The 139,756-nt window shown below is 48.5% G+C and overlaps 5 protein-coding genes across 33 annotated transcripts; 4 read left to right on the top strand and 1 right to left on the bottom strand.

Moving 5' to 3' along the window:
- Nucleotides 1-23,498: 23,498 nt before the first annotated feature.
- On the top strand, nt 23,499-37,172 carry KIFC1 (kinesin family member C1). 6 transcript variants are annotated; one of them, XM_020881927.2, is made up of 11 exons: nt 23,500-23,673; nt 29,389-29,526; nt 29,615-29,708; nt 30,247-30,300; nt 30,415-30,465; nt 30,666-31,063; nt 31,720-32,499; nt 33,531-33,821; nt 33,918-33,991; nt 34,091-34,166; nt 36,968-37,172. In XM_020881927.2, exons 1-11 carry the CDS (start codon nt 23,662-23,664, stop codon nt 37,010-37,012), a joined length of 2,013 nt encoding a protein of 670 aa, XP_020737586.1. In that variant the 5' UTR covers nt 23,500-23,661; the 3' UTR covers nt 37,013-37,172. The 6 variants fall into 6 exon arrangements, with proteins under 6 accessions (XP_020737580.1, XP_020737581.1, XP_020737579.1 ...); XM_020881925.2 differs by having other exon boundaries at nt 29,386-29,526; XM_020881924.2 differs by having other exon boundaries at nt 29,386-29,526; nt 30,244-30,300.
- A 730-nt stretch (nt 37,173-37,902) lies between these two features.
- On the top strand, nt 37,903-43,665 carry PHF1 (PHD finger protein 1). 7 transcript variants are annotated; one of them, XM_020881886.2, is made up of 15 exons: nt 37,903-38,422; nt 39,169-39,343; nt 39,427-39,508; nt 39,610-39,705; nt 40,478-40,578; nt 40,673-40,821; nt 40,981-41,076; nt 41,260-41,328; nt 41,486-41,609; nt 41,716-41,783; nt 41,943-42,047; nt 42,156-42,345; nt 42,428-42,522; nt 42,796-42,873; nt 43,031-43,665. In XM_020881886.2, the coding sequence occupies exons 2-15, from the start codon at nt 39,185-39,187 to the stop codon at nt 43,317-43,319; spliced, it is 1,701 nt and encodes a 566-aa protein (XP_020737545.2). In that variant the 5' UTR covers nt 37,903-38,422; nt 39,169-39,184; the 3' UTR covers nt 43,320-43,665. The 7 variants fall into 7 exon arrangements, 5 of the variants coding, with proteins under 5 accessions (XP_020737545.2, XP_020737544.2, XP_020737546.2 ...); XM_020881885.2 differs by having other exon boundaries at nt 37,905-38,422; nt 42,793-42,873; XM_070456618.1 differs by lacking the exon at nt 37,903-38,422 and adding an exon at nt 38,547-38,933 and having other exon boundaries at nt 42,793-42,873.
- Nucleotides 43,666-43,770: 105 nt separating this feature from the next.
- On the bottom strand, nt 43,771-45,352 carry CUTA (cutA divalent cation tolerance homolog). 4 transcript variants are annotated; one of them, XM_020881891.2, is made up of 7 exons: nt 45,245-45,326; nt 45,113-45,159; nt 44,647-44,855; nt 44,442-44,501; nt 44,286-44,331; nt 44,109-44,158; nt 43,771-43,992 (listed from the first exon to the last, which is right to left on the bottom strand). In XM_020881891.2, exons 2-7 carry the CDS (start codon nt 45,152-45,154, stop codon nt 43,863-43,865), a joined length of 537 nt encoding a protein of 178 aa, XP_020737550.1. In that variant the 5' UTR covers nt 45,155-45,159; nt 45,245-45,326; the 3' UTR covers nt 43,771-43,862. The 4 variants fall into 4 exon arrangements, with proteins under 4 accessions (XP_020737550.1, XP_020737551.1, XP_020737549.1 ...); XM_020881892.2 differs by lacking the exon at nt 45,113-45,159 and having other exon boundaries at nt 45,245-45,352; XM_020881890.2 differs by lacking the exon at nt 45,245-45,326 and having other exon boundaries at nt 45,113-45,238.
- Nucleotides 45,353-45,506: 154 nt separating this feature from the next.
- On the top strand, nt 45,507-77,531 carry SYNGAP1 (synaptic Ras GTPase activating protein 1). Of its 15 annotated transcripts, none has more exons than XM_020881876.2 (20): nt 45,507-45,648; nt 46,509-46,578; nt 50,723-50,844; nt 52,954-53,059; nt 59,182-59,273; nt 59,673-59,794; nt 61,438-61,591; nt 61,835-61,933; nt 63,299-63,925; nt 64,055-64,199; nt 64,415-64,559; nt 66,059-66,295; nt 66,419-66,620; nt 66,834-67,012; nt 67,569-67,610; nt 67,923-69,000; nt 69,341-69,514; nt 70,643-70,854; nt 71,937-72,027; nt 75,622-77,531. In XM_020881876.2, exons 3-20 carry the CDS (start codon nt 50,740-50,742, stop codon nt 75,766-75,768), a joined length of 3,957 nt encoding a protein of 1,318 aa, XP_020737535.1. In that variant the 5' UTR covers nt 45,507-45,648; nt 46,509-46,578; nt 50,723-50,739; the 3' UTR covers nt 75,769-77,531. The 15 variants fall into 15 exon arrangements, 14 of the variants coding, with proteins under 14 accessions (XP_020737535.1, XP_070312712.1, XP_070312707.1 ...); XR_011483956.1 differs by lacking the exons at nt 45,507-45,648; nt 46,509-46,578 and adding exons at nt 47,313-47,567; nt 72,863-72,942 and having other exon boundaries at nt 75,622-75,708; XM_070456611.1 differs by lacking the exons at nt 45,507-45,648; nt 46,509-46,578; nt 75,622-77,531 and adding exons at nt 47,312-47,567; nt 72,863-72,942 and having other exon boundaries at nt 71,924-72,027.
- A 780-nt stretch (nt 77,532-78,311) lies between these two features.
- Nucleotides 78,312-81,329, top strand: ZBTB9 (zinc finger and BTB domain containing 9). The gene is made up of 2 exons (XM_070456602.1): nt 78,312-78,548; nt 78,804-81,329. The coding sequence occupies exon 2, from the start codon at nt 78,810-78,812 to the stop codon at nt 80,196-80,198; it is 1,389 nt and encodes a 462-aa protein (XP_070312703.1). The 5' UTR covers nt 78,312-78,548; nt 78,804-78,809; the 3' UTR covers nt 80,199-81,329.
- Nucleotides 81,330-139,756: the final 58,427 nt, after the last annotated feature.

Below are 139,756 nucleotides of genomic sequence, written 5' to 3'. Positions count from 1 at the left end.
CCCCCGTCCCTGCGATTCTCCAGGCAAGAATACTGGAGTGGGTTGCTATCCCCTCCTTCAAGGAATCTTCCCGACCCAGGGATCAAACCCACTTTTCTTATGTCTTCTGCGTTGGCAGGCAGGTACTTCACCACAAGCACCACCTGGGAAGCTCAATATAGCTCTAGAATTAATTTTGTTTAATGTGCTGGGCCTTGTCTCTCTAGAAACTCATCCACCAGTTCTGGAAATTTTCTTAAATTATTTCTTTGGTTATATCCTTCCAACTGTTTTCTTTTTGTTTTACAAAATTATTTATTTTTATCTGCTCTAGAACTGACTCACTGAAAAAGACCCTGATGCTGGGAAAGATTGAAGGCAGGAGGAGAAGGGCATGACAGAGGATGAGATGGTTGGATGGCATCACTGATGCGACCGACGGACATGAGTTTGAGTAAACTCTGGGAGTTGGTGATGGACAGGGAAGCTTGGTGTGCTATAGTCCATGGGGTCACAAAGAGTCGGACATGACTGAGCGACTGAGCTGAACTGAAGGTCTTCCTTGCTGCACTAGAGCTTTCGTCAGTTGTGGTGAGCGGGGGCTGCTCTCTAGTCAAGATGGGCAGGATTCTCATTGTGATGGCATCTCTTGTTGAGGAGCACGGGCTCTAGAGTGTGCGGGTTTCAGTAGTTGGGGACACACGGGCCTTGTTGCCTGGTGACATGTGAGATCTTCCTGGACCAGGGACCAAATCCATGTCCCCTCCATTGGCAGACAGATTCTCAACCACTGAATCACCTGTGAAGCCACACTGTTTTCTTTATTTTCTCTCTATATAACTCCCAGAATCAGATACTGGACTTCTTGGACTGATTTCCTAAATATTTTAAATCCTTTCTCCCACCCCCCCCCCATTTTTCATCTTGTTTTTCTTTTCTCTACTTTCTGAGAGACTTCACCAACTTTATTTTTCAAGTCTCTATGTTTTTTATTTCTACTATCATACATTTTATTTTCATTTTCAAGAGCTCTGCTTTGTTCTCTGAATATTATTTTTCATAGTATTCTGTGATTGTTTCATAAATGTAATTTCTTAACCCTCTTGAAGATATTAATAATACATATTTGGCAAGTTTTCTTCCCCCTCTTTAGTTTCTGTTTCCTCTGAGGTGGGGTCTTCTCAGGTGGCTCAGCGGTAAAGAATCTGCCTGCCAATGCAGGAGACACAGGCGACACGGTTCCATCCCCGGGTCAGGAAGATCCCCTGGAGGAGGAAATGGCAACCCATTCCAGAATTCCTGCCTGGAAAATCCTGTGGACAGAGGAAATTGATGGTCTGCAGTCCACGGGGCCACAAAGAGTCGGACATGACTGAGCAGCTGAACAGAGGTAGTCTCTTCTTCTCGTTTTGATTGATCTCCGTATTTCAAGTTAGAGATTTCTTTTAAAACTTCTGATGATCCTTGGCTATCTGCCTATATGTAAGCCTGGGGCACTAAAAAGCTGATTAGACGATCTCTTCTCTTTGCATGGGGCTTTTCAAATTTAACTTGAATGTCTTGGTTTCAGTTCTCCCAAAAGAGACCCTAAAACCAAGTATTCAAGTGGAAGTACTCAATGGAAGCATAGAGGAGTAGGAAAGTGAGACAGGGAAGAGAAAACAGCTGTACAGCTAACTGTAACTGAGGCTTAATGCTATGGAAAACCTTTGGGAAAACGATGTAAAACACACATCTCAGAACTCTTCTATAGAGCAGAAAAGGAAGTTGGGACGGCTATAAAAAACAGAGAATCTTTGACTTTTCACTGACTGAGTCCTTGCCAGGCAGAAAGAGAAGTCTTTCTCCTTCCCATTGTGTGTGTCGTCGCTCAGTCGTGTCCGACTCTTTGCGACCCCACGGACTGTAGCCTACGAGGCTCCTCCGTCCACGGGATTTTTCCAGGCAAGAGTACTGGAGTGGGTTGCCGTTTCCTTAAGCCTCTGCTATTGTTGCAGCATGTGAGAGCTCCCCCTGCTGGTCTCCTGACTATTTAATTGAGGTTTCCACTCCAGTATTCTTGCCTGGAAAATCCCATGGACGGGGGAGCCTGGTAGGCTACAGTCCATGCGGTGGCGAAGAGTCGGACACAACTGAGCGACTTCACTTTCACTTTCTATTTATTAATTATTATTATTATTTACCATTTTTCCCTTTTGATCAAGGTCATTCTCTGAAAGCACTGCTGATCAAGGAGCAGATTTTCTAACTTCAACAGCTTTTTGTCCCTCAATATCAGAAAGGAACTTTCCTGGGTGTCGTGTCTCATACGAGAGGGAAAATGCACAGATTGAAAACCTATGAAGGTCACATTCAAGCAATAAGGAGGGTCAGGAGAAAGAACTCTCATGTACCCTTTATCTAAAGTCCATATGTTATCAAGATCGTAGACACTGGAGATCTTCCAAGGTATTATGTCATCAAAAAGGTCTGGTGAAGTTTTCAACAGGCTTCGTCCAGATATTTCGGGAAAACTGTTCGTTGGATCTCATCTGCATCAGTTCTGGGAGCCTTTACTTTCAGGTCACCAAGTGACGGACAGGTCCAGTCAGGGTTCAGTACTTTCTTTAGGTATGTCAGGTAAATCCAAAGGTCTGTTCTTCAGAGTTTTGCAGGACAAAGGTTGGTTGGAAATACCTGATAAAAGCCTTTCCAGCAATGTTGAAGAGCCTTCCTCTGAAGGTGTCTTTTTCAAGAGAGAAAATCCCCAGATTGCAAGGTGTAATGGTTAAGGTCTTCCTCTTCTGAAAACATACTGTGGAAAGATTGCTCTACCAAAGCACAGTTATTTTTAATAGAAGCAGTTAGGCCTTTGCAATATTGGAATACCTCTCCTTTTATCAGTTGTGGGTCAAAAGAAGCAGAAGCCAAGTGCATTGGGCATCCTGAAACTGTCTCAAAGGGTGAGCACTTAGGAGTTCCGAAAACGGTGGATCTGAGACTTGGAAGGACCAATGATAATGCTTTGGAGGGTCTTTCCAAGGTATTTGGAGGGACTCTACAAATTTTGCCAATTGAATCTTAATAATGCCATTAGTGCATCTGACTAAACCAAAGAATTGAGGGTGGTAAGCACAGTGTTGTAAAACTGGCCAAAGTGCAGGTGAGTTGTTGAAGTATCTGGCCAATAAAGTTGGTTCCTTGATCACTAATGAAGTTTGAGAGGAGGCCCCAAGTAGGGATAATCTTTTCCAAAAAGACTTCATCCACAGAAGAGGCAGTAGCCCATCTGCGAGGGAAGGCTTCGGTCCAGCATGAAAACATACAGACCACGACTGAAACATATGGCCATAAGATGGAGGAAGTTGTATGAAATCCCTGTGCCAGAGCTTGAATGGACCATCAGGCAGTTCAAATGTAGGAAGAGCTGAATAGACTTCCCTGGGTTATACTTCTGACAAATGGGATAAGTGAGGTGGGCACTTTTTGTGGTATTGTTAATGCTTCATCACCAATATTGAGTAATGAATGCTATCATTTTGTCAATAAATCAATGGGTTAATCCACATATAGTAGTGAGTAGTGGGAATTTCAGAATCAAATCAACAATTTTTGAATTCCAAATCTTGTTTTTCCTTTTCTGAGACCAATAGGTTGGACTTCTCTAGCCAGTGTTTCTAAGTTATCATTTGGGAGAAATGTTACCTTGGACCATGACAAAAGTTTAGCTGCTGGTCATCCCTTTAAGGGCAGTGTTTCTTGTGGAAATGTCAGCAAGGTGATTTCCCTTAACTTCCAAAAGGTCAAATTCAGAATACCCTAGAATCTTACCAATAGCTGATGCAGCAGGTAAAAGTACTGCACCTAATAATGTCTGAACATAGAAGCCATTTAAAAATTTATTTCCTGTGAAGTAAGGAAGCCACATTGCTTCCACAGCATTCTAAAATCATGAACTACTCTAAAAACATATCTACTATCCATATAAATATTGCCCTTGTCTGAAGTATAAGCCCATGTAAAACTATATAATTCAGCCTGTTGGCCATAGGTAAACACGCTGCCTCAACATCAAAAGGAATTGTAATAGCAGCCCGGCATAATATTTATGGTTGTCACCTTTTGAATAAAAACCATCAGTAAACCACAAGAAATCAGCATTACCCAGGGGAATTTCAAGATCACCAAGAGGAATCAGGAGGTGGTCCATCAGCATTAAGGAGTCACGAGGGATTCTGTTGGTGACCGGGTTAAGATGACCATAACATAAACATGAGATCAGGTAGCAGAAGGACTTCATAGGAGGTGAGGTGTCTGGCTGAGAAATGTTCAGTGTAATGAGAATTCAGGAGGGTTTCTACTGCGTGAGTTACAAATGGTTAAAGGAGATTCATAATCATTTTCTCAGTGGCTTCCACCAAAAGGGCATTGGCTCTAAAGGCCCTAGGGCAAGGTGGCCAGGTGCTGGCTGTAACACCCTATGGGTCAGCAGTGGTCCCCCTGTTTTGGGGTGAATACTCCAAGAGCATTCCTTAGTTTTCATATACAAAAAGGAGAAAGGGAATCCGATAATTGGGATGCCTAATGGCATGTGGGTTCATGCCAAATGTGGGTTCATGTGGGTTCATACTCTGCTTTAAAGGCTTAAAGCTAGGTCCTCCAGTTGTTTCCATAAAATTGGGTTGGGGTCATTATTGTTGAGTAAAGCATACAGAGGTTTGGCCATAAGAGAAATTGAAATCCAATTTTGACAATAACCTGCTATCCAGAGAAAAACAGTTGGCACTTAGTTTTGGGTTTGGGGAAACTTAGGAGACCATGAAGTCTATTTGGATCTAGGTGTGGTTTTTGTTCTAAAAGCAGATGCCCAGATATTGAATCCAGATTTGGGCAAACTGCACTTTTTCTTTGGTAACGTTATGTTTTTTTAGGGCTGAGTGCTTTAGCAAACTGGATGCTGTCTTCCTGTGAGGAGCCTTGAGAAAGAGTGCAAAGAAACAAATCATCCATGTATGCAACAAAGTAGAACCTTTAGGGAACTTTATATTACCCAGATTGGCCTTCAAGGTTTATGATAAATAGAAGGACTCTCAGTAAAACCCCAAGGCACTACTGTTCAAGTGAATTATTTTTCTTCCCAAGTGAAGGCAGAAAGGCATTGGCTATTTCATCAACCAGAATTCTAAAGAATGCATTGCATAAATCAATTATAGTAGAGAGTTTACTTCCAGTGGGAATGGATGTTAGTATGATATGAAGATCAGAAAGCAAAACTTCCTTGAGTGGCTTTGAGAACTGTGGGCAGAGAAGCAGAATGGAAGAACTCAGTAGGTACTTCATGGTGGGCACAGCTGATGTTTATGGACATGTATGAGGCCTCTTGTGGGCTCATCCAGAGATATCAGGGGAAGGCTGGCCTGCAGGGCTGGCTGATGCAGGTGGAGGACTGTGATCTCAGTGTCCCTCAGTGGATGCCTCCCAGTATTCACGACCTCACGTAGGCCCCTCTGCTTGATTTCATAGAGCACAGTGCTGGCCTGTGCTGGCCCTGTCACCTGATTTAATAGAGCACAGTGGACTTGACTGTGTGCCAGCTCTGAGCCTAAGCCTTCAGAAACCCAGCAGTTTCTATTTTTCCTCTCCTGGGAACACGGGTATTTATTTATTTGGCTGTGTCGGTGTCAGTTGCAGCACATGGGATCTAGTTTCCTGAGCAGGGTTCAAACCTGGGCCCCCTGCACTGGGCGCGCGGAGTCTTAGCCACTGAACCATCAGGGGAAATCCCTGTTCTGGGAACTTGGGGTCTCCAGGTGAAAAGCCTGTCTACCCTGTTGGAGCGACCGCACAAAGAGGTCACCACAAAGGCCTGAGAACTGAGGCCGCAGTGGTGTGACCACAGGCGGGCGGTTCTGGTCATCCCGGGGCCCTGACACCCTTGAGTGGAGACTCTGAGCGCAGGACGAAGGCACCCCGTGGACCTTCCAGCCCCGTGGGCACCACAGGGATGGCCGGGGACCTGTGGCCTGCCAGAACTCCTGACCCACTGAACTGTGAGAAGCAATCAAATGGTCACTGTTTGAAGACATCGTGCTTTGGGACAGTTTGTTATGTATCAACAGAAAACCAAGACTGAGCCAGAAGAGGAACTTTGAGTTCTTGATGTTTGAGAGACTTCCTTTACAGACCAACAAGTCTGACAACATTTAGACTGCACTCGAAAAGAGCTAAACCTACAAGGCAGTTAAAACCATATGCTGGTCTGGAAGAAAACATACAGATTAGAATTTTTAAAAATATGTAATAAGGATTGTTTTCTTTACTCATATGCTTCGAAAACCTGAGTTTGAAGAGAATAGGAAATGCTCCCCAAAGTACCTCTAGGCTGGGTGACATTTGGATCCACCCTAGTACGATCTCCTTCTAACAAACGGCAAGGGAGCTGGGGCCTCGTTTTTTTTTCCCCCGGTGGCTGAAATCTGATCCCTTTAGTTTACAACCAGATTAAATAAACTCACTTTCATGCTTGTTTTAAAAATAAAGTTTTGGACTTCTCTGGCGGTCCAGTGGTTGAGAATGTGCCTGCCAATGCAAGGGACACAGGTTCCATCCCTGGTCCAGGGGGATTCCACATGCCACAAGGCAACGAAGCCCGTGGGTCAAAACTACTGAGCCCGAGCCCTAGAACCCACGTGCCTCAACTGCGGAAGCCCATGCGCCCTGGAGCTCATGCTCTGCAACGAGAAGCCTGAGCCCCACGAGAGAGTAGCCCGCACGCAGCAATGAGGACCCAGCACAGCCATAAACAGATAAATAAAAGTAAAATTTAAAATAAGTTCTACAAGGAAGAAAACACTCATCTTGATGGAGTTCTCCCCATGTGTTGTCAGCCCATTCTCTGAAGAGGCACCTTAATTTAGGGAAAGAATGGTGAGGTCTGTTGTCGCAGAGGATGGGGTTTGAATCCCACCTCCTTCCCCACCTCAAAGCTGTGAAGATTTGAAGAAGTTATTTGACATCTTTCAGGCTTAGCAGAGGCTCCCTCGTCATTAAAAAGTAAGACTAGTGATATCTGCTGAAACCAAGCAGGACTCTGGAGGGCCTTCCTGGGGATAGACCACCCCCTACCTCTTGCTGCGTCCCCTGCCTCTTGTTTGTTTAAAAAAAAAAAAAGCCTTATCCTCCTAGACTTTCCCCAAATCTCAAACAGCAAATTTAATCAGAGAAATTTTTTTAAAAAGCAGAAACAAAGGAAAGCAGTTGAGCAAGGCAAGGTAATCAGAACTTTATCGTAATACAAAAGCAAGGACATTTAATTCCTCTTCAGGGGATATGAATCCTATCCTGAGCCATACCCATGAGTTGTTTTGCAGATACTAAAGCCCCACCAGGCAGAAGAAGTTAACTGTTCACTGACCACCAGCGCATAGATCCCAGAACAGTTGGAACCAGGACGTTGATGTTTGAGATTCTTGAAAGTTCACCCTGTTACCTCACCACTGACCAATCAGAGGAATGTACACAAGCTGATCATGCACCTCACAACCCTCTTCCTCCCCTGGCCTTTAGAAACCCTTCCCTGAAAGGCATGGGGGAGGCTGGTTTTTTGAGCATAGCTCAAATTCACTTGAAGTCTTGCAATAAATGCTGTCCTTTCCTTCATCACAACCCAGCGTCGGTAGATTGGCTTTGCTGTGCTTTGGGCAAATGGACCTAAGTTTGGTTTGGTAACTGTACCTTGAAGGACTGATTCGAGGAAATAATGAGGTACTGTATTTGAAAGTACATAAAACATTGCCAGGCATATGGCTGAGACTCAAAAATACCTTGGCTGCATTTTCCTGCATTCAAAGGTCATTGAAGCTCAGGTGATGGTTCAAAGAAGCTGAAGGAGAAAACAGGCTGGACAGCTCAGTGGGCGTTGGGTTAGGTCACCAACACTTCTCTCTTCCAACCCTCTGGCCATGTGCTCGCTTCGGCAGCACATATACCAACCCTCTGGCCATTGGTTGAGCAGGAGACAGAAGATTTTAAATATATGAACCTATTGTCATATTTTCTGTAATGTGTGTCTCTACTCCCATCACAAAACAAAGGTCCTGGCTTTAGTGTCTCAGGAAAGGAAATAGAGTAGAATGCAGATTATCATTTATTCAATTTTTGACTTTGGGGTTTAAAAGCCAAAGTCTCAAAAAAAAAAAAAAGCTTTAGAAGAATAATTAGAGAGTTCATTTTTCTCAGTGCTGTCCCACATACAATACACACTCACATACATACACACGTATTGACACATGTGTGCAGGCAGAAATTCAAAGGACTATATAAAAATTCACTATTTTTATAGACTCTGGAGATGGGAAGTCAGACAGAAACAGGGAGCTGGAATGTAGACTGTATGAAGAAACTACTCATGTGCTTTTCTCTTTGCCCTCAGCAACTAAGTGACCTCCTCCTCCTTTGGTTGTGGCATTGTCCTGCTTGTGAGAAGATTAAGATTGTTTCAGAAGGAACAGAAAGAGGAGAAAAGAGTTAATGTGTTGAAATTCAAAATAGAGTTTTTCAGCAAGACAATAGACTTGAAATTGCACTCACAGAGAAATCAATTTCTGTATGCATTTAGCTCCTGTTTAACATAATCAAGATGGAGATCTAGATCCAAGGTTCTACCAAAGGGAGAGGTAATTTACTCTCTCGTTTCTGACTTCCTCACCTGTTCATGATGACAATTGTAACACCCACCTCAAAGGATGGCTTCCAAAAGGAGCTCCTTTCTTCTGAAGTGGCAACTAGAGCTCGGAAATCAAGGGTATGATATGAAAGGAACGCAAGAGAAGCCACCCCTTCTAGTCTTGGGGATTGAAGAAGAAAGCCGGGAGGTGACAGTGAAATAGGCATCAAAGAGGCTTACCTTGGGAATGGGGAAATGGCTTCAAAACAGCCAGAAAATAGAAGAAATCATTGAAGTTGGTACAAACTGGTGTCCAGTGTAGACACATGGACAAATCAAGGTGAACCGGTAGGGAGACAGAGAGTAGTTTGCACTTTTAGTTCTTTCCTAGATGGGTATTGAGTTGAGAGCCATGGGCCTGCCATGGGCGTGGTGTGCAAGCAAGATGGTGAATGGGCGACAGAGGTGTAAGGTTCAGACAGCTTGGGTCGGGGACTAGGTGGGGGATATAGTAGATATTCAGGGAGTCCACTGGGCTTTCCAGAGCCACAGGGAGGTTGCAATAGCCAGGGAGTACGAGTGAGATCAGACCCAGCCATAAGAGTTGTTGTTTGGACTCTATGCCATCACAAAGACTGCAGCACGCCAGGCTTCCCTGTCCTTCACTATCTCTTGGAGTTTGCTCAAACTCATGTCCATTGAGTCGGTGATGCCATCCAACCATCTCATCCTCTGCTGCCCCCTTCTCCTCTTGCCCTCAATCTTTCCCAGCATCAAGGTCTTTTCTAATGAGTTGGTTCTTCACATCAGGTGGCCAAAGTATTGGAGCTTCAGTTTTAGCATCAGTCCTTCCAATGGATATTCAGGGTTGATTTTAGGATTGACTGGTTGGATCTCCTTGCAGTCCAAGGGACTCTCAAGAGTCTTCTCCAACATCATAGTTCAAGAGCATCAGTTCTTTGGCACTCAGGCTTCATGGTCCAACTCTCACATCTGTACATGACCACTGGAAAAACTATAGCTTTGACTAGACAGACTTTTGTTGGTAAAATGATATCTCTGCTTTTTAATATGCTGTCTGGGTTTGTCATAGCTTTCCTTCCCAGGAAGAAGCATCTTTTCATTTCAAGGCTGCAGTTACTGTCCACAGTGATTTTGGAGCCCAAGAAAATAAAGTCTGTCACTGTTTCTATTTTTTCCATCTATTTGCCATGAAGTGATGGGACTGGATGTGATGATCTTAATTTTTTGAATGTTGAGTATTAAGCCAGCTTTTTCATTCTCCTCTTTTACCTTCATCAAGAGGCTCTTTAGTTCCTCTTCACTTTCTGCCATTAAGGTGATGTCATCTGCATATCTGAGGTTATTGATATTTCTCCCGGCATTTTGACTCTAGCTTGTGCTTCATTCAGCCTGGCATTTTGCATGATGTACTCTGCATGTAAGTTAAATAAGCAGGGTGACAATATACAGCCTTGACATATTCCTTTCCCAATTTTGAACAAGTCTGTTGTTTCATGTCTGGTTCTAACTGTTGCTTTTTTACCTGCATACAGGTTTCTCAGGAGGCAGATAAGGTGGTCTGGTATTCCCATCTCTTGAAGAATTTTCCACAGTTTGTTGTAACCCACATAGTCAAGGGTGTTGGCGTAGTCAATGAAGTAGAAGTAGATGTCTTTCTGGAATTCTCTTGCTTTCTCTATGATCCAATAGATGTTGGCCATTTGCTCTCTGGTTCCTCTGCCTTTTCTAAATCCAGCTTGTACCTCTAGAAGTTCTCATACTGCTGAAGCCTAGCTTGAAGGATTTTGAGCATTACCTTGATAGCATGTGAAATGAGCATGATTGTGTGGTAGTTTGAACCTTCTTTGGCATTGCCCTTCTTTGCGATTGGAATGAAAACTGAAATTTTCCAGTCCTGTGGCCACTGCTGAGTTTTCCAAATTTGCTGGCATATTGAGTGCAGCACTTTAGCAGTATTATCTTTTAGGATTTGAAATAGCTCAACTGGAATCCCATCACCTCCACTAGCTTTGTTCATAGTGATGCTTCCTAAGGCCCACTTGACTTCACACTCCAGGATGTCTGCCTCTAGGTGAGTGACCACACCCTCAAGGTAGTCTACCTGCTTATCTTTGTGTACCTTTTGAAATACATGTGAATATATTATTATTCCAAAAATTCAATGAATAATCAGAAGAATCTTATAATAGACATCATATATAGGCATATAACCAAGAAAGAATTACCATCTAGAATTTATGAAGAACTTCAACAAATCAGTATGAAGAAAGACAGTCAACCAAAGAGAAAAATGAAGACAGGATGAAAGACGATTTCTCAAAGAAGAAAGAGAAAATGCAATTTAAAGAAACAGTGAGGGGAAGAACCCAAATGTACATGGGTAGTCCTCTTGGCAGCTGGGGCTCTGAGGTTTGGATATTCAAGCTGTGCTGGCAAGCTGGGGCCCATGGCAAAGGTTTGGGCTGGCTTCTCTAAGGGGGAGCTAAGCAACTACGGCAGACTGAAGGTGGGTTCCGTGAAAATGCAAAATAAAATGGAAGCTGCATTACTGACTTTCAGAGGGATATTAATAATTCAGCTATCAAGTGTATCTGAAAGATTCATTTGAACCACGGCGGTGTCTCCCTGTGAAAAAAGTCAATGATAACTTCAGCAAGAAAAAGCCCATCAAGAGCAAAACCTTGGACTTTAAGATGAACCAACTTCATTGCCTCCAGAGCAGCTGCTTTCTCCACCAAAGCACAGATTTAATATTCAAAGACCATGTTCATCTCCCCAATACTTTTCCCCCCACATTGCACTTTGAAGAAATATAGTTTTAACATTTTGTTTGTGTTATATGTCTAACCTAGAAATATAATGAATAAACTATTGAAAAATAAAATAACAAGAAAGAATTCCCTGGCAGTCCAGTGATTAGACTCCGCACCCTCACTGCAGGGAGCACGGGTTCGATCCCTGGTCCGGGAAATAAGATCCCATAAGTCACATAGCACGGCCAAAATATACTCCCACCCACCCCCCGCAAAAACAACAACAACAGTGGGTAACATTTCCCATCCATCATATTGGCAAAGATTAGTCTGGTAATATCAAGTCTTTCTGAGGTTATGGGGCAATAGGGACCCTCTTATGTTGTATGAGAGTGTAACCTGGAAAAACCACTGTGGAAATCATTTGGCAATATCTAGTAGAGATGACAGTATAATTCCACTTTTAAACTTATATCCAAATTCTCTCATATTTGCGTAAGAAGGCATAGAAAAGTATGCTCATTGCAGCATTTTCTTATATAGAAATAAGTTGGGGTCCACTCTCCCTCGAGCCGGCCTGCTCTTCTAACAGCATCTCCGACTCTAATAAACTTTATTTCCCTCTCATTCTGTCTCATGTCTGGAAATTCTTTCCAACCCGAACACGGACTATGACATAATTGTCCCCAAATAACTGGTCAGATATCTCAGTGTAAAGTCTTCAAAAAAAAAAAAAAAAAAAAAAGGAAGTTAGAAATAACATCCATAAATGAAAGAAGGGAAAAATGATTCATGGTCTATTTATGTAATTGCAGATTATAGAGCTGTGCCGTCCAATATGGCGGCCACTAGCCACGTGTGTCTTTTTTAAGATAATTTTTAGTTATTCAGTCCCTTTGGGCTGTGCTGGGTCTCCACAGCTGTGCAGGAGCTTTCTCTAGTTGCCGTGAGCAGGGGCTCCTCTCCGTTTCGGTATGTGGATTTCTCATTTCAGTGAATTCCCTTGTTGCGGAGCACAGGATCTAGGGCGCTCCTGCTTCAGTAGTTGCAGCGCTCAGGCTGAGCGCGTGGGCTCAGGAGCTGTCGTGAGGGCCTTAGTTGCTCCATAGCCTGTGGGAGCTTCCCAGACCAGGGATCGAACCCATGAGCCCCACACTGCAGGGTGGGTTCAGCCACTGAACCACCAGCGAAGCCCCAAACATGCCTATTTAAATTTACATTTATTAAAATTAATTCTAGGGGAAAAATTAATTCTAGAGGAAAATTTTTAAAAGAAATAAAATTTATTTTAGGGGAATTCCCTAGCCATCCAGTGGTTAGAACTCCATGCTTCCAGTGCAGGGGACATAGGTTAGTTCATGGTCAGGGAACTAAGATCCCACAAGCTGCAAGGCGCTGCCTCCCGCCCCCCAAAACTAATTAATTCTATGTTTTAAATTTTAAATTAAGCTCCTCTATCAAGTTTAGCCACATTTCAAATGTTCAGTAGCCACGTGTGGCTGTTGGGTACTATATTATTGGACAGTGTGATAGAGAACATTTCATAACTGCAGAAAGTTCTATTGGACGGCACTGCTATAGAGCAGATAAAAGGAGCTATCTCATTTTCAAAGTGTTTCAAAATATACAAGTCTCAAAAATCTAAGTTTGATTGGAGAAACCAAGCTAGTTGCCGAAGAACACCTAGAGTATCGGTCCATTTAAATAGTTTGGAAGAAATTGATTGCACTGCCTTTAGAGACAGGAAGCGTGTGGTGAGGGACGAAGTGGCTGAAAGACTTCACAGATGCCCTTTTGCATCTTTTCAGTTTTGAAACAGGCTATTGTGTCACCAGTTCAAACACCATAAAGTTAATTCTCCTGGCCTCAATCAATTCAAGTAAAAGGCCCAAAGCAGGTAAAGTTTGTTTGGACTTCGTAAAATCATACTTCTTGGTTTTTTATTGAAACCTGTCTACCAGATTATCTTTTTAAAAAAGGAACCTTGTGTTTCCTCTCTGTGGTATTTTACAGTTTCCACAGAATGCAAAATTTGACTGTTTGTACCAAAACTTCTACAGCAAGATCTGGCTCATGTCTCTGATTTGTTTCATGTGGGAATGAAAGTCTTTTGAGGGAACTGAGCTCCTGTAAGCTGTGTACCATGGCAGAAAAAGAAAAAGCCTTTAAATGTGTGCAAAAAGTTCTGAGATAACTTATAAAGGAAAAGGGCAATAGACAAACACAGTGTGAACTTGAAGCTAAATTGCAATGTGTTGTCTAATAAGTCTGGCTTGAACCTATTAAAAATGCCCACATTTTCACAGATGTGTAGAAATAGTACGAAAACATTCATGGGCATGATAATCATTGCATTCAAGCTAGAGGTTCCCTCTGAGGAAGGAGGAAGGGGATCAGGAAGGCATATGCAGGGGATTCCTCTGAGTCTTTAATGTTGTACTCATTAAAAAATAGAGCAAATTAATAGGGCTGGAGAAGGTGGTGGTAATTCTGTGAGGTTCGTTATGGCTATGCTCTGCAGTTCTGTATTTATTTCATCATTTTGTAAAAGAAGGAAAGAGAAGGGAGAACACTGTTGGAAGCTTTAAATATGAAGACTGAGATGTGAGAGAGAATGTGACATTTGGTTGAGGAATTGAAAAAAGCTTCCGAGAATTCCAGGTGGTCCAGTGGGTAGGACTCAGTGCTCCCATTGCAAAGGGCCCAGGTTCAATCCATGGCTGGGGAGCCAAGATCCCGCATGGCTGGAGTGGCCAAAAAACTATGTAGTGGGATTCTACAGTGAGGGTGGATTTGCCCTGGAGAAGTCTGCCCAGGTGGGCGTGATGAGCTGGTACACTGGACCAGTTAAGCCATGTTGAAAGCAAAAAATATGCAGGGTCTTTTTAAAGAAAACGTAAGATCAGATATATGAATTTTTCTTTGAAGAATGGAAGTCATTTTTAAACAGTAAAGGGTTCACTAACTAGATTTGGAAAACTTTGGAAAGCTAAGTACAGTTCTCAAAGTGAATGCATCTTGACTTTGCACATAAACTGCTCTCAAGATTCTGGCATCCAAAGGGAAGAAAATAGGAATTCTCTTAGGGCCAATAAATTTGTAAAGACATTTTATTATGTAATTGGTTATCCCAAATGCTTACAACACATTCTTTAGATAAATTACAATTATCACTGTGAAATTTAATGATGGTTCAAAATTCGTATCAGTTGAGATAAATAGGGCATCTGTGAGCTTACAAAGCTTTTCCCAAAGGGGCAGTTTATTCAACAATAAAAATACCAATTTGTGATTATGGTGTTAAAAGACTTATCCCATAACATTATGTTAAATCAAATGGATTCTTAAAGTTCCTTCCCCATACTCAAACACAGAACAATGCTGTTTGTTCTGACTTTCTTTTTCAAAAATTTATATTTATTTATTTTTGGCTGTGCTGGGTGTTTGTTGCTGCGTGTGGGCTTTCTCTAGTTGTGGCATGCAGGCTTCTCATTGGGTTGCTTCTCTTGTTGCAGAGCAAGGACCTAGTTTGCCTCCCAGCAAGGGGAATCTTCCCCAACCAGGAATAGAACCCATGTCCCCTGCACTGGCAGGCAGGTTCTTAACTACTGGACCACCAGAGAAATCCTGACTTTTTCATGTCATATTGAGCAGTTTGCACTTCATTTTATTTTTAAATTAATTTTTATTGTTGTTTTTGTTTTGTTCTGCCATACTGTGCAGCATATGGGATCTTAGTTCCCTGATCAGGGATGGAACCCTTGCCTCCCGCTTTGGGAGTTTGGAGTCTTAACCGTTGGGCCACCAGGGAAGTCCCGGTATTTGCACTTTTGAAAGATCACACTGGCTGCCAAATGGAGAGTCAGAGGGAAACAGGAGAGGATGGGAGAGGCAGCTGGATGCAGTTGTAGTAGTCCAGGTGAGAGGTGAGAGGTCGAAGGTGAGGAAGGATGAGCAGCAGGTAGAATCTGCAGGACCGGGAGGTGGAAGAGGCGGGAGGCCGGCAGTGGTGGAGGGGAGAAGGCGGTCGGAGGGAGAGTGTTGGGTTTCTAGCGAGGCTGATGAAGTGGGAGACAGGTGCAAAATGAGTAGCAGGTGCTGGGGAGAAGGTCAAGCTGCGGTTGGACATGTCAAGGCAGGGTCATGCCTAAGGTGTGTAGGCAAAATCTATAAACAAATTGACTTCTAAAATTGCTACAAATACATGGCTTCCCAGGTGGCTCAGTGGTACAGAATCCGCACTCCCACCCCCGGCCCCTGCAAATGCAGGAGATGCAAGAGACTCAGTTCCGATCCCGGGTGGGGAAAATCCCCTGGAGGAGGAAATGGCAACCCACTCCAGTATTCTTGCCTGGGAAATCCCATGCACAGAGGAGCCTGGTGGACTACAGTCCATGGGGTCACAAAGAGACTCAGCATACAGCCACAGAATACCTAAGCCTAAGTGAAGTATAGTGACATACTGATGAAAATTTATATTAATGGGTAAAAAAATGTACTTATGTATTTTTTCATAAACTGTCCAACCTATACATGTGAAGATTTCTTTTGCGGTTTCCAGGCATCATCTCTTCCCATTCTGTCCAGAAATCATTGTTTCTTGGTCTGTATTGTCCAAAGTGCTGTTCCTAGATAAGTTTTTTGCCCACCCTACACAGCATGTGGGATCTTAGTTCCCGGACCAAGGATCAAAACCCCTTGCATCCCTGCCTTGGAAGTGCTGAGTCTTAACCACTGGATCACCAGGGAAACCCAGGCTCCTGTATAATTTTATACTTCCCACCACTGCAAGGAAATACACTGTCATGGCTCTTTGGAATGTGTTTGATTTGGAACAATACAGATCTCTTTTCTTTCAGATCCCTCATACTTAATGCCGGTACATCGTTACCCAAGGTACTGTGTCATGTTTGAATCCTGGCTTCTAATGACTCTCTGAAGAGTGACTACAGGGCTTCACAGATGACAACCACGAATGAAGCCTTACTCAGAATACACAGGAAAAGTAAAGGGTCATTTGTTTTCTGGTCATATTACGTTGATCATTTGAAATTTGATAATGTGCACATACATCAACCCATGTTTCAGCCATATATTCTCTTGGGCTGTCTAGGACATAATCACTGCCTTCTTTGAATGTGATTTTTTTTTCCCCCCAAGGATACGGCACCCCTGCCTTTCACACACAGCCACCAGCAGGAGGCAGCGAGAATACGAGGTCTGTCCATCCTTTGAGGAACTTCCCTGTAGCTTATACTGTAAAGAATTTGCTTGCAATGCAGGAGACCTGGGTTCGATCCTTGGGTTGGGAAGATACTCCGGAGAAGGGAATGGCAACCTACTCAAATATTCTTGCCTGGAGAATCCCATGAACAGAGGAGCCTGGTGGGCTACAGTCCATGCACTCACAAAGAGGCGGACACGACTGAGTGACTAAGTGCAAGCCCATCCTTTGAGCTGCCTGTGTGACCAGAGACTAACCTGGGAGGTGGCCACATCAGCTGGAGAGAAGGGCTGGCTGGCTTGCAGAGTTGAGGTCTTAAAAGTCTGAGGAGGAGGCAGGCAGAGCCACCCCCCGGGGACAACCTGGCATGAGGTGCAGACTGTAGGGCAGGTGGGTGACTTTCCTGGGTGCCAGCAGGGCCCGTGGAGCAATGCCAGCAGCCAGGGACATGCAGGGTGAAGGCCACCTGCCACCCTTTCCAGCCCCATCTCCCCAGATCGTTCTCTGCTCCAGCCCTTTCCAGTCCCGGGCGCCTGGAGAGCCCGGCTGCGGCCTTCCCTGCAGGAGGGATGCAGTAACCCATGCCGATGTAGATGCTGTGCTAAGGAGGTCACAGTCGTGACCTTCTAGTTTTGTCTTTGCCTGTCTGCTCAGCTGTCTGGACAGTGAGTCCCTGGCATACGAACCTTCAAGTTGTGAACTTTCTTTTTTTTTTTTCATTTATTTTTATTAGTTGGAGACTAATCACAATATTGTAGTGGTTTTTGCCATACATTGACATGAATCAGCCATGGATTTACATGCGTTCCCCTTTCCGATCCCCCCTCCTGCCTCCCTCTCCATCCCATCCCTAAGCTGTGAACTTTCAAAGACACCAACGTGTTCCCGTATGCCAGCCGTTGTACTGCACTACCCCCTGCTTTTTAAGGTACTGTACTGTGAGATTAAAAACGTTTTATTCTTTTATGCTTATTTATTTTTATGTATTATTTGTGTGAAAAGTATCATAAATCTATTACAGCAGCGTACTACATAGCTGAATGTCTTAGTTGGGTACCTAGGCTAACTTTGTTGGACTCAGCAAACTGGACTTACCAACGTGCCCTTGGAACAGAGTTCGTTTGTATGTAGGGGACTGACTGTGCTCCCCACTGGGAAAGAACTTCCGAAAAGGCAGGGACCTTGTCTGTCCCGTTCACTGCTGTGTTCCCAGCATCCAGCACAGTGTGGGAGGCTGGAAGAGCCCTGGGCTCCATGCTACAGCTGGCCATGATAAGCCTTTTTTACACTGAATCTGCATCTTACCAAAAAAAAAAAAAAAATGAAGCAATGAACTGATTTTTCTTTTGTGTTATAACTCAGTTTTTCTAGGAGCATTAGACCCAACAAAGGAAGATGGCTCCCTACACATACTTTAAAGGGCATGTCTTCCCTAGACTTTCAACACTGCTTTGGGGAGTGTCCTGGGAGGCCTGTCCACACAGATGGAGGGTGTGGTGGTGGTGAGTGAGGCCTCCTTGGCAACTGGGTCTGGAGATCAGAGGCGCTAGTCCTCCTCTCCAGAATCTATCACAAGGCCCACTGCTCTCCATAACTGTCTGTGGGGGGAGCCTCCCTGTCATAGGACGAGTATCTACCTATGCCTTGGTTGTGTTATCTGGGATAGAGAAAAATCTGGGGGCAGGGGGACATGGGATCAACCACCTCTGACTGAGTGCTTTCAGACTCAAAGAGCTTCCGCTCAGACTCACAGAGCTAGCCCCTCCTTGGGGACCTCAGCCCCTGCTCTGTACCCACATCTCCACTCCTGCAAAATCAAAGCTGCCTTTTCCCCTGACTCTTACTTATCTTGCTGCTCACACCTGAGATGAGGACTTCCCCTGGAAATCTTTCTTCACCTCCTCACTTTTGAGCAAGGTGATCTGATTCCAGCACCTGTCTTTCTTCTACCATATGGAAGGTAACATTTTATTGTCTGTGTCTGCTTCACTCCAAAACCGGAAGCTCTGGGACGAAAGAAATGATGTTTATTTCCTTCATCAGTGTTGCCCAAGAGCCCAGCACAGCACATGACAGAGTGGGCACTTAAGAAATAATCAACTGGACTTACTGGTGGTCCAGTGCCTAAGATTCTGTGCTCCCAATGCAGGGGACCAGGGTTTAATCCCTGGTCAGGAAACTAGATACCATATGCTGCCACTAAAGATCCCACCAGTGACCAGTGAAAGTCACTCAGTTGTGTCCGACTCTTTGTGACCCCATGGGCTATACAGTCCATGGAATTCTCCAGGCCAGAATACTGGAGTGGGTAGCCATTCCCTTCTCCAGGGAATCTTCCCGACCCAGGGATTAAACCCAGGTCTCCTGCGATATAATTGCAGGCAGATTCTTAACCAGCTGAGCCACAAGGGAAGCCCATGCTGCAGCAAAGACTGAAGATCCCAAGTGCTGCAATGAAGATCTAGTGCAGCCAAACAAGCATAGAAATAAATAGAAATAAATATTTAAAAAATGATGAACTGTACTTGAAAACTGAGTGACCTTTTATAACAATTTTGAGAAATAAAATTCATCCTTTTAAAATGTATAATTCATTGGTTTTTAGTATTAATATATTCACAGAGTTGGTCAACCATCACCATTATATAATTTCGGAACAATTTTCATCATCACAAAAAGAAACCCATTAGCCAATCACCATTCCTCCCTCCCTTGGTCCCTGGAACCACTAATCTACTTTCTGTCCCTATGGATTTTCCTCTTCTGGACATTTCATACAAATGGAATCATTCAATTTGCGACCTTTTGTGTCTGCTCCTTTCATTCAGCATGTTTTCACGGTTCATTCATGCTGTAGCATGTATGAGTACTTGATTTCTTTTTATGGCTGAATAGCCCATTTTATAGATATACTACATTTTATCTGAAGAGTTTTTAGCATTTTCGTTTGCTTGCTTCTCTGTTTTGTTCTTATCTTTGGGATTTCAACTAGGCAACAACACATACAGAAAAAAGGTTGCAAGGCCGTACACAGTGGCTTCCATGGCTAGAAAAATGATTTGTTTTCCTCTAAATTTTCTTTTCTTTCTTTTCTTAAGTATAGTTGATTTAAAATGTTTTGTTAGTTACTGTTGTCAAGCAAAGTGATTCAGTTATTACATATGTATTCTTTTTGTATATTATTTTCCATTATGGTTTCTCACAGGCTATTGAACATGGTTCCCTATACAGTAGGACCTTGTTGCTTATCTACTTTGTATATAGTAGAGTGGATATGTTGTTTATCTACTTTAAATATAGTAGAATGGATATGTTGCTCCCAAATTCCTAACTTATTCTCCCCACCTTTTGCCTTTGGTAACCATAAGGTAACTTCACTGCACACCCTGCCATCTGCGAAGAGGTCTGCAAAGGGTTAGGCAGGTGGAAAGAAATCCCCTGGAGAAGCAAGGGAAAGAAGCAGGGGGAGGAGGGGATGTGGAGTTCAGGAATGTGATTTCCAAAACAAGAAATCCTCCCCAGCTTGCAGGAAGGATCTCTGAGCAGGGGGAAAGGACCTCTAAGGGACTGTCCCACTCAACCTGCTCCTGCAGTACTCAGACTGGAGACACTCTAGGCTTTATCATCACACTCTAGGCTTTATCATCCCCCTTAGCCCAACATCAAGGCCTTGGAGAGAACTGACATCTTTATAATATCAAGTCTTTCTCTGTAAGTACATTGTGTATCTTTTCATTAATTTAGAACATATTCCAGTAGGTTTTTATCATTTTCTCCACAAAGGGTTTGCACTTCTATTGTTAAATTTATTCCTAAGTACTTTGTATTTTTGTTACTATTGCAAATGGTATATTTTTAATTAAAATCTTTATTGCAACATAACATGAAGTGCAAAGTCAAGTGCAGAGCTTGACTTTTATATATGTATATAGTCATGTAACCAAACAGTATATTTTAAGTTACACTTTCTGATGGTTACTGATGAGAAATGCAAAAGTTTTATATATATATTTTTTCTGTATTTATTTTGAACTATAAATCTTGCTAAACTCACTTGCCAATTCTACATGAATTTTCTTTTGGAGTTGTTACACACATATTTCATCTGCAAATACTGACGGTCTTGTTTCTTTCCAATCCCTATATATTTGCTGTCACTATTTATTGGACTAGCTAAAACTTTCATTATTGTATTGACTAGGATTGTTGAGAGCAGGTTTCTGTGCCTTTTTTCTCATCTTAAAAAGGAAGGCTTTCAACACTTTATTATTATCATGATGTGTGCTGTTGGATTTTTGAAGATGTCCTTTATCAGGTTATAGTTTTTTCTTCAATATCAATGGATGTTGAATATTTTGAGCAGTCTTTCTGCATCAGTTAAGATAAGTAAACTTTTTCCTCCTTAATGTCCATATTTCTCCTACTCTAACATTTTGCTTTTTAACTTTGATAAATATCTTTTGATATACATATCTTCTCAGCTTTCCCTTCTCAGTCCTCTTTACCCATCCAGTAAGCATTGGTCTTCTCTGGTTTCCTTCGTCACTGCTTACTCTTCAAGCTCCTTCTCCTTGTAGGTCTCCTAGGATTTCAAAGGTTGGGGGATGATGACAGGGTTTTTAGATACTGGGTTTCCCCACAGTCTGCTCCACTCCACAAGCACAAGTTTGAATTCAAGTTAAAGCACTGAATTAGAAGATAGGTGGCTTGAATTCCAGACAATTCCAATTGTCTCCAATTGCCTTTTCATACTGTCCATGGGGTTCTCAAGGCAAGAACAGTTAGAACTGGACATGGAACAACAGACTAGTTCCAAATGGGGAAAAGAGTACATCAAGGCTGTATATTGTCACCTTGCTTATTTAACTTATATGCAGAGTACATCATGTGAAATGCTGGACTGGAGGAAGCACAAGCTGGAATCAAGATTGCTGGGAGAAATATCAATTGCCTCAGATATGCAGATGACACCACACTTAGGGCAGAAAGTGAAGAAGAACTAAAGGGCCTCTTGATGAAAGTGAAAGAGAAGAGTGAAAAAGCTGGCTTAAAACTCAACATTCAGAAAACTAAGATCATGGCATCTGGTCCCATCACTTGATAGAAAATAGATGGGGGAAAAATGGAAACAGCGAGAGACTTTATTTTTGGGGCTCCAAAATCACTGCAGATGGTGACTGCAGCCATGAAATTAAAAGTCGCTTGCTCCTTGGAAGAAAAGTTATGACCAATCTAGATAGCATATTAAGAAGCAGAGACATTACTTTGCCAACAAAGGTCTGTCTTGTCAAAGCTATGGTTTTTCCAGTAGTCATGTATGGATGTGAGAGTTGGACCATAAAGAAAGCTGAGCACTGAAGAACTGATGCTTTTGAACTGTGGGGCTGGAGAAGATTCTTGAGGAGAGTCCTTTGGACTGCAAGGAGATCCAACCAGCCCATCCTAAAGGAAATCAGTCCTGAATATTCATTGCAAGGACTGATGCTGAAGCTGAAACTCCAATACTTTGGCCACCTGATGCGAAGAACTGACTTATTGAAAAAGACCCTGATGCTGGGAAAGATTGAAGGCAAGAGGAGAAGGGGACAACAGAGAATGAGATGGTTGGATGGCATCACCCACTAGATGGACATGAGTTTGAGTAAGCTCCCGGAGTTGGTGATGGACAGGGAAGCCGGGGGTGCTGCAGTCCATGGTGTTGCAGGGTCAGACACAACTGGGCGACTGAAGTGAACTGTGTCTTCAATTATGCACCAAGACAAATCCCTTAGGAATCTGCTTTCAGTCTGGTAAATAAAATCCCTGCCCTGCCTACCCGCAGGATTGGTTGGTAACTAGGGGGCAGTAGAAACACGCTGCAAATATTCACAGGTCAGGGGTTGTTGCTGTTACTAATACTAGAAGTATTGTGAGATAACCGATATACCTTGCATTTTGAAGCTAGTGGAATTTAGATCCAATCACACTTCAGATCAGCAGTGTGGTTCGTTACTTCTGCACTTGTTAACTTCACCTTTCTGAACCTGTCTCCTTTTTCTGGCTTGCAGATAAGAAATGGAAAGCACTTGACACATATTAAGAGCCCAGTAAATGGAGCGATTTATCTGAAAAGCATTAAAAATATTTCATAAACGGAAGCAGTAAATCCTCCGTGGGTTCTAGCCTCGGAAACAGTCGAGTCAGTTGTCCAGCACCAGTAACAGCGCCCAGGTACACACAGGAGGTAAGGCAAGGAAGGTGACCGCAGAGAAAAACGCTCCTCCTCTGTACCTCGAATCCCCACCGTCGGGCTTCCATGGAGAGGCCAGCTGTACTCAAGGTCCTTAAATGTGGTGAGAAACGCCAAAGTGACTGGGGAAATGAGCCGAATAATTCACTCCGACAACAGCAAGCGGGATCCAGCTTCGGGGATCAGTCCTCAGCGGCGCGGGGACATCGCGCAACAGCCGCAACCCCACAGGTCCAGTTTGGGGCTCACGAACGCGTTGCCTACTGCCGCCGCCGCTAGGAGGCGCTCGTCCGGCTCCGCGGCCCGCACAGGTCCTTCTGCGCAGGCGCGCCTCCTCTTCGCTGGCGTCCCCGCCCCGACACAAGTTACGCTCGGGCGGCGCGTTCCCGGCCATTTCTGACGCTGCGAGCGGCGGCCGGGAGCCGAGCGGAAGCACCGCGCGCCTCCCGCTGAAGGAGGGGTGGGGTGAGGAAAGAAGTGGTGCCGGAAGTGGGGCTCAGTCGCCTGCAAGGCGGGCGGGGGGAGCAGGAAGGAGGCGGTGGCGGCTGGGCGGGGTGTGGCCTCGGGAGGCGGCGGGCGCTGCGATTGGCCCTGGATTGTGGCGACGGCGACGATTGGCCCCTGTGGGCCGAGCAAGGTGAGCCCGGGTGGCGGCCGTTGAAATTCAAAAGTGGCGGGTGTGGCAGCGCAGGGGCCCGGAGCGCACGTACCCTGTGTCGCGAGCGCGCGAGAGAACGCGGGTCCCGGGAGCCCCGGCTCGGTGTCGTCTTCAGTGCGCTTGCTCGGCGTGAGTGACCCCGAGCCGGACATGGAGCCGCAGGTGAGTGGCGGGCGGCGCGGGAACGACAGCCGGCTGCCGCATCCTTCAGCGCTGACCGGTCGGAGGCCTCGGTCCGGACGGCGGGGCCCAGATCCGCGTGCCCCGCTCCGTGGGACGGATCCGGAGTGGAGAGCGGAGAAGGCAGGGAGCGGCCCCGGAGGGCGGGGCACGTCGGCTTGCCTTCTCGCAGCTTCAGGGAGCCCCCGCACCCTTCCTCACTTTCGTGTATCCAGGATTTCCCGTTTCGAATCTTCAGGCTTGTCTGAACACGTTCCCTCCCGTCCATTCAGTGTGAGTTCCGAGATGGCCTCTAGCCCTGGGGAAACGGTGACTGAAGCCGAATCCCTGCCAGTGCCTTTTCGTGTCCTCTCTCCTCTTTGCAGCCGCTTGCGGGCATCGGAAGGGAAGAGGGTGGAGTACTCTGAACTGAAGGACTTTGCATTATCTCTCCTTCCCTGGTTTTGCAGAGATCTCTGCTCAATGGGACTGGTTTACTTAATGTCTCCTCTCATCAGTGCCCTGCGGCACCCCACGACCAGCCTCCTCCTCCTCCGTCCAGCGGAGAGAAGTGTGTTTGTGACAGTGAGAGTGGGTTTACTTCTGGTGCCAGAAAAGGGCTCCTGCCAGAATCCTCTGTTTACTTCTGTTTGGCATTCAGATTTACCCAAAGTCAAGTTGCTACAAAGAGATAGTTTTTGTATCCTGCCAGCCAGAGAGTGGAGCAGTGTGTTGTGACAATGAAAAAGAATAGAAGCCTTCTCATGTTTATTCATCCCATATTTACCAGGCATCTACGATGTGCTTGGGATGCAGCAGAGATCCCTGTCGTCATGGAGCTGCCATTCTTTGGGGAGACAGGCAATATGTGATAAGTAAATTGTCTAATGCTGTTAATGTTTTAAGGGCTGTTGAGAAAAGGGAAAAGTTTGAGCAGATTAAGAGGGGAAGAGGGGAGGCCAGCTGGCAAGATAGACAATTAAATTGGGTGGTCTTAGTAAGCTCCCAGTGCAGAAGGTGAGAGGTGAATAAAGACTTGGAGGAAGTGAGGGAAACAGGTAAGGGGTTATTAAGATCATTCCAGGCAGAGGGAATCCCGTAGTGCAAAATCTCTAGAGTTGTATAGCAAAGCCGGATTGGAATGAGCAAGAGGGAATGTTGTGGTAAGGGAAGTCGGGTAACGGACTTCTTGCACAGGCCACCGTGAAGACTTTGGTTTTTTTCTCTGAGTGAAATGGGGAATCACTGGATGGTTTTAAGCAAAGAGAGACATTTTAAGAGGACCATTCTAGCAGCTGCATTGAGATTAGCCTGTAAAGGAGCAAGGATAGAAACAAGGAGAGCTGTTAGGAATGTGGCGGGTTTTCTCAGCTTTCAACATTATTGACATTTCATTGGGGGTGGAGGGCTGTCCTGTACATTGGCTGATGTTTAGCAGCATTCCTGGCTTCTATCCATTGGGTGACAGTAGCAACCCCCACCTGACCATGCCAGTCAGAGTGTCTCCAGACACTGTCACACATCTCCTGGGGGTAAAGTCATCCCTAGCTGAGAACCAGTGGCGTGTGATAATCCAGGTGAGAGATGATGGCGATTTGAGTCATGGGAGCAGCAGGGGAAGTGGTAACAAGTGGTCTGATTCTGTATCTATTTGGAAGATAGAGTTGGCTACATTTGCTGACATTAGACTGTGGTATATAAGAGAATGAGAGGACTCCAGATATATTTGCTTGAGCAGCTGAAAGGGGGAGTCATATCAACTGAGATGGAGGAAGCTGCAGGGTCGAAAGGATTACACGTCAGGCGGTCAGAGTTTGGCATGTTTACTAGGATTCCAAGTGGTGACATTGAGAAGGCAGTTCCGTATGACTTCAGAGTCAAAGTCTGAGCTGGAGATATAAGCTTGGGAGTTGGCAGCATATGAGTGGTGTGCAAAGCCATAGGAGTGGCCCAGAACAGAGAGATTAGAAAGACCACTGTTAAAATTTGGGGAGATGAAGAGGATCTACCAGAGAGGTAGGAAAACCAGGAGAAGATGGTCTCCCGGGAGCTAAGTGAAAAGAGTGTATTTAGGAAGAGGGAGTGATCAACACAGGGTGACTTATGGCCTTGAGAGCAGTTTTGGTGGAATGGTGAGAGTGAAAGCCTGATTGGGTTTAGGAGAGAAAGACTCTTTGGGTTGGAAGCAATAACAGTGTGTGTTGTATACTGACTGGAAGGATCCAGGAGAAAGGGGAAGTGATGGTGCAGAGAAGGAAGGATTGCCTGGGTGCTGTTCTTAAGTGGGTGAGGAGTGGGAGCAGACGTGCACATGGATGACTTAGCAGCAGGGCGTCCCTCTCTGAACCTGGGAAGTGGTATAGGAGGGGTTCAATGAAAATCTGCTTTTATATTATGGAAGCTGATATTATGGAAGGAGTGGAAAGTTGGGAGTTGTCCTGTCCAGCTTTATAGATGGGAGAAAATTAAATACTGTGCTCTTTGGAGTTGTCCTGAGTAAACAAACCTTGGAACACTTTTTCTAAACCCACACAAATTCCAAGGAGGTAAGTCTTTAGATAACCCACTATCTTAGCATAGGGAGAACAATAGGCATTTCTGATTAAGAAATTTAATGTTTGACCTTGAAATACTGAAAAAAAATTTACTTTTCATACTACATATAATTAAAAATTAAAATCAGTATTCTTTGTGCAAAATTCTGCAAGTGGCAGGAAAAAGAGAATGCAGCCTCTTTTTTTTTTCCTTTTTATTTGTATATGAGCCAGTAATTTGAACATATCACAGTTAAGTATATCCCTGCTGGTGGATGGGCTTCCCTCATAGCTCAGTTGGTAAGAATCAATAAACTAAAAATTTAAAAAAAACCCAAAAACAAAGGATATCAGATTGTTTCAGAGTTTTCTCTGTGAGCATCCCTGAATCTCTTTGTATCACAAGTATTTCAACCTTACTTTCCTAAAGTTAAACTTAGCATCTCTTAAAAATTAGCTTTCAGGTACTCTCAGATCTCTCCATGTTACTTCTCACAACTGCATGTGAATCAACAATATTTAACAACAAGAAGTTTAACTGAAAAACAAACACAGCTTTTCCTCCTGTGATCTTGAGAAGCAGGGCAGGCTTCTTGGCGTTAGCCAGACTCGGTCCCCTTCGCTGCCTGCCCTCTGCTCCCCCACCCCGTGCTACCTCTGCTTAGCCCGGAGACTTAGAATATCCCCTCTCAACCGAGTTCCTGGGGAATTAAGCTCTAATGCCCTAAGGCATCCTTTGCATCTAATGTATTAACTTCTCTCTTGAGCAGTTAGAATGGTGAGAGCTGTTTACATTCTTGGGAGAATTGAGAAGACAGTTCATTTTCTGTAGAGCTTTCTCTTGTACCCATTTGGAAAGGCTGCCCTGGAAAGTATGCTCTGGGCAGGCAGGGACTTTACATCTGTTACTCTTGCCCCAGGGCCTAGAACAGCATCTGGTCCGGAGCATCATTCAACAAACCTAGTGGGACAGACCCATGATAAATGGATGGATGAGGGAATGATGCCATCCCTCTGCTGTGATAACCCTCACCTTCTATTTCCATTCATTCTTTGCACTGGACGTGGTTCACTTAAAAAAACTTTAAAAATATGCCTTAGTTTATCTTTTTTTGTATAATTTTGTTTGTTTATTTTTGGCTGTGTTGGGTCTTTGTTGCTGCTCGGGTTTTTCTCTAGTGGTGTATGGGGGCCACACTCTAGTTGCTGTGTGGGCTTTTATTGTGGTGGCTTCTCTTGTGGAGCTCAGCCTCTAGAGCACAGGCTCAATAGCCGTGGCTTATGGGCTCCATTGCTCCGCAGCATATGAGAGCCTGCCAGACCAGGGATTGAGCCTGTGTCCCCTACACTGGCAGGCGGGCTCTTTACTACTGAGCCACTAGTGGTAACCTAAACCTTTTTAATTTTTTTATTCTGTGGCTGCACTGTGCAGTATGCAGCATCATAGTTCCCTAACCAGGGATCGAACCTGAGCCCCCTGCAGTGGAAGCATGGAGTCTTAACCACTGGACCACCAGGGAAGTCCACAGTTCACTTGTTCAGTACAAATTGAGTCATATTCTTCTCCTGACTTAACGACGTCAGAGGCCTCTTGCTTTCAGTAGATCCAGACTCCATGCTGGCGTCCCGGCTGCCGCGGTCTTTGCCTCTGCCTCTGCCCTCCTCCCCACTCTGCACATCCCTGTGTTCAGCTGAAAAGAATAACTGTCATTCCTTGCACATCCCTCCCCTTGCTTTCTGCCTGGAATGTTCCTCCTCGGCCCAAGCCCATCAAGCCAGCTCTTTCTCATCCTCAAGGCTCAGCCTGAAAATACTTTGTAGAATTGTGTCTTCCGCTCTCCCCATCTAAACTGGATGCCCACTCCCTTCTTGGGGATCCTTTCCTGATCACACTCAGTAAGATTTAATCATCTCTTTACGTTTTACTTGCCTACCGTCCTGTGGCCATTCTGAGGACAGGGACCACGCCTGTTACTCCAAAATCCAGATCATTTCCTGGCATGTAATAGGCACCTGGTAAATAATGAAGTAAACTGAAGGCCAGAGAGAAACCAGCCTTGGAATTAGTAGTTACCCATAGTGAAAATCAGAAATTAATCTATCCGTGGTGCTTTACTGAGGGGGACAGGAGAAGGGTGACCATGTGTCCTGGCTTGCATAGGAGTGACCTGGTTTTAGCATTGAGAATCCTGTGTCCCAAGAAACCCCTTAGTCCTTGGCACACCAGGATGGTTGGTCCCCCGAGGCAGGAGTAAGCAGAGGTTGGGCGTGATCCCCAGACCCTGAGCTGGGCTGCTCGGAGGAGAGGCTCTTCCTTTCCCTTACCCCCACTGCACACCTGTCCTTGGTGCTGTCCACTGATCATGCTGCTACTCTTATCTTCCCCTTGCCAGTCCACCTACTCCCACCTCATCATTATTATATATATAGCCTCTCGTATATTGTTTCACATGCCTGATCAGAAACTGTATCTGGCTCTCCATGCATGCAGGGCCCAAACCTAAACTCCTTAGCGCGGCATCAATGCCCTGTGAGACAGTGTGGTCCAGTGGTTAAAAACACAGCCTCCAGAACCAGACTGTCTAGCTTCTAACCCCAGCTCTTCCTTTTATTCATCAATGACCTTAGCCCAGCTCTGTTACTTCCCAGCCGCCTTCCTTCCCTCATCTGCAAGGTGGGCTAATAGTAGCACTTCCTGTGTGGGCTGCTGTGAGGTTTAAGTCAGCTGATTCAGATAAAACATTTGAAACTGTTCGTAATAAATGTTACCTACTCTTCCCAGCCAGCCTTCAGCCTGATCTCTTTTCTAAGTCACTCCCTTGTTTATGATTCTCAGCTCTCACTAAAAGAGTTCATCGGTTTCTCAGCCATGCCATGTGCAGGCCACGCTTTTGCCTTCCAGAAGGAGGGCATCTTCTCTGCTGGTTTAGGTCCCCCCATTAATGTTCGCTGGAGTCCAGCATGTGTCTTTCCGTCCTGTCCCTTAGAGACCGAGTCATGCCCCACCTCCCTCCATGGTTTTTGGCTGGCACCTCATCTGAGAGCCCCAGGGTGTGGCCCCAGGGGTGCTGAGTTGATGCTTGTTGGAGATGGTGTTGAGAATCAGGCTCGGGGCCATAAAGGGGAGCTTCTGGGACATTTGGGCCTCAGGGCGTGTTCTGAAAGGCCTCTCTCTTTCCAGCAGAGGTCACCATTGTTGGAAGTAAAGGGCAACATAGAGCTGAAGAGACCCCTGGCCAAGGCCGCTTCCCGGCTGCCTCTCTCGGGACGCAGGCTGAAGAGGGGGCCCGACCAGATGGAGGAGGCCTTGGAGCCGGAGAAGGTGAGCTGGGTTTGGAGATCCATGGACATGTGTGTGAAACCATCAGGGACGGAGCTGTGGAGCCCACCCCACCCTTGTCTTTCCCCAGAAAAGAACACGAGGCCTGGGCACCAGAGTGACCACGACCCACCCCAGAGCAGCAGCCCTCAACTCCGCGCCACAGACACAAGGCCAGACCGCAGGTGGGCGCCAGGGCTGGAGAGAGACCGGGTCCACAGTTCAGCTCACTTCTGTCTTTGTCTTTTCTTTCGATTGTAGCTGATTCTGAATAGGTAACATGTTTCACTGGTTTCAAAGTTCCGAAGGCACAGAAGTTCTTGTGCAGTGAGACGTCTCCCTCCTGTTTCTGTTCCCCTGTCCCCCAGCCCCCTCCCTAGGGGCAGCTGTGAGTCCTTCCAGGGATGTTCTGTGGGTTTGCAAGCAGATATGGGTGTGCCCCCCAGTGTGTTTCACATGCACTAGCATACTCCACACACTATTTGCCTGCCGTCCCCCCCCACCCCAGCTCTTTTCACTTGTCTTTGTCCAACTTGTTTCTTGGCATGTTGGTCCTAGGGAGGATATCTTTAGGAGCTGGTCAGATTTAGAGGAAGAGGAAGGTTATCTTATTTCTAATCTTCTGAAAAATCAACTCCTCTGTCTTTGGACCCACTCCCAGCCCGAGTGCGTGCTACCCTGCGAGTCATGACTCTGCTTTTCCTCTCCTCTGTCTCCCAGCAGTGCCCAGAGCTCCCAGGAAGTCAGCACCCCGATATTCCATGGCTGTTGCCCCAGGTAATAATAGTGTCTGAGAGCCAGGGCTGAGAAGGGGTTGGGGGTAAAGGAGGTGGGTAGAGGTGGAGGGACCCTGGTGTTATCGCCCCTGATGCCACCTTTCTGGTTCTCTAGTGCTGAAGACTCAGAAGCCAGGTCCTGTTGTTCCCGCCCAAAAGCCTGGAAGTAGGTGACAAATAAGATCTTGGGTGAGAGGCTGGGATGGGGAGAGGAGGTGGTGAGTGCCCAGAAAAATCCTTTTGGTCCTTTCCCTGCCTGAAAGAGAAGGAGACGGAGCCTCAGGTGTGGAGGCCCTAAGGCTAGGAGGGAGGAGGGAGACAGAGCTAGGGCTGCCCTGACCTTGGTCTTCTCTGTGCCCATCTTAGCGACAGCTGCGCCTCCCATGGTGGGAGGGAAGAAACCCAAACGTCCGGCCTGGGACTTAAAGGGGCAGTTATGTGACCTCAACGCAGAGCTGAAATGCTACCGTGAGAGGAAGCAGGTGCTGGACCAGGAGAACCAACAGCTGCAGGACCAGCTCCGGGAGGCCAAGCAACAGGCCTCAGTCCTGGGGGCAGAGCGCAGGACCCTGGAAGAGGAGTTGACCAGGGTGCGGGCCCAGGCTGAGCAGGGCCAGCGGGAGCTGGGGAACCTGAGTGCCCGCGTCCTGGAGCTGGAAGAGCGGCTGGGCACGCAGGAGGGCTTAGTGCAAGAGCTCCAGCAAGAACAGCTGAGATTACAGGAGGAGCGCAGGGGACTGGCTGCCCAGCTGGGCGAGCAGGAGGTGAGGGCTGGCTTCTCTCTAGGTGGCCCAGAAGTCGCTTTGGGCTTTGAAGTCCTGAGCGCCTCTGTCCGGCAGCACCGTCCCCCACCCTGCTCCCTGCTCACCCCCACTCTGCGCACTTCTGCTCTGTCTTGCTTCCTGCCCCACTTCACCCCATTCTGACTGTTTCCATAACCCTCCCCTCTGCCATCTGCATCTCCTCTACTTCTCTACCTCCTTTCTTTCTGTCCATCTTCACTGATGGTCACGGATGGACCTTCACTGATAAAGGTCCCCATGCATTCTCTCCCGTCTGTCATCCATTTGGCTCCTTGGTGAGCACCAACTAGAATGAGTTACTTGTAGTCTCTCAAATGACTCGATTCTCAATTCAGAGCATTTGGCACATCCCTCTTTGTGGAATATTCTCTCTGCACCACATCCTTCCCTTGGTTCACTCCTGCGCTTTCGGGTGTCAGCCTAGATATCCTTCCTTGTGCCCTTTCTGGTGCTCCCGTGTACTCCTTATTCTAATACTATGATTAACATTCATTTATCTCTTCTTTACCAGACTCTGAAGTCCTTGGGGTCAGGGGCCAGCCCACCTCCCACCCCAGTCCCATTATAAAACTTCTTACTCTTGGTTGTATCTCATTGTCCATGTCTGTTCTGGACAGAGGAGGCTGCAGACCTCAGAAGCTTCTCTGTCGGACAGCCAGGCGGAGGTGGCATCTCTGCGCCAGGCGGCTGCAGCCCGGGAGGCCGTACTGGCTGAGCGGGAAGACCGTCTCCACGGGCTGGAGATGGAGCGCCGGCGGTTACACAACCAGCTGCAGGAACTCAAAGGCAACATCCGTGTGTTCTGCCGGGTCCGCCCCGTCCTTCCAGGGGAGTCCACCCCATCCCCTGGCTTCCTTCAGTTTCCCTCTGGCCCCTGTGGACCCTCTGACCCTCCAACCCGCCTCAGCCTCTCCCGGTCTGATGAGCGGCGTGGGACCTTGAGTGGGGCGCCAGCTGCCCCTACCCGCCATGACTTTTCCTTTGACCGGGTGTTCCCACCAGGGAGTGGACAGGATGAAGTGTTTGAGGAGATTTCCATGCTTGTCCAATCAGCGCTGGATGGCTATCCAGTGTGCATCTTTGCTTATGGCCAGACAGGCAGTGGCAAGACCTTCACCATGGAGGGCGGGCCTGGGGGAGACCCCCGGCTGGAGGGGCTGATCCCTCGGGCCCTGCGGCACCTCTTCTCTGTGGCCCAGGAGCTCCGTGGCCAGGGCTGGACCTACAGCTTTGTGGCAAGTTATGTAGAGATCTACAACGAGACTGTCCGAGACCTGCTGGCCACTGGGGCCAGGAAGGGCCAGGGCGGTGAGTGTGAGATTCGCCGGGCCGGGCCAGGCAGCGAGGAGCTTACGGTCACCAACGCGCGCTATGTTCCGGTCTCTTGTGAGAGGGAGGTAAGCGCTGAGGGCCACTAGGCCTGGACGTGGGGTCGGAGGGCTGGGGCACAGGCAGAGTGATGCAGGACGGAGGTGGGGGAGCGGGCAGGGTGAGGAAGGGCGAGTGGCGACGACAGATCGGATGTTTGGCTTTGGCTGCTGGGCTGTGAGGTGGAACCAAGGCGTGGAGAGAAGTGACGCGTCTCCTGAGACGGGTGCCCCTGGGCCCCACATGTCAATCTGTGTCTCATCTCTGCTCCCTCTGCTTGTTCAGCTCACGACATCCCTGCTGGCCTCCAGGCTTTTCCTCAGCCTGGTCATCACACCCTTGGATCAGGGCTTTTGTACGTCCTCTGTCCATTGCCTGACATGGTCTTACGTTCCTTTCCCAGCAGGGCTGGATTGCCCCCAACCACCTTAAAGTTTTTAAGGTGTTGAGGCCATCCCTGACCATCTTTTTTTTTTTTTTTTTTTTAAACTTTTGGCTGCACTGCATGACTTATGGGATCTTAGTTCCCCAACCAGGGATTGAACCTGTGCCCTGGCAGTGAAAGCATCGAGTCCTAACCACTGGACTGTCAGGAAATTACTGCTGGTTATCCTTTCTAAAATCAGAACCCTCACCATCACACACTGCTTTTCTGTTTTTATTCCTTGATAATCTCAGACACTGTATTTTAATTATTTAGACTTTTGCTGGCTAGAAAAAAGCACCAAGAAGGCAGGTGCTGGGTTTTGCTTATTGCCATATCTGACCTGTGGGTTCCCAGGTGGCTCGGTGGGTAAAGAATCTGCCTGCAGTGCAGAAGACATAGACGCGGGTTTGATCCTTGGGTTGGGAAGATCCCCTGGAGGAGGGCATGGCAACCCACTCCAGTGTTCTTGCCTGGAGAATCCCATGGACACAGGAGCCTGGCGGGCTACAGTCCACAGGTTGCAAAGAGTTGGACTTGACTGAAACGACTGAGCACGCAGGCATGCATGCACGCCTGACCTGGCTATGGGCTGACCACTGCCTGACTTCACCTCTTGCTGCACCCTATCCCCAGGTGGAGGCCCTGCTCCATCTAGCCCGCCAGAACCGCGCTGTGGCCCGCACAGCCCAGAATGAGCGCTCATCGCGTAGTCACAGCGTGTTCCAGCTGCAGATCTCTGGGGAGCACGCTGGCCGAGGCCTGCAGTGTGCGGCCCCCCTCAGCCTGGTGGATTTGGCTGGGAGTGAGCGGCTCGACCCCGGCTTAGCGCTCGGCCCTGGGGAGCGGGAACGCCTTCGGGAAACGCAGGCCATTAACAGCAGCCTGTCCACGCTGGGGCTGGTCATCATGGCCTTGAGCAACAAGGTAGGAATGGGGGTGGGGGCAGGTGGGCCCTGGGAAGCGGCTGGTACTGGCTGTCCCCAGCCCTGTCCTAATCGTCTGTCCCTCTCCACCCTGTAGGAGTCCCACGTGCCTTACCGGAACAGCAAGCTCACCTACCTGCTGCAGAACTCTCTGGGCGGCAGTGCCAAGATGTGAGCAGAAGGGGTGGGCTGGGAGCCACTGTGTCAGGGTCAGGGTGGGGGCAGTGATGTAACTAATTCTGGGGTTTGCCCCCTCTCCTTTGTCCACAGGCTCATGTTTGTGAACATTTCTCCCCTAGAAGAGAACGTCTCTGAGTCCCTCAACTCCCTACGCTTCGCCTCCAAGGTGCGGTCACTAGCAGCCCCATCCCCATCAGGCTTCCTGCTGACTGTAGGCGTCTGCACCCTGGTCCTTCAGGCTAGCGGCACATGCATCCCGAAAGGATGTACATTTGCCAGGCAGTTAACTATTGACTTCTGGGGGTGTTTGAATTAAGTTTTTAAAACTATGTGGTTGAAAGGTCAGAAATATGTAGAAAGCTGTATACAAGTGAGATTTAACCTCTGCCCCGCCCACCACATTCTCTCTCCGGTCCTAGTAGTCGTTGTCATATTTTATCCTTTTACTTCTCTCTGTTTCTTTTTGCAAATACAAGCAATGTGCATGGGATTTCCCTCTTTCTTAGAGAAGACATCTCTTCCCCTCTCTCTCATGTATTATATGTTGTCCTGCCTTTTTTTTTTTAAATTAACAAGACAGCCTTAAGGATGGGGCGGTGGCCAGGGAGAGTGGGGGAAAAAGAAAAAAAATCAGACAGCCCTAGGATGATTCCCCACCAGCACACAGAGATCATCCCATTATTTTTACATTTGCCTAGGACTCCACTGTATGGATGCGCCAAAGTTTATCCACCAGTTCCCTCTACTGGACACTTGGATTCTTTCCACCCTTTTACTATTACAAACAAGGCTATGTTGACTAACCTTGTACACATCATTTTATAATATTTGCTTGGTTACATCTAACTATCCAGAGAGAGATTCTTTGAAATGGGTTTCCTGGATCAAAGACATACAGGTTTTTCAGGCTATTCCAAATAGACAGCGTGAATCCAGACTCCAGTCTCCACAACGGTCAGCTGTGTCCAGGCTATGAATTCTCTAAGAAACTTAAGCTCCCTCTACAAGAGTTAAGTCAGGAAGTTTCTTTACATAGTGCCTTGGAGGGTAATGTATTCCTCTGATAACTCATTTTCCTGAGGATATAGCCTTGAGATGCTTTCTGGCTTTATTCAGGGTCTCAGATTACAGGTGTTCTTCTGCACTCTTGCTGCTGTGGAAGTAATCGGCCACCTTAGCGCCCTGCTGTGGTCTTCTGCTTTAACCAGGATTTCCCTTGCTACCTTACAAGTTCAATTAAAGTTCCCCATGGACTATAGCCTACTAGGCTCCTCTGTCTGTGGGATTTTCCAGGCAAGAATACTGGAGTGGGTTTCCATTTCCTTCTCCAGGAGATCTTCCCAATTCAGGGATTGTACCCGGGTCTCCCTCATTGTAGGCAGATGCTTTACCGTCTGAGCCACCAGGGACATCAATTAAAGTTCTACCAACATCATTAATACCCAACAATGTGAACTCTTTGACATCCTCTAATACCCAGTTTATGTTAAATTTCCCCTGATTGTCTCAAGTGCCTTTTATACATTAGGGTTTGTTCCATTCAGGATCAAAGCAAGGACCACCCTTTTAATTTAGTTGAAATGGTCTTTTGAGTTTCTTTTAATCTGTAATAATCTCACCCCCACATTGATTTGTTGAAGAAGTGGAGTGATTTGTCCTATAGAACATATCATATTCTAGATTTTGGCGGGTTGCTTCCTCTTTCCTCCATAATTTTTGTTTTCTTGTAATTAGGTTTGGAGGCTTGATTTGAATCAGATTCAAATTTCTTGGCAAGAAAATTTAAATAGTATGATACATTTTATTGCATCATATCAGGAGGCACCTAGTATCGAGTTGTTCCATTTTTTCCCCTCCCCCTAGTTGTACCTTTAATGATATAAAAATTGATCACTGGACTTGGGTATTGTCAGCTCGATCTATCCATTTAAAAACTCCCTTCAACTTTCTCCCCTAATGATTTTGTCAGTGATGCTATCTAGATCTACTTTTTGTTGTTGTTTAGTCACTAAGTCATGTCCAACTCTGTAGTCCACCTGGCTGCTCTGTCCATGGGATTTTCCAGACAAGAATATTGAAGTGGGTTGCCATGTCTTTCTCCAGGGGATCTCCCCGATTCAGTGATTGAACCCACCTCTCCTGCATTGGCAGGCAGTTCTTTGCCACTAAGCCACCATGGAAGCCCCAGATCTATTATTAGGGAGTTTTAAAATGTTGATTTTCTAATTTTCTCAGCTGTTCTACATTTATTAATCATAATTCTTGAGAACTCTCCTTGTCATCTGTTCTGATATTCTGAAATTGGTTATTCTATTCTGGTTATTCTGAAATGCAGTCCATATAGGTAAGATGGGATAAATGCTAGATTCTAAATCAATTTTCACTATTTAAGTTGGTATCTTGGCAACTTCCAAAGATGACCAGTGAGTTTTTATCCAGGAGATAACATCTTACTTGTACTTTTGGTATATATCCTTTGAAGTCATTATTCTTTCTGATACTCAAATTGCCCACCTTTGGCCAGTGGAAGCTCCAACTTGGCTCCTGTGCCCTTTAGACAAGTTCCCAGTAGTCCTTTCTCCGGATTCATCTTGTACATTTCCGGCCCTAGACTGAGGATCATTAATTTTTTAAGGAGCTTTGGTTCTTACGTTTATGTTGCCGTGTTATCTAGCTTATTGAGCATTAGTGGTGGGAGGGCTGTGGGGGTGTCTAGAAAGAGAAGTGCCTCTCTCTGCTCCTGTGAGGGGCTTCTGTCCCTTCTCTGGCCTTTCCTCCTTTTCCACATCTAGTGTGCCCAGTGGGCGTGGGAGAACTGAGACCAGCCTGAACCTGCTTTCAGAGCCTTTATTTCAGGATTCTGAGGGCAGCCCTAATACTGAGGGTTCAGAGGTGATTTGGGGAAAACTTCGTTTGGTTGCTCTGAAAACTTTTTTTATCCTGTTTGTCTAAATCCCCTGCCCGCAGGTGAACCAGTGTGTCATTGGCACTGCCCAGGCCAACAAGAAATGAAGATGGATCTAGATTTTGTGTGTGTGTGTATGTGTGTGTGACACACGGTGGGGGGTGGGGGGTGGAGCTTTATTGGGAGGGGGCGCTGATACCTGGGCCTATCAAATAAAGAAGAGAATTTTTGTTGTTTTTAAATAAAGGTTTTATTAGCGGTTGCCCAGTAAGGGGGATATTTGTCATATCCATGAAGATGGGAGCTGTGGCTCTTCTATTCTGCCAAACGTCAGTGTTTCACGGGGACAGGGCTTTGGCTTTTCTAACGGGTCACCCCAGAGTCAGGGTAGCCCCTCTCCCCGCTCCCGTCCCTGTCCACGTCTGGGGGGTGTGCGCACCAGGTGTCCAGTCACTAGTTCCGTTTCCTCCGCCACAGGCCACCCTCGCCCGGGGCAGGAACTCGGTGAGTGCGGGAAGGTGGGAGCCCGAGTCCGGGGCGGGGTCGGCGCGCCCGCCCACAAGCTGCGGGGTCTCTCCTCCCGCTCTTTCTCTGCCTTCCCTTTCGAACCGCCGGGGCTAGCTCCGCCCGCCGCCATTGGCTGGCTCTTGGCGGCGTCACCGCCTCAGTACGAGCTCTCCTAGTCGGTGCACCCGCCTTGCCCGCGTGGGGCGGGGCGCACGGGCTAACTCCCTCGCGCCAACCGCCGAGGGCCGCCGCCCCGTCAGAGGAGGGCTGGGTCTTCCCAGGTGCCGCGCGCGCGGGAGGGGTCGCGCGTGCGCAGAGGCGCGGCGACGGAGGGCGGGGGTGGGGGCAACTAGCTCCGGGGAGGGCGGGGCCGGGGCAAAGGCGGGAGGGGGCGGGGCCAGCGGGGCGGGGGCCATGGGACGGGTGAATGGAGGGCGGGGTCGTGAACTAGAGCGCGGGGCGGGGCCCAGAGTGACCCTGAGGGGCGGGGGGCAGTTAACGGATGTGGCGCGGGGCGGGGGCCCGGCCGGCGGCCTAGCGGGGGATTCCCTCCTGCCCCGAGGGCAGGCCTCCCTCTGGAGGAAGGGGCTGCGGGGATTCCCTCTCCCGCCGGGTCCGAGAGCCCGCCCGCCCCATCCGCGAAGACGCTCACGGTCCCTCCGCGCCCTCCAGGCCCGCTGGAGGTGAGGGAGGTGGGGTGAGGAGGTGCCCGCCCCCCCGGCTCCTCCTTCCCCCCGGCCCTCCCCTCCCTCCACCCTCCCCCCGAGCCGGTTTGTCCCTCCCCTCCCCTCCCCTCCTTCCCCCCGCCGCCTCCTCCTGCCGCTGCCGCTGCTTTGGCTGCTGCGTCATACGCCCCAGAGCCGCCGGGACGGAGGGGCTGGGCCTGGGGACCCCCCGGTCTCTGCCTGCACGCCCCCCCGACGCCCAGCCGTGCCCTCCCCGCGCGGGGGTTTCACCTCAGTCTCCCACGTCTGCCTCTGCCCGGCTCCCGGCGGCCCCAGCTGTCACTGGTAAGGAGGCGGCGGGAGGCGCCCGTGGGGGGGCAGGGAGCCGGGGGTCGGCGCGCAGGGCGCGGGCGCGAGAGCCGCGCCGCCCGGGCGGCGGGTCGGGCTGGGCCGACTCAAGTCCCCTCTCTGACTCGCCGTCATGGGGAGAAGAGACCCGGACTGGGACACGCCCCCCTCCCGGGGCACTCAGTGAAGTTATCTAACCCGGGGGCAGGGAGCCCCGAATTTGAGGGTGACCTGACATAACCTAGCACCAAGATGATTGTTCTGAATGAGACACAGAGGCCCAGGAGGCAACCTTTTTCACTCTGGAAAACATCTCCAGAAAAAGCTCCCGAAACACATCTCTGGGACACAGCACCCCAATTATAATACCACTATAAACAGTGGTAGAAGGTGACAGTGGAAACTGAGTGGTAACCTTTGCCTCTGCAACCGTCGTTTCTGCTAAAATCTCAAGGCCAGGATACAACATCCCAGGGGAGCTCTGGAAGCTGGGAAACCAGAGAACTAGGTTGGTGGTGGGGTGGCGGGGACGGCTGGGAGAAGAGAGCCTGTGGTGACTCTTTAGGGAGAGCCAGAGTCAGGAAGGCCTGAAGGGGTGCCCAGTGGGTCTCCTACCCAGGTGTCTCAGGGAAATGGAGGCTGGGCACACCTGCTCAAGGTTTTTGACAGAAAAACAGGCAAAGAAAATGGGGGCTAGTTCCTCAATATTCATAACTTTCTCCTATCGTCTCATTTCTAACTAGGGCCCCCCAGGATGCAATGGCACAGCCCCCCCGGCTGAGCCGCTCTGGTGCCCCCCCACTTTGGGACCCAGCTTCCCCTGCTCCCACCTCAGGCCCTCGGCCTCGACTTTGGGAGGGTCAAGATGTGCTGGCCAGATGGACAGATGGGCTGCTATACTTGGGGACCATCAAAAAGGTGAGACCTCTGACCTGTCACCTTTTCTCATTCCCCTTATCTAGTCTGATTCCTGTTCCATCTTCTGTGCTCACCCATTCCAGGTGGACAGTGCTCGGGAGGTGTGTCTGGTTCAGTTTGAGGATGATTCCCAGTTTCTGGTTCTATGGAAAGACATTAGCCCTGGTGAGAAGCCTGAGAGTGTGGATCCTATGGAAAACAAGCCTGGCATGGGGGACAGAAAGGGGCTGGAGGACAAAGCCCTCTGACGCTCTGTTCTCTCACAGCGGCCCTCCCTGGGGAGGAGCTCCTCTGCTGTGTATGTCGCTCTGAGACTGTGGTCCCTGGGAACCGGCTGGTCAGCTGTGAGAAGTGTCGCCATGGTGGGTGAGAGGGCAGGACACCTGAATGGTCCAGCTTGCCCTGGGTCTGCCAGGGTGCCTCTGACCCTTCCCTCCAGCACTGGTCCTTATACTACCTGTCCTGGTCTGAGTGCCCAAGCCACTGCTCTGGTCAGTCTCCACAAGCCTGTAACCTCACTCCCTTCCAGCACAGGAGAGGCAGCCTTGGGATGGGATGTATGAGCTCTGCGGGCAGAGGGTGTGAGTGAGCAAAAGTCTCTCAGTTGTGTCTGACTTTGCGACGACATGAACCGTACAGTCCATGGAGTTCTCCAGGCCAGGAGGCTGGAGTGGGTAGTCTTTCCCTTTTCCAGGGGGTCTTGCCCAGTCAGGGATCAAACCCAGGTTTCCCACATTGCAGGCGGAATCTTTACTACCTGAGTCACAAGGGAAGCCCAAGAATACTGGAGTGTGTAGCCTCTCCCTTCTCCAGGGGATCTTCCTGACTCGGGAATCGTACTGGGGTCTCCTGCACTGCAGGTGTTCTTTACCAACTGAGCTATCAGGGAAACCGCGAATGCGGGCAGAGGGTAGTTCCAGTAAAGCCTTTTCTAACCATTTGATCTTAGGCAAGTCCCTAAACTTTTAAGAATCACAGCTGCCTCATCTTTTAAAATAAAGGTAATACGCCCACCCCAGTAGGACCATGGTCAAGAGCAAAATGAGATGGGGGTAAGACTCTTTGTCCCAATACCTAGTGCACACAGGCATACAATGCAATAAGTGGTCTACTGTCAATACTCTCATTATTCAGCTTATCACCAGGACTGCCACGTTCCAAGGGCCCCAGCCCCCGGAGAGGGAGAGGGCGCATCCTGGGTCTGCCGCCAGTGCGTCTTTGCCATCGCCACCAAGGTAAGGGCCCCTCCCTGTAGGCCCTCCCACCCCCAGCCTCTCCTGAGCCCTTCCTTCCCCCACCCCTGAGGCCACCTGTCTGTTCCACCCACAGAGGGGGGGTGCGCTGAAGAAGGGCCCCTACGCCCGGGCCATGCTGGGCATGAAGCTCTCCCTGCCGTATGGACTGAAGGGGTTGGACTGGGACGCTGGGCATCTGAGCAACCGGCAGCAGAGCTACTGTTACTGTGGTGGCCCTGGGGAGTGAGTAGTGAGGGGCGGGGTTAGGGAACAAGTGACGGGGGTGGGAACAAAGGAGAATGGCAGGGTGGCGGGGTGCTGAAGGGGCAGGAGAGTGGTGAGCAGGGTTTGGGGCAGTTAAGGAGGATGTGTCTGGGGGTCACTGGTCCCGTTTCCCTTCAGGTGGAACCTGAAGATGCTGCAGTGCCGGAGCTGCCTGCAGTGGTTCCACGAGGCCTGCACCCAGTGTCTGAGCAAGCCCCTCCTTTACGGGGACAGGTGAGCCTGGGCAGACCCTCCAGGAGCTCTGCCCCCACCCCCCCATCCCAGACCAGGTGTCTTCCTGACCTTGAAACCTTGCTTACTGGTTAGCCCCATCCTTGCTCGGAACACCCCCCCTCCCCCATGGGCAGGTGTAGTTTCCTGTAAAAGGTGTATTCTGTTTCTCTTGCCTACGTCCAGGTTCTATGAGTTTGAGTGCTGTGTGTGTCGGGGGGGCCCTGAGAAGGTCCGGAGGCTACAGCTTCGCTGGTGAGCTGGATATGGGGCATGACCTCAGCACCACTCCTCTCTCCGCACCCCCAGTTTTTCACTTTGCAGGCCCCAGACCCCTACTTGGGGGATACCCCTGCCTGCCCCCCAGCTTTTGTAATGCTTCCACCACCTTGACAAGTCAGTATTTCTCCAGGGTGGATGTGGCGCATCTTGTCCTCTACCACCTCAGTGTTTGCTGTAAGAAAAAATACTTTGATTTTGACCGTGAGATCCTCCCGTTCACCTCTGAGAATTGGGACAGTTTGCTTCTTGGAGAGGTAAGGGGTGGTGAACCTCTGGGGGTCAGGGTGGACCAGGGAGATGTGGGAAAATGGGGGAGGGGATCACTGCTCTCCTGACCCCATTTCCTATCCCCTCCCCCAGCTCTCAGAAACCCCCAAGGGAGAGCGGTCTTCCAAGCTCCTCTCTGCTCTTAACAGCCACAAGGACCGGTGAGTCCCAGGGAGGCTCAGGAGATGGAGACGTGGCTACGCAGCCTGAGAGGGAGGGGCTGCAGCCCATCTGGAAGATCCCCTCGGAAAAGGACTAACAGCATAGGAGGGTCCCTTTTCTCCAGCACTGACCCTGTATCATTTCTCTCCTCATCCCAGTTTCATTTCAGGGAGGGAGATTAAGAAGAGGAAATGCTTGTTTGGTCTCCATGCTCGGATCCCTCCCCCTGTGGAGCCCCCTCCTGGAGACGGAGCCCCCACCAGGTCACTGGTCCAGGGGGGATGGGGAAGTTTTCAGGGTGTATGTATGGAAACAGGGAGGTCTTTGGGGTGTCCGGGAGGGGGCTGGGGGGATAAGGAGGCCTCTTACAGCTTCCCTTCAGGGCAGGGCCCTGGGGGAGGGGTCTCACGTCCCCTGGGGAAGCGCCGGAGGCCGGAGCCAGAGCCCCTGAGGAGGAGGCAGAAGGGGAAAATGGAGGAGCTGGGGCCACCCTCAGCAGTGCGCAACCAGCCCGAGCCCCAGGAGCAGAGGGAGCGGGCTCGTCTGCAGAGGGCACTGCAGGTACAGGGGCAGGGGCAGCCGTGGGCACATGGTGGTGTGGGAAGGAGTCAAGGACGCGCTCTCAGTCCTCTGCTCCTTCTAGGCCTCAGCATCTCCACCACCCTCCAGCCCTAACCAGAGCTACCAGGGCAGCAGCGGCTACAACTTCCGGCCCACAGATGCCCGCTGCCTGCCCAGGTCAGTGCGCTGCCTCCCTCCAACCAGACACACTCCCTCGGAGCCTCTCTTCGAATTGCTTGCAATCTTCTGGATTTCCTCAGCCAAAATTCTTTTCCCTCTCCCCTTTGGCTGCCCACTTCTTTACCTAGAGACTTCGAGAACCAGTGTCTGCTCCCCAGTATATAGGGATGGGTTCCTTGAGGATAGTGTTTGCACTCTGCCCTTCGCAGGGGTAGAGGGTCCTATTCCCCTGCTTTGGGTCCTGACTTTCTTCCTTTCCAACCCCAGCAGTCCCATCCGGATGTTCGCTTCCTTCCACCCTTCTGCCAGCACCGCAGGGACCTCTGGGGATGGTGAACCCCCAGACAGGTGAGATTCTATTCCTTTACCTGTGATACCTCTGTACTCTTAATTTCCTTGGTCTCGTACACCTTTTTGTTGTTGTTGTTCCTCTGATCCCCACACAGTGTCCATTTCTGGTCAGTCTTTATCTCCATCTGGACTGACAGTTGCTTTCTCTTCCTAGGTCACCCCTGGAACTTCACATTGGTTTCCCCACAGACCTCCCTAAAAGTGCCCCCCACTCGATGACTGCCTCATCTTCCTCAGTCCCAGCCCCCTCCCCAGGTGTTCCCAGACGCTCAGCACCCCCTTCTCCCCTGTGCCGTAGTTTGTCTCCTGGGGCCGGGGGTGGAGTCCGAGGTGGGGTCGGCTACCTGTCCCGCGGGGACCCCGTCCGGGTCCTTGCTCGAAGAGTGCGGCCTGATGGCTCTGTGCAGTACCTGGTTGAGTGGGGAGGTGGGGGCATCTTCTGAACAGCCTGCCTCTGCCCGACTGCCCACTGACACACACCGGCACTTTCATACCCTGACCTCTGACCTCACCTACAGCTGGGATGTACCTGGGGCACTAGGGGGGTACTTCCCTCCACTGTCCAGGCTGGAATCCAGGTTGGGGGTTGGGGAAGAGGCTCGCTCTCCTCTACTCCCTTCAGGGTTCCTGACCCTTCCCCCCAACCATTCCCTCATTTCCTTTGATGTTATTTTGTTACAGCTTTTTAAATATTTTTTAAAATTATTTAACCCCTGGGGACGGAGACTGAGGAAGGGAGGAGAACAGATCCTGGGCTCTGTATCATTGAAATAAAGATAAATAAACAAACTTAGCAGCCCCGAGTCATTCTAAAAAATGAGAAGAAAGGGACTAGAAGCACTTCCGATCTTTCCAACCAAATTCACGTTTTGACAAGGAAAAAGGGAAATGGAAGAGAGAACTAAAAATGGGATTTATTAAGAGTCCAGTCATCACAAGGTAGGAGCGTTGACATTTATGAGGGAAACCCTGGCAGAAACGAAGGTTCATCCCAGTGGCGCTGCGCTGGAGTCAGAAACCGACTCTGTAACCTGGCGCACCCACTGCAGGTACGGAGAGTTCCCCTGCTCCACAGGCAATGCAATCACCTCGGCCACTTCATAAGGGTGCACAGACCTGTGGGAACGATAGGGGATCAAAGACTTACCCAAAGGAGTCCATCCCCTCAGACTGCCCAGGAAGGCTCACCCCACAGGATACACTCTCACCTCTACCCATGTCAAAGTTCTCACCGAACAAAATCTGTCAGAGCTGGAACCAAGGAACTTTGGGTTTTGATCATCTGAGGGGTGAAGACAAACATGGCTGAATCGGGGGGTGAAGTTGATTTCAGGATCTCGGATGAGGGATAGGGGTCAAAGTAAATGGTCAGGGAATTAAGTTTTTGTCGGGTAGGAAACATTTCTCACCATCAGCACTTCACTGTCCTCTTCAATCTTTCCTTTCCACTCATAGCTGAAAAGGTTAGGGAGAGAGTGTTGTGTGAGCAAAGATTTCCCTCAAGGTAAAAGACTGCCAGTCAGCCCTTTGAGTTAGGTTAACCCCCCAACCCCTAATTAACTCACATGGATGTAATCTGAGGGACGAGGTTGACGCAGGCTGCTAGGCGCTTCTCCACCACAGCCCTGAAGGTGAAGAGAGCACCGTTTAAAGGCCCCATGACCCGGATTTTTGCACTGGCAGCCCAGAGACAGTCAGGAAGCAGCGGGAGGTGCTCCCCCAACTCTCCCTTCATAAGCACCTTTCCTCACTTCACACTGAAGTCCCCACCTGGCGATCTCCTTGGCGACCTTCTCGTTGGGGCAGGTGACAAAGGCCGCAGAGACCGAGCCGGGGACATAGGCGGAGCCCGAGGCCGACGAGGGCTGGGCCGGGGGACTTCCTGAAGCCATGGACAGCAGGGCTCGGGGTAACAACAGAAGGCGGGAGGCTACAGGCAGCAGAGTCGGCATCCAAAGAAGCGACAGGAGCAGAGCGGCCTGAGAACAGGAGGTGAATTCGGTGTCTCATAAATACCCCAAGAAATTGCACCCCGGGAACACTTCGCTTGGAGAGACACTCAGGCCCTCCCTCTTTTGCATCACGAAGGAAAACATTCCTGAAACCAAGAGAAGCTTGTAAAATTTAAGGCAAAGACTCGGTTTTCACTCTCTCCTCGGAAGCCAACCTCTGGGTTTTGGGGTACGGGTCATGGGCGAAGCTTCGAGGACCGGAAGGGGCGGGGCCGGTCACTCACCCCTCCGCCGAGCAGGAATGCGGGAGCCCGACCCCGCCTCATGCAGCCTATTTTGGTAGAGGAGGGTTCAATATCAGAGACCACACGTTACGCGGAGAAAGAACCCCATAGCCAGGCAGAGCGACCTCTTACCTGGGCAGCAGCCACGTGATAAGAAAACAGCGCAGACCACGTGACAGTAGAAGCCGGACTACCCTAACCTCCAGAGCTAGCCAATCCTTGCCCCCACGTGGCCCGATTTGTCCCGCCTCCCAGGGGGAGGGGCGAAGAAGGATCCAACCAATCAACACCCGGATCTGCAGACGTGCACGGAAATGGAGCGCCCGTTTCCGTGTAAACCGGAAACGGCCAATTGCTGGCTGAGGAGAGCCGCAGCGGCGGTCCACTGTCACGTGAGGGGGCGGGTCTCCTCAGGCAGTGGTACCTCAATGAACTACGCGAAGAGACCAATCGTGGGGCAGCCCCGCAGGCCACATGATGAGAGCCCAGGCGCTGGGAAAGGGGGGGCTGGAGACCCCGCAGAGTCGATGCGTCAGGTTGTGGAGTGGGGGCTCATCCTTAAACCCCGGAATGTGCCTAGTAGCAGCCCCTATACTGTTCCTGAGGCCTTAAGGAGTGACAGGGTCTTAGGAGATTGAACCTCCGGGGGTGGGGGGGAGGTGAAGAGAGCGCCCCCTGCCATTTTGGTTAGGACTGACTGGTTCTTGAGTTGGGGAATGCACAAGAATAATCTGAGAAACCAACTGTCTCTGGTTATAGGGGGAAGCGACTAGGCAGGCAGGGCATGGCAAGACCACGGCTAGGTGAAAAGATGTATTTTAAAAGAACGGAGTAAGACCCTGTAAGTGGGATAGACAGTGATTAAAATGGGGCGCCTCAGGCTTAACTGAAGCCTCAAAACTGCAGGCAGACTTGTGAATCGATAGAGGTGGTGGGGGAGAGGAGGGCCTCAGGTTGGGGGTATGAAGAAGACACCAGGAAGTAGTGATGGACCTTTTGTCCCTTACCCTCTTCCTGTTTCACTCTCTGGGTCAGGTCTACCTCTCAGCCTTGGGTCTCCTTCCCTTAACCCATCCCCCTAGGAGCCAGGACCTGCCCTACATAACTTCCCTGGGGCCCAAGCACATCCTGTGACCCAAAAATGGAGGGGCCAATGAGAGGAGAAATAGGTGGGAGGAGGCAGGGAGAAAAAGGCTCTGCCACTTTCCCTACCCAGTATTCCCCCTCCTTCCTGGGTCTGGGGTCTCTGGTCTGCTGGGTGGGTATAACTGGGCGTTTCCCAGTTATTCTCTCATACCTACCACTCTGGGGTTGGAGGTCTCCCTGAGATCTCTGTCTTTGGAGTTTGTCTCTGAGGGATCTTTATGGTGTCTTTTGGTATTTGTATCTTTTTTAGGACTGAGTGTCTATGTTTTTTGTTTGCGGGAATGGCGGAGGTTTCTGGGTCTGCAGTCACCCTCTCTGAGGTATTAAAAATTCTTTTTTTATGTATTTGGGATCTCTGAGTTCATCTCTGGGCTAGCAGGGTGTTGTCTTCTGCCCCTCACCCCCCCAACCAAGGTCTGGAGTTCCTTTGTCTTTGAGTTATCAGCCTCTGAGTCTGCAGTTTCTTTTCTCTGAGATCTAAGTCTGGGGTCTCTGATATCTCTCAGTGGGTCTGAGTTCTCAAAGACCTAATTTCAGGTCTGGATTCTTTATGAGTCTGGTCTCATCTTTTCCTTTGAGTCTAGGTCTTAGATCTCAGTCCCTGAAATTAGTTTAAGTCTGGTGTCTTAAGATTTCTGTGGCTATGAAGAACCTTTTTGAGACTGAATGCTCAGATTTTGACCTTTGACCCATCTTGGGAGGGTGGTCTGGGGTCTGTTTTCTGAGATTGCGGCCTCTTTTCCTCTAGACTTAGGATTTGCGCCTCAGATTATCCCCTGCGCCACCCCCCCCCACCCCCCCGCCCACCTCCGGGTGGCAAGGTATCTTTGTGGGTCTGGAGCCTCCCGATATCAGGGTCTGGGGTCTGCATCTTTAGAACCGCTCTCTCTTTCTGGAGTCTCTTTCTCTCTTTTTTGAGTCGGGGTCTCTCCCTTCCTGGTTCTCACTGAGTAGGGGTGGGGGCTGCAGGGACTCTCTCTCCTCCTCCTCCTGCTCTCCTCTCGCTCGCTCCCCCGCCCCCCTCTCTCTCTCTCTCTCTCTCTCTCTCTCCCGGCTGCCGCTGCTGCCGTTGGCTCCTCTTCTCCTCCTCCTCCTCTCTCTCCTCCTCTCTGCCTCTCTCCGCTCCTCTCTCCTCCTCTCTCCTCCTCCTCCTCCACCTCCTCCTCCTTCTCCCCCTCTCTCTCCCCCTCTTTCTCTCTTCTCTTTCTCCCCCGGCCCCCCCGCCCCCTCCCCCCAGGCCTGATGAGCAGGTCTCGCGCCTCCATCCATCGGGGGAGCATCCCCGCGATGTCCTATGCCCCCTTCAGAGGTACGGTGGTGAGGGGAGGGGGAGGACCAGTTGGGGGGGAGAAGGGGGGAGGGGCGGGGTGGGGGGGGCTGGGCAGAGCTGGGGCCAGGGAGGGGAGAAGCTGAAATGGAAGGAGAGAGGAAGGCAGGGATGGGAGCAATGGGGAAGGAGGTACTGGAGGATAGGTGTAAATAAGGACCGGAGGGGCCAAGAAACAGGCCTTGAAGGGGGCTGAGGGGAAAACGATGAAGGGGAAAGAGATCGCCAGAGAAGGTGGGAAGATAGAAGGGTAGGATTGGGGGAAGAGCTGCAGAAATAATTTGGAGGTGGGAGCTGAGAGATGAGGAAAATATCAAGAAAATATAAGGACAGAGTCTTAGGAGAGGGGCTAGGAGGGGAAAATGAAGAAAATTAAAACATAGGGGTGAAAAAAGCAGCCAAGAAGATGGGGGGTAGGATCTGGTGGGGTCTCAGAGTATGGTAGGGGTTAGAAAAAGACAGGAGATGGAAGAAGAGGAGAAGGGGCCAGATGGAGAGAGAGGGAGGCAGTGGTGGTGGGGGGGGAGGAATGAAGGGTCCAGATGGAGGGAAGAGAGGAGAGAGGATGGGGAATGGGTTTGGGGGAGGAGGGACCAGGGCAGGGGGAGGGCCAAATTAGGTATGTGTTTATTGGGGGGGAGGGGGGCAATACAAGTAAAACTGAGTGCTGGGAGTAGGGGGCAGATGAAGACCCTGCCCCAGACTCAGGCCCTCATAAAGGCCCTTGAGCATTGAAACGTAATCCCTGGGGTCTTATCCACTTCCTTCACTTCACCACTTTCACCCCCTCCCCCACCTCCAGTCCTTATTTCCATTCCCCCTCCCTCCTCTGGTGTCCATCACCTATATCTTTCCCCACATACGGTGTCCGTTCCTTATATGCGTCCCCCTTCTGTCCTTCCCCCTCTATCAGTCCCTTCTCTGGTGTCCCTTCTCTCTCTCCCTCTCTTCTGCCTGGTAGTCCTTTATATCTCTACCACCTCTTCACCCCCTCCTTCTTAACCCCCTTGTCCTAATGTCCCTGTTCTGTCCCCTTCATTTCCTTTGGGCCCTTCTGGTGTATTCCCTTGTCCCTAAAGATTTACCATCATCTCTGACTCTTACTCTCTTAGGTCCATTTCTGTTATTTCTTCTCCACCCCATCCCTTCTTCCCCACCCCATTCCCTATCTTATCACCACAAGTCTGTGCCGACTTACTTTCCACTAAGACCCCATCTCTTATCACCCATTCCTCTTCTCTTGTCTCCTCTCCTTCCTGGGCTGTTGGAGATTTGGGGAGCAAAGACACCAGTTTTGACGGTTGGAACAGGACCTACAAGAGATCCCCATCTGAGCCCCATGGAATTGTTTATCCTAGTAAATCTTTCCCCTTTCTTAACTGTGTCCCTTTGTCTCTTGCATCTGCCTCCCAGAATCATCCTAAGTCCAGGCAATGTTTGTGTATGTGTGTTATTTCCAGAGTTGCTCCTAAGTGAAGTTCCCCGTGTCCTTCCCCACTCCCAGGAGGAGGGTGTCCCTTGAAGTATAACTGTCCTCCCTGTGGTTGCTGTCTGACCCAGTCCCTCCTATAATGATGATGTGAATCAACAGATGTCCCCTCTGGGAGTCCTCAGGGTCTGACTGCAGTGGGCATGTTTCCTGCAGTATCTGCAGTCTCAGAGCCTAGGTTTTGGTGATCTCTTTATCTTTGGTGTCTCTGAGGTGGCACTGACACAGAGTTTCAAGAGTATTGGGGTTTTTAGATACCTGTGTTCAAGGAGTTCACCTCTGTCTCTGACCTGCAGATTGGGTAAATTTGAACCATGTTTACAGACAGAAAGGGGCTAGATTTTTTAACACTCTGCTACTCATAGCTTTTAGCTGGAATGAAGTTCACTGGCCAGTTCTTTTCCTGCAATATTCCCATGATTAATTATACTGGAAAGGTAACGGGATTTGATCTTTTTTCCTCTAAACTCTCTGTCACCCTCATTCCTTAAGCTTATTTTCTATCACGTTGATGTCATCAATTTTATTTCTCTCTGACTTCTATAGGGCTTGCCCACTATGTCCCTGTGATGGTGTGTAGCATTGGGGTTTAAAGGAGAGGCACTTTGCATGCACATGGGTGTGGAAGAACAGCAAAGTCAGGGGAGGGGTGACCCTTAGTCTACTACTATTGGAAGTTTTGTCCCCATCCCCAGCCTCTATGTCACAGGCTTGGATCTTTCATTCTTCCCTCCCCTCTTCCTTCCTCAGGCTTCACACGGTGCCTTGGGGAGGTTCTTACTTGAGGAGTTGGCTTCCATCCTGTCCATGGAGACTGGGGACGGGGGGTAGGGGGACAGTATTGAATCTTTGATCTCTGGGCATGGAGTAGGGGAAGAGATCAACTCAGTATTCATGCAAACAAGGGCATATTTCCTGCCTGCTCAGTCCCCAACCCCTCCACAGCCAGATACCAACAAGACCCATCCTTCCTCTACCACCAGCAGAACCAGCTCTTTCCCTGAAGGATAAGCAGGGTTAGGCTGGGGAGGAGGGAGTGAAGGAAAGAGGAAAGGCAGGAGAGGAGGCCCTCATGGGATTCTGACCCTGGGAACAAGTAAGCTCCTCACTCCCTCTCTTTTCTAGATATTTAGCTTTTAGTCTCATGACCCAAATGTTTCTATATCCCCATCCTTCTTCCCACAGCTCTGTAGGCTTCCTTACTTTCTTGCAGATGGGTGGGGTCACCTTCCAAATCCTTGTCTTCTGCAGCTATCTGGTTGCCCTCCCTCTTCCCAGACACTTGCCACCAACCTCCCTGTATTTTTCTTCTGCCAGTTTTGTTGGACCCTCAGCCTTTTGATTTTTCAGAAGTGGATGGAGAGCTCCTTCCCTTCTCTGCCTCCAAACTTGTATTCTCTCTGTCAGGATATCATTCCCCTCTGAACCACTCCTCTGTATTTCTTCTGCCAAGTCTACTGAGCCCCTCAGCTCCCACCGCCCCAGCCAGAGAAGCTTATCTTCTGTTCCTCTAAAGTTTCCAGGGGCCTCACCCCCTTCTATGATCTCAAGGTGGGTGGGGGTCCCTTGTCCCTCTTTATGGATTCTTCTTCTATCCCCTGAATGCATAGAGCTTCCCTTACAGTTTCTGTGTATCTCTGCCCCCTAGATGTACGGGGACCCCCTATGCACCGAACCCAATACGTTCACTCCCCGTATGATCGTCCTGGTTGGAACCCTCGGTTCTGCATCATCTCGGGGAACCAGCTTCTCATGCTGGATGAGGACGAGGTGAGCAGGGTGGGAAGGCTGGGAAGAGACCTCTGGGTAGCATGGGAAAATGTGAGAGAAGGATGGGAGAATCCTCATTTGCAAAGGGATGCGAGGCACAGAGATGGCAAAGGGAAAGACACTGGCAAGTGGTGGGAGGAGGGTGGCCTTGAGACTTGGGTTGAGATGTCAGAAGGGGCAGGGGTTCTCTCCCTTTGGCCCGAGGGGTCTTTGAGGGCCATGTGCAGTGATGGGGAGGAGTCGTGGTTCTAAAGATTTGGGGGTGCCTTCTGTTTTCACCCTGTTCCTATTTTGGGATAGGTTAGGCTAGGAAAGGGAAACAAAAGGGTTTGGAGGAGGGTGAAGACACAGGGATCACTTTGGAGGGAACATCTCCCTCTCCTCTCGCCATACTGAGCAAGCCTCATCACTGACCACTCCCCATCCTTTTCCTGGCATGGGGCAGAGTGCATGGACTCAGAGTGGGGTCTCTGAGGGAACTAGGAAGGGGCTGCAGGGTACAAGGAGAGATAATAGACAGCAGTAGGTCTGGGCCTGGATGGTGGTGAAGACAGGGAAGCCTGAGATCAGGGTTTAGAGAGATGCTGAGAGGGCTTTCGCCAGGGACACAGGGAAGGAATATGAGGGAAGAGACGCCTAGGGGGGTGAGGGGAACTGGGAATATGGGAAGTTGTCTAAAGGAGTCAGAGTGGGATAGAGGCAAGGAACAGCCGAAGTGGAAGATGTGAAATGAACCGAGCATCCTCGTGGGGGGAGGCAGCCGTGCAGTGTGATTAGAGCCAGGGGTTGTGGGCTCTGATCCTGGAGCCGGGTCAGCAGTAGAGCATCCATCAGAGGAAACAGAAGATGTGACTATGAAGAAAGGATCCCCAGAGGTGTGGTTCAGGTGGTGGGGGGTGATTTAGGTAAGCTTTAGAGAGTGATAGGATAACCTGCAAGACCAGAGAGGTGGTAAGAGGTATGTCCCAAAAACTGTCAGGAAGGGTGTAGTGAGGCAGGGTTAGAGCTGGAGTTGAGGTTAACCAGAGTTTCGAGGAATCTGGGGGGCAAGTGAGTGTGGAGATGCCTGGGTAGAGAGCTTCCCAGGCACAGAGTCAAGTTGAAGCTTTGTCCAGGGAGGACATGGTGACTCAAGGGAAAGGTGGTTTGGGGAGTTCAAGTGTTAGGCACTGGGGGCCAATATGAATGGTCATTAGTCGTGGCCAAGCATTTGGGGTCTGTAGGATGAATGGGGGAAACTAGAGACTGAGTGAGAATGAAGAGGTTGGACAGTGGGTGGGAGAATGAAGGAATGAAAGAGATGGGGACAGACAGGTCCAGAGGACCGGTGGCTAGAAACTGAGGTCGGAAGGGTGTGGAGGGGGTCCTGGAATGGCAGAGTGCAGGGCCACAGGGAACTGGAATTGGCTGGGCTGTGGAGCCCAGGCTGGGACTAGTGGGGTGGGTGGTTCTTGAAGGGGTGGAGATTGGCGGGGTGGAGATGGGAAGGTTAGGAAGGAGGTGGCCAGGGAGAATTGGGGATGAGACTTAGGGAGAGGTAATGGCTAAAGGGAGGTGAGCCAGGCTGAAGGGGGGTCCATGAAAGGTGCGGGGGAAGGTGACCAGGCCCTCTAGGGGGTGGGGAGGTTGGGTCCCATTCTGGCCGCAAGCCTGGCCGTGGGAGGGAGACAAGCTGTGGATCCTGATTATAAATGCAGCTTCTGCTACCCCCGTGACAGCCACGGAGGGAGGGAAGGGGGTGAGGGCGGTGGGAGGCTGGGAGGAAAACAGGGAGAAGGGAGGAACTGAAGGTCAAGGGGAAAGTGGATTTGGGGAGCAGCAGAGACCAGAGTGGTTCCGGGGGTTCCCTGGAGGGTGTTTCAGAAGACATGGTGGAAGAAAGGAGGGTGGGACGGGAGGGGATGAGGGAGCAGACTCGGAGAGAGAAGGCAATGAGAAATCCACTCACCCCGAGACACTTAAAAAGAGTACGGAGGGGCAGGGGCAGGTGGTCAGGCTGGTGGGAAGGGAGGCTCATCCTCCTCGGGTGGGGAAGAGAAAGAAGAGGGACGGCCTGGGCCCGCGAGGTCTGACGCGCCCCCCCCCCCCCCCCCCCACCGCATCCCCTAGATACACCCCCTTCTGATCCGGGACCGGAGGAGCGAGTCCAGTCGCAACAAACTGCTGAGACGCACGGTCTCCGTGCCGGTGGAGGGGCGGCCCCACGGCGAGCATGGTACGGCGGCCGAGCAGGCTCTCGTGCCCCGGACAGGCGCGGGGAGGGGGCTGCGGGGGCCTGGGTGCAGGGGAGGGGGCGTCCGGGGCCGGGAGGGGGCGGAGACGAAGTCTCGCACCGAGTGGGAGCCCGGGCGGAGCCGGCCCCCTCCTCTGGGGTCTGAGCGGGACGCAGGCTTTGGGTGAGAGGCCTCAGCGGTCCTCGCTGTTTCGCTCTCTTTTTCCTCTCCAGCAGCGAAGTTTGACTGTTTCCCCGGTGCTTGTAAAAATAGTCTCCTTAGATCTTTCGCTTCCTGTCCGAGTGTGGCTGCCCCTGCCCCTCCCCGGCCTGGGTCTGGGATCTTGGAGAGAATGACCTAGTTCCCGCCCTGCCCCCAGACCTCTGCCCCACCCCCCACTCTCCTGATTCTTTTCCCAGACCTTCTGGCCTGTGGACCCTCCCTCTTGCCCCCTTTTCCTTTTCTCATCAGCTGTTTTTATTTTCTGCAATTCTGTCACCCTCTTCCGCTTTCCTCCCCGATATCTCTTATTTTCTCTATCGCTCTTGGGTCGTCTGCCTCTCCCCTCTGCGGGGAACTCCGTCAGACCCCCATCTCATCTCCTTTCTGTCTGTCTGTAGAGCTATGTGCTCAGTCTGTCTCTCCAACTCTCCCTCTCTCCATCTGTCTCTTCCCCTCCCTCCCTCTTTCTGCCCCCCCTCCACCCCCCTCTTTAGTCATTTAAAAAAAGATTTTTGTCTTCCTGAGAAGTTCGCTTAAAAGGTTTCCATGGGAACAGTGAGGGGAGATGAAGGCAGAGAACCGAGATCTGCAGCCAAGGTGCAGAGAGACACCCTCAGCCCCCAGAAACCCCCTTGTCACTGCCCCCTACACTGTGTCCCCCTTCCAGGACCAAGGGTCCAGGTCCTTCATCCCCTCAACCCCTGGTGACCCCTTTATTCCACCCACACCCCCCCCCCCCCCCCCCCCCCCCCAGGGATCCAGGCTTCCAGTCTCTCTCCCTTAGAGCCACTGGCCTGTCTCCAGCCCTTGGCTCCCTTCAGCCCTCTCTGATAGGCTCAAGCCTTACTGCTCTTGGGGGCCAACTCTGGGACCCTGGGTGGGTCGCTGGCCAGGGGTGTGTGTCATTGTCATGGAAACTTCTGACCATGGGGGCGTGTGGGTAGCACATTTCTGTGAGGCAAAGCCAGGTGGAGCTGCTGGTGGTGGTGGAATGTGTATAGAGAATGTGTGTGATGTCTGTCACATCTGTGTGTGTGTGAGAGTCAGTCATGTCCATGCCTGGGAAAGGTTTGTGTCCATGTGTGCATACCTGTGTGTCCAGGCTGGAATGGTCACATGCTCATGGGGCATGTTTATTATATATCTGGTGGTGGGCGTTTCTGCCCACATATTCCCCTTCTATCTTCTTACTGTCACTCCTCAGGGTCTGGGGTCTCTCGTGTGGGTCTCCTGTGTGTTAGGGAGGAGGGCACTAATGTATGTTTGGAATTGGGGATGGTGTGTGGAGGTGTTTGTGTCGGAAGTTCAGTCGGGGCTGGGAGGGGGTCCAGGGGTATATATATTTGGGGGGAGTGTTTAGTGAAAGAGTTGATGGCTGGTGAACGTTTGGGGTTCTCAGAGGGACGTGGAATGTGTAAAGGGAGTGGAGAATGTGCAAGGAACCTAGAAGTTTAGGGACCCTTGGGGGCCTGGGTCCGAGAAGGTCTGTGCAGAGGCTGTGGACTCTCGAGCCCAGGAGAGGTCGCCGGACCTTCAAGGGGCATCGGCATTCAGGGCTCCTCCTCTCCTGGGTGGAGCCGCCGCCCCTCATTCCCTCCATGGTTTCGTTGGGGGGTCCAGCTCAGGAGGGAATGGTGGGAGGCCCGGTTGGTTTGGGGGGTCCCTTCGCCCCCCTCCCGCATCTCTCTCGCGCTGTCTCCGGGCGACGGGGCTCGTGACAGAGGCGGCCACGGCAGCAGCGGTCGCCTAGCAACGGCGGCGGGGCCCGGGCAACGGCGGCAGCGGCGGGAGCGGCGGCGGAGGGAGCCGTTCCCGCGGCCGTCACCGCGCGGCCGTCCCGGCCGTCCCGGGCCCCGCCGCCGCCCCCACCGCGCCGGGCGGCGCGAGCCGGGCCGCGCCGCCCCCTCTCCCGCCGCACCCGCCCCTCCCCCGTCGGGGACACCCCCGACCCCCCCGGGGGGCGGTGCGAGGTAAGGGCGGGGCCGGGCGGACGAGGAGCGCGTGGGGGGCACCGCGCTCGTGGGGGGCGCCGCGCTCGTGGGGGCGCGCGTGTGCGTGGGCGCGGGGAGGGGGTGGGGAGGCCGCGGTGGCGGCGGCGGCGGCGGCAGCTGCTCCCTCCGCATGTTCTCGCTGCATCTTCCGAGTGGGGGGAGTTATGGTAACTGGCGGGGGGACAGCGGAGGTGGGGGGTCGGAGACTGGCCTCGTGGGGCCAGTCTCCGGAGCGCGCGGGGGCGGCCGGTGTAGGGTGGTCTTGGAGCCCCTCGGTGGAGGCGGCAGCCCTAGTGTCCGCGTGTGGTCGGTGTCCAGGCTTGTGTCCCCTGTGTTAGTGCCATGTGCACACGGGGGCCCGTTCCTCGCGTACACATGTACAGCCAGCCTTTTGCAGCCTGTCCTGCCCTCGCCTGCCTCGGCTTGCTTCCTACCTAGGGCTCTGCTAGGCTGGCCGCGGCTTGGGGGCAGCTCTTGGCCGTACCGGTCCCTGTCACCTCTGACCCTGAGAATGCACGTCCCTGGCTGGGGCTCATCTTCTGTCAGCCTCCTGTGTGTGGGGATGTGTGGCTGCATGAGAAAGATTTCTGTGTCCCTGGTGGCAGGTGTGTGTCTTTGCATGTGTGTTCCATCCCTGGCCTGGGTATCTGTGTCAGTCCCAGCATGAGTGTCCAGGGCGTGTCTGGATGTGGGTGGTATGCAAGTGGGGGGAGAGAGTAAGTGTGTGGAGTGTGTTCTTTGGAATCCTACCGTGTATGAAACACCTTTGGGCTAGCAGGTGTGAGCCCCTGCTCTGTTAGGGAGTGGGGACAGGAAAGCTAGCTGAAAAGGGAAAGAGTGGGGTAAAGAGGAAAAGCAGGGAGTTGAGGGAGAGGAGGACTGAGTGAGGCTTGGTGAGGGGAGAGGCAGGAGAGGGAATGGCTGAAGAGGGCTTGGGCAGGTGGGACTTCGTGGAGTCAGGCTGAGAAGAGAGAGGAGGTGGGGAACTGGCTGGAGCTGATGGAGAAGGGGCCTGGAAGTGGGGAGGCAGCGCAGGGGCAAGAGAGAGTCAGGCCTTCTGTGAAGTGATCACTGAGAGGAGAGCGGCAGCCGGGCTTGTGGCTTGTGTAGACCGTGTAGTGTAGGATCAGGCTTGGCTGGCTCAGGAGAGGCCATCCTAGAGGCCGGCTCCCAGTGAGGCCTGGCGCAGCAGGACCTGCTGATAGAAGTGCCCATTCCCAGCCCAGAGTTTTGCCCCCCCCCCCCCCCCCCCCCGCCCATTCCTCTGCTCTCTCTCCAGCTCTGTTCCTCCACCTGCTTTGGCAGCCTTCTTCTGGGGCTCCCCTTGAGAGCTGCCAGCGGGGTGTGACAGGGAAGAAAGGCCAAAGGGAAGGTTAGTGGTTTGGGGGATTGGAGGGTAGGGGGAGATTCTGTGGGTGATGGCAAGATTAGAGAGGTTGGAGAGGTGGGAATGCAAGCCCTTGCTGTGTGTGTGAGTGAGTGCAATTGTGTGTATACAGGGTGTGTACATGTGTGGGTGTGTGCACAATGCCTGTGTTACGGGTCTGTGTAGGTGGCTGTTATGCGTGTGCATGCGTGTATACATCGTGCAGGGATGGGACATGGAGGCCCAGGATCTTGGTGTGTGCTTATCAGGTTTGCTCTCTGCGTGGACATGTGCCTGTGGCCTGTGTTCTGTACATGTTAACAGGATATCCTGTGTTTCTGTCACTCTGCCCCCTTTCCTCTGTGTTTCTGCTCTTTTTTTCACTGTGGCACTGAGGGGCTTTGTAAGCATATGCGTATGTGGCCTCTGTGTACCTCTGACTTAAATGAGTTTGTGCTTCTTAGTACTTGGTTATATGTGTAAGATTATATTACTTCCAAGTATCAAGCAGACCAATTAGCAAATCCATTCTCCTTCTGTTAATTCTTTAGTTCTAAAGCAGAATTTTAGTGGATTTGAAGTTAGAGTTTCTGCCTTTATTACAGGATCTTTTATATGAACATAATGGCTGAACTGCATTCTTTGGCATGAGAATGAGGCAAGCAGACCTGAGAAAAGCAAAGACTTAGGAAGGAAATATCCTGAACCCTTAGATGCACTGTTGAGTGTGTAACAGAAGGGTAGTTAAATGCCTTTGTTCCTTGGTTTTTCTTTATTCTGGTAGCAGCCAGGGACTCCTGTGTTGGAGTCAGGAAAGGGCTGGGGAAGAAGGGGTTGTCCTGAGATAGAGTGGTTGTGGTTGTACTTTTCCTGTGAATGAAGGATGCTTGTGCTTTGGGGGTATGGGGGTACCTTGATGCGGTCAGAATCATGGTTTACTCAAGCATGTGTCTTAGAGGTTAAAGTGGCCTCCCCTGTGTGGGGGCCCTTTGTGGTGTCTGGGTTAAATGTCCTTTTCTGTAATGTGCTGCCCACATGACTGCCCAAGGGACTTGGGCCCCAGATCCACACCAGCAGCTCTCATGAGTGTCAGGGTCGAGTATGCACTCCCCTGCTGCAGTGCTCACATATGTCTAAGCATGTGTCCAGCGGGGTATGTGGGCCCCAGGGCCTCAGGATGCAGACCTGTGGCACCCCCAACTCACCATTCTCTGCATGTCTCCTAAGCACCTGGGTTCCTCTTTTATCGTCCGTGCTGTGGTTATCATGTATATATGTCCCCTCCCCACACAGCTCCGTGTATGTTTCTGTGCTCTACACATGTGTTGCTGAGGGACTGACAAGGGTTTCCATGTCATGGGATCCACATTTTTGTGTGTAGATCTCCTAACACCCGGGTTTTAGAGGCATAGGGAAGCTGGGCAATTTGCAGGCGATTTGCAGTTCAGGAAGCTGACAGTGAAGCTGTGGCTGTGGCCCTCCTTGTTCTGGACACTAGAGGGTTAACAGGCGGCTCTTCCGGTCCCCCCCACCAGCCTGTAGCTTCTTGTTGCTGTGGAGATGGTAGCCCCGCCCCTGATGCAGCACCTGCCCCCCCATTGGCTGCAGTGGTGACTGTGGGGCTGAGGGGGGAGCCCAGGCCTGGGCAGCCATTCTGGAGCTGGAGACCGAGCTTGGCATCCCCCCACTTTCATTCTCCTCTAGCTCCTCAGCCCCTCTCAATTCCCTGGCAGCAGAGCCTCAGCTTCCCTCCTCCGAGCTGCCACCCCTCCAGACTCAGAGCCATCCAAGCTTCCTCCGCGTTCACCTCCCCTCCTCCTCGCCCTGCCCTCTCTTGGGAGTCCCCCGAGTGCCCACTGCCCATTCTCCCTGCTCCCCTGCGTTCTTCCCCTTCCCCTTCCCGCTTCCCTTCTGACTCCCTGCCTCTGCAGTGCACGTGGAGCGGGCCCCTTCTCCCCTCCCCCTGCCCTTTGCTGTCCCCAGGCTTCTTCCGCTTCCACTCCGCACAGGTCCCTTCCAGGACCTCCCCCTCCAGGCCAGGGAGGGGGTCATGGGAGGCAGTCCTGGCCCTCCAGACAGAGTGGGGTCAGGGGGGAAGATGTGCCCAGCTGAAAGAGGAGGAAAGCCTGCCTCCGGCCCATGACCTTTAACCCAACCCCCCCCCCCGCCCCGCCCCACCAGCTGACCCCTTCCTGGGGGTGTGGGCACCAAGAACCTAGGATCCGTGGCTCTTTGGTGTCCTTTATTCCTGGAGTTTTATTGACGCTCTCAGCCATGCCCCTTTGCTGACTGCCAGCCCCAACCCCAGTCATGGGCCTGAGGCCCCCCACCCCGTCCCCCTCTGGGGGCTCCGGCTCAGGTTCCTTGCCCCCTCCTTCCCGCCGCCAGCCTCTCAGCCGCCGCTGCTCTTCCTGCTGCTTCCCGGGGGGTAGGTGAGGCTGGAGCTGAGGGGCCGAGGGAGGGGGCAGATGTGCTGGGGCCAGGGTGGACCCGGGGCTACGGTGACCCCCTCCCACGTCCCTGCCGGCCCTCTCCTCCCCTCCAGAATACCACTTGGGTCGCTCGAGGAGGAAGAGTGTCCCAGGGGGGAAGCAGTACAGCATGGAGGCCGCCCCCGCCGCACCCTTCCGGCCCTCGGTGAGTGAAGGCCCTGCCAGATGTTGGTCAGCTGGTCCCCTCCTTGCCAGTCCCAGCTGGAGCCCCTGGATTGTGAGAAAGGGGGCAGGAGAGAGAGAGTCTGTGCGTGTGTCCCCCCACCACTTTGGTTTTCCCCTTCCTAGCTCTGCCCCCCCTGCTTCTCAGACCAGCCCTCCCACCTTCTCTAGGCTGGTGTGTGTGTGTGTTTGTGTGTGCACTCGCACCCGTGGGAGCACAGGAAGACAAACTGTAGCAGGGCTCCTGTCCCCTTTTTCTCACCCTGGAGACTTCCCTTTCCCCCCATCCTGGCTTCATCCAGAGGTTCCTTACCAGCTGAGCAGTGAGCAGGTGGAACCGACGCTACCCCAACCCACCCCATCCCCATTTCCCCCCACCCAGCAAGGCTTCCTGAGCCGGAGGCTTAAAAGCTCCATCAAACGCACAAAGTCACAACCCAAACTTGACCGGACCAGCAGCTTCCGCCAGATCCTGCCTCGCTTCCGAAGTGCTGACCATGACCGGTATGGGGTCTGAAGACCAGGGTGGGATGATTTGGATGCAGAGTAGGGGGCTCTGGAGTGCCCACTGCCCATTCTTTGGGGTCTATCAGAGTGCAGAGCTTGATGGCCTCTGATAGCAGCAGGAGGTGGGGAGTGGGGGGAGGACGAGGAGCAAGGAGCTGGGCAGGAAAGGGGATGAAGGTGAAGCCAAGGAGGGCCTCTTCTGGCCAGGAAGGATGGGCTCCAGGCTGGGGTGGACAGAGCTGCCCCGAAGGACAGAGATGGAGTGACACCCGGGGAGAGGATGGGGAGGAGGCGGTGGGCGGGAGGGACCGGTGTGATCCGGGTGCAGGGTCCCAGGGAGGGGGGGCGGGGCGGGGTGGGGCGGCAGGTGCTCGGGGAGCATGCGGAGGAGGGCAGGCAGCACAGGTGTGCGGGTCCACAGCGGGGGAGGGCAGGCTGGAGGGTTCATGATGGACTGGGCCTGAGGAGGAAGGCCGAAGACAGTCCAGAGGGCACCGTCTCCAGGGCTGGGCTGGAAGGAACCTCGCTTGCTCCTGGGGTCTGCTTCTTGGGGTCCCTCTTTGGGTTTCCCCCTCCCCCGGGGCTCCTCCCAGGGAGAAACCTGTCCTTCCTTCCCCCTGTCTGGCCACCCCAGGGCAGGGCAGGTAGGGAGTTGGGCTAGGTGAGTCACACCTTCCCCTCCCCCTCTGTGTCCCTGGAGCTGGATCTGGGGCCGGCAGGGGGTGAGGGCCTGGTATTCCTGGCCGCGGGGGCGGGGGGCCGGGGGAGCGTCGCGCTGACGGCAGTGGAGCCCAGGATGACGGGGCTGCTATAAATAGCTCCAGGAGGCTCCCACACCCGGCTCCCCCTCCCTTCCCGCGGCTCTCCACTCCTCATCCCTCGCTGGCTCCCGTGGCCCTCTGCTCTTCTGAGGGGTGCTCCCAAGTTCACCCCTGCTTGCCCTCTGTGCTCTCAGCCAGCCTCCAGGGCCCCTCCTCACCTTCTACCACCCTGTCTCTCTGCTCTTACCTTTCCCTCTTCCTCTTTTCCTTTCCCTATCTCTTCCTCCCTAGTCCTCCTTTCCAGACCCATGCTCCTGTTCTGTTTTCTACCCACAGCCTTCTCGTATTTCTTACTATTTTCCCTCACTCGTTCCCTCAATTTTGCTAAAGTGTGTTCTCTTACCTCGTTCATTCTTGGATTTATTAAATGCTTTTTAGGTAGTACCTATGTGGCAGGCCCAGACCAACATCTTTGTACTTTTAATTCTTGACTCCCAAGAATCAAGACTCCCACAGCTGTGTTTTTTTTAGGGGGATTGATCATCTAGAAGTCCCATCTAGGACTGTCCAAAGCCCACCTGTTTCCTTTTTTCCCTGCCATGGGTCATTTCTGGCTTGAGGTATTTCTAGGTGTCCCCAGTATTCAAAACCCCTTACGTTTTGACTGAGGGGAAGGGCTTTCTCTCACACCCCTTATGTCCTTCCCTGGTATAGGCTGGGTTTCTCTCTGTCTGTGTTCGTGTGGGAAGTGGGTGTAGAAGCGCTTTCCCCAGGTCTCTGTCCATCACAGAGCCCGCTTGGTGATGCAGCCCTCTGGGTTTGTAAGCAGGCTGGGTCCTGATCCCCCCTCCTGGACCACCCCCCCCCACCCTGACCCAGGGCCCGGCTGATGCAGAGCTTTAAGGAGTCGCACTCTCACGAGTCCCTGCTGAGTCCTAGTAGCGCGGCCGAGGCCTTGGAGCTCAACTTGGATGAAGACTCCATTATCAAGCCAGTGCACAGCTCCATCCTGGGCCAGGAGTTCTGTTTTGAGGTACTGGATGTGTGGGGCTAGGGCGGGCCCAAAGGTGGGGGTCCAGGCGGGGCAGGCAGAGAGGCTTGGAGAAGGTGGCAGAAGTGGGATGTCAGGGAAACAGAAGCCTCTGGGGCTGGGAGGAAGGAGGAATGGGCTGGGAGGAAGGAGGAATAGGCCAGGAGGAAGAGATGGTAGGGTGATCCCAGCCCTAGGGAGTCCTCTCCCTTCTAGAGCCCCCTCTGACCATGCACCCCTGTTCAGGTAACGACATCATCAGGAACAAAATGCTTTGCCTGTCGTTCTGCCGCTGAAAGGGACAAATGGATCGAGAACCTGCAGCGGGCGGTGAAACCCAACAAGGTACTGCGCGTCTGGGGGCTCCAGACAGCACGGGCGGGCCGGTGTCCAGGGGGCCGGGGGCAGGGGCGGCATGGGGGGGGGGGCAGGTGGAGGAGTAGGAGGAGACCCCCTGTTTCTTTTTGTTTTCTTCTGCCGTATGATGTTTCCTTTCCATAGAAATCATAGACTTAGAGCTGACAGGGCTCTGGAATTTCCTCCAGTGCCTCTTCCCCGCAAGCAGGGATGTCCCCCTAATACCCTGACAGGTGGGCACCCAGCCCCCGCTGTCAGTGTTTCCGTAGGACACTTAGATTGGTCAGTAGCTGAATCTCGAGACCATGGTTTCTTCTCTGTACAACTGGTAGGAATGGGGTTGAAGTAGAATATCTCTAAGGTCCCTCTGGCCCCAAAATTCTGTGAGTCTGTGTTCTTCCCAAGAGAAATGCTCCCAGTTCTGTCTGCTGTTCTCTGTGTCCCAGCTTCCAGTGAGCTCCTCTGGGGAGACCCTTGTTTGTCAATGTCCTTCTTAAAAACTAGACCCAAGATGCTGCAATATTCCCCCTGCAGACTCCGGATACCAGGCTCTTTTCACACTGAAACCTCACTGGTCATTGTCAGCCTCCAGGCCCTTTTTGCATTAACTGTAGATTCTCACCTTTTGCATTTATGCCTTTTTTTTTTTTTTCAATTAACTTCTGATTGTCTTTGAAAAACTCCTCAGTTTTCCTGTTCAAATTCCACCTTAATATTTTGGGTTTATTATTATAACTTTTAAAATCTTTTCCCAATACAAATTCTATCAACTGATGTATGAGCTCAGTCTATATCAATTTTGTCTGGCTGCTGTAACAAACTACCACTAACTAGACTACTTAAAATAACAGAAACTTATTTTCTGGTAGTCAGGAGACTGGAAGTCAAAAATCAAGGTGTCGGCAGGGCCTTGCTCCTCTGGAAGCTCTAGGAAGAATCCTCCCCTTCCCCTTCATGCTGTCTGGGGGTTGCCAGCAGTCTTCAACATCCCTTAACTTATAGCTCCATCTGCAAAATTTTTACTTCCATCTTCATGGGCTCATCTCCTTTCCATGTGTGTCTGGTCTCAAAAGTTCCCTCTCCACATAGACCCCAGTCATGGGATTTAGGGTCCACCCTAATCCAGTATTAGCTACATGTCAATGTGATTTTATCTGCAAGGACTGTATTTCCAAAATAGGTCACATTCCCAGGTTCCGAGTAGACCGAATCTGAGGGGAACAGGGTTCCGTTCCACACACACCTTCTCAACCCTGTGATCGCTGGTCTCAGAGACTGGGTTTTTGACTGTCTGTCTTCTTTTGGTGTCTCTGGCTCTCTGGCCCTTCCCCTTCACCCACCCTACCCTGCCAGGACAACAGCCGCCGGGTGGACAACGTATTGAAACTGTGGATCATAGAGGCCCGGGAGCTGCCCCCCAAGAAGCGGTACTACTGTGAGCTCTGCCTGGATGACATGCTGTATGCACGCACCACCTCTAAGCCCCGCTCGGCCTCGGGGGACACCGTTTTCTGGGGTGAGCACTTCGAGTTCAACAACCTGCCGGCCGTCCGGGCATTGCGGCTGCACCTGTACCGTGATTCAGACAAAAAGCGCAAGAAGGACAAGGCAGGCTATGTCGGCCTGGTGACTGTGCCTGTGGCCACCCTGGCCGGGCGCCACTTCACAGAGCAGTGGTACCCTGTGACCTTGCCGACGGGCAGCGGGGGCTCTGGGGGTATGGGGGGCTCGGGTGGGGGAGGGGGCTCTGGGGGCGGCTCAGGGGGCAAGGGCAAAGGAGGTTGCCCAGCGGTGCGGCTGAAAGCACGTTACCAAACGATGAGCATCCTGCCCATGGAGCTATATAAGGAGTTCGCCGAGTATGTCACCAACCATTATCGGATGCTCTGTGCGGTGTTAGAGCCCGCCCTGAACGTCAAGGGCAAGGAGGAGGTCGCCAGTGCCCTGGTTCACATCCTGCAGAGCACGGGCAAGGCCAAGGTGAGTGCTGGGCCCTCAGGACGAGGCGGCCTGGGCATGGGTACTCGCTGGTGGGGACAGTAAGGGTATGTGTGTCTTCGTGAGCTTGGGGTGAACAGAGGCTGACCCCTGGCTCTTCCTGGGCTCCAGGACTTCCTTTCAGACATGGCCATGTCTGAGGTGGACCGCTTCATGGAACGAGAACACCTCATATTCCGCGAGAACACGCTCGCCACTAAAGCCATAGAAGAGTACATGAGACTGATTGGTCAGAAATACCTCAAGGATGCCATCGGTACGGCCCCCCCTGCAGGCCTTCTCCCCAAACCTACAGACACCCGGCCCAGCCCTAAACACAGCTCCTGCAGGCCCCAAGTCCACCTTGCCTCAGCTCCATGCTTTCAGACCCAGAGTCCCCAGCCTCCAGCCTGATTCTGAGATTCCCCAAACCCCGGTTGTCCCTGCCCTTTGAAAGTGTGACTGACCCTCACTGTGCCTCCAACCCCACAGGGGAATTCATCCGTGCTCTGTATGAATCTGAGGAAAACTGTGAGGTGGACCCCATCAAGTGCACGGCATCCAGTTTGGCTGAGCACCAGGCCAACCTGCGGATGTGCTGTGAGTTGGCCCTGTGCAAGGTGGTCAACTCCCATTGGTGAGACTGGGAACGCTGGGTTGGGAGGCCAGGGTTGGGGGAGTCGTGTGTTCATCTGTTCATCCATCTGTCCATCTTCAGAGAGACCCAAGAACCAGTTGTAGGCAAAGTGTTGTGCTCAGTGCTATAGAGCAGACAGAGAGCTGTGAGACTTGGCCTCTGCCCTCAGAGGACCTGCACCAGAGGGGTGGGGATATTAAATAGGCAGAAAGCCAAGGAACAGCATAGTATGTGTTAAGTTCCAAGGAAGGGACCCTCCATCCCAGCTCTACACATAAGATCAGAGAAGGCAGAGCTTGGAGATGAGCAGAGAAGCCTTCATGGGAGAGGTGCTCCTGGACTGGGCTTAGAAGATTGGGCCAGGTTCTGATCTATAGAACATGGTGGGTTGAGAAGCTGCCTCGGGAGAAGGTTGTGGAGCAGACCCATGTGTGAGGGCGAGAGGTCCTGGGACAGCAGGCAGAAGTGGTTTAGTGGAGCATGTGGCTCACCTCGGGAGAATGGTGGGCCACGTGGCCGGACAGGGTGCAGAGAGTTAGCGTGTGAAGGCCTCACTGCCCGGAAAGGGAGCCTGAGTTCTCAGTAGGTCAGGGGACGCCTGTGATGGTGTGGGCGCCGTGCAGTATCGTGACCTTGAAGGTTAGTCCTTCTGTAGAGGTGGGTGCAGAGGCGGCTGGATAGGGAGATGAAGTCCTGGCTAGTTGGGGGCTGTTGTTAATGTGTTAGGCATGGAAATCAGATCCTGAGTCAGGATTTGGCAGGAAAAATAGAAAGGGGCCGCTGTAAGGACCCTCTGTAGAGAGGATCAGTGGGCATCCTCAGCTAATTGGAAAGGAAGGGCCGTGTCTCTGGGGGTCCTGAGGCTGTGAGGCTGGTGGCTGGGCGACCAGTGGCCTCACTGACAGAACCAGGGAGTCAAGAGCGGGGGACTCAGTGGAGGTTGGAGGTGTGGGGGTGACGCTCAGCTCTGCTTTCCACGGTTCGAAGTTTAAGGTGTCAATGGGACATTGCAGAGGAGGACCTGGGAGGTGGGGGGAGTGAACTCAGCTGTTCCAGGGACTGGGACCATGCCTGGGGTGCCTCCATCCCCATTCCCCTGGAATCCAGAAGAGTTGGGGGGTCCGAGCTCCCTGTACCTCAAGTGACCCTCCATCTCTCTCCCATCTCTGTCTCTCCTGGTGTCTGTTTCTCTTCTCCTGCTCTCCTCGTCTCTCTGGCACACGCGCTGTCTCTCTCCCTTGTGTTCCTGTCCCCCACCTCCTCTCCCTCCGGTCCTCTCTCCGCCGTCTGTCCCCTGCCGCAGCCCTCTTCCTCCTCAGCCCCCCATTTTCCTCTTGCGTGCCCTCCCTCACTCCCTGTCACTTTCACCTCTGTCTCTGCACCCTCACCTCCTACCACCCCCCTCAGCATGTTCCCTGGAAGCTGAGGGTCTCTGGGGCTCAGTCCCGGTCTCTCTCTCTCTCTCTCTTTCTCTCTGTCTCCCCGCCCCTCCCCGCCAGCGTGTTCCCGAGGGAGCTGAAGGAGGTGTTTGCATCCTGGCGACTGCGCTGTGCAGAGCGGGGCCGGGAGGACATCGCGGACCGGCTGATCAGCGCCTCGCTCTTTCTGCGCTTCCTCTGCCCGGCCATCATGTCGCCCAGCCTCTTCGGGCTCATGCAGGAGTACCCAGATGAGCAAACCTCGAGAACCCTCACGCTCATCGCCAAGGTCATCCAGAACCTGGCCAACTTTTCCAAGTGAGGGAAGCCTCAGGCCGGGGGTTGGGTGGGGCTGGCAGGAAGGGTCTCCTGAGTCCCTAGAGTCAGGCGTGGGTTGGGGCCTTCTGAGTGTGACCTGTGCCTTCTGGATGCTTTGGCCAGGTTTACCTCAAAGGAGGACTTTCTGGGTTTCATGAACGAGTTTCTGGAGCTGGAGTGGGGTTCCATGCAGCAGTTCCTGTACGAGATCTCCAACCTGGACACGCTGACCAACAGCAGTAGCTTTGAGGGTTACATCGACCTGGGCCGAGAGCTCTCCACGCTGCACGCCCTGCTGTGGGAGGTGCTGCCCCAGCTCAGCAAGGTCAGCACGGGCCCCTTGGCTGGTCTTTAGGTCTCCAGAGGCTCCTGTGGCCCAGAGACCATCCCCTGAGCAGATTCTGCCACCCTTCTGATCACGTCACTGCCACTTTCTGGGCTCAGACACCTTTTCCCTTCTGAACTCTGAGGCCCCCGGGTAACAGCCCCCAGGTAAAGCTGGGCTCTTAGCCCCCAGGTAACAGCCTTCTCCTTCCAGGAAGCCCTCCTGAAGCTGGGCCCACTGCCCCGGCTCCTCAACGACATCAGCACGGCTCTGAGGAACCCCAACATCCAAAGGCAGCCGAGTCGTCAGAGCGAGCGGCCCCGGCCTCAGCCCATGGTGCTGCGGGGCCCTTCGGCTGAGATGCAGGGCTACATGATGCGGGACCTCAACAGGTGAGCCCCGGGAGCCCCCGGCTGTGCCCTAGGAGCCCGCACATCTGTCCCGGATACACTCCTGGGTCCGTGAGCCTCTCTCAAGGACTTCAAAGAAAGGAAAGAGAAGTGTTTTTTTAGAGAAAACTGTAAGGAGACAGGTCCAGTCAGTGGTTAGGCTGAGAGCCTTTAAAAGTCAGAGGAAGCAAGCAACGCAGAGTGCCCCCCTGCCAAAAACATCCCTTCAACTCCATGTGCTGTGAGCCTGGGGTCCTTCGGCCTGCCCAGGCCTGCCACAGGCGGGAGCTCAGCCAGTACGCTGGGACCAGCCACCTGTGTCAGGACGTTCAGATGGCTCTGTCCTAGTCCCCGCCGGGACCCCGCAGAGCCTGCCCGCTCTGCCCCCCCCCCCCCCCCCCCCCCCGCAGGGCCTCCCCTGCGCCGCCAGGCACTGCCCACCCTGCCCCTCTTCTCCATGACACCATTCCCATCCGCCACCCCGCCCGCCTCCACACGTCCGACCTCCGCCCCTCTCTCCTTCTCTGCCTGTGCTCGCCCCTCTTGCATCTCTCTCCAGCTCCATCGACCTTCAGTCCTTCATGGCTCGAGGCCTCAACAGGTGAGGGGCTCTGCGCTCCCCCGCCCTCTTCTCTCTGCTGTCTGCCGCCCGCTCCCAGCCTTCTCCATGCACCCTCATTTCCCCCACGTCTGCCCAGACCTGCCCTCACCCCTCCTCCTGCTGCCCCATCTGCCCCCCGCTGCCCGGAGGCCCGTCCCGTCCTGTTTCTCTCGCACCCTTCGCACCCCGCCACTGCCGTCTCTCCCTGCCCTGTAGCCCCCTCTTCACCCCAGGCCTTTGCTGATCACAGAGGCTCACCTGCCGGTGGCCCGCTCTGACCTCCCACTCGTGTGCCCCCTTCCCTTCCTGCAGCTCTATGGACATGGCTCGCCTCCCCTCCCCAACCAAGGAGAAGCCCCCGCCACCACCGCCTGGTGGGGGGAAAGACCTGTTCTATGTCAGCCGCCCACCCCTGGCCCGGTCCTCCCCCGCCTACTGCACCAGCAGCTCGGACATCACAGAGCCGGAGCAGAAGATGCTGAGTGTCAACAAGAGTGTCTCCATGCTGGACCTGCAGGGCGATGGGCCTGGCGGCCGCCTCAACAGCAGCAGCGTGTCCAACCTGGCGGCTGTCGGGGATCTGCTGCACTCAAGCCAGGCCTCCCTGACTGCAGCCTTGGGGCTGCGGCCTGCACCTGCTGGCCGCCTCTCCCAGGGGAGCGGCTCGTCCATCACGGCGGCTGGCATGCGCCTTAGCCAGATGGGCGTCACCACAGACGGTGTCCCTGCCCAGCAACTGCGCATCCCCCTCTCCTTCCAGAATCCTCTCTTCCACATGGCCGCTGATGGGCCAGGGCCCCCAGGGGGCCACGCAGCGGGCAGCGGCCATGGCCCACCCTCCTCCCATCACCACCACCACCACCACCACCACCACCGAGGCGGAGAGCCCCCAGGGGACACCTTCGCCCCATTCCACGGCTACAGCAAGAGCGAGGACCTCTCCTCAGGGGTCCCTAAGCCCCCTGCTGCTTCCATCCTTCACAGCCACAGCTACAGCGATGAGTTTGGACCCTCTGGCACCGACTTCACCCGTCGGCAGCTCTCACTCCAGGACAACCTGCAGCACATGCTGTCCCCTCCCCAGATCACCATTGGTCCCCAGAGGCCTGTCCCCTCAGGGCCTGCAGGCGGGAGCGGCGGTGGGGGCAGTGGCGGGGGCGGCGGGGGTCAGCCGCCCCCATTGCAGAGGGGCAAGTCTCAGCAGTTGACAGTCAGCGCTGCCCAGAAACCTCGGCCGTCCAGCGGGAATCTGCTGCAGTCGCCGGAGCCGAGTTATGGCCCTGCCCGTCCACGGCAGCAGAGCCTCAGCAAGGAGGGCAGCATCGGGGGCAGCGGGGGCAGCGGTGGCGGCGGCGGGGGCGGGGGGCTCAAGCCCTCCATTACCAAGCAGGTAGGACGGGTGGGAGGGCTGGAGGGGCGGCGAGCGGGAGGGGAAAAGGAGACAGGTGGAGGGGAGCAGAACAGTCTGTGGTCTGAAGTCACACTTTTCTCATCTCCTTTCATTCATTAAAGTGCACAGAGGGCCTACTTTGCTCCACGTGCTGTTGTGGGCACTGTGTGCTTGTCAGTTAACAGACAGGCCTTCCTTCCCTCTTGGGGCTCCCAGGGGAAATGTGATGAGAACAGCATTCATGAGGGGATCGGCGGGGGGACTCCCGTCTCCTTAGGCCATTTTCCCTGCCTCTGAAGGCGCCTGCCTTCTTCACCTTCCCTCTCCCCTCCTGCCCCAGCATTCCCAGACGCCATCCACGCTGAATCCCACAATGCCGGCCTCTGAGCGGACGGTGGCCTGGGTCTCCAACATGCCTCACTTGTCGGCTGACATTGAGAGCGCCCACATCGAGCGGGAAGAGTACAAACTCAAGGAGTACTCCAAGTCTATGGACGAGAGCCGGCTGGACAGGGTACGAGGGGCCCTCCCCGCCCTGAGCCCTGTCATTACCTTTACCCACAAGGCAGGCTTCTAGTCCCTTCCAAGGGCAACACCTGGGGCCAAGTAGTTATGAGAAGAAAGGACAAAGACCCGATCCCTTCTGAGAAGCCCTCAGTCTCTCAGGGGAGGCCAGATACAATCAGTCCACTGAAAAGCCCCTTTCAGCTCTGTTTTGTGGGTTCCACACATGGTAGATTGTTGGGGGAAGCATGCTCTGTATTAGACTGCCTCCGTGTTCCTCCGCAGGGAGAACATAAGCCCTGGCTCCTGTGGCTTCTCAGGAGGAAAGTTACTGCACTAGCAGTGGGAGCTGATCCATTGGGCGAGGGCAGGGCAATTATACCACGAGCCACACATGGCTTCCCCAGTCACTGTCCCACAGGCACCGGTGACAGAGGGGTAGTGGTCACAGGTCTTGTGTGCGAAAATGGGGTGTATTGGCGCACGTGGGGAAGACCATCCAGACTTTGAGCTGCTGGTGGCCCCCAGCAAAAGTCAGCCGAAGCTCTGGCCCTTACTCACTTAGCAGAAAGCTGCTTGGGAGCCATTGCTACAAGGACCCTGAAGAAGAGGGTGACTGCAGGGTTAGATTATACATACAGGATACATAATTCCAACTGGGGGAGCAGAGAGGTTTTTGGGGAGAAGTAGTCTCTGAGCAAAGAAAAATGTTGGGATTGATGTAGATAGACTTGAGCTAAGAGAATATCTTTAGACCTTATTATAAATTATTTCCAGCACCATTTAACAAACCAAGGACAAAATGCCTCCCACCTGTGTCCATGAGTCTGTCTAGGCTCCTGTGTGGGGTGTCCTGTGTCCAGGTGCAGACGTGAGGGCATGTGTATACCTCTAGGTTGAGGGAGTCCATGGTCTTGTCACATCTTGAGGGAGCCTCAGCCCCATGGGAGGGGTTTCTTAAAAGTTTGTGTGTGTGTGTGAGAGAGAGAGAGGGAGATCAAGAGGCCAGGGAAAGGCTGGAGGAAACTGGTGAGGATGCCTCAGTGCATGGTGTTGTGCTTAGCAGGCAGGGCAGAGGCTGGGTGGATGGTCAGGCCCAGACCCCCTCACAGTGCGGGGTCGTGTGCCCGGCGGGCAGGTGAAGGAGTATGAGGAGGAGATCCACTCGCTGAAGGAGCGGCTGCACATGTCCAACCGGAAGCTGGAGGAGTATGAGCGGAGATTGCTGTCCCAGGAAGAGCAGACCAGCAAAATCCTGATGCAGTATCAGGCCCGGCTGGAGCAGAGTGAGAAGAGGCTACGGCAGCAGCAGGTGGAGAAGGACTCCCAGATCAAGAGCATCATCGGCAGGTGAGGAGCGGCCCGGGCAGGGCTGGTGAGGAAGAGCCTGAGGCTGAAGAGGGTCAGTGAGCGCCCCCCCCAGCTCAGGACACCCGGAGGAGAGCCCACCACCCTCCCAGGGATGCCACCTCCTCCACTGTCACCAAATGGAGAGACGCCTCGCGCTTAGCGCATTAAATGTAAACCTTGACCTCTTTCCTAGTAATGTCTGAAGCCCTCAGAAATGCACCTGTTACTGTCCAGCCATATCTGTGTGTCTGGACTGGCCTAGGCTGGGGCTCCCCACTGGTTATTCTCAGGCCAGCCTATGATGCTCACCCCAAATCTAAGCAGGGGTCCCTTAGCCACAGTAGCCCTGATCTTCCCATCCTGGGCCGCCCTCCTCTGCAGCTGTGGAAAGGTGTTCCATCAGAAAGTGAATGATGTGCATTCTACTTTGTGCTCTGCCAAGCCCTGAACTCCAAAGGAAGTGTCTCAACAAGGGGGTCAGTTAGCTTGAGAGCTGGATAGGACCCCACACCCCACTCCAACCAGAGCCAGCTCCATTTCCATCCATTCTCAGTGTATTTTTGAGTAAGATTAATTAGAAAAGCTTGACTTGAAACTTTTGAAAACCACTGCTGTGATATCCTTTATGAGAAATCACCTTGAGAACCTTCTATGAGGGTAGAGAGAAGCTGGGAATGATGATTATAGAGACCCCTCTTGGGCCAGGAGTGTCCAGGGGCTGCCGTGAGACAGTCTCAGTTCCGTGAGGTGGTGTAGGGGATGGAGAAGCCAGATCTTCAGCTGCAGTGTCTGCGGAAGGGCCTGCTCATGGATAGAGTGTTGAGTGCTGTGTGCCTAGTGGGTGGGGCCCCTGGGGCACAGAGACCTGTCCTTAGCAGGGAGATGCAAGCATTCCTGAAAGCGGGTGAATGACGGGCAGTCTCTGGGAGCCATGAGGTCGGAGCAATGGAGGGATTCTGAGTGCGAGCGAGAAAAGTGCCGAAGCTTCTTGAGAGAGTGGCAGGGTTCCCAGGGTCGGGATCTCCCCGGGCAGGCTCCCCGCCCGTGCCCGCCACTAACCCCACTGAAGCCCGTCCCTTCAGGCTGATGCTGGTGGAGGAGGAGCTGCGCCGGGACCACCCCACCATGGCTGAGCCGCTGCCCGAACCCAAGAAGAGGCTGCTCGACGCTCAGGTGGAAATTACAATGTCATTTATCTTCTCTGTGTCCCATCCCCATCCATCCCACTGTCCTTCGTGCGGTCACTGCGCCAGCCACCCCAGCCCCATTGCCGCCGTCTCTCCCGTCGTCCTCCGTCCGGAGGCCACTCCCGGCCGTCCCCCGCAACCCCATCTTCATCTAGTCGTCTGTGCCTTCGTCACTCCCAGCAGTGTCAGCCTCCACTCCCCTCCCCCCTCCCCATGCCTCCCCACCCTGCCTCCCCTGCTCGGCCGCATTTCAGGACCTCCAGCCAGAACCTCAGCCTCTCTGCTCCCAGACCCAAGTCTTGGCCCCAGACTGGCGGCCCCAGACCGAGCGCCTCTCAGGCCAGGGGGCCGGAGGCAGTGCTTCACCAGCACAGAGCCCCGGGCAGGTGCCCAGCGGGTGTCCTGGGGCCATGGGGTGCTCGTCATCACTGCTTCCTGGGCCCCTCAAGTTCTCCTTGTTTTCTGATGGCTTGCCAGGCCTCTTCCCAGCTTCTGGGATCCTGAAGCCCACCCCCCACCACCCGGCCCCACACTCTGAGCACCCTCTCCTGCCAGTGTTTAAAGCCCAGCCCACCTTCTTCAGCCCTGTTCCCCCTCTGGTCCTCACACCTGCCTGACTGCCCCAGCTCCTAGCCGGCCGCCCTCTCTCTCCAGCCAGCTTTTAGGACTTCCCTCCCTCCCCCAACCCCTTGTTTCCCTCCCCCCAGTTCGGCTCACTTGCCCACCCATGCTTTTCTCTCCTCTGCTCTGACCTCCAGGCTCCCCCCCCCCCAAAACCACCAAGGCTCCTGACCCCATGACCCCACTCTCTCCCCCTGCAGCTCCTCATCAGGTAATTCTCCTGGTTCCGCTTTGACCACGGGCGGAGGACACAGGGGGAGGTGACTCCGGACCACTGCAGGTTGGTCGTGAAGCCCACTCCCTCTGACTCTCCAGAGCCCCTCCCCAGCTCACGGCTGCCCCCTACACCTGAGGACCTCCCCAGATGCTACCCTCCGGACACCTGCACAGACCCATCTACCCAGGCACTGCCCCAGAGCACTTCCCTGCCGCCTCCCAGAACCATTCAGGGACACCTGCTCCCTACCAAGCACTTTACCCTAGACACCTGCACATCCCTAGATCACAGCGCCCTCCCCACACAACCTCCCCGCACCTCCCCCAACCCTGCCTCCTCCTCTAACCTCTCCAGTGTATGTCTGTCACCCCCCATTTCACCAAAGCGTCCTTGGGGGTTGGGACGTTGGGGTAGGGTTTGTTAAGGAGGGGTGGTGACACTGGGTAGGGGGGCGCTGGCTAAAGTGGCTGTGCTGGCTGCAGCAGGTAGGCTGGGGTTTCCTCTTCCTTCTCCCTTCTCCTGGTTCTGTGGAGAGCCCTCCTTCCTTCCACCCCTGACCTGTTTCTCTTCCTCCTTCCCTACACCTGTGAGGTGGACAGCATCTGAGGCTCCTATTTGACCCTGCTGGGTGGGAGTTAAGAGTGTGTAGTTAATGCAGGGAGACTTTGGGGGTCTTGGAAAGGGTGCCATTCAGATGTCAAGACAGTAAGGGTGAGTGGAGCAAGGAGAAGGATCGAGAAAGGAGACCCTGATGGATGTTAGGACGTGGACCGGCCCACGTGGTGTGGGAGTTGGCAGTGGCAGGAGATGTCTTCCTAGATAAGATCATGGGCTGGTAGCCATGTTGATTTCAGGCAGAGGTGCTAGGTTGGGGGCTGCTAATGCCATTCACTCCCTGTCTCCTGCTACCCAGTGGCCTTGCCGGACACAGAATCCTACCTGAAAAGCCAGTAAATGGGAACCTGTCAACCAGTGACATCACTTCTGAGAGGCTTTATTTTCTGCAGGATGGATCTGCAGTGGGCAGTGGCTCCTCACACTGTAATTTTAACTCTCTGCCTGCCCAGCCTCTCTGTCAAAGTAGTTAGTGAGCTGAAAACAGATGCTGCCAGGCACCAGGGGACCTCACCATTTAAAGGACTCCTGTGGTGAACTCTTTTGTAAAATGAATAATGGCACCCTAATTTTCTCCTTTCTAAATCTGGGTCCCTGGGGGTGTTGGGGGCATGCCTGTGTGCCGCTGCCAGCAGACAAGCAGAGGGAAGGGAGTCTGAGGTCTCCTTCCCCTGCTCTCCCGCCACACTCAGGATGCCCTGCTGCACGTGACTTCCTCTTGTTGACTCCTGGAAAGTGTGGGAGATACTCAGTAGCTAAGAGGGCAGCTTTGCTTAAATCTTGGGTTTGGGTGACCTTTTGAGAGGTGAGGAGAACTGATTCGGGAGCCTCTGCCTGGAATGTTATGTCTTTAGCGATTCGGTCAGACACAGCTTGGTTGCTAGGCTTCAATGCCCCATATCTCAGGAAATAATTTGGACAGTTTTTCTAAATCCCTTTCAGGTATTGGTCCCTCTGAAACTCAACCATTAATGTAAAAATTAACTTTATGTCTGTATTTTTAAAAGCCAGATGAGCGACCTGAAGCATAGAATACATGGTGTTCTTCTCCGCTCCCAGCAGAAGAACAGAGCCAGAGCTGAGGGGAGGAGACAGGAGTTGGTCCAGGAAGGGTAGGAAGGGGTAGAATAGGACCAGGGGTGGGAGTCCCCCTCACCCTCTAACTCAAAGCCCAGGGTGAGGGAACGAAAGGAACGTGGGGGTGGAGAAGAACGAAGTCCTTCTGCTTCCTGGGGACGCAGAGCTTGGGGCATGCTGTGTCTCTGCAGGAGCTCCTGGTCCTTCCTTTCTGACATCAGCATGAGAGGCAGCCCTCCCACAGTATTTTTTCCTTCCCACATCACTTCCCTGAATCCTGTTCCTTTCCCCCAGTACAGTTAAACCTCTCTAATGTAGAGTGTTGTATTTGAGATGGCCACTCTGAATAAGTGACAAAACTGACAGTATCTGTTTAATGAAACGCATATCTTCAGAATATATACAGTAAGTAGAACTCCACAAATGAGGCTTTTCCACTCGAGGCCCTCAGGGAGCATGTGTTAATGAGTGGATAGGATTGAAAAGCCTGTTTTCTGGTATAGGTTAAATATTCCCTCCCACAGACATGTTTCTACTATTAATTTGCTTAGCACATTCTTTCTTCACAGATAAAGGAAAACTCAAGCCCAGTTTTTGTTCAAATTATGAAAAAATTCCAATCCATGGGGGGTTGGATTAATGAGGTTTTGCTGTACTGCCTTTCCTTGTTCCCTCTGCACTAAGTTCCCACCTCAAGTTGGTGGTGGCCTGGGAGGGGGCCCTGGGCAGTGGAAGATGCCAGGGTTAGCTTGAGGGTGAGATAGGAAACTGACCTCTTTTGAAATGGGTTCCTGGTGTGACTCCTGGGGTTGAAGGCCCCAGTTAGGAGTTGGGGTAAGAGTCTCTTCTCCCTGATTGCAGAAGATGTACCTTCTCCTGCAGGTGAGAACAAATGAGGATGATGTGGGTGGGAGGGGTGTCCTGGGGGAAGGGGGTGGGATAGTTGGTGGAGTGGGCCAGCTCTCGGGGAGGCCACTGCTTGGGGGCTGGCAGCCAGGCCCCCGCGAAGCGTCTCAATAAGTCCGCGCTCTCCTCTTTGGTATCTTGCAGGAGAGGCAGCTTCCCCCCTTGGGTCCAACAAACCCGCGTGTGACTCTGGCCCCACCTTGGAACGGCCTGGCCCCCCCAGCCCCACCTCCCCCACCCCGGCTGCAGATCACTGAGAACGGCGAGTTCCGAAACACCGCAGACCACTAGCCCACCCAGCATCTCAGACCTCCTCCTCCCTCCCTGTGCACCCCACCCTGGAACGGCACCGACCACCAGGACTGGACGTCGCCGAGGGACAGCGGGATCGCCTCCCTGAATGCCTCCTTGCGGGGCACCAGTCCCCCACCCCCACTGCACCATTTCTGGGAGGGAGAGTGGGGACCCTCAGCTGCCCCCTTTTCCTTCCTTCTGGGGTGCTGTCCCCTGTGACCCCCAGGACCCTTGCCCCAGGACACAGACCCCTTCACTCCGGGGTGCTATCCCCATCCTCTGCCTCATCGTTCCCCTGAGCACTGGGGGACAGACCCTCACCCCCACCCTGGGGGTGCGGCACCTCCAAACTTTCAACTTCAGGGTGATTTTTTAGCAGTAACCAGAGCTGACAATCTAACTCCCCTCCACCGCCCCATTTTGGCCTCCCCTGTCCCCCTTGTTATGGGGAGGGGACCCCGGGTGAGGGGGTCCTATTACCCCTTGATTTCTCAGGAGCGTCTGGGGGGGCTCAGCACGCACAAACTCCTTCTCCTCCTACCACTCTCAAATACTCTCCCTCCCCACCCAGAACCCAGATGGGGTGGAGGGGCCACCGGGGCAGGGAGGGGGCGGCAAGGGGGAATGGGAGTTGTCTCCCTTTCTTCCATACCTGATCTGCTCTTGGCTGGTCCCAGAGCGGGGTGAGGGGGCTCAGGCCCCCCCCTCCCCCAGTGTGTTGGGTGGGGCGGAACTGAGGTTCAGGGGAGGGGTTAGGGTTTAGGAGGGGGGTGTATGTTGGGGAGGACAGACTAGCTGATCTGCCCTACCCTGACACACACAGCCCCCCTGCCCCCCACTTCTTGGTCTCTACTCCCAGGGGGAGGGGGGAACTTACACTAGGAAAAGCCATGTCTCTCTCCCCCAGGGCAGGGGGACCTGTGTTGGAGGAGGGGTGTTGGGGGCCCCCTTCCATGACTCTGTCCCCTGGGGGAGGTAGGACAGGGCTGGGCTTCCCTCTCATCCTCCCCGCCACCCCCCCGCCCCAATCTCCCTCCACATCTCTCCCTCCCGCCAGCTCCACAATTTTTCGGTGTTTCTCTGTACATAGCTCTCTGGCGGGATAGGGGAGGTAGGATGGATGGGGTTTGGGGTGGGTCCGTCATAGGGGGAGAGAAGGCCCTCCTTGGCACCCCCTCATCCCTGACTGCTGTCCTCTACCCAGCCTTGCCCCCTCATCCCTTCTTGCGTTTGGTATTGAGACTTCTCGGACTCCACCCTTCTTTCTTTTGTATGGACAGTTCCCCTTCAGTCCCATACCCTACACACAGACACCCAGCCGGGGCCAAATTTATACTTATATAAAAGTTGTAAATATGTGAAATTTTATCCCTGTGCCCTTCCTTGCTTTCCCAACCTCAGACCCTCCCCCTGGACTCCCTTTCCTCTTCTCTTCTTTGGCTGTTGTAATTATCTGGGATTTGTACTGTACATATCTGGGGTGTGTGTGTGTGGGCTGGGGGCAACCCCTCTGTACAGCGCTTCCTGGCCCCCTCCCCCCCACAATTCCGCCCCCCACCCCATAGGGTAGGGAGATGTTCTTCCTACCTGTTTTATTTTGTTTTCTCGTTCTCCCTCCCCACCCCACCCCACCCCACCCCCAGCCTACTCTCTCCCCCACCACTGCCCTTTTTCTTCCACTCCCAGCCCCATTTCCTTTTTTTCTGGAGTGTGTGGTGAAACAGAAAAATCATGTTTAATAAACGGAGATTGTTCTTTTATCGCGGTGCTGACTTTCCTAGTCTCGGACCTCCAGGAGGATTAGCATGGTGACAGGGACTGCTTTTTGAGAGGAAGCTGACAGCTTGAGAGAAATTCTGTATCCTTGTGTGATGCCATAGTCTTGGCCCTAGAATATCGATCTCCCGACCAGCGAAACTGTTTTAGAGTAGGAGTCTTGCACAGGCCAAATTTCCCCCATGTGTCTCACCACTGCGCCACTTAACCCCAAGAGTAGAGAGGTTAAGGAACAACAGCATTATCTGATAAAAAGTTACAAGTGTACATCTACATGTCCCTTAAAAATAATTACCTAGAAAAGAAGATTATTTGACTGTTGGTTAAAGTGCTCCGGTGCGGAACGGAGGAAAGAACTGGATGCCTCAGCCTTGGGGAGTCGGCCCCTGGGCCAGCATTTGCCGCCTCGGCTTCCCCTGAGGAAAGGATGGGAACTCCTACCTCGCTGGTGGCAGGTCGGGGGAGGGAGCGTGGGATAGAAGGTGATGCGAACAATACCTAGCCCATACGCTAGATGCCCTCTTAATCTCCACCTGTCGGGGGCAGGCTCTACATTTAATCACTGGCATGGCTCACTGGTCGCGCCCTCATTACTGGGTGCACCTTCTCATTCCTTCTGCGGCCCGGGCCGGGTCTGCTGCCTCCCGCCAGCACCGCCCTCTCCCCGGCGCGACCAATCGGCGTGAGGCTTGTAGGCCGGCGCCCTCCGATTGGCTGCCTCCCTGGCCCCGCCCAACTCCTAGAGGTCCGCTTCCGGCGGGGAGGAGGCGGCTTCCGGCCGAGGCGGCGCGGTTGCTGCAGAGGCGCTTTGGACGCCGGACCGCGTGTGTACCCGTGGGGGCGTGGCGGCAGGAAGGGCCAAGTGGCTGGCGCTCACGGTCCCCAGGTGCCTGCCAGGGAGTTGGACTCTGCGGGCACGTGAGTTGGGGAGCGATCGGCGGGGTCCGGCTCGCGGCTGAAGGACCTCCTCCTCGCCACAGGCCCTGCAAGTTCAAGCCCCGGTTGGTGTTTTGTTGTGGTTTGTTTTCGTTTTCTCGGCGGGGTGTGTTTGGGACTGTTCTGCCCGAACCACCGGCGACCGAAAAGTTCCCACACGTTGGGGTGCAGCGGAGGCGGACGTTGTTTGGGGAGATACGATTGCCCTCATCCCGAGCGTCTGTGACCCCCTCTTTCTTCCGCAGCCCTCGTCGCGCAGGGGCTCTCCCCCGCCCCCTCACCTCCTGTACCCGACCTTCTGGGGTCTCTTTCTTCCCCAGGAGGCCATGGATACCTCGACGCCTTTGCCTCCCGTAGCCCCCTCCCCAGCCTGCAACCCAGCCCCACGGACGATCCAGATCGAGTTTCCTCAGCACAGCTCGTTGCTGCTGGAGGCCCTGAACCGCCACAGGCTGGAGGGAAAGTTCTGTGATGTCTCTCTCCTGGTGCAGGGCCGCGAACTGAGGGCCCACAAAGCAGTGTTGGCCGCCGCTTCTCCTTACTTCCACGACAAACTACTTCTGGGGGATGCACCGCGTCTCACCCTTCCCAGCGTTATCGAAGCCGATGCCTTCGAGGGGCTGCTGCAGCTCATTTATTCGGGGCACCTCCGTCTGCCCCTGGATGCTCTCCCTGCGCACCTCCTTGTGGCCAGTGGCCTGCAGATGTGGCAAGTGGTAGATCAGTGCTCAGAGATCCTTAGAGAACTGGAAAACGCAGGTGGTGGGATTTCATCCCGAGGAGCTACCCCTTTCCACACACTTCTTTCCACCACAGGAGGCTGGTGCATCCGCTCTTCCCCTTGCCAGACCCCGGCACAGTCTTCTGCTTCTACCCAGAGCCCGATTGGAGGGGAGGGGAGTGAACTGGGAGATATGTTACAGCTTCAGGTTGAAGAGGAAGAGGAGGAAGAAGATGAGGAGGACCAAGGGTCAACAGCACCCTCTCAGACTCCTCAGTCTCAGAAAGGGTCAGGGAGTTTTCCTTGCCCTCCTGCATCCCACCCCCTGCCCACATCCACTACTCCTTGCAGGCTTCCAGAGGGTGAGAATGCCCCACCTGAGCCTCCTGCTCCTCATACTGCATTGCCCCCCAAAATCTTCTACATCAAGCAGGAACCCTTTGAGTCCAAGGAGGAGGTAGCAGGAGGCGGAAGTCAGTCTGTAGGAGCAAAGGAGGAGACCAAAGTGTTTCCAGGAGGGAACACTGAAGAGAATGGAGAACTAGGGTTCCTACTGCCCTCAGGAGCAGGGACAGCATCTGGAGGAGGTGGTCCATCCTGGAAACCAGTGGATCTTCATGGGAATGAAATCCTGTCAGGGGGTGGGGGACCTGGGGGAGCAGGGCAGGCTGTGCATGGGCCTGTGAAGCTAGGTGGCGCACCTCCTGCAGATGGAAAACGCTTTGGTTGTTTGTGTGGGAAACGCTTTGCAGTGAAGCCAAAGCGTGACCGGCACATCATGCTGACCTTCAGCCTTCGACCCTTTGGCTGTGGCATCTGCAACAAGCGTTTCAAGCTGAAGCACCATCTGACAGAGCATATGAAGACGCATGCTGGAGCCCTCCATGCCTGTCCTCACTGTGGTCGCCGGTTCAGAGTCCATGCTTGTTTCCTTCGCCACCGGGACCTCTGCAAGGGTCAGGGCTGGGCCACTGCTCACTGGACTTACAAGTGATTGCTGAGGCCATATGCTAACTTTCAGGAGAAGGGAGCCACGGCTGCTGATGGATACTTATTACTCCTCACTACCACAGTACCCCAACCTTGTATCTTGTTGGTGTTGGTGGTTTTTTCTTGGCCATACTTTGTAGCATGCCACTAGGGATTGAACCTGCACCCCTGCAGTGGACAGTGCAGAGTCCTAACCACTGGACCAGCAGCAACATCCCTGTATCTTGCTAATTATTCCAGAAGGATAGATATATTATGAATCTCTTCTTGGGTGTGGGCCTCAACCTGACAGATTTGAAAACTTTATTTCTCATCTCCAGGTTTTTGCTAACTATCCTACAGGAAACTGGTTTACAGGCCGTAAATATACTGATCAGTTGTCTGTAATAGATTTTTTCATACAGGAAACTGGATTAAATTTCAGATTACAAGTTTTATTTGATGAGAGAGGAGTTAGAGCAAGAAAAATTATGATAAATGTTTAATTCAGTCTCTATGAGAAGTTAAGGGAGCTGGTCTCCATCTAGAGATGTGTTTGATTCAGAGTTCTAGTAATCCAGAGACTAAGCTCTAAGCTTTACTTTTCCCTCATCGTTGCTGAAATTTTACGAGTAAAGGTCTTCTATACTTTTCCTTTGTTATGATTTTCTGGAAACCCTTCAGTCTGTAAGTTACTTTCTCACCCATAGGTACTTTTTCAACCCCTTTATTTTGTATGTTGTAGTTGAGCACTTTAACAAATTGAGGATTCCGTGAGTCACTTAGAACCCTCTTTAATAGAGGTATTCCCTCCACAGTCTGTGCCTCTTGTCTACCTTTGACCACCACTGATCACTCATATTGATCACAGGGACTGAAATGTGATCAGTGAACTCAGGAGATGGCCACTGACCTAAAATGCTCTCAGGGTAGTGCCACTGCTCTGAACAGGTGGCCGAGGTTAGAGGGACTCAGGGCTGAGGTGGCACATGGTGAAAACTAGAGAAATAACTGCACAGTGGGACCATACCTCCTCCCTTTCCATCCTCACCCACATTACAGCCCCTTGGTCCACACATAGAAGGGTAGATGTTGGAATGGGGAGATTGTCGTAGTTTTCTTTATTTCTTCCAATAAACTTTGCCATGAAATCTAAGCTAACTGTGAACTTAATTGAGTCATTTATATGGGAGAGACCATGTGAAAAGAGTTGCAAAGACCTGGATGTATTCCTTATGCAGCTGGGTTATATCAGTGGGGGAAGAATCAGATAGTTTCATGCTGATGCAGAGAACACAGTCCTGGACATTGGTGGACCAGATTCTCAGTCCTCACCTGCCTCTGAATAACTTCTGATAAGTTACCTTATTTTTCAGAGTTTTAATTTTTTTTTTTTTTCTTTTGAGGGATGGGGTGTTATGTACCTTCTGACTGGTTCTTTGTTTTCTCTCTTTTTTAGGGGTTGTTCACATGATTCTATAATGTTGCCTCCTGACTTCATGTATTATGTGTATTGTTTGGTTTGTTCAACACTTATTACAAAGCACTGTACTCAACCCTGACTTACACTCTTAACCCTGAAGAGTTTGTAGCTACTACCAAAGCTAGATATAATGACAATGTGGTATAGTAAGTCCATGATGGGGGACAGTACAAGCTACTGTAGTGACACAAAGGAAGCTGAGAAAAGACCTATTATAGGTCACCAGAGGTTTCACAAAGAGCTCCTCCGTTGCCAGAGTGTGGCAGTGGGGATAGGTGACTGAATTGATGTGGAAATGGTGAGCATGAGAACTGTAGAGTCAAGACTGACAGCCTTTGCCAAAGCAGGTACCTCAGAAGTTATTAGGTATGGAGTCTAAAGGGGCTAAAACTATGACTGTGGCTGAGAAGGTGAGTTCTACCTGGGATCTGTCAGTCTTTCTAAAGAACCATACCCACTGGGTACAGGGTCAGGGATGGAGGCTGCCACCCTTGGATCTACTGCATGCCACCCACCTGTCATTCTTTTGGCGCACATTCTGTAAGTGATTGTATCTGTTGGCCAGGATCCTTGGATTGCAAGTAATGGAAGCTGGCTCTGACTAACCCATATCAAAGCAGGAATCTGAAGGATGTGGGGTGGCTCCTGGAACAGAAGGGCTAAAAGACCAGCTTTTAGAAGGATAAGACCTGGGTCAGCTCCAGGGTTTCAGGGAGCAGAAACGGGGGATTTCTTCAGGTCATGTGTTTTGGGAAGACCCAGTCAGTCTTATGTCTTTTGTCACTCATCTTAAGATAAAATTTCCCAGGAGTGGACTCTGGGCCTCAGGTCCATCCTCTGGCCAGAGTACCGTGGCCATATATTTCATGGAGGCAACAAATCCTGGAATCCTCAAGGGTAAATTGAAGTTCTGGGACAGAAGAGTGGGGAAGGGGGCCCACCCAAGAACAGAGGCCCACCCATACAGTCTCCACATGTTGCCCATCTCGGGATCTGTAAAGCCTCAGGTATACCTGGCACTTAATAGATGTCTAGACATACAGCAGGATTGCCTCCTCCCTCCTTATTCCCCACAGCTCTTTATTACTTCCTATGAAGCCCATTAAAACTCCCATGTTAGAAGTTTTTTTTTTTTAATCAAGTTATTAGAATTATAGAGAAATCAAGTTCCATGATGAAAGATTTTGGTTTAAACAAACTTAAATGTGCACTTCTCTGCCTCTGTCTTTTCCTTTTTATAGTGGAGGAAATGTCCCTTTTACTGTCCATGGCTAGGCCCCTTCCCAGAGCCTTTGCTCTTAATTATCCTCTCTGTCGTATATCTTCACTCTCTGTCTCTGTAGTTTCTCATTAACAGTCAATATGTTCATGGGATTGTGAGAATTAATACATGTAAAATGCTTAAAACAGTGCCTTGTACTCAGTAAAGTCAATAAATGTCAGCTGTTATTATAGAGTGAGAGCATCAGTTCCCTGCACTCAGGGATCGGTTCTCTCAGGGAGCATTCACATCCATAAAGGGAAAGTGTTTTCAACTAAAAGGGAAATGAGGCATACAGCACTCAGTAAGGATTAGATGTTATTGTTTTAATTACTGCCTTTCTCATAAATGCTAGTTTTTCAGGGCTCTTTTCCCCTGTCTTCTAACTTGATACACTCCTGGATTATTTTTATCCACTTTTCTGAGTTAAAGCATTTAAATACTGGTGAGCCTTAGTTTTATATATCCAGTTTTCCTAACCCCCAAACTACTTAGATTCTTCCCTCTTTCCTTCCTTCAACAATAAGCATCTACTGTGTACTGGGCACTGATGAAGAAAGCAGAAAGTATCATAAGGACTTGGGCCTGGATTTTTGCTTTAAGAGACAGATGTTTAAATCATTGTGTATGTACTTCATAGATAAAAGGGAGAGGAAATACAACAGGCAATAAGATGGAGAGTAACAGGAAAGGAAGGCATACTGTACATATTTATCTAGTATCCAAAAGAAAAGAAAGACCCAGACTATTGCCCTAATGGTCCGGGAGCGAGTGATGAGAATGAAGACAGAACACGAAATCTGGTGCAAGGGGTCAGGGACCTGCGGCCTCTATTGGACTGAGGTGCAGAGTCCACTCTGAGTCCAGCTTTTATTTGTAACTGCAGAGTACAAGACTTTCTCAGACCTTATCTTTCTCAAGACACATGCCATATCAATCACATTCTCCTAAGCAGCATAGACTACACTGACACAGTCCAGATCTCCCTGTGTTTACCCCAGGCCATTCCCTTCTGGGCTGGTCTTGGGAACAATTAGCAAGTGCGTAGGCAGCGTTCATGCCTGATGCTGACTAGGCACTCCAAGTCCATGCTTTCATGATCCCAGTCATAATCTCTTCTGGGTCTGACCCTGGGGTTTGTAACAAGGCTATAATTCTAAGAAGGACATGAGAAGTAATCATCAATACAGTTTCTTAATACATGCTGTTTTTCCAGGTATTATTTCTGTGAAATTTCTCAAGGCTGTGAAAGTACATTATTAGGAATTCCCACTACACCAGGCATGCAAGCAGGGCAAGGAAAGTGGTTCCAGTTAAGTGTTCAGCAGATGTAAAGGCCAAGGAAGAGATAAGAGGTGTATTTGATGAGAGTGGGAACCCGGAGAGGAATGGGAGGTTGTCTTAGTCCATTCTGGCATCTATAACAGTACCACCGATGGGGTGGCTTATAAACAAAAGAATTATTTCTCACACTTGGAGGCTGGAGTCTAAGATCAAGTGCCAGAAGATTTGGTGTCATGAGGACCTGCTTCCTGACTCATATATCTATCTTCACCCAGTGGAAAGAGAAAGAGAGCTCTCTGAAGTCTCTTTTTTATAAGGGCACATATCCCATTCATGAGGTCTTCACCTTCATGACCTAATCTCACCAATGCCCAGCCTTCTAATAACACCACTTTGGGGATTAGATTTTAACATGAATTTTGGGGGGCATAAACAATCAGTTCATTGCAGATGTGATTAAAGAGGTGGACTGGACTATATGAAGCCTTGATTGTGGTAAGGAATTTGGATTTGATCCTAAATGCATTGAGAAGACAATAAAGAATTTAAAGTAGGGGAATAATAATCTTTTCACATTTTAAAGAGATTCTTGGGCTTCCCTGGTGGCTCAGATTGTAAAGAATCTGGCTGCATTGCAAGAGATTCAGGTTTGATCCCTGGGTCAGGAAGATCACCTGGAGAAGGGAATGAGTACCCACTCCAGTGTTCTTGCCTGGAGAATGCCATGGCCAGAGAAGCCTTGTGGGCTGCAGTCCATGGGGTTGCAAAGAGTTGGACATGAGTGAGCGACTTAACACTTTCACTGGACTTCCCTGGTGGTCCAGTGGTAAAGAATCCATCTGCCAATGCAGTGGACATGGCTTCCATCCCTGGTCCAGGAAGATCCCACAGGCCTCGGTGTAGCTGAGCCTGCACTTGAGAGCCCGTGCTCGGCAGCAAGAGAAGCCATGGCGATGAGAAAACCGTGTACCTCAGAGAAAGCCAGAGTGCAACAACGAAGACTCAATGAAGCCAAAAATAAATTGTATACAGAGGGCAAGAGCAGGAGTAGGGAGACCAATTAGACTATTTCATTAGTGCAGACAAGAAGTGAGTAAAAGATATGGAGAGAAGGAGATGGATTAAAGTTATTATTTTTCAAGGTAGGACAGACACACGTTTTAACAATATAGAGATTGTGGGAAAGTAAAATACCAAGGATGATTTCTAGAGTTTTGGCTTGAGTTAGAGGCCATTTAATGAGTGGGAGACAGGAATAGAACTTGGGAGTGATCACAAGCAGCTGGATGTATTGACAAGTGTTCTTCTAGACCAGGGGGTGGCAAGCTTATTCTATAATGGATAGCATAGTAAATATCAGGCTTTACATGCCAAGAAGCAAAATCAAGTATATATAGGTACATAAAAAATTAAGGAAAACAAATCTCCACAATTTCCTTGTATTTATTAAAAAAATTCAAAATAATAATTTAGTACAAATTTTTGTTGTACAAGTCAGCTGCCTAATTGGGGATCAAAAGTTACTGTTTCCTAGGACTTCCCTGGGGTGATCCAGTGGTTAAAACTGTGCTTCCAGTGCAGAGGACATGGATTCAACCCCCGGTTGGAGAACTAAGGTCCCATGTGCTGCATGGTGCAGCTAAAAAAATTACAAGCAGTGTTTCCTGTCATTATAATCAACTGCAAATGTTCATCTGTTAGTGCTGATCTGTGATGAGATTTTTTACATTTGATCTTTGAAAATGTCTTCACACAGGTAATACTGCCAGAACTGGTATCAGTCTATAAAAGCATGTGATTTTAATTGAGCATATTCATCACTTGAAAGGCATTTATAGAGTTCTATCACTTATATTCTCTTGATACGTGCCTTTTATCATATCATTACATTATCAATTCACTTAAGTTTAGTCGCTCAAGTCGTGTCGGACTGCAGCCCCATGGACTGCAGCACAACAGTCTTCCCTGTCCATGACTAACTGCCGGAGCTTGCTCATACTCATGTCCATCGAGTCAGTGATGCCATCCAACCATCTCTTCCTCTGTTGTCTCTTCTCCTGCCTTCAGTCTTTCCCAGCATCAGGGTCTTTTCCAGTAAGTCAGTTCTTTGCATCAGGTGGCCAAAGTATTGGAGTTTCAGCTTCAGTATCAGTCCTTCCAATGAATATTCAGGACTGATTTCCTTTAGGATTGACTGGTTGGATCTTCTTGCAGTCCAAGAGACTTAAGAGTCTTCTCTAGCACCACAGTTCAAAAGCATCAATTCTTCGGCGCTCAGCCTTCTTCATGGTCCAACTCTCACATCCATACATGACTACTGGAAAAACCATCACTTTGACTATATGGACCTTTGTCGGCAAAGTAATGTCTGTTTTTTAATATGCTGTCTAGGTTTGTCATAGCTTTTCTTCCAAGGAGCAAGCGTCTTTTAATTTCATGGCTGCAATCACTGTCTGGAGTGATTTTCAAGCTCAAGAAAATAAAGTCTGTTGCTGTTTCCATTGTTTCCCTCTATATTAAGTGATGGAACTAGATGCCATGATCTTAGTTTTTTGAATGTTGAGTTTTAAGCCAGCTTTTTCACTCTCCTCTTTCACTTTCAACAAGGGGCTCTTTAGTTCCTGATTGCTTTCTGCCATAAGGGTGCTGTCATCTACATATCTGAGGTTATTGATATTTCTCCCAGAAATCTTGATTCAATCTTGATTCCAGCTTGTGCTTCATCCAGTCTGCCATTTCGTATGATGTACTCTGCATGTAAGTTAAATAAGCAAGGTTACAGTATACAGCCTTGACATACTCCTTTCCCAATTCGGAACCAGTCTGTTGTTCCATGTCCAGTTCTAACTGTTGCTTCCTGACCTACATGCAGATTTCTCAGGAGGCAGGTGAGGTGGTCTGGTATTCCCATCTCTTTAATAATTTTTCACTGTTTTCCACGTTGTCAATTAAGCACATCCAATTGAAGGATAGGTGGAAGCTCTCCAACTGCACAGTTAAATGGAATATAGGAATTTCCTTACACTTGCACTGAGGTCTGAAAAATATTGCTGGAACCATAGTTTGAGGTCAGAATATGTGTCTGTTGCAAATTTATGTGGGGATGGAGATCTTGCTTCTTGTTCTACCTGTAACTCAAACAACTTTAATGATTTTGCTGAGGTTTATTGATGTTTCCATATAAGCTCTTTTTGCCTTTTAAGAAATGGTACCACGTCTACAGCGTGTCTACTGACTGATGTGTGGATGAACAAAAAGTGGTATTTATATACAATGGAATGCTACTCGACCTTAAAAAAGGAAGGAAATTCTGACACATGCTTCAAGATAGGTGAACCTTGAAGACACTATGCTAAGTGAAATAAGCCAGGAACAAAAGGAAGAGTACTCTTATGATTCCACTTTTATGAGGGACTTAGAGCAGTTAAGTTCATAGCGACAGAAAGTATAATGGTGGTTGCTAGAGGCTGGGGAGAGCAGGAAAGGGGAATTATTGTTAAATGGGTACCTAGTTTCAGTTTGGATAGATGAAAAATGTTCTGCAGATTGATAGTGGTGATGGTTTCACAACAACATGAATTATTAAATGCCACTGTACACTTAAGAATGGCTTAAATTGGGAAAAAAAAGAATGGCTTAAATTGTAAGTTTTGTTAGGTATATTAGCCACAATAAAAAGTAAATGAACCCTTAGTGAGCTAATGGATCTAGACATTGAGCATCAGTGGTGGCTAATACCATAAGAAAAGAAACAACTGGACAATAAAAATACATTGCTTTTTTAAAAAAATTTATCTATTTTAGTTGGAGGCTAATTACTTTACAATATTGTAGTGATTTTGCCATACATTGACATGAATCAGCCATGGGTTTACATGTGTTCCCCATCCTGAACCCACCTCCCTCCCCATCCCATCCCTCTGGGTCATCCCGTGCACCAGCCCTGAGCACCCTGTCTCATGCATCGAATCTGGACTGGCGATCTGTTTCATATATGATAATATACATGTTTTAATGCTATTCTCTCAGATCATCCCACTCTCGCCTTCTCCCACAGAGTCCAAAATACTGTTCTATACATCTGTGTCTCTTTTGCTGTTTCACCTATAGGGTTAGCATTACCATCTTTCTAAATTCCATATGTATATGTAATATGTTGCTTTTGGAGAACACTACCACCACCTATTAGTCTAACTGAAAGTATGGAACCTGAATGTGATCAAATCTCAAGATAAAACTACCAATTCACAGATGATGCAGAAGGCAGGGAAACATGTTAAGCCATACCACAGTGATACAGTCAGCAAAATTAAGACTCTATAAGACTCTGGGGATTAGACAACCAGTTTTCTTAAAAAATTGCAAGGGGAAAAAAGGGATGGAAAGAAACCTGCAGTTTAAAAGATTTTAAAAGACTAAGTAATCATTATGTGTGGGCCTTGTTTGGATCATAGTTTTTTATTTTTAAGATTAAAAAAAAATATTATCATAATTATCTCATAAATGAGACAACTGACTAGACGTTTGAAGATACCAGGAATTATTGTTAAAAATTTAGTTGTGATAATGGTATTGTGAGTTAGTTTAAAAAAAGAGAGCCCTTTCTTTGGTTATTTACAGATAAATGCATGTATCCATAGATGTAGACTGAATAAAAATGCCAAATACACATATGCATTCTAGAGAATTGTACTAATTATAATTTTTGTATATATAGTCACTTTTTTAAAAGACTGAGAAATAAATTTGGAAATAGTTAATGCACATTAAGAGCATCTAATCAATCACCAACTTGATGGACATGAGTCTGAACAAGCTCTGGGAGTTGGTGATGGGCAGGGAAGCCTGGCGTGCTGCAGTCCATGGTGTCGCAAAGAGTTGGGCATGACTGAGTGACTGAACTGAACTGAGTCAAGCACATTCTGGTTGGTGTTCTGGTCAAAGTTAGTAAAACTTTCTACTTGACTCTTAAAATAATTCATTGCTCTCTGTATTGATTTAGAGTGATCTCCAGCATATATTGCTGAGTGTAAAAAGCGAAGTGCTGAACAATATATTAATACATAACATGCTATGTTTTGTGTGAGAGACAGTAAAGGTAGAGAGGAAATAAGAAAAGTATAATATTTGCAAAAATAAGCACTCCTAGGATAAACAAGAAAACAATAAAAATGGGAAAAGAAGTTGAGGTAAGGACAGAAATGACCATATGTGCTTTAAGACTCCTGTAGGTGTACTTTGGGGTTTCTTTGCTTTTATTTTGCTGTATGGGGTCTTAGTTGTGGCATTCAGGATCTTTCTTTTGTTTTTTTAGTTTTGGCATGCAGGATCTAGTTCCCTTACCAGGGATCGAACCTGGGCCCCTTGCTTTGGGAACATGGAGTCTACTGGACCACAGTCTTAACCACTGGACCACCAGGGAAGTGCCTGTGTGTTTTTGAATTATGTAATTTAATTACCTAATCAAAAAATAAAAATTTTAAAATTCTTTCAATTTGAGAACAAATGAACTGAACCATATCAACTTGGCAATATAATCACAAAGTTAGTTCTGAAGACTTTCCATCCTTAAGGCAATGTTCTCTCTTAAGGACAAAAAAATCCTTAACTAAAAGTTTAAACTTTCAAGCCCTTAAATGTGAAATTCTCTTAAGCTTTAAACTTGTTTCTGAAATTATGTTGTTTGAAGTATTATCAATACAGGAACTTTAAAAATAAAGTATTTTCCAATAAATAGGTCAAAAGGCGTGGTTATATTATAAGTGGGAGCAATCAGTGTTTTTATTTGTTTATTTTTGGCTGTGATGGGTCTTCATTGCTATGCGAGGCTTCGAGCAGGGGCTGTTCTTGCTTGCAGTGTGCAGGATTCTTAATTGCTGTAGCTTCTTATTGCAGAGCACAGGCTCTAAGCACACGATAGATGTGGAAACTGGGCTTTGCTGCCCTGCAGCGTGTGAAATTTTCAGGGATCAAACCCATGTCCCCTGCACTGGCAGGTGCATTCTTAATCACTGGACCACCAGGAATCAATCAAAGCCCCTGAGGAATCAATGCTTTTAGTATAAGGAAAAGATATACAATTATATAACCAAGGAAACCCACTGACAACATACTAATGTTTAAAGTGAAAAATCAGGATGAACTTATGAGTTTTCCAGTATATATTTTCTGGTCTTGTCCATTGAAATGGACTAGAAACAATGAGCAACCTAGTGCCTACTAAAATAAAGCATGGCTTCTTGAAGAAATTGCTGATTCCACATTTAGAAGTAGGCATTTTTCAAAGTGTACCTGGGACACATTTTTGTGTTAGGAAGCAAGAAAACTTTAGAAGATAAAAGTTTGTCATGCCAAAAGAACCCAGGAGCCTACATGAAAAGGTACCCACTGAACAAAGTTATCACAGTCTCAGTAACTAAAAGAATAATGATCAAACTGAACACACTGGTTGAATGAAATTCATTATTTTATGATGATACTCAAAATGAGAATAAATCAAGAACTCTCACTCATTGCCATTTGGGGTAACTTTTAAAACATTTGCTTTGAAAATTGGTAATTAAAGGGAAAATTGTTGTTATTGTTTAGTTGGTAAGTCATGTCTGACTCTTTGCAACCCCATCGACTGTAGCCCACCAGGCTCCTTTGTCCATGGGATTTCCCAGGCAGGAATATTGGAGTGGGTTGCCATTTCCTTCTCTGGGGATCTTCTCAACCCAGGGATCAAACCTGTATCTTTTGGTTGGCAGGTGGATTATTTACTTCTGGGACACGTGGGAAGTCCAAAGGGAGACTATTAAGCATTATTTTGCTCTTCTAGTAAAAGTTTATTTTAGGAAAACCACATAGTTCCAGTTAGTGAAGAAAACCTTCACAGAATTCTTGTAAACAGTGTGAAGGAAACAATTAGAAAAACATAATTTAACAAACTCCAATGAAATTCAGGCAAAGATTATCAACTGGTATTAAAACCAGATGATTGATTGTTGTAAACATTCATATAGAGCCAGAGTAACACCACAGAGATAACTTTCCAATCTTAAGAGGGAAAGCATTAACTGTATATCAAATGATCTATCTTAGTGTCACTAGTGGCTGACTTTGTGTCTCTAATGGAATGCAATATTCCCAACAATGTAATAACAATATGATTTTATTATTTTTAATATCTCGTATTCTAGTTCAGGCATTCCTCAAAGGATTTAATCCATTACTAAAAACATGTTAGATAGTGAATTTTTAGGCAGGGGTGTCTGTATATCATTGTTATAAATAGAAAAAAACAAACAAACAAAAAAATATATATATATATTCCCAGCACACCTAGAAGCCCCAACCAATTTTTTTCAGTATTTGAAACACTCTAATACATATATGTATATAACAATCAACCAGGTTTTCTGCTTAAGATAAAGCCTTTAAAACACCAGCTGTCTAATTGTTCAATACTTAATTAACTCATTAATGACTTTGTGCAGTAACCTTTAGGGTACAAATCATATTTTCCTTTTAACTGTAACCAATGTGTACAGTAATGTAAATGAACAGTGAAATAATAAGTTAAAGACACGTGACCATGCTGCAAGGCAGGTGAGATCTTAGTTCCCTAACCAGGGATTGAATCCATGCACCCTGCCTTGAAAGTGTAGAGTCTTAACCACTGGACTTCCAGGGAAGTTCTGAAAACTGGATACCTTGATAATTATGGATAACAACAACAAAAAAAAGAAAACCAGAAAATGAAAATTACTCTCTAGGTCTTTTTAGGTTGGCTCTGGGTTGAGAAAACTTAAGTGTTTAACCAGGCCATTTACAACTCTTTCTTAGTCTTTACTTTCAGCATCTGAGACAGATGCCTTGTAAGTGATACCTGCCCTCTTCAAGATTTGCCTGCAATATCCTACATGACTTCTAGGCTAAAAATTTGGATCTTTTATTATGGCCCAGTTGGGGAAACACTGACTGCTTTGGAAGAAAAGAAATTTTTCACCAGAAGAGTTGCAGAACCTGGCTAATATGTACCAGTAGGAATTGGGAGACTATACCAAGGGAAGGGGATCTTGAGGGTGCTGAAACAAGAAGATTGGAATATAAGACTGGATAAGGAAGCATATGTTAATAAAAAGACACTCTCTTGTGACTTAGGATTTAATATCCTGGTAAAGACGCCTAGAACTGATCCTAGTACACCACTGAGAAAGCTCCTTGAAGCTCGGGAAGGCAACATCCCATAGTGAGAGAGGAGGGGATGCTAGAACTTCCTTGGAAAAGTTAAAATGTAGACATGCTAGAATAAATTTGCTTTACTATCGAAGAACATAGGACTTCCCTGGCAGTCTACTGGTTAAGATTTTGGGCTTCCAGTGCAGGGGGAGGGTTTGATCCCTGGTCAGGGAACTTTGATCCTGCATGCCATGGAGCATGGTCAAAAATAACTAAAACAAAAAAGCACTGCTTTATCAGCAATCAGAAATGGAAATTAAAGAACTTGTCAGTTGACTGTGTTCCCTGGAGGCCAGAGGCCACTCCCTTCAATAAAGCAGTAAGAAATCTGTTAGAGATGAGCACTGATATTGAGATTATCAGTAGTAGCTGTTCTTTGAAAGCTAGGATTCATCCCAGAGGAGGCTGATGTGGAACTGGAATCCCCAGTGTCAATAGAGAGATACAATTTGGAAAGAGTGGAAGCCCTGGCTTAATTGTCAGGGGCAAGGCAGACATAATTACCATAACAGGCAGCAAAGCCTGAATGGAAGCTAGAGGGAAGAGACAAATAGAGGTCTGTGTCAGGGTATTCCTGCTGCAAGGTAGATAGTCAGGTAGAACATTACACAACCTACATAGCCAAAATAGAAAGATCAAGAGTGAATGAGCCAAAAGCTGATGTTTGCTACTGAAGAGAAGAATCATGATCCCTCACTCAACTGACAGATCAGAGCCAGTTCTCAGACCCAGAGAAGACTGAATTATCTTGGGGAAAAACTCTATGACAACATACTAGAAGTTCCTCTAATCCTAATGGGACCTGTTGTAATTTATTAATGGAACTGTACATAGGAAAAAGGAGGAACAGCAAGATCTTTTAAGAGATGTGGGTTTTAGAATCTGAACTGACAGTGGTATTAGGATACCAAAGCAACATCATGGCACCCCTAGTAAGTGGTATAGGGAAGCTGAGTAATAAATGGAGTCCTGGCCTAAGTATTTCTCACAGTAGGTCTCATGGGTCTATGGAAAAATCCTCTGATGATATAAGTAATTCCCAAAAGCATAGTTTGAAAGTATTTAGACTCTGGTAGAACCCTCCTAGGAGTTCCCTGATCTATGGAGTAAGTGTCATAATGGTAGGAAAAGACAAGTAAAAGCTCCCAAAGCAGTGTCATCTACCCTACCAAGCCAAGATCAATTAGTAGTTTTGCATCCTACGTGGAATGGCAGAGATTAATATCATCCTCAAATACTTAAAGAATGTGGTGGTTATATGGTTATATTTCCTTTTATTTTTTTCACTACTGTGGTTCATATTCATTGGAAGGACTGATGCTGAAGCTGAAACTCCAATACTTTGCCCACCTGATGCAAAGAAATGACTAATTGGAAAAGACCCTGATGCTGGGAAAGATCGAAGGCAGGAGGAGAAGGGTGAGATGGTCGGATGGCATCACTAACGAGAAGGGGATGACAGGATGAGATGGTTGGATGGTATCACTAACTCGATGGACATGAGTTTAAGCAAGCTCCGGGAGCTGGTGATGGGCAAGGAAGCCTGGCGTGCTGCAGTCCATGGAGTCACAAAGAGCTGGACACGACAGAGCAACTGAATTGTAACTTTAATGGCTCCTGTAAAAACCAGATTGATTATGGTGGATGGTGGTGGACTATTTGATAATCCAGCGTAGCCTCTGGCTCTTGGTATATCGCCTTTATTTTTGAAGTATTTTTATTTATTTATGACTGCTGGGTCCTGGCTGTGCTGTTGCTGCGCAATCTTTTCTCTAGTTGCAGAAAGCAGGGGCTATTCTCTAGCTGTGGTGCATGGGCTTCTCACTGAAGTGATTTCTCTCGTTGCAGAGCACAGGCTCTAGGGTGGAAGGGCTTCAGTAGCTGCAGAACGTGAGCTCAGTAGCTGTGGTCACCGGACGCTAGAGCACAGGCTTAACGATTGCGGCGCACAGGCTTGGCTGCTCTGAGGCATGTGGGGTTCTTCCCAGATCAGGGATTGAACCTGTGTCTCCTGCACTGGCAGGCAGATTCTTCACCACTAAGCCACCAGGGAAGCCCCAGTATATGGCTTTTGATCTGATTAATGTGTTCTTTTCTATCTCTATCAGAAATGAAGATCAGAAACCATTCACATAGAATAGACATTGGTGTCCAGTCATGGTCCTCTCCCAGTATAGGCTAACATGACCTTGATCATCTGGATATTCTCCAGAATATTATACTGATCCTCTATATTGAAAACATCTTACACCAGGGAGTAAGAAGTACCCTGGATGCTGCTATAAGATACAAGTATACCAGAAGTGAAGAGATAAACTAAGTACAGATTCTAAGGGTATCTCATATTGGTGCACAATTAGGAGGCCAATAATTCTGGACATGATAAACGTTATTGCTGAGGTGGAGAAAGCTTTAGTGGTCTCAAAAGATCAAACCAGCTATAGCATTCTCTTAAACCAAAGCCTAATCCTCAGAAAGCCCTAACTCTCTTCAGTTCTGTGAAAGCTGAGAAAGGTGAGGAAGCTGAAATTTGAAGCCAGCAGAGGTTGGTTCATGAGGTTTCAGAAAAGAAGCCATCTGCATGATGTAAAAGTGCCAGGTGAGCCAGCAAGTGCTGATGCAGAAGTCGAAGGAAGATCTGCACAAGATCTAGCTAATTCACAGAATTGGCTGTGCTAAACAACACATTTTCAGTGCAGGCCAACAGCCTTACACCAGAAGAAGATGCCATCTAGGACTTTTATAGCTGGAGAGAAGTCAGTGCCTGGCTTCAAAGTTTCAAAGGACAGGGTGACTCTTGTTAGGGGCTGGTGCAACTGGTGACTTTAATTTGAAGCCAGTGCTCATTTGACCTGCTAAAAACCATAAGGCCCTTAAGTATTGTGTTAAATTTATTCTGCTTGTGCTCTATGAATGCTATTAGCAAAGCCTGGATGACAGCACTTTTGTTTACAACACAGTAAAGACAAATACTCTATGATCTCACTTAAATGTGGAATATGAAAAATAAAACTAGTGACTATAATAAAGACACAAACTCACAGGTACAAAGACAAACTAGTGGTTACCAGTGACGAGAGGGAAGGGGGAAGGGTCAAGATAGGGATAGGGGATTAAGTGGTACAAAGTACTCTGTATAAAATAAATAAGCTAAAAGGATATATTATACAACACAAGGAATATAGCCAATGGACCATAAAGAAAGCTGAGCGCTGAAGAATTGATGCTTTTGAACTGTGGTGTTGGAGAAGATTCTTGAGAGTCCCTTGGACTGCAAGGAGATCAAACCAGTCAATCCTAAAGGAAATCAGTCCTGAATAGTCATTGGAAGGACTGATGCTGAAGCTTCGATACTTTGGCCACCTGATGCAAAGAAATGGCTCCTTGGAAGAGACCCTGATGCTGGGAAAGATTGAAGGCAGGAGGAGAAGGGGACAACAGAGGATGAAATGGCTGATGGCATCACCCACTCAATGGACATGAGTTTGAGCAAGCTCCAGGACTTGATGATGGACAGGAAAGCCTGGTGTGCTGCAGTCCATGGGATTTGCAAAGAGTCGGACACGACTGAACTGAACTGAACTGAGGTTTGTCATAACTCTCCTTCCAAGGAGCAAGCGTCTTTCAGTTTTCATGGCTGCAGTCACTGTCTGCAGTGATTTTGGAGCCAAAGAAAATAAAATCTGTTTCCCCCTTCTATTTGCCATGACATGATGAGACCAACCAGATGCCATGATCTTAGTTTTTTGAATGTTGAGTTTCAGGCCACTTTTTTCACTCTCCTTTTTCACACTCATCAAGAGGCTCTTTAGTTCCTCTTCACTTTCTGCCATTAGAGTGGTATCATCTGCATATCTGTGATTGTTGATATTTCTCTCTGCAATCTTGATTCCAGCTGTGATTCGTCCAGCCTGGCATTTCACGTGATGTACTCTACATATAAGTTAAATAAGCAGGGTGATAATATACAGTCTTGTCATACTCCTTCCCCAATTTGGAACCAGTCAGATGTTCTATGTCTGGTTCTAATTGTGGCTTCTTGACCCACATACAGGTTTCTCAGAAGACAGGTAAGGTGGTCTGGTATTCCCATCTCTTTAAGATTTTTCCAGTTTGTTTCGATCCACATAGTCAACGGCTTTAGCATAGTCAATGAAGCAGAAATAAGTGTTTTTCTGGAACTCCCTTGCTTTCTCCATGACCCAGCGAATGTTGGCAATTTGATCTCTGGTTCCTCTGCCTCTTGGAATCTCCGTTTGCACACCTGGAAGTTCTCAGCTCATGTAACACTGAAGCCTAGCTGGAAGGATGTTGAGTATAACCTTGCTGGCGTGTGAAATGAATGCAAGTGTACAGTAGTCTGAACATTCTTTGGTATTGTCCTTCTTTGGGATTCAAATGAAAATTGATGTTTTCTAGTCTTGTGGCCACTGCTGACATTTCCAAATTTGCTGACATGTTGAGTGCAGCGCTTTAACAACGTTAGGATTTTAAGTAGCTCAGATGGCATTTCATCACCTCTGCGAGCTTTGTTCACAGTCACGCTTCCCCGGTGGCTCAGATGGTAAAGCGTCTGCCCGCAGCGCCGGAGGCCTGGGCTCGATACCCGGGTCGGGAGGATCCCCTGGAGAAGGAAATGGCAACCCACTCCAGTACTCTTGCCTAGAAAATTCCATGGACAGAGGAGCCAGGTGGGCTACAGTCCCTGGGGTTGCAGAGAGTCGGACACGACTGAGCGACTTTTCACTTTCACTTTTCACATGCTTCCTAAGGCCCGCTTGACTTCACACTCGAGGATGTCCAGCTCTAGTTGAGTGACCACTCCATCATGGTTATCCCAGTCATTAAGACCTTTTTTGTACAGTTCTTCTGTGTATTCTGGCCACCTCTTCTTAATCTCTTCTGCTGCTCTTAGGTCCTTACAATGTCTGTCCTTTATCATGCCCATCCTTGCATGGAATATTCCCTTTGTGTCTCTAATTTTCTTGAAGAGATCTCTAGTCTTTCCCATTCTGTTGTTTTTCTCTGTTTCTTTGCATTGTTCCTTTAGGAAGGCCATATCTCTCTGCTATTCTCTGGAACTTTGCCTTCAATTGGGTATATCTTTCTGTTTCTCCTTTGCCTTTTGTTTTTCTTCATTCTTAACTTTGTAAAGCCTCCTCAGACAACCACTTTGCCTTACATTTCTTTTTATTTGGGACGGTTTAGGTCACTGCCTCCTGTACACCGTTGGGAACCTCTCTCCATAGTTCTTCAGGCACTCTGTCTACCAGATCTTATCTCTTGAATCTATTCATCACCTCCACTGTATTTGAGGTATTTGAGGTCATATCTGAATGGCCTAATGGTTTTCCCTACTTTCTTCAATTTAAGCCTGAATTTTTCAATAAGGAGCTCATGATCTGAGCCATAGTCAGCTCCTGGTCTTGTTTTTGCTGGCTATACAGAGCTTCTCCATCTTTGGCTGCAAAGAACGTAATCAGTCTGATTCTGGTATTAACCTGGTGATGTCCATGTGTAGAGTCATCTCTTGGGTGGTTGGAAAGGTGTTTGCTATCACTAGCGTGTTCTCATGACAAAACCCTGTTAGCAGGACTTCCCAGGTGGTCCAGCGGCTAAGACTTGGGCTAAGACTCCAGGTTCCCAATTCAGGGGGCCTGGGTTTAATCCTTGGTCAGGAAACTAGATCCCACACAGCAACTAAGATCTAGTGCAGCCAAATAAATTTTAAAAGAACAAAACTCTGTTAGCCTTTTCCCTGCTTCATTTTGTACTCCAAGGCCAAACTTGCCTGTTATTCCAGGTATGTCTTGACTTCCTACTTTTGCATTCCAGTCCCCTGTGATGAAAAGCATATCTTTAATGTATAGCATATAGCTCTATATTTAAAAATCATTAAGTACAACAATCCTTGGAAAATGGAAAATTATATTTATTGCAATTAGTTATATATCTGGATTTGTTACTATCTTATAATGATTATTTTATATTGTGATTTTCCTAAATTGCTACTTTCTGCTTTCCTGCTTGCATTTGAAATCATTGTATTTTCTCTTTTTCCTTTATTACTTCTCTAATGGTTTGGAAGTTATACTTCCTATTTCTTCTGTTTTTTTAGTAAGTTCTTTTCTATTTTAATGTGCATACTTGACAGTCTAAAGGTTATTTATGTACCTTTTTCCATAATAGTAAAGGAGCCTCTGATTGCTACTACGCTGACCCTCTCCCTTCCATATGGTACATTAATATGTCCAGCATTCAGATATGGCTTATTTTAGATCTCCCATATTGATGTTATTATTGTTGCTTTATGCAGTCAATACCTGTCTTTATGTAAAGTCCTTATTTGTAAGCTCTTCTGTCTTGCATTTCAGTGTTCTGTTTCCTTCATCCTGAAATACATCCCTTAGGAATCTTGCACTGAGACTGCGTAAGTGATAAACACTGAGTTTTTCTCAGAGTGGCTTTATTTCACCCTCACTTAAAAAATTAATTTACCATGAAATCTAAGATACAAATGAACTTATTTACAAAACAGAATCACCAATATAGAAAACAAACTTATGGTTACCAGAGGCAAAGCGCAAGGGGAAGGATGAAAGGAGTTTGGGACTGACAGACACACACAGTCGTATAACATAAGCAACAAGGTCCCACTGCACAGCACAGGAAACAATATTCAACCTTATAATAATCTATAATGGAGAAAAATACTAAAAAACATATATGTATAACTGAATCACTTTGCTGTTCACCTGAAATATTATAAATCAACTATACTTCAATAAAAAATTAATTTACTTTATATTTTAACAATCCGTAATTTAGATGTCTTGATATTCTAATTCTAAATGTTTTTGTATCTACATTTTAAAAACAACTTTTGCTTACATAGCCAAATTAATGTTAACATGTCTAACAAAATAAACAGTGATTTCTTAGTATCACCTAATATCCATTCCATATTCTAATTTTCTCAATTATCCCAATAATATCTGGTTTTCCAATCAGATCCAATTGAGAACCACATACTGCATGGGTTTCTTTATTGTATCTCTTAAGCCCCTTTTAATTTTGAACTGTCCCTTTTTTCATGACACTGATTAACTGAATTGACAAGGCTGGTTTTCCTATGAAATAGCCCACTTTCTGGGTCTGATTACTTCCATAAAGTGGTATTTAGCATGTTTCTCTTTCCTCTAGATTTCCTTTAAACTGCAAGTTAGATCCAAGGGCTTGTTTAGATTTAAATCAAACTGAATTGACTAGATCACATTACAGGTGATGCAATATTCCTATCAGAAGACAATAATATCTTACTTTTCCATCTGTTATATAAGTATTCCTGTACATAGTTATATGCTAAGATTGTGTTCTTTGTTAATAATTTGCTTTAGACTTTTTCTAGACAGATCTTCTGTGTGATAGATTTCAGTCAGGATACATTACAATAAACAAGAGACTGGGAAGAGGGTTGGAAAAATGTATCCTAAAGATGGCGGGCATATGCATTTAACTTCTCACTAGCATCAGTTGGGACCACTTGGAACGGGCTTCTGCACAGGTAAGAGGAATTTTCTGTGATACACATCTGGCTGGGTAGGAGGAAATTGCATCTTCAGCTTCATCAAATTACTCTGATACCAAGTCACTCTCCACCAGCCCATTTACTCCTCTACCACCAGCATCTAGACACTTGTTTTCCTCAGTGCTTGGTATGTGCAGATTTTTTAAAATTTTGCCAATATCATTATGTAAAATAACATCTCATTGTGATTTTTTTAAAGTTGTTACACATATCATGACATTTTGCCCCTAAATTCTTGAGTATTTATCTTATAAAAATAGGCATTTCCTACTTAACCACAACTTCCTTGTCACTAATTAAATAATAATTCTTTACACCATCTAATACTAAATCTGTATTCATCTTTCTCCAGCTGTCTAAAAAGATCAGTAAGGGTTTGGGTAAACCTGAACAGGAGTCGACTGTATACTGGGGGTTTGTTCAAGTCTCCTTTATTCCCGGATGGCAGTTTACCTGGGTGTAATGGTGTCAGTTGCTGGAGATTTCCTCCAAGACCTGGGAAGATAGTAGAGCCCTGTTGTCTTGTTTCTATAGTTGCTGTTGAGAAATTTGCTATTTGTCCTGGATTCATTGCTTGTGGAACACACGTTTTCTTTCTTGTTTCTTTTAAAATACCCCCCATCCCTCCCCCCCCCCCCCCCCCCGTCTTTGAGTTCTTTAGTTTCTTTCTGATGTATCTGGGTGAGGATTTAGTATATCTTGAGACTTATTTCCTGAGACTGAGAGAGAATTCTTGTCCAAAATCAGTTCTGGATGATGATCAATCATGATCTGTTCTCATCATCTCATTATCTGTTTTAAGAGCCTAAAATAGTGCTGGCACGTATTAGGTGCTTATAAATAGTTATTGAATACATTTGTAAATAAATGAGCATTTTTCTCCACTCCCTCTCATTCTCTCTATTCTCTCCTGCTCAAAATTTTTTCAGATATTTGTTAGAACATTTCATTCTATCCACCATGCCTCTTCCTCTCCTTTACTCATTTTTCATCTCTTTATCTTTCTTGTCTACATTTTAGACACTTTTGTCAGATTTATCTTCTAGTACCCAATTCTAACCTCAGTTACTTCTAACCTGTTTAACCCATCCATTGAGTTTATATTTATATATTGAATTATATAAGTTATTTGTAATCATTGATACCTAGTTAATCTTTTTATTAAATTCTGTTTATTTCATGCATTTGATTTCTCTGTTTTATGACTAATCGTTTTTATCATACTTACAGCTTGAACCTTGTAACTCTATTGTCTGTGTTTTGAGAGTCTAATCCTGCTGTTTGTTATGTAGGCAAACTCTTATTCACTGTGGATTATTTCCTTGTGGGTTTTCTAATTTTGGATTGTGAGCTTATGTTGATGGCCTTGAGACAGACCTTCATGGGCTATTGTGAAGATTGGATAAATTAACTCATATAATGGTATGTCTCAAGTGCAGGTGAAAATGAAATCATGTTGAAAGAATAGATTGAAGGGCCAGAATGATCCACCACGTCATGCTGTGTAAAATAAACAAACAAAATAAAAAACCCACTAGAGTGACATGCTTAAGCCATCAAACCCTGGCAAGAATTACACAAGGGAATAATATAAAAAACTCTCCCAGACACCAAGCGCTTTACTCACATTAGCTGTACTCTTTATAACAACTGCAAGGATGGTGATATTCCGTTTTATGGAACAGAAATAGCAACAGGGTCATTAATTTATAGCTAATTGGGGAACCTCAGTTAACACCCAGGTGGGAATGATTGTAAAGTTCATGCTCTTTTAAATTCACTCCATTACTTCTCAAAAGAATTTTTAGGGAAAAAAATAATCATTTGTACTACATATGTATTCAGGCCAGTTACCCCTATGGATCATTAAATGTGTTAAATGATTAATGAAAAGAGGAAGAGAATGCATGAAACTAGAAAAGAATTGCATTTTAAATAGAAAAAATTTAGTTTGCGTTTTTCCAATTTGAGATTTCATTTATGTACAAAAAAGTCAATCAACAAGAAGCTTACCTATGAGAAATACCTACAGCTCCCAGAATCTAATAAAAAGATATCTGAGATGAGCATTCCAAAACCAACAAAGCAAACAAGTATAAATTTAATTCCTGAATAAGGAATTTCCAAGATAGCTCAACATATAATTTTACATCAACTAGTCAGGCAGCATTAAAGCCGATAGGTGCCAACATATTTCAGTGTTTGTTACCCAGCCCCTGACAGGCTGATGGGATGTGTCCACGAGGAACGTTAGGTTCTGGGTCTGCCCATCTTGTCTGTCAAGCTCTTTCCAGGATCATCTTCCAAGGAAGAGCCAGGATGTTCAGGAATTACCAACTGTTTTAAATATTGTCAACGTAAATTGCACCTAGCATTTGGAGTTAGGCGATTTGATTTTAATAAGGTAGACTCAATTCACTATCTAATATATGTTTATTTAAGGTACTAGTCTTGGTCTGTTGATTTAATCAACAATCCACTAACTGATTATTTGTCACCAGTTGGTACTTGCCATTTGATATAAACTTGATTCGGGGACTTCTCTGGTGGTCCAATGGTTAAGATTCTGTGCTTCCACTGTAGGGGGCACAGGTTCAATCCCTGGTTTAGGAACTAAGATCCAATATGCTGTGCAACCAAAAAAAAGAGTTAAAAAATTTTTAATATGTAATCTTCACATCTCAGATTTGGCTGTAGGTTACATTTTATTATAAGGACTTTAAAAATTTAATGCTGTTAAATAATTAACTAAATAATCAAAGTTAATCATTAACTTTGCAAATGTATACACAGAAGAATGGAAAGATGATTTTATTAATGTATTTAGCAAAAACAGATGATGCAAATAAGTGGAGTCCTGGGAGGTTAACTCTGTGGAACTAATTGGTCAGATTTCCATTTTGGCTATGAGTTTATTTTTGCCAGACTCTGAGAAGATCAACCACCATTCCAAAAAAAAAAATACTGACATTATAAAGTATTTTATTTTTCTAAAACAGCCATGCCATATAATCTGGATTATTTTTTCTATAACAAATATGTACTGACTTTAACAAAACAAATTAGATGATTTTAATACTATGACAGCGATACAAATAAAATATTTTTAAAATTGAATTTTGTAATCATCTCAATTAAAAACATCACCTTAGCTTCCTATTTAGTCAGAATCCCTTAAAGATAAGCCTTCTTTGGACTTTCCTGGTGGTCCAGTGCTTAAGACTGCATTTCTAAGGCAAGGGGTGCGGGTTTGATCCCTGGTCTGTGAACTAAGCTCCCACATGCCATGTGGCATGGCAAAAAAAAAAAAAGCCTCTTCCTTTTTCAATTTCTACAGGCTTTAGTATGAATTATTCCAAATGAAAACGTGCTTTCCACATCTGCCTTAATAAAGCCACATCCCAGCTGCTTGCAGCCCGAGTGAGGCTGGGATGGTGGCCCTCAAAGTCATTTCCACACTGGCCTGTGCAAGGGTTTCTCTTGAGCTCTGACCCCGGGGTCAGGACTGTTAGATGACAGGGCATATATGTGCCACTGCCCAAAGTATTCCAGGTGCCTCTCCAGAAGATAATTTTCTATTCATGTCCGCCAGCGCTGGCCAAGGATCTCAGTTCCCCGAATCCTAGCCAGGGTTGAATATTTCCTTCCCGTCTGACTTCTGTCTTTCTGATTGGTACAGTGGTTATCTCACTGGAATGATTTCTCATTTCACTTACTGCATTTATCACTTCTAGAAGTCCCACTTCGTTCTTTTTCAAACCCGCCATATTGCTTTTTCTAGTTTTCTATTTCTCGCAGGTGTGTTCAACCTATTTCTTTAAGGTCATACACTTCATTATTTTATAGTCTGTATAAGATAGCTTTAATGTCTAAAGTCTTTGCATGGGGCTGCCCCTAGGCTACAGGACACCTTTAAGCAAATTAGAAAAAGTGGCCCTTCAAGCATGTGGTCTTCGTGGCTCAGATGGTAAAGAATCTGCCTGCGGTGCAGGAGACCCTGGGTCAATTCCTGGGTTGGGAACATCCCCTGAAGAAGGAAATGGCTACCCACTCCACTATTCTTGCCTGGAGAATTCCATGGACAGAGGAGCCTAGCAGGGTAGAGTCTGTGGGGTTGCAAAGAGTCGGACACGATTGAGTGACTAACGCTTGCACTTTTCTTCAAGCACACTTTGCTCTGCCAGGCAGGACTTTCCTGCACTCTGGCACACACATACACCTACACTGTCACCCCGTCACCAGTCCCTGGGCTCTGGACACAGCTGCTGACGGCCAAGTGATCTGTGCTACCTGTGCCCCGACGTGTCAGGTTTGGAGTCTAGCAGAATTTGGGCTTCTAGGGCAACAGGCTGGAGCCTGAATTCCTTGTGCCCTAAGTTATTTTTGACTATATGCTAGTCATTATATTGGAAAAATTGTTTGTAGGGATAATTTGAGCACCAGAATGAAGGTAATTTCCTCCATAGAGAGCTTGCTTTGCTTCTTCCAGGAGCCTGGGTACCTTGTCAATACTGAGCCACACAAAGTCAAGGCTTGGGTAACCCAGGCTGTCTTTCTGGCAGGTTGGTCTACTTCTAAATAGTTTACCCTCATCCTGCCATACTGGGGGAAAAGGGTCTCCTGTGTGACTTCCCACTGGGCAGGTCCTGGGCTGTGATGGAGACCCACTCTTCTCAAGATGTCATCAGAAGGGAAGGTCAGCCCTCCCCCTAGTGGACAAAGGCCCTTCCTTAGCAGGACAGCAGCCTCTGGGCTCCTCCCACCTTGGTATTGGTGACCTACAGATCGATGCTGTCTGCCTTGTCAGTTCTTTACAGAGGATGTTTTCAACATCTTATCCAGCTTACTTAGTTGTTTTTAGCAGGAGGATGGCTGGAGAGCGTTATCCTGCTATTACCAGAAAGAGAGGTCCTGTTGCTCTAATTTGCATTTCTTTGATTAGTGGTGGATCCCAGCATCTCTTCTTCTTTTTTTTTTTTAATTTTTATTTTTTCCATTTATTTTTATTAGTTGGAGGCTAATTACTTTACATCATTGCAGTAGTTTTTGTCATACATTGAAATGAATTAGCCATGGATTTACATGTATTCCCCATCCCGGTCCCCCCTCCCACCTCCCTCTCCACCCGATCCCTCTGGGTCTTCCCAGTGCACCAGGCCTGAGCACTTGTCTCACCAGCATCTCTTCTGAAGCTGGTAGCAGTTCAAGTTTCCTCTTCTGTGAAATGCCCTCTTTTCTCTCGGCCTCCTGCACATGTTCCTTAAATACTCTAGGTATTCATTCCATGCTCATTTAATATATGTTTTTCTAGTCTGCCCTCCATCTAGTCAGTACTTTGATGGTGTCCTTCACTAAACAAAATCTTGGATTTTGATGTGGACAAATTTTCTGTACTGTCCGCCTCTAGAATTGTGTTGATCTCATCCTTCCTGGCTGTTTAGACCAAGCCGGTTCTTCCAGCCTCCTTTGACCTGCGCCATGTAGAGGGGCGCTGCCTTCCCTGTAGTGCTGACCAAGCTGAGTCTGCAGTGTCAGCAACCTCACTGCATGCTGCTTCATTTGTTAGCTTCCCATAAACCCCCCATGTCCCTCACATGTGTTGCTGTTAAACCAGATCCTGGGTTTAGGAAGTTAAGTTTTAGACTTTCAGGCAGAATACAGATCTCTATTATTTTTCATCCTGATTCAGCCCACCATTCCAGGCTGCTGAGTTATTTTTGGACCCTGATTCTGTCATCCGGTGCTTTGGCTGTCCCAGTTTTGTGCCACCTGAAACTTTGATAAATATGTCATCCATTCCCACGTCCAAGTAACTGGTGAGAATGTAGAACATGAGAGGATTCGGGCCAGAGCCCTGGACCATGTCCCTGAAGTTCTCTTTCAGGCAGCTATTGATCAATTGATGGTCACATTCCACCAAGAATGACTGAGAAACATCTAAATGCCTGAGCCTGCTCTTACAAAAAGCATGGATATATGTATATGTATAACTACACTTTGTTGTCCAGCAGAAACCAACACAACATTGTAAATCAACTATATTTTAAAAATTATTATAAATAAATGAATGCCTGAGCCTGGGCTAAGCCCTGAGAATACAAAGGTGGCAAATGAAATAAGTTCTCCACTCTCAGAGAGTTCACATTCTAGTGGAGGAGACAGATGCATTTAAATATGGTATAAATTCTGGGCTTCCCTGGTGGCTCAGTGGTAAAGAATCCGCTTGTCAATGCAGGAGACAGGTTCAATCCCTGGTCTGGGAAGATCCCACATGCTGCAGAATAGCTAAGCCAATGGGCCACAACTATTGAGCCTGTGCTCTGGAGCCCGAGAGCCACAACTACTGGCCCACAATTACTGAAGCCCGTGTGCCTAGAGCCCGTGCTCCGCAACAAGAGAGGCCATCAGAATGAGAAGCCCACACTTCACAACAAAGAGTAACCCCCCCCTTGCCACAACTAGAGAAAAGCCCATGTAACGACGAAGACCCAGCACAGCCAAAAATAAATAGGTAAATAAAACTTGTTTTAAAAATTAAAAACATAAATGCTAACACACTTGTTTGGTACTGTTGATTTTACATAGAACTCCCTTCAAGGACTATCTCTTTTGAGCCATGTTTGGGATAGGCAGCCAACTGGGAATACATTTATTTATGTATTAAAAGATTTTATTTTTTAATTTTTTGTTTTATTTAAACATATTTAAACATATTATATTTAAATATAATTTTATGTATGTATTTCTGGCTGTTCGGGGTCTTCGCTGCTGCACAGACTTTTCTCTGGTTGCAGTGGGTGGGGGCTACTTTCTAGTTGCGGTGCCCGGGCCTCTCACTGCAGTGGTTTCTCTTGGGGAGCACAGGCTCTGGGGCGCGCCGGCTGCCGCAGTTGCGGCTCCCAGGCTCTAGAGCACAGGCTCAGTAGGTGTGGCCCACGGGCTTAGTTGCTCTGCGGCTTGTGGAATCTTCCTAGATCAGGGATCCAACCTGTGTCTCCTGCAGGCAGATTCTCCACCACCGAGCCTCCAGAAAAGCCTGATCTTATTTATTTTGTAAGAATATATTTATTTACTTGGCTGCGCCGGGTCTTCATTGCAGCGTTCAGGATCTTTTAGTTGCGGCATGGGGGGTCTAGTTCCCCGACTCAGGGTTAAACCCGGGGCCCCTGCATTAGGAGCACAGAGTCTTAGCGACTAGACCCCCAGGAGAATCCAGCCATCCCACATTTCTCATGTTCTCCTGAGGGCTGTTAGGATATTAGTCCAATGCTCTGCTGAAGTTCAGGTGTCTACAGTGACAGCAGAAGTGTTTCCACCAGGACAGAGACCCGTTCCTAGTGAATGTGTGCAGTGCCCCTTTATAAGTGCTTGTTAATGATTTGTTCATAATCCACTGCCAGTTTCGTTGGTGGAAATTCCTCCGAGATCTCTGAGGCAGTTCTCTCACTCTGCTGGGATGTAATTCATCAGGGTCAGGAGATTCAAGAAGACTTACAGTCCTCACTGTTTATCTGAGGAGGTATCTGAGGTATTTACCCTTCAGACCAGCAATTGGTAGCCTGGCAAAGCCCTCTTCAGAGTCCAATCCAGCCCCGCTGCTGCAGTAGGCAGTAACACAGTTTCTCCAGTTGGAGGTGGGGTATGAAATTCATTAAGCAGGTTGGAACCAGTGTTTCCTTTTACATAAAATGGAAAGGATAGAAAGAATCAGCACTGTAGCTAGCAGGGGTACATGTTTTATATGTGCTCTGGATCTAAAATACATCTCTTACTGAAGGTCATCCCCAAAAGTTTAAAAGTTACTGGCATAGTGATTAAGTCGGTCCTCTCAAGTCAACCAGGCGACTCTGGGCAAATTACTCAACCTAACAGAGTTTCCTCATCGATCAAACAAGATTGGGGCACCCATCTCCTTGGGTTGTTATGAAGATTAAAATGACACAAGAAGTGAAAACTGCTTAGTTAAGAACCCGGATTGGAATGTGTACAGAAGATGCTTTAAAGACAAGCGCGCCTGACCTTGTTCATTTCTCATTCCCAGCGCTGTTAATTTCACTTCCTACTTTCTATTTTCGGCAGTCTGGAGAAGAAAGTCTGTGACTTTCTAGCAATCCTGGATTTTATGGATATTATCTCATCTCAGAAGGTTTCAAGGCTCATAAACCTGCTTCTTCCGCGGCTCGAGGCTGGAGCCGCCTGCACTTTAGGGGCGGTCCGGCGCGCCCTGGCCCACCATCTGCAGTTGGAGATCGGCCTTCCGGGGCCCCTCTGGTTCCGTGGGTAGGGGTGATGATGAATGCTTTGTTTCAAACCTAGGTTTTCTCCTTGCTTCCCGTCTGAGGGGAGCCCTTCCTCCCATCCTTGTAAGCTTTCTCCCGACTCCTCGGGTTCAAGGTGCTTCTTTCTCCGCCCAGCATCCCAGCTCCCTGGCGGGGGCGTGGCAGGCTCAGGTGCTCTCAGCCCATCGCCCCCGCTTGATTCAGGCGCCGCCCTCACTGTTACGGGGCCGCCGGCGCTGGACGGCGCCCAGAGGTAACCCCTCTCCCAGCCCGGCCGGGCAGGACGGTCTGACTACCGAGCCCACCTCCTCCCAGGAGCAGGCACCTGGTTGGTGCTTTATGGCCCACGTGAAAGCTCCGCTTGCCTGGCTCATTCACCCCTCATTCAATCAGGGACTTCACATGAAGTGCTGAGGATACAAGATGACTAAGAATGGATCCCTGCTTTCAAAAAGCTGTCTTTAATGCCACCCCTCAAAATATTTAAGCAGCTGGTGTGGTGGATACGGGCTTCTCAGCCTGCCAATGCAGGAGACGTGGGTTCTGTCCCCGGGTTGGGAAGATCCCTTGGAGAAGGGAATGGCTACTCACTCCAGCACTCCTGCCTGGAGAGTTCCATGGACAGAAGAGCCTGGTGGGCTACAGTCCATGGGGTGGCAAAGACTGAGCGACTAACACACATGATAAACCATAACGGAAAAGAATATTTTTAAAAAGAATATATAGGAACTTCCTTGCTGGTCCCGTGGCTAAGACTTCTCGTTCCTAATGCAGAGGCCTGGGTTCCATCCCTGGTCAGGGAACTGGATCCCACATACCATAACAAAAGGTTCTGCATGCCACTAGGAAGCCCCAACACAGCAAGTAAATAAACATTAAAAAATAATAATAATGTTTTTTAAAAAAGAATGTATATATAACTGAATCACTGCTATACAGCAGTAATTAACACATTATAAATCAAATATATTTCAATTAATAATTTTAAAAATCAAATATGTGTCAGCGTTTATAAAGTAAGGAATAGAATCAGGATCCAAGAAATTTAAGGGGCAAAGTTTGATTTTTAAAAGGACTGGTCCCGTTTCAAGGGTTTTCCTCTTAAATTGTATTTAAAACAGGAACCATCCTCATTTTTATTTTCAGATAACATATTTGGTACCATGTGTTGAGAGGGTCACAGGATTCTTGGGCATCACTTGGAGGCCATGCTGAATGCAGCATCATACCAACAAAACTCTGCATTATAAAGAAGTCCACTCCACTTCTGGAGACAAGTCCCTAAAGGTGACTGTGGGACTTTCTCCTCTCTCCACAACTAGCAAAGGAACATCACTTAGAAAAAACTTTGCAATTGGTGTGTCAGTCAGCAATGAAATGTATACTTCTCAAATATTCCAAGGCTATACACCTTCTTAAAAAAATGCAATAATAAAAGTTTTAATTCAACAGGTATTGTAAGGCTTTTTAGTTTTTGCTAAAATGATAGATGTGCTTTTGTATCTCATGGTTTTATTTTGTATTTCCTTGATTACTAAAGAGTTCAGGATCTTTCTTTTTTTATGATTATTGGCCACTTTTTTTATATATATAAAGGTCTGATCAAGTCTTTTTAGGGCTTCCCAGGTGGCACTATTGGCACTTCATGGCAAATAGATGGGGAAACAATGGAAACAGTGACAGATTTTATATTCTTGAGCTCCAAAATCACTGTGGATGGTGACTGCAGCCAGGAAATTAAAAGACACTTGCTCCTTGGAAGAAAAGCTACGACAAACCTGGACAGCATATTAAAAAGCAGAGACATTAATTTCCAACAAAGTTCCGTCTAGTCAAAGCTATGGTTTTTCCAGTAGTCAGGTATGATTGTGCTAGTTGGACTATAAAGAAGGCTGAGCTCTGAAGAACTGATGCTTTTGAACTGTGGTTTTGGAGAAGACTCTTGAGAGTCCCTAGGACTGCAAGGAGATCCAAACAGTTAATCCTAAAGACAATCAGTCCTGAATATTCATTGGAAGGACTGATGCTGAAGCTGAAACTCCAATACTTTGGTCACCTGATGCGAAGAACTAACTCCTTGGAAAAGACCCTGATGCTGGGAGGGATTGGGGGCAGGAGGAGAAGAGGACAACAGAGGATGAGATGGTTGGACGGCACCTCTGACTCGATGGACATGGGTTTGAGCAAACTCAGGGAGATGGTGAAGGACAGAGAGGCCTGGCATGCTACAGTCCATGAGTCTCAAAAGAGTCAGACACGACTGAGCTACTGAACAACAACAAGGTGGCACTAGCAGTAAAGGAGTTTTCCCTGGTATTTCAGCTGGTAAGGAATCTGCCTGCAATGCAGGAGACCTGGGTTTGATCCCTGGGTCTGGAAGATCCCCGGAGAAGGAAATGAGAACCCACTCCTGTATTCTTGCCTGGGAAATCCCATGAATAGAGGAGTCTGGTGGGCTGCAGTCCATGGGGTTGCATGAGAGTCAGACGCGACTTAGTGACTTAGCAACAATAACAACAAATTATTTACTCTTTAACTTATTGGAGCTCTTTACATATTCTGGATTCCCATTCTTTATTACATGAATTGCAATTGTCTTTTCTCATTTGTGGCTTCTCTTTTCATTTTCTTTTTGGTTTCATATAGAAATTCTTTACTTTAACATAGTTTAATTCGTGTGAATTTTTCCCTTTATGGTTTATACTTTTATGTGAATTTTTAGATGAATCCTTCTTCCTAGATCATAAGCATATTCTCCTATATTGTCTTCTAAAACCCTTATAGGTTTGCTTTTCATCCTTGGATTAAAATCCTTAGATTTTTAGTCCCCCTGGAATTAATTCTGAGTTTGGTGTGGGGTAGGGATTCATTTTAAGTTATTTTTATGTGAATGCCATTCTTCCCTGCACTATTTACCAAAACATTCACCTTTTCCCAGTTTCTCTGCAATACCACATCTTATATCAGGCATTCATATCCGTGGATCTGTTTCTATGGCCATTTGTCTCTGTACCAGTTCAACATTGTCTTCATTTTGTAGCTTCATGAAAGGTCTTGATATCTGATAGGCCAACTCTCCTCTCATTGTTTTTCTTCTCAAACGACATGGTTAGAGCTAGGCTTTGATCTTTATAAAATAACTATTTGATTAGATACTTATCTAATAAAAATAGATATTTTTCTACAAGCTTTCTTTAGCCAAAAATAGTTTATACATTTTTAAAAATCTGTGCTTTGCCAATCATGTGGGTTTTGTGTGTCACATTCAGTTCCAAAAGAAATTGATGTTCATTATGGGAAGATCAGCTGAGCAGAGACCTCATGCTCTGCTCAAACATTAGAGTTGAGTGCCTGGCCTATCTTATCTTCAGTAAGAAGTGTACATAACACGAGGTTGGCTTTAAAAATAGTCACAACCTGAATGTTGAGAGTTACGTTTTATTCAGTGGGGATTTTTAGGACTTCAAGCCCAGGAGACAGCATTTCAAGTAACCAACCCTGAGAGATCTGCTCCCAGGAGACTAGGGGAGGAATCAGGTTATATAGAAGTTTGTTACAAAGGGCAGGTAGTCTGAACATCAAAAGCATTTTTATGAATTAAAGAAAACCAGATATCTCAAGTTAAGGAATTTAGCACTGTTCTGTATATGGGAAGATGCAAAAGTCTGGGCTCGCTGAAATCGTTCCTTTCACGTGCATCTCAGCTATCTGGGGCCAGTATCCTGCGATTTTTCACATCCCAAGTTCCTCAGTGCTCACCATAGGGAGTGGCTGCAGCTGGTGGCTGCTAGATCATGCAGGTATTCTTCTCCTTCCTGAGTGCCCTGGAGGGCTGGAATCGCTGATGATTGTGACATCCCTCCTTACTGCTATGGCAGGAAATATTCCATTTCTTAATAAGTAGAAGTGTTTGCATCCATCTTGTGGCTTAAAGTGTATCTGAAGATGGGAGGGTGGAAGGAGGTCACAGGGCTGGTGCTGGTACTGGAGGTGACATACCACCAGCTCCTGCAGCATTTCTTCAGCTCAGACTGGCTGAAAGGGACAGAAGAGAAAACTGAGGGGAGGGGGGACTCAAAGGACACCCTTCAGTTTGGCATCCCTCAGTCTGGGAATGAGGACAGAGAAGGGGAAGAGCTGGGAGGTGGCAAGCGATGTCTGGGGATGGTAGAAACCGGCCAGGCAAACCTATGGCGGGAAGGTGGCAGGCAGTCCATCATCAGAGAGTTCAAAAGGGGGCAGACACCCTCCGTCTGCATCTCCCCACCCCCGCCCAGTGCTGTGCAGGGGCCAGAGCTCACAGGACAGCTCCTGCAGCTAGCAGGTGGCAGTGGTTCTCCTAGACATCACCTAGCTACTGCTCAGAACAAAGATGCAGAAGACAGCCGATTGTTTCTCCCTTCCTTTCTCCTCCAATTTGTACCATCAGCTGTGTTAGGATGGTAGCCGATCCTTGCCATCATGGAGTTACCACCATAGCCCGATGATGGGCCCCAATCAAGTGAATTGAAAGAACAAGGTATCCAACTTACTTGTGGGTGTGCCTCAGAAAATCTTTTTGAAAAAATTACATTTCAGTTAACTTGAAATACATCCTCCCCCACAAGCCATTTTCCTCCAGGTGCTATCCCTTTCCAGTGAGTCATTTCATCCTGGCATCACCATCTTTGTCTGCACATCACAACCTGGCCTACTCTGGCCACGGCCCCTTCCTAAGACCTGCTGTTCTCTTCTGTTCAAGGCTGAGAGTCACGCTACCATTCCCCAAAGACCACCGTTGTCTGAGTCCCTGTCTAAGAAATCCTGTGCAAAAGAGCCAGGGTGGGCTTTTACCACTGGAGATCTGGACACTGACCTGAATGCCAAACCTGGCATAGGTGTCCTGCAGGTAAGACCATCTCTTTCTCCTAGAAGCTGGGGAAGTGGGTGTAGTCTGGGAGGACAAGTCTCTGTGGCTGCAGGAGGACATGCAATCTATTTTATGGACGACTGCCTCAGTACCAGAGGCAGTGCAGTCTCTGCGAGTCTTCAGCATAGCCTTCAGGGCTTCCCGAGGTGCTCATAGGAGCTCCGGCACATTATACCTTTGTTCTCTTCTAGCTCCTGCCCACCTGCCCTGGTAATGCTGTCTGCCCACCCCCAGCCAAGCTCATGTGGCTTCCAGGCGTCTAGAGACCTGACGCCCACTGCAGTGGCTGATTCCAGAAAGGCCACGGCTGTGCAACAGGAATACCGTGCTACAACTGCCTCCCCGCCGCCTCCTTCTCCTCCTTCTGAGAACGTGTGTGTGTGTGGGTGCCGCATCCGACACAGAGAGGTGGGTGAGACAGGATCCTTGCTTTCATCAGGCAGGCGTGACTCAGTCTTAGCCTCTAGCTCTACACACGCTCGCCGTCTGCACTCCCTCTGCCCCCGTTCTCTCTGGAACAGCTCACATGCTTCACTACCATCCTTGCACTGGCACAACCTGTAGTGAGTGGGTTGAATGGTGCCCTGCAAAAGATGCCTCCACATCCCAACCCCAGAAACCTATGAATGCTAACTAATTTGGGGGAAAAAAAGGTGTTTGCAGATATAATTAAGAATCTTGAGATTGTCCTGGATTATTGGGTGACCTCTGAATCCAATGGTGAGTGTTCCTAGAGACACGTGAGAGACACAGGCAGGAGAAAGGGCCTTGTTGGGACTTCCCTAGGGGTCCAGTGGTTAAGAATCCCCCTGCCAGTGCCGGGGACACAGGTTCAATCCCTGGTCTGGGAAGATCTCACGTGCCACAGGGCAGCTAAGCCTGCGCCCCACAACTACTGAGCCTGAGTACCCTAGAGCCCGTGCTCTGTAACTAAAGAGGAGCCCCTGCTCACCCCAACTAGAGAAAGCCAGTGCACAGTAACAAAGACCCAGCGCAGCCAAAAATAAATTAGAAAAAAGAGAAAGAATAGACGGCCTTGTGAAGGAGGAGGAGGAGAATGGAGCGTTACAGGCGCAAACCCAGGAACATCTGGAGCCTCCAGGTGCTGAAGGAGGCAGAGTGATATCCCCTGGAGCCTCGGCAGGAGCCAGCCCTGGGGGCATCTTGGTCTTGGGCACCCGGCCTTCGGAATGGTGAAGATAAATGCCTGTTGTTTTAAGACACCAGCTGGTAACGATCTGTCACGGTGGCCCCAGGGAACTAATATACTACCCTTCGACAAACCCGGTGTCCCAGTCCACACTAATATACTACCCTTCGACAAACCCGGTGTCCCAGTCCACGTCCTGCCCTGAGCCACCCATGGCAGCACTTGGGGGTGAGCGTCCCAGCCTTCAGATGCATACTGGATCCCTCATTTCCTCATCCTGACTTCTAAATGTTGGAGGCCCCCAGCTCAGCTTTCATGCATCCCCTCGGTGAGAGACTTCCCTGGTGGTCCAGTGGCTAAGACTCTGCACTCCCAATGCAGGAGGCCAGGGTTTGATGCTTGGTCGTGGAATTAGATCCCACATGCTGCAACAAAGATCCAGCACAGCCAAATAAATAGTGTAAATAATTTTTTAAAAATCCCCTTGGTGAAAGCACCCAGTCCATGACTCTAAACCATCTGCATGATGACTCTTCCAAACTTACCTTGGCAGGAACTTGGCACAAAGTAACTACTTGGGGCTCAGAAACTACTTGGAGCGAGTTCCCTGGTGGCTTAGTGGTTAGGATTCTGGGCTTTCACTACCATTGCTCAGGCTAAATCCCTGGTCAGGGAACTAAGACTTTACAAGACTACACATTGCAGCCAAAAAAAAAAAAAATCCAAAAAAGAAACAAAACTGAAAAAAAAAAAAATCCTTGAAGAGTGGGTCTTTTCACATAAATTGCCATTTTTATGTGTTTACCACATTCATTCACTTTGAAAGCACTTTTAAATATCCTGTCTTGCTCTTCTCTGACAAGCCCTTGGGCACCAGCCCTTCAGCGATTTTGTGGTAGAACCCAGGTGGTGGGATTGTCCACATGTGGCCTGCTGACCCCGAACGCCCTTTAGGAAGGTTCTGCTCCGATGATCAGGCTCTTCTAGGACTTCTCTGCAGAAGGAACCAGTCGAGCATGACTCCACCTTTGGATCATTAAGGCTTCTAAGAGGCTTCCTCTTCAACATGGGTTGGCAAAGTATGGCCTGGGGGCCATGTGGCTGGCCGCCTGTTTCTGTAGTTTTCCTGGAACGCAGCCCCACTCATCCGTGTACTGACCTTCTGGCGGCTTCCATGCTCCAATGGCAGAGCCCACAAGCCTAGCGTGCTCGCTCGCCGGCCCTTTACTGAGCTTGCTGGCCTGCTCTGGGACAGGTGAGCCACAGCGAAGGCTTTCCACTCCTTGGTCTGTCTGTCCTTCCATCTCCAACATCAGTTTTTGGCTAGAGGAAGGTTCAACATTCTTCCACTTCCCTGCTCATCACCCTCGTGGGATTTGAACTCATGGGAGACATGAATCCTGTCGTGTCAATGAAGGTCTCCATGATTACTGATGACCTTTCCACCTTCCTCCCTCCTGGACGATGCCTCTCCCCAGAGTGGAGTCTTTGATAATCCATCAGGTGGGTGTCCATCCACGTCTGCTCTCCCAGGATTCTCTCCTGGTGAACTCTGATGGGCCCCGAGAGTCCAGTTTTGGCCAAGGGCTTTTCTACACCATTCTTAAGACTTGCTTATAGTATAAATTCTCTGATGGGCAATGCCATGGTATCAATCCCCAAAGGGCTTTCCCTTCTCACCATGTGTGCGAGGCTTTCCTCAGAGTGAGAACTCAAAAAAACCAAGCAGTGGGAGCTTTTGCACTCATGGGGCTTCTCTCCTGTGAACTCTGCAGTGACCAGAGGTTAATATGATATACATGACAGATCTTCCACACTTGTGATATGCACATGGCCTACTTGGGGTGTGAACATGGGTGTGTGATGAGGTGTGGTCTCTCTCTGAAATCTCTCCTACATGCTTTATGTTCTATTCAGCTTCTCTCTCATGTGGACTATTTGACCAACAATTAGAGTGACCTCCTGAGGAAAGGCCCTCCTGGAAGATATATTCCTTCCCAGAAGGCTGAGCAATGAAGAACTGATGCTTTCGAACTGTGGTGCTGGTGAAGACTCTTGAGAGTTCCTTACAGCAAACCAGTCAGTCCTAAAGGAAATTAACCTTGAATCTTCATCAGAAGGACTGATGCTGAAGCTGAAGCTCCAATACTTTGACCACCTGATGCAAAGAGCCGACTCACTGGAAAAGACTCTGATGCTGGGAAAGATTGAAGGCAGGAGGAGAGGGGGATGACAGAGGATGAGATGGTTGGATGGCATCATTGACTCAATGGATATAAGTTTGAACAAACTCTGGGAGATAGTGAAGGACAGGGAAGACTGGCTAGCTGTAGTCCATGGGGTCACAAAGAGTCGGACACAACTATAATCCTGTGTGCTCATTGATGAGAAGGGCCTCATGTCTCAGAAGTTTCTTCCACACTTGTGACACCCGTGAGCTTTCTCTATTGTGAAGCAATAGAGATGGGCAGCTTGAGTGGTGGCTTCTGATGCTTTCTCCACACCCTCAGCACTCAGACTTGTCCCCACGCGGTGTAGGCTGGGGACCAGGGCTAAGGTTCTGGCACATTACTCCCACTCTCAGGCCTTCACTCTGCTGGGGACGATCACAGCACTAGCCTGGAAGCATTCCCCACACTGGCTGCAGGTGTGGGGTTTCCCTCTGGCGTAAGCTCCCGGATTGTGAGAACACATGTCTGTTTCTCAGCACTTTCTCACACTCCTCACATCTACAGGACTCTTTGCCAGTGGAAGTCCTCCGGTCTGCAGGAACGAGTGCAAGCAAACCTCTCTCCAGGGAAGCTCCTCTGCCAGGCAGCAAGTGGTGACTTCCTAGTGGAACCCTTACTGTATACACTGTACTTGCAGAATTCTTTCTTCTAAGACCTTCTGTGGTTTTTTGGGATCCATGAGATTCTACAGAATTAGCCCTCTGGGGCCTAGCTTCTATGGGTCCTCCCAACGCCTTCCCTCCAGACCTCGTGTCCTCAGAAACCCCTGCCTGATTAAGTTGACTCCTGGTCCGCTCTCACCAGCTGACAAATAACACGTGACTTGATCCTGATCCTGAGCAAAAATCAACCTGCGGAGAACAGAATGATCAAGTACAACCAAGAGAGAATGACAGCTTCAGCACATATCTTCACAACCCTGACTAGTAAGGATAGGGAATGGGGCCAAAACGGAAACCTCCAACCTCCAGACAGAGTGTAGTGATGCTATGTGAAGAATAAGAGGGAGGAGACAAAGTGTTTATGTCTGATGAGCAAGAAGAACTCTGCTACAAAAAGCCGGGGCTCACATCTAGGAAGACTCTTCCACAGAGAGGGCCACGGTCAGGTCTGTGCGGTCAGCAAATGTCCCAGCAAAAGTCAAGGCAAAAATTCTGTTTTCCTTCTCTATTCTCAACACTTCTGGTCACCAGGTGTTGCGGGGCGGGGAGGGGGAGGATTGGGTGGAGTGGGGTGTTCCTATGCCAAGCAGTTCTCACCCCACAATTTATCTCAGTTCTGACACTACCTGTACTTGAGACAGGTCAAGGGCTCTGTCCCAGAAGACCTCCTCCTCTTCCGACACCCATCTCAAGTCCAGGTTGTCTGCCATCAGCGCTTCTGATTGAATAGCTATAAACCTGAGCTTCCCGCTAACCCCTCCTCAGGTTGGGTTAATTTGCTAGAGCAGTTCTTGAACTCAGAAAAACAGTAAAGGGAATTAAAAGACCAGAGACAAGATACATAAGCAGAGCGCAGGCGCTTCTACCCCGCGTAGACCTTGGCCAAGCTGCCCTCCTGGCACGTGGGTGCATTCTTGTTCACCAGCCCCAAAGAGTGCATCACATCTCACTGTCCAAGAATTTTTAATGTAGCCTAAGATCCAGCACCACCCCCTTCTCAGAGGTGTGACCTAATCACTTGGTCTTTCTGGGGTCTAGCCTCATCCTGAGGCCATCTAGGGGCCCCACCCCTAAGTCACCTCATTAGTGTAAACTCCAGTGTGCTCAAAGGGGGCTCCTTCAAGCTAACAAAAGATACTCCTATCAGTCAGAAGATTCCAAGGCTTAGGGATTTCTCTGCTAGGAACCGGGCGCAGAATATATCCTAACCACAGGAAGGAATGCAAACCTTGGTTGGGTGGCATGGCAAGGTTTGGGGAAGGAAACCACATAAACAAGGTTTCCCAGACCCAAGTGCTAGGGTGGCAGCTGCCACGACCAGAGGGAAGGTGGGCACTTTGGGGTCACGACTGGCAGAGGCCGGAGCAAAAGTTTGGGTGAAAAAAAAAAGCAGTCCCCCTGCTTTGTACACTGACCAACTCCCATGACCAGGGAGGGGTCACACGCACAAAGCAGGAATCTTTATGGGGGTGGGGGAGGGAAAAGGAGCGTGCACGGCCCCGCGGTTCCGAACCTGCACCCAGGCCCACTTCAGAAGCCAAACTCTAAGGGTGAGAACACATCCGACCTCCCTCAAGTGGGAGAATGAGTCAGGTAGATGCCACTCTTTAAGGATTTTAAAATCTACCCATATACGCCCTAACCAGCCTAACTAGGGCTGCTAAACAAGTAAAACAAAAGTATCACAAAGGATAAACTCCATTGGTCAAATAGATACAGCATATCTACATAGTGAAATACCACACGTTATTAAGAGAATTAAGTAGATCTCTATAGAAAGACTTGGAAATGTTTTCGTGATGCAGACAGTTGCTGTAAGTAGAAATAAAAGGTTCAACTTGGTCCTTCTACAAAATATATATTCATACATAAAATCTGGATGAATTTATTCTAAACTCTTGAAAAAAAGGATTGAGAGGAGTATTCGCTTTCAACATTTTTGTTTTTTAAAACACAAAGAACCTGTACTATTTTCATGGATATTCTCTGGCGGCCCAGTAGGTAGAACAGCATTTTCACTGCTGAGGGCTCAGGTTCAATCCCTGGTTGAGGAACTAAGATTCCACAAGCCACATGGCTTGGCAAAATTAAAAAAAAAAGAAGAAGAACCTGTATTACTTTCATTAAAAAAAAGCTTTCTTTCAAATATTTTTATTATAGTAAAATAAAAACATTGGGATTTCCCTGCTGGTCCAGTGGCTAAGACTCCGAGCTCCCAGCACAGAGGGCCCAGGGTACGGTCCCTGGTCAGGAAACTAGATCCCACATGCCGTAACAAATGACTCGGTGCAGCCAAATAAATAATAAATATTTTTGAAGATGTTTAAAATATAACATGAAATATATTTACTTTTTACACGGCAGCAAAGATTGATTTCTCACTCATGTCACCGGAGGGCTGTAACTGGCTGTGGCTTTGCTCCACGGCATCCACGCCAAGAGAACAATCCCAAAGAAGGCTTTCTCATGGTTGAACCCAACCAGTGATCACTCTTTTTTAAAAAGTTGTAGCAAAATGTATTTACCATTTTAATGATGTTTAAGTGTACAGTGGCATCAGGTGCATTTGCACTGCTATAGAACCATCACCACCATCCAATCTCTAGAGAATTTTCTTCATCTTCCCAAACTGAAATGCCTTACTCATTAAGCAATAATTCCTCATCCCTTTTTCTTCTTGAAACTGGTTGGGTGTCATTTTGGGGGGCTCTGAAGATCTCCAGTACCATAGTCCTTTTTGTCTCAGTGCAGAAAAGAATTAGATGAGCGGCAGAGTGGTAGATAAGAAGTGATTTATTAGAACAGGACACTGGTGAGGCTTACAAGCCGGCTGGTAGAACTTACTGGGCTACAGTTTTATAATCAAAGGAAAAGTGGGGCGGAGGAGAAGACCTTTGTCTTTCTCGAGTAGACATCATGCTTCCATCATCAGTTCCTCCTCCAGGTTGGGCAGGGAAATTTTCTTGTCCCTACATGGTCAAGCTAGATCCACAAATTATTGTTTTTCTAATGGATGCAGGCAGTGTGTCCTGGGATCAATGACTTGCTGAGCTCACTGGGCAGCATGTGGGTCTCATCACCAAGGTTTTATTGTTTGGGTGCATATCTCATGCTTCTGTCACATGGTTTTGTTGCTAAGCAAGCCTGTATGGTTTTGTGGTTAAGCAAACCTGATTTCTTGAGTGATCATTAACTTACAGGGGTCTCCCATATTTTTTCTACTTACAATTCCCTAGTGGGATTAATTATTTAATCTTAATCACCTATTTGTCCCTATCATTCTGAGTCCCTGGTAACCACCATTCTGTTGCAGGAAGGGGGGACCCCTTCCAGGGCCTGAAACTGGGCTCTTATGTAACACTCGGAAATGAATTGTCCGAGGAGACACATGAGCTGACAGAGCAAGAGACTTTATTGGGAAGGGGCGCCTGGGCGGGGAGCAGTGGGGTGAGGGGACCCAGGAGGACTGCTGTGTGACTGGCTCACAGTCTCGGGTTTTATGGTGGTGGGATTAGCTTCCGGGTTGTCTTTAGCCGATCATTCTGACTCAGAGTCCTTCCTGGTGGTGTACACCTTGTTCAGCCAAGATGGATGCCAGCAACAAGGATTCGGGGAAGTGGTCGGACATATGGTATCTCCTTTAGACTTTTCCCGAACTCTTCCAGCTGGTTATTTGTTCCGTGTTCTTTACCAGGATCTCCTGTTGTAAAGGAACTCATGCAAATGGTTACTAGGGTGCCTGGTTAGGATGGGTGGGTGGAAGCCAGTGTGTTTCCCCTAACAATTCTATGTTCTGTCTCAAAAAATTTGATTCCTCTAGGTACCTCATATAAGTGGAATCAAATAGGATTTGTCCTTTTGTGATTGTCTTATTTCAAGAGCATAATGTCCTCAAGGTTCACCCATGTTGTAGCATGTATCACAATTTCCTTCATTTTTAAGCCCAAACAACATTCCGCTTTTTTTGTTTGTTTGTTTATACATATATATGTCACACTGTTTATCCAGTCATCTATTGACTACCTGGGTTGCTTTCACCTTTGGCTATTGTTAAAATGGTGCTATGAACATGGGTGTGCAATTATCTACTCGAACCCCTGTTTTCAGTTCTTTTGGGTATCTACCAAGAAGTAGAATTGCTGGATCGTATGGTAGTTCTATCTTTAATTTTTTAGAAGAACTGCCATGCCATTTTCCCACAGCAGCTTCACTAGCAGTGCACAGGGTTCCAATTTCTCCACAGCCTCGCCACCACGAGTTATTTTCTGTTTTTTTCATAATAGCCATCCTAATGGGTATGAAGTGGTATCTCATTGTGGTTTTGATTTGCATTCCCCTAATGATTAGTGATGTGTAGCTTCTTTTCATGTGCTTATTAGTTATTTGCATATCTTCTTTTGGAGAAATGTCTATTGGAGTCCTTTACCCATTTTTCTTTAATGGAGCTTTTTTGTTGTTGAATTGTAGGAGTACTTTATATGTTCTGGATATCTTTCAATTTTTAAAAACTTCTAAAAAAGATTTTTGTATGGAAAATTTAACTGCAGCAGTAAGCATTCTGCCATTCTTATATCATTTACAAGGTCTTTCTTTTTTTCTGGCATGTGGGATCTTCATTCCCTAACCAGAGACTGAACCTGTGCCTCCTGCTTTGGAAGTGCAGAGCCTCAACCATTGGACCACTGGGGTGGTCCCATCTACCAGATCTTGATGACCGAGAATATCTCAAAAAGATTTCTTACAGCTGGATCAGGATCTTGGAGATTTTTTTTGTTATTGTTCTTTATATTGACATAGTGATAAATCTACAAGGTATTAGATCTTCGTATTTGGAGTTAAAACAGCATCACAGGAAATTCCCTGGTGGTCCAGTGGTCCATGCTTCCACTGTCGGGGGCACATGTTCAATCCCTGGTCAGGGAACTAAAATCCTGCAAGCTCTGAGGTGTGGTGAAAAAAAAAAAAAAGAATAAATAAAGCATCCAGGTGAGTTTTTAAAAAATAACATTACAGGCTGAATGTAAAAGGAAAGCATATAAGCAAAATCAAGCAGGAGAGCTGGTCTCTCTTAGCTCGTCTTGGCCCCTCCTAAAGGCCAGTTTTTTCACAAATCAGAATAGGAAACTATGGGAAAGAGACTTTGTAGCCAGGGAGAATGCCAAGGTCCATCACTTCATAACATTACAGTTATTTTGATTTCATGGAAAACATCCTTGGGAAAATATTTCTATAGTGGAAACTCAGTGGAAATCGCACTTTCTACCAAAAATGAACTGCAACTATTAATGGGACAGTTTTTTTTAAGTTTCCAATGTGATCTGAGTCACCTACTAATACCACTTTCTCCTTTCACACTAACAGAAACACATTGCACTCAGGGTGAGCAAGTGCTCACCTAAAAAGACCACATCGGGGACTTTCCTGGCGGTCCGGTGGTCAGGAATCCACCTGCCAATGCAGCAGACCCGGGTTTGCGCGTGCACCACAGCGACTGAAACCTGCGTGCGTGGGAGCCCGAGCTCCACAGAGCCACCGCAGCGAGGGGCCCTCACACCGCAACCGGAGAGGAGCCCCTGCTCGCAGCGACAAAGACCCAGCACAGCCAAAACCAAGTAAGCAAGTAAATAAATAATTTTTTAAAATAAAAAGACCACATCTCCCAGTCTCTCCCGTGTCAGAGCTGGTTCCGGGGTATGGTTCTGGCCATGAAATGAAAGCAGGAGTCGGGACACAACTTGCAGAAAGCTCTTCAAAGCCGTTGAAATGTGATACTTTGTTAGAAATACAGAATCCTAGGGAAAATGCCAGCTCTTCACCTGGAAACTACTTATGTAGAAGGAAGACAAACCCCTGTGTACTAGTCAACAAAGGTATGGATGAGGAGACCCTGACATCCATGGTCTTTATGTAGCTTGGAAGGCTGCAGTGTACAGTCTTATCCAAACAGGTTTTAACAGGCTACCACCTGGCTTGCTGACTCTGCTTATTAAGGTCAAAGCCCCCTTTCTGAATTCAGTGGTATAGTTTGATTTTCCACATACTTTCTTAGAGGGAAAAGATGTGTGACCAACTTGCAGAAATAGTCTTGTTCGCTTGCCAGATATATTTCTCATTGTAAATCTGCAAGTTGGTTAACTATAACAGCTTGGAAGTTACATAAATGTCCAACAATAGGGAATCAGTTAAGAACAAAATTCATTATAGTGCATATATATAAGGCGATGCAGGCATTAAAAAACATGACGTAAAAGAGTAGATACTGCCATGGGAAAATGTTCACAAATGAGGATGTTTAGAAAATCAGGTTATAAAACAGATGTACCAAATGATCCCAGCTATGTTTAAAAATATATATACTCAGGGAAGAAAAAAACCTGGTAGAACCTTACTAACACGGGGTTATGTCTCAGGGTGCAGTTAGAAATGATTCGTGTTATTTTGTGATTTTATAAATTTATGGCTTTGTTTTTGTGTATTTTCCACATTTTCTGTCATGAACAAGAATTACTTCTACAATCGGAAAAGAAGCAATGATGTTTTTAAAAATTATCACTTGAATGACCTTAGGCAAGATAATCAACCTCTCTGTGCTGATTACTTTAACTGTAAAATAGGGATAAAAGCATCTCCCCCTTAAGGTTACCCAGATAGGTAAATGCTTCACTTAGAGCAGCCCCGGGCAGGCGGGCGTTGCTCAGTGACGGTTAGTGGGTAGCGCTGAAATGAAAATAGCATAGTTTTGCGGATACGCCAGTCTGTCTCACCTGGGGGGACCCTGCTTGTCAAACCAGGCCGAGAGACCAGCAGGCTTCTCCCTCCTGTGAACAACAGGTAACAGACAGAAAAAGAAGCTTAGAGCTGAGTTGACAAATTCTCAATTCTTTAGGCTGTAAAGGTGAATGTGAGTGAAGCAGCTGGAATTGGACAAATAGGTGGGAGGTTATGGCTCCCTGGAGATGGGGGACTGCCCAGAAGTACCTTAATTCAGTTTACTTATTGACTGATTAATTGATGTATAGTTGATTTTCAATGGTGTGTTATAATTCAACTCATTTTGCTTCTTCATTTCTGTAAGTTAGTTCATTTACTGGCTGCGCTGGGTCCCTGCTGCTGCTTGCAGGCTTTCTCTGGCTGCAGTGAGCTGGGTCTACTCTTGGTTGTAGTGCTCAGGTTTCCTATTGCAATGGTTTCTCTTGTGGAGCATGGGCTTTAGGGCACAGAGGCTTCAGCGGTTTTGGAGGATGGGCTTAGCCCTGCGGCATGTGGGATCCTCCTGGACCAGGAATCAAACCTGGGTCCCCTGCATTGGCAGGCATATTCTTTACCAAAACTGTCTACTTAGGTGGCAGGAAGAGTTCTCTTCAAAACACTGGGTCTTAAGTAAATAACGCAGAAGACCTATTTCAAGGGACTGCACACAAGTTTGGGATCTTCCTCTCTGGACATCCTGGACAGAAAGGAAAGGCAGCAGAGATGAGTTGATCTCTGATTCTCAGTCCCTTGGTCCCTCCTGACATCCCTGACACCATACCAGCATGGGGCAGGGCAGGAGAGGGTCTGAGCAGAAGATCTACATGGACTCAGCGGGTCAAGGCCACCCCATGAACCAGCCTCTGCTCCCCTTTCCTCACTAGACCCCAGGAGTTACGGGTCAGCCACTGGCTCAAAACCCACTGGTACAGCGGGGACAGAAGAGGTCATGATTATAGACTTAAAGAGCTTGTGAATGGCTGGGATCAGCAGGGACTTAAGTTTGATGTGTGTTCTACCTAACAAGAATCCTCCACATTTGACAGATGGAAAACGGGATTCCATTACATCCCCATGTTCCGTTTGATAATTATCCTATTCAGCCCTTTTCCTTTCTTGGTTGTGAAGTTTGAGCTTCTCAGATTTGCCTTTCTTTTCCCTCCCCCTGTCCTAACTACCAGAACTACCAGAATTCCAGGGGCTTCCCTGGTGGCGCAGAGGTTAAAGCGTCTGCCTCCAATGCGGGAATCCTGGGTTCGATCCCTGGGTCAGGAAGATCCCCTGGAGAAGGAAATGGCAACCCACTCCAGTATTCTTGCCTGGAGAATCCCATGGACAGAGGAGCTTGGTAGGCTACAGTCCACAGGGTTGCAAAGAGTCGGACATGACTGAGCGACTTCACTTCACCAGAATTCCAAGTCTGACTTTGCTGGTGAAAAAGTCTCAGCAAGGAGAAAAAAAGTTTCTCTGTTCTCTTATAGCTGCTGAAAAGTAAATACTATTCAGTACTATAAAGCTGCTCTTGCCAAGGTTATTGTTAAGTAGTCTTTCAAGACCCCTGGACTTCAGAGACTGTGACTATTAATATATCCTGGGAAAGTGATCTTTAACTTTTAAAGGCTCTGATTCTGATTGGTTACTTAATAATTTGTAGTCCTGGAGGCACTAGTTAAACAGATATACAGGGTTTTCTGAAAGGTGTGATTTTCATTCTTAAGCCTGGAAAGGATCAGTGTTGGCAACCTCCTCTACTCATAAGACCGTGGAGACAAAAATTAATAGAACAATGACTTTATTGGATTTAGTTGTTAAACAAAAGCCTAATCACTTTTTAAAAAACATTTGTTTTTATTTATTTATTTGGCTGCTCCAGGTCTTAGTTGCAGCACACAGGATCTTTGATCTTCCAGCTGTGGCACGTGGAATTTAAGTTGCAGCATGCAAACTCTTAGTTGGGGCTTGTGGGATCTAGTTCCCTGACCAGGGATGGAACCCAGGCCCCCTGCACTGGGAGTGGGAGTCTTAGCCCCTGGACCACCAGGGAAGTCCCGAAAGTCTAATCAGTGTAAATCTAATGTTTAGGTTAACCTCATCAGCAATAAAGCTACAACTGTTAAATGTCTGGTGGTTGGAGTTATCCTTTCACCTTTAGGAAACCTGTGGAGAGGGTGAACCCAAGTTGTCTGCTTTGCACATGAGTACATTGGTCCTACACTACGGCCAGGGCCAATTCCTCAGATACCAGGAGTGCCTTAAATAGGCAAGGGCTCTTGGTCCTCCAGGAAGCCAGGGAAGGTTTCCATCTTCAAAGGCCAAAACAGCCTTTCCTGTTGAGAGAACTTTCCAGTCCCCTTCCCATTCCCCTGGAAACAGGATTTCAGTTACTGTTCAGAGATTGACGTCAGGCTGCGGCAGTGAGAGCGACAAATCCTAATCACGAGACCACAAGGGACCAGTGGCAAGTGACAAGACCATGACCCATCAACCGTGTAGAAATGAATTTTCATAGAGGTGGAAAGTATGGGTAGATAGACACATAGGTCGGCTAAGAGAGGAAGAGACATGCCCTCGTGGTTGTTTGAACCACTTCTGTGGGGCGTTTCTTCCAGGTTTCTTCTGGTCAATTATCTTGCTTTGCCTGGTTCTGAGTCCATATTTGGTATATCTCAGGGGCCTTCCATATGTGCACACACATCTCAGCCCAGGTGGATTCCAGCAGAGAGGCCTAGGAGTAGGCTGACATCACTTACTATAAGGTGACCCTCTCCCTTTTTGACCGTCAAGGAGCCTTTCTGCACATGTGTAGTCAGGAAGGTTTCCCTGACGTCAAGAATGAGGACTATGTGGCCTTTCATCTCTTAACTGGGCAGGGCTGAGCTCTTCTCTTGCTCCTGCTATTTTGGAGTATCTGTTCACAAACTGTGGCTGCCTAGCCTGGGGTCCACCTATCTTCTGCCTCAGCTTCACCAAGAGGACGGAAGAGAGGAGTGTTAGAGGTCCTGTCACCGTCACTCAGACACCTTTTCTCAGCCCAGGGTCAGAACAGAGACCACTGGGTTCAGAACCAGCAGATTATTTGCACATGGAGGTTCTGAGAATGTGGGGATTCTCGATCCAAGACCCATTCTCAACTCTGCTTCCATTTCCAAAGGAAAATGACGATGCAATTTCTAAACAGGGCACACAAAAACTATAAATGCTACACTCTGCTCACTTAGAAATCCTAAGTCCACTGGGTCCTGATAAAGGTGTTAAGAGACCCCACCTTGAGCCTTTCTTCGTAGGAACCGTGAACCAGAGTGAGACCTGAGAGAGAAAGGCTGGATAATCACTGGCAATTGTAAAATCAACCAGGAGGATCCTATGTTCTTAGAAGGAGCCTATATTCTTAACAATGGAACTCAATGCTTTGGAATTACTTACTATAATCAGTACGAGTTGAAGGCAGGGCAGGTCAGTGGCCCCAAGACCTGCCTGCACTCACCCATCTGGCTCAGGTTCTTTGTCCAGCCCAGACACACAGTGCCTCCCCTTTCTCCAAATGGCTTAACACTTCAGGCTTATAAATTGCAAACCCTATTTGTCAGCAAGGAAAAGGTCAGTATGTCAAGAAATCAGGGTATCAGGGCAACTCTGCTGGGGAGCCCCCTGATCCCAGGGCCCCAATTAAGAAGACTGTCCTCCTCTTGTCCCTGCCGCTGGCTCCTAGGCTTTAGATACTCATTTCCTTCCTTCTGTCCTTTCTCCCCAGGACAAGCTGAAGACTTTCCAGATTTTGGGTTTTCTGCAGTCTACTCTCACCTAAAAAATCTTCTTAGATAAAAATCTTCTGCTCGTCACTATGGAAATACAGACAATGGGTAGGTAAAGTCTTATCTATATGGTTGACCCTTGAACATGGCATTAGGGGCGCCAGTTCTCTGAGAGTCAAAAATCCCCTATAGCTGTACAGTGAGGCCACACTACCCATGGTTCCACATCTCATCTGTGTTTTCAACCAACCACAGATCAAGTAGTACTGCAAGAGGTATTTAGGGAAAGAATTGGCTTATTAATGAATCTGTTCAAAGCCATGTTGTTCAAAGGTCTATGGTGTTTCTGGTTTTCATTTATTTATTTATTTGGCTGCCCAGGTTCTTAGTTGTGGCATGCGGGATCTAGTTTCCTGATCAGAGATCGAACCCAGGCCCCCTGCATTGGGAGCTCAGAGTCTTAGCCACTGGACAACCAGGGAAGTCCCCAGTTTTCCTTTTTTAGATGCTATCCTGGGAATCTCTTATCACCCCATACCAAGGGTAGAGTTCAACCCCACTCCATTGTTAACTACTCTCTCTAACTCTTGGCGTGGGAACTCACAGTAAGAGGGGCTGGCAAAGGAGTCTTCCACCTTAATGTCCCCCCCTCAATCTAATCTAATTAAACCATTCTGTTACATGATTACAGTAACAAAAGGCACTAAGGATTCATTTTGTTTTTCTTTTTTTGGCTATGCCACACAGCTTGCAGGATCTTAGTTCCCTGACCCGTGATCGAAACTGTGCCCCCTGCAGTGGAAGCACAGAGTCCTAAACAGTGAACTGCCAAGGAATTCCCAGCATACATTTATTATATTTTGGGACTTTGGAGAAATATGCTGTCTCTGGGGGGTCAGAATATACTGAGGCCAGGAAAGCAGTGTGGTCCTGGTGAGCACATCTTTTTTGAATGACTGTGTGCAAGCGTGTTTAGTAGCTCAGTTATATCCAACTCTTTTCAACTCTGAGGACTGTAGCCCACCAGGCTCCTCTGTCCATGGGATTCTCCAGGCAAGAATACTGGAGTGGACTGCCATGACCTCCTTCAGGGGATCTTCCCGACCCAGGGATCGAACCTGCATCTCCTGCATTGCAGGTGGATTCTTTACCCGCTGGGTCACCTGGGAAGCCCTTTGTGTGCTTGGGGTGACATGAACCACGACAGCAGTGGACAGCCACCCTAGAAACCCACCAGTTGGTCCCAGGCCTGGGATCCTGTGTATAAAGAACTGCAGGTATAAGAAAGGCAGTAACTGAGAATGCCTAAAAACTGCACACTTTTAATAGATAAGAATCTGGAGACACGAGTTGAGGAGTAGAAATATCAGGGCCAAGGAGCCCCCAGTGGTTTCTGTCTTTCCTGAGGGATCAAGAAATGTACTGGCTTCAGCCAGCAGCACTCTCACCAGGGGAAGTGCATGTGCGTGCTCAGTTGTGAAGCCGGTTGCCATTTCCTGCTCCAGGGGATCTTCCCGACCCAGTGGTCAAACCCTCCTCTCTCGCATTGGCAGGTAGATTCTTCTCACTGAGCCACCAGAGAAGTCCTTACACCAATAAGTGAAAGTCAAAGTCACTCAGTCGTGACATTCTGAAGTGAGTGGGTAGCCATTCCCTTCTCCAGGAGATCTTCCTTGACTTAGGGATCGAACCCTGGATTCCTGTATTGCGTGCAGATTCTTTACTTTCTGAGCCACCAGTAAGGGACACTGGCAAATTCCAAGCCTTTTGCCGGACATGAAAATAAATAATGCAGAAAAGAAATACAGACAGAAAAAAACAAATGCAGACCCCCCCCAAAAAAAAAATTTAGAAACTTAAACTCAGAGGTCTACTTGGACAAATTCTGGAAGCTCTCCAGTCCCTGAAACATTTCATAGCACAGGAGAGGGGGAAGGCAGAAGGAAGATCCATTTGAAAAAAGGCACCGTTAAGCCTTCCAGTGAGACCAACTGTGGGTTAGAGGAAAGTCCTTACTCAATGTGATAACAATTCCAAAATTCTTGGGCATCAAGTCTATGTAGAGGGCCTCTTGAGGGGAATCCAGATGCTTCCACTCTTTGTATCTGAAGCCCATGGCCACATCATCCAAGGTCAGGCTCCTGGAACTGGAGGTTTGTCCAGTATGGCCCAGGGTCATCCCATCACCTGCTTCGCCAAGGATCAGCAGGGTTGGAAACTTGAGAAGTGGGAGATGGACAGGGGCCACCAAAGGGGCAGAACCCCGGCGACCCCAAGCCTGGGGGCTCGCAACCCACACCCACTGTCACCTGGGGGTGCAGGCAGCATTGGGAGGCAAGGTCAAGGGGGGCACAGAGGGGTACAACGCAGCCAGCCTCTCCTCTGCACGGATTATATCAATGCCTTTCCAGCTGTCAAACGTGGTGTCACCAGCCGACCGCCTCGGGCTCCGCCCCCAGCTGACTTCTGGTCCTCTCCGGGGTGTGTGGAAGGCCCTGAGTGTCTGTGGGCAGCGTGGGATGCGTGGGTACCACGGGTCCAGGCCTTAACCTGAAACGCGCTGCCCGGACGCTGCTGCAAGGCTTGGCCTAGTCACGTTTTAAGTAAGTCATCTTTCAAAATACTTTTTTTACCCCGTGTAATTCCCACTGGACACCTAAAAAATAATAATAAATAGAAACAAAAACAGCAATGATATCCCTAACATACGGAAATAATGTATGTTATTTAATGTTAGTTAATGTATGAATTTTACTCTGATGATATTCTACACATAGTTTGATGTTTTTGTGTTTTTGTCATCTCCAGTTTTCCTGCTTAATTCTTTCACGGGAGCACTCCTTCTCCACACCCCGTGTGACCCAAGTAATAATTGCCCATTTACTGGATCGTCATCTTTTATTTACTCATTCTATGTCAGATCACCTGGATTGATCTGGTAGTGCCAGCCTTCTTTAGAGTGGTGGCCCCGAGTTTGTTTACTTGTCCTCTGGGAGCTGCTCAAGCTCGTTTTTGTGTTTTCTCCATAAAGCTCTTGAGGATGGTGCTGGTTCTTACTCGGCCTCTCTCTACTCAAAGGTGGACCTTCTTATTATCTAGCTTTCCAGAAGAGTTTAACTTTTCTAAAGCAATTTGTTAGTTTTGGACACGTGGATCCTTTGAGTTTTGAATTTGAGTCATGTTGGCTGCTAGAAAGCTTAAAGCAAGTCTTCTGGATCAAGGATATACAACTTTAGCTCATGCATTTTTTTGTATTGCTAGTGGTAGTCTTAGCCCCTCTCTCACTTTGCGGATTTTGTTTTTTATCCTTTTGCCTTATACTTCTTGTTTGTTTTAAGTGGGTTTTTTTTTTTTTTTTTAAATTTCTAAACGTGTTTTTGGCTGTGCTGGGTCTTCATTGCTCCCTACAGGCTTTCTCTCGTTGCAGCAGGCAGGGGCTGCTCTTCCTTGCAGTGCGCAGGCTCATAGCAGTGGCTTCTCTTGCCGTGGAGCAGAGGGTCTGGGTGTATGGGCTTCAGTAGTTGATGTATGTGGGCTCAGTATTTCCGGCTGCCAGGCTCCAGAGCACAGCTGTGGCCTACGGGCTTAGTTACCCAACCAGGGATCCTGTCTCCTGCATCGGCAGGTGGATTCTTTACCACTGTGCCACCAGGAAAGCCCTTAAGTATATTTTACCTTTTTCTTTGGTTTAGGCTGCTGTGCACCCTTTTGAAACAAGGTAGTATATAAAGGGGAGAAGGGAATGGCAACCCACTCCAGTGTTCTTGCCTGGAGAATCCTGTGGACAGAGGAGCCTGGTGGGCTGCTGTCCATAGGGTCGCATAGAGTCGGACATGACTGAAGCAACTTAGCAGCAGCAGCAGTATATAAAGGAATAAATAAAAATGTTCAACAATTCCCTAGTGTTGAAATAGACGGTTCTAATATTTAACTCCTTGAAACTTTGTCACAAATGAACATTATTGACCATAAAGTGCTTTTTCTAATAAGGTTTTTCTGTAAGTCAAACTCTTAGAAGGTACTGCATCAAGATAAAGGATATTCAATGAGTATTTCTTTTTTTTTTAACTGAAATTTTAAAAATATGTATTTATTTATTCCTTTATTTTTGGCAGTGCTGGGTCTTTGTTGCTGGGCGCAGTCTTTCTCTAGTTGTGCTCAGCAGGGCCTACTCTCTGGTTGCAATTTGTGGGCTTATTATTGCAGTGGCTTCTCTTGTTGGGGAGTACGTGCTCCAGGTGCCTGGGCTTCAGTAGTGGCAGCTGCTGGGCCCTAGAACACAGGCTCAGTAGGTGTGGCACACGGGCTTAGTTGCCATGCGGCATGTGAGATCCTTCTGGACCAGGGATGGAACCCATGTCCCCGGCATTGGCCAGTGGATTCTTAACCACTGGACCCCAAGGGAAGTCCTCAGTGAGTATTTCTTGGGGCTTGTGGATGCTGCCGGATAGAGAGATGATGAAGGTGAGGGGGAGATGGAACATTTTTTTGAGAGTTTATTCCATGTGAGGTACTTGCCAAACTCCTCACGTTAGTCCTGCTCTCAAAATGCATGAATGTGCATTCTGATAAAAGTTACATAACCATAAAGGACAGGGCCCAGTGCAAGAGTTCCCGGGAATAAGGGCTGTCACAGATCAGGGGAAGGGCAACACCGCGAGATGGAGGTAGTCAGTGCCACAGAGGCAGGTATCCTAGGGACACATCTGAGAGCAGAAAAGACTGTTTGTAGTTGCTTCTGTTTAAATTAATTTTCAATTAATTAAAGTTGCAAATTTACAAACAAATTTTCTTAAGTTTAACTTACCTAACTTTGATATTCTATTTAGAGATATTATAATTTTTGTGTAAAAATTAGAGCAAGAGCTTGTTCCTTGATTAATGTTCAATTAGTCAGTGGATTTGACATATTAGATTTGCTTGAACATTATTCATGCCATTTACAAAGTTAGTTAATTAGGTTCTCTTAAATATTTAAACTACATTTACAAATTTAATATACTTGCTTTTTTTCAAGCACTTCAAATGCCTCATAGGACAGATTTACAAGTCAAGCAAGAAAAAAATCTTCTTAATCATGTAATAATCCCCCCAAACCTATTAATTCAAGAGTCTACATGTGGAAAATCAAGTTATCGTTAAGATTTCAATGTTGTTTACAAATGTAATCAAATTATCTGATAACATTCAGCTTCGAATCACAAATCTAAGATAAAGTTTTGTTGTTGTTCAGCTGCTCAGTCACGTCCACTCCAAGCTCCTCTGTCCTCTCACTATCTCCTGGAGTTTGCTCAAATTCATGTTCATTGAGTCAGTGATGCTATCTAACCATCTCATCCTCTGCCACGCCCTTCTCCTTTTGCCTTCAATCTTTCCCAGCATCAGGGGCTTTTCCAATGAGTCACTGGCTCTTCAAATCAGGTGGCCAAAGTATTAGAGCTTCAGCTTCAGCATCAGCCCTTTCAATGAAAATTCAGAGTTGATTTCCTTTAGCGTTGACTACTTTTATCTCCTTGCAGTCAAAGGGACTCTGAAGAGCCCTCTCCAGCACCATAGTTTGAAAGCATTAATTCTTTGGTGCTCAGCCTTCTTTATGGTCCAATTCTCACATCCAAACAAGACTACTGGAAAAATCATACCTTTGACTATATGGACTCTTGACAGCAAAGTGATGTCTCTGGTTTTTAATACAGTGCCTAGATTTGTCATAGCTTTCCTTCCAAGGAGCAAGTGTCTTAATTTAATGGCTGCAGTCACTGTAATCAGTGATTTTGGAACTCAAGAAAATAAAATTTGTCACTGCTTTCACTTTTTCCCCTTTTATTTCCATAAAGTGATGGGACTGGATGCCATGATCTTAGTTTTATCATACTGAGTTTCAAGCCATTTTTTTCACTTTCTTCTCTCACCATCATCAAGAGGCTCTTTAGTTACTCTTCACTTTTTGTCATTAGAGTGGTATCATCTACATATCTGAGGTTATTGATATTCCCCCAGCAATCTTGATTCCAGCTTGTGATTCATCCAGCCCAACATTTAACATGATGTCAGTTCAGTTCAGTTCAGTCTGTCAGTCATGTCTGACTCTTTGCAACCCCATGGACTGCAGCACGCCAGGCCTCCCTGTCCATCACCAACTCCCGGAGTCTACTCAAACTCATGTCCATTGAGTCAGTGATGCCACCCAGCCATCTCATCCTCTGTCATCCCCTTCTCCTCCTGCCTTCAATCTTTCCCAGCATCAGGGTCTTTTCAAATGAGTCAGTTCTTCAAGTCAGGTGGCCAAAGTATTGGAGTTTCAGCATCAATCCTTCCAATGAATATTCAGAATAGATTTCTTTTAGCATGGACTAGTTTGATCTCCCTGCAGTCCAAGGGACTCTCAAGAGTCTTCTCCAACACCACAGTTCAAAAGCATCAATTTTTCAGCACTCAGCTTTCTTTATAGTCCAACTCTCACATTCATACATGACTACTGGAAAAACCATAGCCTTGACTAGATGGACCTTTGTTGGCAAAGTAATGTCTTTGCCTTTTAATATGCTGTCTAGGTTGGTCATAACTTTTCTTCCAAGGAGCAAGCATCTTTTAATTTCATGGCTGCATTCATCATCTGCAGTGATTTTGGAGCCCAAAAATAAAGTCTGCCACTGTTTCCCCATCTATTTGCCATGAAGTGAAGGGACTGGATGCCATGCTTTTTGAATGTTGAGTTTTAAGCCAGCTTTTTCACTCTCCTCTTTCACTTTCATCAAGAGGCTCTTTAGTTCTTACTTTGTGCCATAAGGGTGGTGTCATCCTCATATCTGAGATTATTGATATTTCTCCCGGCAATCTTGATTCCAGCTTGTGCTTCCATCCAGCCCAGCGTTACTCATGATGTACTCTGCATAGAAGTTAAATAAGCAGGGTGACCGTATACAGCCTTGACATACTCCTTTTCCTATCTGGAACCAGTCTGTTGTTCCATGTCCAGTTCTAACTGTTGCTTCCTGACCTGGATACAGGTTTCTCAAGAGGCAGGTCAGGTGGTCTGGTATTCCCATCTCTTTCAGAATTTTCCACAATTTGTGGTGATCCACACAGCCAAAGGCTTTGGCATAATCAATAAGACAGAAATAGATGTTTTTCCGGAACTCTCTTGCTTTTTCAATGACCCAGTGGATGTTGGCAATTTGATCTCTGGTTCCTCTGCTTTTTCTAAAACCAACTTGAACATCTGGAAGTTCACAGTTCATGTATTATTGAAGGCTGGCTTGGAGAATTTTGAGCATCACTTTACTAGCATGTGCTGCTGCTGCTGCTAAGTCACTTCAGTCGTGTCCGACTCTGTGCGACCCCATAGACGGCAGCCCACCAGGCTACCCGGTCCCTGGGATTCTCCAGGCAAGAACACTGGAGTGGGTTGCCATTTCCTTCTCCAGCGCATGAAAGTGAAAAGTGAAAGTGAAGTCGCTCAGTCGAGTCCGACTCTTAGTGACCTCAACGACTCCAGCCTACCAGGTTCCTCCATCCATGGGATTTTCCAGGCAAGAGTACTGGAGTGGGGTGCCATTGCCTTCTCTGTACTATCATGTGAGATGAGTGCAATTGTGCGGTAGTTTGAGCATTCTTTGGTATTGCATTTCTTAAGGATTGGAATGAAAACTGACCTTTTCCAGTCCTGTGGCCACTGCTGAGTTTTCCAAATTTGCTGACCTATTAAGTACAGCACTTTCACAGCATCGTCTTTTAGGATTTGAAATAGCTTAACTGGAATTCCATCACTTCCACTAGCTTTGTTCGTAGTGATGCTTTCTAAGGCCCACTTGACCTCACATTCCAGGATGTCTGGCTCTAGGTAAGTCATCACCCCATCGTGATTATCTGGGTCATGAAGATCTTTTTTGTATAGTTCTGTGTAATCTTGTCACCTCTTCTTAATATCTTCTGCTTCTGTTAGGTCCACATCATTTCTCTCCTTTATTGTGTCCATCTTTGCATGAAATGTTCCCTTGGTATCTCTAATTTTCTTGAAGAGATCTCTAGTCTTTCCCATTCTATTGTTTTCCTCTGATCATTTCTTTGCACTGATCACTGAGGAAGGCTTTCTTATCTCTCCTTGCTATTCTTTGGAACTCTGTATTCAAATGGGTGTATCTTTCCTTTTCTCCTTTGCTTTTCATTTCTCTTCTTTTCACAGCTATTTGAAAGGCCTCCTCAGACAGCCATTTTGCTTTTTTGCATTTCTTTTTCTTGGGGATGGTCTTGATCCCTGCCTCCTGTACAATGTCAGGAACCTCCGTCCATAGTACTCCTTTTCCAATTTGGAACCAGTAGTATGTTCCATGTCCAGTTCTAACTGTTGCCTCTTGACCCATGTACAGATTTCTTAGGAGACAGATGAGGTGGTCTGGCACGCCCATCTCCTTAGGAATTTTCCACAATTTTGTTGTGATCCACACAGTCAAAGGCTTTAGCGTAGTCAGTGAAGCAGAAGTACATGTTTTTCTGGAACTCCCTTGCTTTCTTCATGATCCAGCGAGTGTTGGCAATTTGATCTCTGCTTCCTCTGCCTTTTTGAAACCCAGCTTGTAGATCAGGAAGTTCTCGGTTCATGTACTGCTGAAGCCTGGCATGAAGGATTTTGAACTAACCTTGCTAGCATCTGAAACGAGCACAATATCAGTGTAGTTTGAATATTCTTTGGTATTGCCCTTCTTTGGGATTGGAATGAAAACTGACTTTTTCCAATCCTGTGGCTCCTGCTGAGTTTTCCAACTTTGCTGACATATTGAGTGTGGCACTTCAACAGCATCATCTTTTAAGATTTTAAATAGCTCAGCCCAAAATAAAAAAGGAAAAATAGCTCAGCTAGAATTCCATCACCTCTGCTAACTTTGTTTGTAGTAATGCTTCCTAAGGCCCACTGAACTTCACACTCTAGGATGTCTGACTCTAGGTGAGTAACCACACCATCATGGTTGTCCAGTTCATTAAGAGATTTCTTGTATAGTTCTGTGTATTCTGGCTACCTCTTCTTAATCTCTTCTGCTTCTTTTAGGTCCTTACTGATTCTGTCCTATATTGTGCCCATCCTTACATGAAATATTTCCTTTGTATCTCTAATTTTCTTGAAGAGGTCTCTAGTCTTTCCAATTCTATTATTTCCCTCTATTTTTTGGCATTGTTCCTTTAGGAAGGCCTTCTTATCTCTCTTGGCTATTCTCTGAACTCTACATTCAGTTGGGTGTATCTTTCCCTTTCTCCCTTGCCTTTCACTTCCCTTCTTTCCTCAGCTATTTCTAAAGCCTCCTCAGACAACCACTTTGCCTTCTTAAATTTCTTTTTATTTGGGATGGTTTAGGTTTTGCCTCCTGTACAATATTATGAACCTCCACCCATAGTTCTTCAGGCATTCTCTCTACCAGATCTAATCCCTTGAATCTATTGGTCACCTCCACTGTATAATCATAGGGATTTGATTGAGGTCATCCCTGAATGGCCTAGTGGTTTTCCCTTTTTTCTTCAATTGAAGCCTGAATTTTGCAATAAGGAGCTCATGATCTGAGCCACAGTCAACTCCAGGTCTTGTTTCTGCTGACTGTATAGAGCTTCTCCATCTTTGACTGAAAGAACATAATCAGTCTGATTGCAGTATTGACCATCTGGTGATGTCCATGTGTAGAGTCATCTCTTTTGTTGTTGAAAAGGATGTTTGTTCTCTTGGCAAAACTCTGTTAGTCTTTGCCCTGCTTTATTTTGTACTCCAAGGCCAAATTGCCGGTTATTCCAGGTGTTAGGTAGTTAGAATAGGGAAAAGGAGTCCAGAATGGCGGTGGCTAAAAGACCTGGAAGGGAAAAGCCCATGAAAATAGGACAAAGGAAGGTCCGAGGACTGGAGTGAGAACCTCAGGTAAAACAAACAACACTCCTGGCTGGCCCAATTTACACAAGACAGGCCCAGGGACAGAGAAACATATAAAAAGAGGAGCCAAATCCCTCTTCTCTCTCTCTCTCTCTCTCTCCCCCGTGCGATGGGGCGCTCGTCTCTTCACGTCTTTGGATCGACTTGCCCTCACGCCTCGAAGATGGATTTTCCTGCTACTGTCTAAATAAAATAGAGCTGTAACACTGATTTATTTAAGAGCTATAACACGGTCCGTTCCAGACCTGAGAGCTATAACACGGTCTGTCCTCCGAGAGCTGTGACGCGGCGAGGGGGCTTTAGTGTCCGTCACTCCAAATTTATGTTGTGATGGGACAAAGAACTCAGGAGCATACACTCGCCTGACATCTAAGGTGCCGTGTCTAGGATTTAACCTGGCTGAAACAACCTCCCACACGAAGAGGCCAAGGGCAGCAGGAGCCCAACTCAGCAAAGCTCCTGCGGTAGAAGCGGAACTCGAGGAAAACCCAGCGCGGGGAAGGCCTGTCGTGCTGGAGACCGGGGCAGCGAAAACCGGACTCAGCAGAAAGCCCACGCGGCTCAGCCTCAGATTCCAGAAGACCTCCGGTTAAGGTAGGAGGTCCTCGCTCCTATGGCTGGAGGGACACGCCTAACAAAATCTTAATTCCTCTACAGTCTGTCGTTTCTCGTTTCCTTGAACCCCCCGCGAACAGGCGGGCGGCAGTGGGTGCAACTGAGGGACTCTGAGAAGGCTACTCTTCGGTGTGTCCCAAACGCTCTATCTGCTGGGCCCCAGTAGCGGTTACCCAAGCCGGTGGGGGTTCTTCTGTCCCTACTCTTCTCTGTGCCAAGGATCAGGCCAATGACAACTGAGCACAGGTCAGGAATTTAGCAAATTTTCCAGCAGGCTATGAAAGGGATTCCTTGGCACGTTTTTCCCACTGCTTTTTCCTCCCGTCCTTCAGCTCTCTCTCCCGGGACTCGAGCCCGACCAAAACTCAGGATACCAGGCTCAGGCTCCGAGATCTTATTGCAGAAATTCAGTGAAAGACAAAGCGATAAGTGGGAGATGGATTTGCTAAGATTCAGAGAGAAGCGCCCATTCTACAGGGTAGGGCCATGGAATGCGGCCTAAGTTTTGCGAGCGGGGCGAATTCATATGCTAATGAGCAGGAGGATCATCCCAGCCATTGGGGAACCACCCCCTCTGTCTTTTGACAGTGCCTTGGAGCTGTTCTGCCACCTCTGGGTGCGTCTTTTGGCTTACAGATTGGGGATTAAGGTTTACTCAAATTTGACTTGTCATCTTGGACCCCATTGATTAATCGGTTTACGTTATGCCCTTGTGCTATGTCATTCTTTCAAAGGTTGTGCTTTGCCCCCCTTTCCCTCCTGTTTCATGCTCCTCCTTCCCTCAGCCCCATCCGGGCCCACAGTGTTGCCTCTACAATCTTCTAGAGGGATAACCAGAAAATAGCTGGCCTTGGGAGGGAAATACTGTATAATATCCAACCCTTTAGTCCTACCTAGCACTGGTCACACTGGAGACCTTGGGGACGCCCAAACTCCAGTCCGGGGATCCCAGGAGGTCGTCACACTTCAACCTGTCCTGGGGCCCAATTCTTGGGAGGCTGTCACGCCTCAACCTGCCTGGGGATCTGCATCCTGACCCGGGATGCCTGGCTCTCAGGTTGCGACAGTACTAGGTAGGATGAGCTTACATCATGGTATCTATTCCCATCCACGGTGGACAAACTAGCAATGAGTTACAACCCCTTAATTCTACCCAGCACTGGTCACGCTGGAGACCTTGGGGACGCCCAAACTCCAGCCCGGGGGTCCCAGGAGGTCATCACGCCTTGTGCTGCCTAGGGATCTGGTCCTCGAAAGGTTGTCACGCCTCAACCTGCTCCGGGATCCGCTAGTCCCATGGGTCCCAGGAGGTCGTCACGCCTCGACCTGCCCAGGGGCCCAATTCTCGGGAGGCCGTCACGCCTCGACCTGCCTGGGGATTCGATCTCTAGGAGGCTGTCACACCTCAGCCTGCCTGGAGATCTGCATCCTGACCCGGAGACGCCTGGCTCTCAGGTTGCCACAGTACTGGGTAGGATAAGCTTCAAAA

The sequence above is a fragment of the Odocoileus virginianus genome, chromosome 27 (assembly GCF_023699985.2).
Source record: "Odocoileus virginianus isolate 20LAN1187 ecotype Illinois chromosome 27, Ovbor_1.2, whole genome shotgun sequence".
NCBI classification, from domain to species: domain Eukaryota; kingdom Metazoa; phylum Chordata; class Mammalia; order Artiodactyla; family Cervidae; genus Odocoileus; species Odocoileus virginianus.
The sequence above is the reverse complement of the archived record's forward strand: the minus strand, read 5'-3'. Positions and strand labels throughout refer to the sequence as shown.

Excerpts from the sequence above, each read along its gene's own strand:
- KIFC1 (XM_020881920.2), top strand. Across the intron at positions 30,301-30,414 it reads TTCCATGGCTGTTGCCCCAG|TGCTGAAGACTCAGAAGCCA; the intron begins GTAATAATAGTG and ends CTGGTTCTCTAG. Across the intron at positions 31,064-31,719 it reads CCCAGCTGGGCGAGCAGGAG|AGGAGGCTGCAGACCTCAGA; the intron begins GTGAGGGCTGGC and ends TGTTCTGGACAG.
- PHF1 (XM_020881885.2), top strand. The coding sequence starts at position 39,185 with ATGGCACAGCCCCCCCGGCTGAGCCGCTCTGGTGCCCCCCCACTTTGG. Across the intron at positions 40,579-40,672 it reads TCTTTGCCATCGCCACCAAG|AGGGGGGGTGCGCTGAAGAA; the intron begins GTAAGGGCCCCT and ends TTCCACCCACAG. Across the intron at positions 41,329-41,485 it reads CGGAGGCTACAGCTTCGCTG|GGTGGATGTGGCGCATCTTG; the intron begins GTGAGCTGGATA and ends GTATTTCTCCAG.
- CUTA (XM_020881891.2), bottom strand. The coding sequence starts at position 45,154 with ATGAGGCGGGGTCGGGCTCCCGCATTCCTGCTCGGCGGAGGG. Across the intron at positions 44,502-44,646 it reads GTCGCCAAGGAGATCGCCAG|GGCTGTGGTGGAGAAGCGCC; the intron begins GTGGGGACTTCA and ends CTTCACCTTCAG. Across the intron at positions 44,332-44,441 it reads GTCCCTCAGATTACATCCAT|CTATGAGTGGAAAGGAAAGA; the intron begins GTGAGTTAATTA and ends TAACCTTTTCAG.
- SYNGAP1 (XM_070456603.1), top strand. The coding sequence starts at position 47,501 with ATGAGCAGGTCTCGCGCCTCCATCCATCGGGGGAGCATCCCCGCGATG. Across the intron at positions 50,845-52,953 it reads TCATGCTGGATGAGGACGAG|ATACACCCCCTTCTGATCCG; the intron begins GTGAGCAGGGTG and ends CGCATCCCCTAG. Across the intron at positions 66,621-66,833 it reads TGCTGCCCCAGCTCAGCAAG|GAAGCCCTCCTGAAGCTGGG; the intron begins GTCAGCACGGGC and ends TTCTCCTTCCAG.
- ZBTB9 (XM_070456602.1), top strand. The coding sequence starts at position 78,810 with ATGGATACCTCGACGCCTTTGCCTCCCGTAGCCCCCTCCCCAGCCTGC.